The 132,935-nt window shown below is 36.2% G+C and overlaps 10 protein-coding genes across 18 annotated transcripts in view; 5 read left to right on the forward strand and 5 right to left on the reverse strand.

Annotated features, from left to right (window-relative positions):
- Positions 1–7,073, reverse strand: part of Grp170 (hypoxia up-regulated Grp170 co-chaperone protein) — a 9,643-nt gene extending 2,570 nt beyond the window's left edge. The window contains exons 1-9 of the mRNA XM_073074171.1: positions 6,897–7,073; positions 6,461–6,777; positions 5,729–5,871; positions 4,893–5,053; positions 4,357–4,511; positions 3,615–3,825; positions 2,738–2,970; positions 2,046–2,163; positions 1–1,362 (exon numbers count right to left, since the gene is read on the reverse strand). The exon at positions 1–1,362 is cut by the window's left edge and continues 2,570 nt beyond it. Of these exons, the coding sequence (XP_072930272.1) occupies positions 1–1,362; positions 2,046–2,163; positions 2,738–2,970; positions 3,615–3,825; positions 4,357–4,511; positions 4,893–5,053; positions 5,729–5,871; positions 6,461–6,777; positions 6,897–6,911 (2,715 nt within the window). The 5' untranslated portion in view covers positions 6,912–7,073. The remainder of the gene's footprint in view (positions 1,363–2,045; positions 2,164–2,737; positions 2,971–3,614; positions 3,826–4,356; positions 4,512–4,892; positions 5,054–5,728; positions 5,872–6,460; positions 6,778–6,896) is intronic.
- A 9,293-nt stretch (positions 7,074–16,366) lies between these two features.
- LOC140743119 (uncharacterized) lies at positions 16,367–40,180 on the forward strand. The gene is made up of 8 exons (XM_073074182.1): positions 16,367–16,569; positions 28,551–28,765; positions 30,856–30,956; positions 31,137–31,201; positions 32,604–32,879; positions 33,549–33,623; positions 34,040–34,282; positions 34,760–40,180. The coding sequence occupies exons 2-8, from the start codon at positions 28,551–28,553 to the stop codon at positions 34,925–34,927; spliced, it is 1,143 nt and encodes a 380-aa protein (XP_072930283.1). The 5' UTR covers positions 16,367–16,569; the 3' UTR covers positions 34,928–40,180.
- Positions 40,181–40,379: 199 nt separating this feature from the next.
- On the reverse strand, positions 40,380–52,644 carry Sou (required for meiotic nuclear division 5 protein souji). The gene is made up of 8 exons (XM_073093738.1): positions 52,278–52,644; positions 48,837–48,929; positions 48,261–48,421; positions 47,698–47,904; positions 44,185–47,113; positions 43,400–43,584; positions 42,605–42,756; positions 40,380–41,539 (listed from the first exon to the last, which is right to left on the reverse strand). The coding sequence occupies exons 1-8, from the start codon at positions 52,411–52,413 to the stop codon at positions 41,473–41,475; spliced, it is 3,930 nt and encodes a 1,309-aa protein (XP_072949839.1). The 5' UTR covers positions 52,414–52,644; the 3' UTR covers positions 40,380–41,472.
- Positions 52,645–52,906: 262 nt separating this feature from the next.
- Positions 52,907–54,175, forward strand: Phb2 (prohibitin 2). The gene has a single exon (XM_073074190.1). It carries the CDS (start codon positions 53,030–53,032, stop codon positions 53,927–53,929), a length of 900 nt encoding a protein of 299 aa, XP_072930291.1. The 5' UTR covers positions 52,907–53,029; the 3' UTR covers positions 53,930–54,175.
- Positions 54,176–55,343: 1,168 nt separating this feature from the next.
- NdufV3 (NADH:ubiquinone oxidoreductase subunit V3) lies at positions 55,344–55,801 on the reverse strand. The gene has a single exon (XM_073074199.1). The coding sequence runs from the start codon at positions 55,719–55,721 to the stop codon at positions 55,413–55,415; it is 309 nt and encodes a 102-aa protein (XP_072930300.1). The 5' UTR covers positions 55,722–55,801; the 3' UTR covers positions 55,344–55,412.
- A 540-nt stretch (positions 55,802–56,341) lies between these two features.
- LOC140743147 (transcriptional regulator ATRX homolog) lies at positions 56,342–83,293 on the forward strand. Of its 8 annotated transcripts, none has more exons than XM_073074235.1 (31): positions 58,898–59,037; positions 59,133–60,914; positions 61,288–61,370; positions 63,169–63,380; positions 63,805–63,914; positions 64,103–64,134; positions 64,463–64,654; positions 65,440–65,545; positions 66,119–66,211; positions 66,705–66,845; positions 67,228–67,344; positions 67,848–68,014; positions 68,402–68,565; positions 69,407–69,544; positions 70,318–70,493; positions 71,104–71,225; positions 71,714–71,837; positions 72,070–72,144; positions 72,706–72,847; positions 73,284–73,455; positions 73,998–74,110; positions 74,508–74,616; positions 75,031–75,202; positions 75,662–75,874; positions 76,241–76,400; positions 76,893–77,038; positions 77,637–77,660; positions 77,879–77,942; positions 78,557–78,690; positions 79,188–79,386; positions 79,701–83,293. In XM_073074235.1, exons 2-30 carry the CDS (start codon positions 59,193–59,195, stop codon positions 79,380–79,382), a joined length of 5,418 nt encoding a protein of 1,805 aa, XP_072930336.1. In that variant the 5' UTR covers positions 58,898–59,037; positions 59,133–59,192; the 3' UTR covers positions 79,383–79,386; positions 79,701–83,293. The 8 variants fall into 8 exon arrangements, with proteins under 8 accessions (XP_072930338.1, XP_072930348.1, XP_072930311.1 ...); XM_073074232.1 differs by having other exon boundaries at positions 58,901–59,040; XM_073074237.1 differs by lacking the exons at positions 58,898–59,037; positions 59,133–60,914 and adding an exon at positions 56,342–56,561.
- Positions 83,290–84,215, reverse strand: LOC140743191 (uncharacterized). The gene has a single exon (XM_073074260.1). The coding sequence runs from the start codon at positions 84,089–84,091 to the stop codon at positions 83,549–83,551; it is 543 nt and encodes a 180-aa protein (XP_072930361.1). The 5' UTR covers positions 84,092–84,215; the 3' UTR covers positions 83,290–83,548.
- Positions 84,216–84,469: 254 nt separating this feature from the next.
- Rev1 (Rev1 DNA directed polymerase) lies at positions 84,470–87,463 on the forward strand. Its single transcript, XM_073074303.1, has one exon. It carries the CDS (start codon positions 84,569–84,571, stop codon positions 87,413–87,415), a length of 2,847 nt encoding a protein of 948 aa, XP_072930404.1. The 5' UTR covers positions 84,470–84,568; the 3' UTR covers positions 87,416–87,463.
- A 1,603-nt stretch (positions 87,464–89,066) lies between these two features.
- On the reverse strand, positions 89,067–117,341 carry mlt (tubulin folding cofactor E like protein mlt). 2 transcript variants are annotated; one of them, XM_073074321.1, is made up of 7 exons: positions 117,060–117,341; positions 116,198–116,700; positions 115,793–115,892; positions 91,729–91,913; positions 90,366–90,497; positions 89,697–89,796; positions 89,067–89,328 (listed from the first exon to the last, which is right to left on the reverse strand). In XM_073074321.1, the coding sequence occupies exons 1-7, from the start codon at positions 117,303–117,305 to the stop codon at positions 89,209–89,211; spliced, it is 1,386 nt and encodes a 461-aa protein (XP_072930422.1). In that variant the 5' UTR covers positions 117,306–117,341; the 3' UTR covers positions 89,067–89,208. The 2 variants fall into 2 exon arrangements, with proteins under 2 accessions (XP_072930422.1, XP_072930415.1); XM_073074314.1 differs by having other exon boundaries at positions 89,067–89,337.
- A 10,423-nt stretch (positions 117,342–127,764) lies between these two features.
- Positions 127,765–130,307, forward strand: LOC140743196 (uncharacterized). Its single transcript, XM_073074274.1, has 9 exons — positions 127,765–128,168; positions 128,249–128,358; positions 128,446–128,674; positions 128,829–128,888; positions 129,160–129,222; positions 129,319–129,348; positions 129,618–129,677; positions 129,754–129,813; positions 129,951–130,307. The coding sequence occupies exons 1-9, from the start codon at positions 128,121–128,123 to the stop codon at positions 130,140–130,142; spliced, it is 852 nt and encodes a 283-aa protein (XP_072930375.1). The 5' UTR covers positions 127,765–128,120; the 3' UTR covers positions 130,143–130,307.
- The last annotated feature ends 2,628 nt before the right edge of the window (positions 130,308–132,935 follow it).

Consider the following 132,935-nt stretch of genomic DNA (forward strand, 5'->3'; position numbering starts at 1 on the left):
GGCTAGTTGTGGTGTTTCAGTCTCACCTCCAGAGTCGTCTTCAACTTCGACTACTGGTTTCTCCGCTTCTACTTTTCCCTCCATATCATCAGTTTTCACTTCTTCATCAGTTTTAACTTCATTTTCTATTACAGTTTCTGTCTTATTATCTGTCTTAGCTGGTTTCTTCGGGCGCCAAATCTTCATTTTATTCACTAGATACTTCACTTCTCTGTCCAAGCCGTGCATTTTCTCCCTAATGCTATCAACAGTGAGTTTAATGTCCTCATTCTTTTTGAGTGCTTTTTGTTCCTTCACGGATTTATCGAGCCAAGTTTTAGTCTCATCGATTTTCTTTTCGAGCACATTAATCTCAACGTCAGTGTACACGTCGCGTTCAGCATTCGTTTCCTTGGTAAAGTTCTTTGCCATTTTAAGGAATTCTTGAGAGCTGTTCAACATATTGCGTAGAGCGGCGACCGCGTCTGGCCGCTCTCTGTGCTCCCAATGTTTATAGAAAATGGAGTTAGTTTTATCCTTGAGAAGTGCTAATTTTTCTTCAAACATTTCAGTGGCTGCTTCATAACCATCCTCATAAAGCCATTCTGAGATCTCGGAGCACAATTTAGTGATTTCTTCAATCTGTTCTGGCGTACCACATTCGGCATACTCATCCATGTTTATCTTCATTTGCGCATCAACAACGAAGGCCTCAAGATTATTCAGAGCAGTTTCCCTTTCAACCCGCTTCTTATCAATAGTGTTAAGTTCTGTTATCTTTGTTTTGGATGCCTTGAATTGCTCTGTAGAAAGAGGCAGTAAGTTTTGCAGAGTTTCCTCAGCATTGATTGGTTCTTTCAAGACGATAACCTTAGCTTTAGGTTTGCTTTCTGCTTGCTCAGTAGCATTTTGTTTCTCTGATGTTGTTTCATTGGCTTTGAGTGTATCATTCTTTTCAGGTGTTTTTTCCTCCGTTTTCTCCTCAGGTTTATCTGAATCTAGATCAGTGCCAAAAAGTTTACTGATTGTACTTCCAATTTTCGATAATGTGCTGTCCTTATCTTCGTCTGCTTCCGTAACGGTTTTTTCAGCTACAAATTCTACGTTAATGAGTTGAAGTATGCCAGAATCATCCATTGTAAAGTGTGCCTTGATACCCTTATGCTCAATATTGTCTCCAGTGTTCTTAGCTATGGTGTCACTTACTCCAGTTAGGACAACGTGAGAAATATTAACAGGGCCAATGCTGGCAAGTTCATTTGAAGGAATGTGGTCTAGTTCTCCATAGTTTACATAGAAAGAGAAATCAGATGTGTGCTTGTTGAAAGTTATTAACTTCTTTTGTGGATATGGGTTCATGGGTCCAAATAGAACCCTTTTAATCTGTAACAAAATATATCCGCTTTTAAGTAGTGGTTGTAATGTTATATTTAAACTTTTATTCAAATTTACCAATTAAATAAAATGCCAGAAATGTATTAAATAAGTGTTAGTGCCCGCAAAAATCTATCTCATTATAAAAAGTTAATATTGATTATAATTTATAATCTTACCAGTTCCTGAAACAGGATAGAGCAATATAAGTATAATTATATTCAATACACTTAAATATTTAACACAGACAATTAAATGACTCTAATTAATGAATAGTATACATGTTTTTTATGAAATAGAAGTAGTAAATGGTGCATCTGATGGTAAGTGGCCACTAGCACCCATGAACATCAAGCTCAAACATTATTAAGATTAAGTAAGAATGCCTCTTTTTTATATTTGAGCCTAACGATAAAGCAGACGTGCTACCTGATGGAAAGTAGTCAACATCACCTATGAACATTTGCAACACGATAGGAGTCGCCAATGCATCGTCGGCTTTGAAGGAGAGCTCTTTTTGCACCTGTTTGAAGAGCCCCATGATGATGATGACATTTCTTATTAGTGCTAAGTGTCTAACTTCAAATTTGCACACAGCAATGTTACTACTGTTATAACTCAGAAATAAATGAAGTAGTGACAGCTCATAAGTAGAACCACTAATGGTTCTACTGTATATGAAAGAAACTTACCACTCTATCAGATCCATCTACATTAGTTCCACGTGTGAAGACAACGTTGATGGGCAGCACCACCGCATCGCGCACGTTCAACGCTGCCACTTTGTAGCCCGTTGCTAGTGATGCCGCTCTGTGTACAAACATGACATTATATACTTAAGTGCTATTTTTAGAAGTTTAAACTTTTTATACTATAGCAGTAGAAGATTAGCATGGAGTCCACCTGACGGTAAGTGGCTACTGCCGCTCATGGACATTTGTAATCGACTCCTGATAGGATCAGATATTCGTACCGGAGGTCGGCCACAGATGCGTCGCTACCCATTAGGTAGCTATTGCACATATGTATTCAACACTGACCTTGGCGCCCCTTCGCATTCGCACTAATTAGGAACACACACACATGTAACTGTACACCGCGCCGAGTGTAGCCGCCTGATCCGGATTGATAGGTTCATGTGCAAGTTTGAATACCGTCGAGTGTGGCACTTTCATCGACAAGACAGGATGGTCCAGTGACAACCTTTGGCACATATGCACGCACACACGCGTCCACGCACGCACGCATGCACACACACACACGCAACTATAAACTTGTGTGGACAAAATAATGTAATCCTCATATTAAAAGGACATCCAGGAGTGTTATTTCCTTACGTTCTTTCACACACACACTGTACATAAGCACACACGACCACTCTTACCTATACACGGCGCCGAGTGTAGCCGCCTCATCCGCATTGATCGATTTAGAAGGCTCATGTCCGACAGTTTCCCGTAATGCGTCCTGCACGGCGGGAACACGTGAAGCTCCACCCGCCACTACGAGCTTCGCACCGCCACCGGCGCCCGAGGCCGCCGCCACTGCACGTTGCACCACACCCGCCACACGCGCGAACAGATCCGCGCATAGCGCCTCCAACTCTACGCGAGTCACCTAGAAAGACATATCATATATGTGTAGACAGTTGTTTATAAAGTAACATCTGACTTGCAATGTAATGCAATATTGGACGTAGTTGCGCTCAGCAGCTTAGGGGGGGGGTCACCGAATCATAGGCAAACTTTTTACACTGGGGGCCTCCATTCAACTTTCCGCCCCACGCCTCTGACGACCTTAATCCGTCACTGCGTAGTTGGCACTTTGAATTGTAAACTACTAATAGCTTAAAGTGCTATCGGCGCCAATGAATAATAACAATTGCACCTTATCACAGGGCAGTTTGAATACCTTCACCCAGCAAATCAAAATGGAGGCATGTGGTTAAGAACTTTTAATTTATGAAATAAAATATAAGTCTTTTCTAAAATGTAAGGGTATTTTTTTGTAACACTATGCTGAGTGTTATCTATATACTTAGTAAGAGGAATATTTAAAAATAATACAATAAACTAACTTATTTACAAATCAATTTAAAACCTACTTATTTGTCTATTTTTCATTATCCATACATCCCATTGTAACACAACAAAAGAAGAAGAAAATGTTTGCAGTTGTAACAACAGTCAAAGTGTATCCTGTCTTATAAACTTCTACGGTTTCTATTCATAAAATATCGTATTTTATAATTGAGTACTTACCAAATGCTTAAAGTCCTTATCATTAAGCAAATTCTCAATCTGAGCATAATGTTCAGAGTTAGCTGAGAGTACAATCTTCAAGCGTTCAGCTTCACGCAACAGTTTCTCCATAGCCCGTGGCGAAGCTCTGACGTCACCGCCGCCATTCGCCTCCCAAGCCTTAATGAGATGTTCTCGGAGACGCAGCGTCATTTCAAAACCACCGAGAGTTCTAGCAAATTTAAGATATAATGAAGATCACTATAGTGAAAATATTATCTAGGCATTGCATGAATTTTGTCATCTCATGCATGAAGAAAATTATTATTGCATCCAGTGATTTCTTTTTATTTCCAATAAAATTTTATTGACGTTTTTCTTTTTTAATTTCCTTACATTCTTTATTTGTATATTACAGTATTACTAAAAATATATCCAGTGTTTTTACCAGCGGTGTGTTCTGAATATTTCCTCTGTAAATCCATCAACAGAGATTTGGGTCCATCTAAAATGCTGTCTTTATTGCAATTGTAATAATTGATATTTTGATCAAATAATTTTAATGTGAAATAAACACCCCCTCGATAAAAGAACAAAGCAGACAGAATACATGAACAATTTCTTTCAACTATCATCGATATGATGATAGTTGAAAGAAATTGTTCATAGTGTAATAGATTCTTGACAGATATCCTGTGCCTTTTAGAATTCTTAGTCTGAAATTACCACTACATACATAAAAGAAATTGATATTATAATTTACCTGTCATATCCAACACCAATAACTTGTAATTGTGGCACAGTCTCCACATAGCCCTTGTCCTTAATCTTAACAGTCTTGTACTCCACTAGGGCTGCTTTAGTGGACATTGCACCCATGTCGAAGAATAGTGTATGCCAGGCGGTTTCATTGATTTCCTGAAAAGACATTTTAATTATTTATTCATACTAATATTAATTAATGGCAATGGTTAGTGGTTTGAAATTCGATCTGTAAGGCCTAGGTTTGATTTCTGGCCACAAACCTCTAGTTTTTCTAAGTTTATATACATTTTGGACTTTAACATGTAATTTACCAGTCCCAAACCCATTTAGGTTTCTTTACTAATGGGATTTCGACCTAAAACATTCTTTAAAAAAGTTCTCAAAAGTGTGTGGACTCTACCAACCAGCACTTAGAGTGTAGTGGACTACGGCCTAAATCCTTCTTACAGAAAGGAGACCCATGTCCAGCTGTGGAACAGTAATGGGTTAACAATAAAGTCTTAATTTATGATGTAGAACTACAACCAAACTGACCTTTCTCCTGAAAATGCCATAGTTAATAGCAATGGCTGTGTAGTCATTGATCAGTTGCAAGACATTCAGTCCTGCGAGAGCAGCTGCCTCCTTCATAGCTTTGCGCTCAGCCTGATTGAAGTATCCCGGAATTGTGATCACACATTCACTTATTTGTTGACCTGGAAAATGTACCACAATATTAATTACATACATATAAAAATGTCGTATATCCAAAAGTCATAAGTAAAAAAGTCAATAATTATTGCAATGAAATAATTTAAGTTATATGGACACACAAGTGTTTAAATATCAAAAACAGATGTTTACTTTTATCATTGACATATTTATTTGTGACTCAGATGAGTTAATTGGAAGATAATTTAATAAAATCAACTGAAACACACTTTACATTTACATAGGTTCATTTTATTTCAGATGGCCTGGAGAAACTTTGTTAAAATTTGTGAATATTTTTTCCTCAACCCACAGTTTTGAATCATTTTGTCAGAAGATGGATCAGATCACTCATATTTTTTTTAATGCTTTCTTAAAAAGTTAATGCCACATTTTTTAATAATTCTTTAGCAAAAATCTATTGTCAAAATTTTGAAAGGTCAAAAATAAAAAACGGTATTAATTATACTCCATAATAAATAACAATTTTAACTATTAAATACGTTAGCTATTGTCGAAAGAGGCAAAAAAAATACAGTATAGTAGGTAACTGTTGTGCCACAAGTATCAAAATAATTCATAAAAAAATAAATGTGACAGATTACTAAACTCTTTTAAACTTACAAAAACTGTCCTACTTTGAATTTAGAAAGTTTAGAAAGTAATCCTAAGTCACTTACCATGGTTCACTTCTGCAAATTCCTTCGCCTTGGCCAGGAGTTGTGCCACCAGTTCTTCCGGAGTGAACCTGGTATCTTTGTCATGTACAAACTCTGGTGTACCGCGTTCTGATTCTACTATTTCATAATACGGGAAGCGCTGTCTGAAATATAACAGGAATAACTTTGAAATTACAGATGCACTTAAGTGAAATGGCAGCGCATTTGAAATTCAATGAATATAATTGATGTAAAAGGTTAATACAGTATTTTTTATTATATTACTACACTATTGTTATTAGGTAACTTTAGTTTTAATATCAAATTGTAGTATTAATAGCTTTGTTTCATTAAAATAATGTTTGTTACAAACTTGTACTTGTTACATATTTTATAAATCATTAAATAATTTTAAACATAGGTACTTTGACTAAAATATATAAACAATATTTATAAGACATAAGGTATTGGTTAATACTGACATACAGAAATGGGATATTGAATAATTCTGAAATAAAATATTCTTATAATAATAGTCACATGCATATTGTCATCAATCTCATGTAATTCTAGCAGGATAACAGTAAATATATCAAGTTTTAATTTATCCCACTATAATGTGGACATGTGGCAATTCATAAAGCATTGCTTCTAATAAATAAAAAATAAATCTATAATTCTACATTGATTCACTTAGATTATAATAAAGAAAATATAAAGACAGGAAAGGTCAATGAATTATTAATGACTTACTTGTATGCGGAAACGAGTGGATGGTTGAAAGGCTTTCCAAGTAATTCTAGAAGGTACTTGTAAGCAGATTTCGGGATCTTCACGCCGACAGTCACGGCGTCTTCTCCGAACGTCCGGACGCCGTCCCGGAACGCAACAACAGCTGGCGTCTTCCTCTTAGACTCCTTATTCAGTACAATCTCCATCGGAACCCCGGGTGACACGATGCCGATCTTCATCCATTCCGAACCGAAATCAATAGATATCACCGCTGCGGCCTCCGCTCGCTGGCTCAGAAACACCGGCAGTAACACCAAGCACACTACACCGTACATCTTCTGTGAAATACAACAATAAAATCAACGTAAATCTCCCGTTTCGCCACGAACAACATCACCGAATCCAGAATCGATCTGTCAAAAACTAGTTAAGTTTTTTCAAAAAACTGTGAACTTACGAGATTAAACCCCATCTTGTGTTACAAAATAGCATCCAACCCTTTAAATCAGCGTATCTCTTAACTTAGAATAACTAATTACTTAGAATGTTTCACACATTATTATTTAGCAAAGTGGGCCAGCTACTTTAGTCCACGTCAAGTTTAACGTGTTTTCTTCTTTTTGGTGGTTACTGTCAATGTTGCCAGCCCGTCACCTTTGTTCTTTACTGTCACTATTAACAACTATTTTTAATACGTATTATTATATTCATTTGCTCTCTGTACTGAGATAAATATATCAATGAAAGTACAATATTATGTCATAGATTGTTTTTAGTAATTATCTACTAGTTTTCTTGAAATATATATTCTAAGTACATTACTTAACTGCGTTTAAATGAACGATTATTGTAACGTTAAATCACACAGCGAATTTTGAGAAGTTTCTATGTATGTGACGGTCCTTTCAGTTATTTGCCCTACTAGTAAATTCTCAATCAATATGCCCAGTTACTAAAATAAACTATTGCCACTGCATATGTTACTATACTCTTTGGCCACTACATTGCTTTATCAGTCACTCCTAGTCTAAACAATCTACTATCCTGTACTCACACAGCTTATTTAATACATTTCCCAATAGTATTACTTATAATATGTACAAAGATGTACCTACAGACGGCTTACATGTAACAAACTGTTGAATTAACTACCAAAGGTAGCTCATGATATATTGAATGTTTGAATGTTCTATTGGTATCATCATCATCAACCCATTACTGTCCCACTGCTGGGCACGGGTCTCCTCTCAGAATGAGAAGGATTAGGCCATAGTCCACCGCGCTGGCCAAGTGCGTATTGGTAGACTTCACATACCCTTAAGGGATTTTTTTTTATAAATCTCTCAGGTATGCAGGTTTCCTCACGATGTTTTCCTTCACCGTTTAAGCAAGTGATAATTAATTTCTAATACGCACATTAATTTGAAAATCAGAGGTGCGTGCCCTGAGATTTGAACCTCGGACCCCTCGATCGAGAGGTTCTTAACGTGTCCGTGAAACTAGCACAGCATTTGCCAGCAGAGCACTAAAAAATGAGAGTTCTATTCGCATGCACATGAGTTCTATAGTTCCTGATAGTTTTCAGGAATAGTTCTGGCGATTTCACGGAGATAAAGCAAAATGAAATAATGCTCTGCTAACTTCACACAGCAGAGCATTTTCTACAAAATTGAAAAAAAGCTATTGATTAGTGTAATTAGCTAATACCTGGAGTTCCTAATAGTTTTCAGTGATAGTTCTCGCGAAATAAACTTAAAAAATAATTTATTGATAAAATAAATTGACAAAAATTTAACCAAAAAAAATTTGCAAAAAGGTTATTTAAAAGTGGAAACTTGTCGATTTTGCAAAGCCTAGTACTAAAATGATACATTTGTACAATAACTGACCCAGGAACTCACACTAAAGTGCCAGCAGAGCATACTAGAATAACAAAAATCGGATGGATTATCGCCAAATATATTTTTACAACCATGTCCACGTAACCAGATAGCGGGAACTCATCGATTTTATGTAGATTAGTAACAAAGCTACAATTTAAAAATATAACCAATCCCAGAACTCACACTAAAATGCCAGCAGAGCATACTAGAATAGCAAAAATCGGATGGATTTTTGAAATTTTTTTTTTTCAATCATGTGCACGTAACCAGATGGCAGGAACTCATCGGTTTTATGTAGACTAGTAACATAGCTACAATTTAAAAATATAACCAATCCCAGAACTCACACTAAAGTGCCAGCAGAGCATACTAGAATAGGACAAATCGGATGGATTTTCGACAAATATATTTTTACAATCATGTCCACGTTACCAGATAACGGGAACTCATCGGTTTTATATAGACTAGTAACAAAGGTACAATTTAAAAATATAACTAATCCCAGAACTCACACTAAAGTGCCAGCAGAGCATGCTAGAATAACAAAAATCGGATAGATTTTCGGCAAATATTTTATTAAAATTATTTACACGTAACCAGATGACGGGAACTCATCGGCTTTATGTAGACTAGTAACATAGCTATAATTTAAAAATATAACCAATCCCAGAACTCACACTAAAGTTCCAGCAGAGCATACTAGAATAGGAAAAATCAGATGGATTTTCGACAAATATATTTTTACAATTATATCCACGTTACCAGATAGCGGGAACTCATCGGTTTTATATAGAATAGTAACATAACTACAATTTAAAAATGTAACCAATCCCAGAACTCTCACTAAAGTGCCAGCAGAGCATACTAGAATAGCCAAAATCGGATGGAGTTTCGACAAATATATTTTTTTAATTATTTCCACGTAACCAGATAGCGGGAACTCATCGGTTTTATATAGACTAGTAACATAGCTACAATTTAAAAATATAACCAATCCCAGAACTCACACTAAAGTGCCAGCAGAGCATACTAGATTAACAAAAATCGGATGGATTATCGCCAAATATATTTTTACAATCATGTCCACGTAACCAGATAGCGGGAACTCATCGGTTTTATGTAGACTAGTAACAAAGCTACAATTTAAAAATATAACCAATCCCAGAACTCACACTAAAGTGCCAGCAGAGCATGCTAGAATAACAAAAATCGAATGGATTTTCGACAAAGATTTTATTTAAATTATTTACACGTAACCAGATGACAGGAACTCATCGGTTTTATGTAGACTAGTAACATAGCTATAATTTAAAAATATAACCAATCCCAGAACTCACACTAAAGTTCCAGCAGAGCATACTAGAATAGGACAAATCGGATGGATTTTCGACAAATATATTTTTACAATCATGTCCACGTTACCAGATAGCGGGAACTCATCGGTTTTATATAGACTAGTAACATAGCTACAATTTAAAAATATAACCAATCCCAGAACTCTCACTAAAGTGCCAGCAGAGCATACTAGAATAACAAAAATCGGATGGATTTTCGACAAATATTTTTTTTCAATCATGTCCACGTAACCAGATGGCGGGAACTCATCGTTTTTATGTAGACTAGTAACAAAGCTACAATGTAAAAATATAACCAATCCCAGAACTCACACTAAAGTGCCAGCAGAGCATACTAGAATAACAAAAATCGGATGGATTATCGCCAAATATATTTTTACAATCATGTCCACGTAACCAGAGTGCGGGAACTCATCGGTTTTATATAGACTAGTAACATAGCTACAATTTAAAAATATAACCAATCTCAGAACTCACACTAAAGTGCCAGCAGAGCATACTAGAATAAACAAAAATTGGATGGATTTTCGACAATTATATTATTTTCAATCATGTCCACGTAACCAGATGGCGGGAACTCATTGGTTTTATATAGACTAGTAACATAGCTACAATTTAAAAATATAACCAATCCCAGAACTCACACTAAAGTGCCAGCAGAGCATACTAGAATAACAAAAATCGGATGGAGTTTCGACAAATATTTTATTTAAATTATTTCCACGTAACCAGATGACGGGAACTCATCGGTTTTATATACACTAGCAACAAAGCTACAAATTAAAAATATAACCAATCCCAGAACTCTCACTAAAGTGCCAGCAGAGCATACTAGAATAAAGAAAATTGGATGGATTTTCGACAAATATTTTTTTCAAATATGTTCACGTAACCAGATGAAGGAACTCATCGGTTTTATATAGAGTAGTAATATAACTACAATTTATAAACATAACCAATCCCAGAACTCACACTAAAGTGCCAGGAGAGCATAATAGAATGGCAAAAATAGGATGGAGTTTCAACAAATATTTTATTTAAATTATTTCCACGTAACTAGGTGGAACGTTTAAATTGTAGCTATGTTACTAGTCTATATAAAATCGATGAGTTCCCGCTATCTGGTTACGTGGACATGATTGTAAAAATATATTTGGCGATAATCCATCCGATTTTTGTTATTCTAGTATGCTCTGCTGGCACTTTAGTGTGAGTTCTGGGATTGGTTATATTTTTAAATTGTAGCTATGTTACTAGTCTATATAAAACCGATGAGTTCCCGCTATCTGGTAACGTGGATATAATTGTAAAAATATATTTGTCGAAAATCCATCTGATTTTTCCTATTCTAGTATGCTCTGCTGGAACTTTAGTGTGAGTTCTGGGATTGGTTATATTTTTAAATTATAGCTATGTTACTAGTCTACATAAAACCGATGAGTTCCCGCCATCTGGTTACGTAGACATGATTGAAAAAAAAAGTATTTGTCGAAAATACGTCCGATTTTTGCTATTCTAGTATGCTCTGCTGGCACTTTAGTGTGAGTTCTGGGATTGGTTATATTTTTAAATTGTAGCTTTGTTACTAGTCTACATAAAACCGATGAGTTCTTGACATCTGGTTACGTGGACATGATTGAAAAAAAAAATTTGGCGATAATCTGTCCGATTTTGGCTATTATAGTATGCTCTGCTGGAACTTTAGTGTGAGTTCTGGGATGGGTATATTTTTAAATTGTAGATATATTTTTAGTCTACATAAAACCGATGAGTTCCCGCCATCTGGTTACGTGGACATGATTGAAAAAAAAATATTTGTCGAAAATCCATCCGATTTTTGCTATTCTAGTATGCTCTGCTGGCACTTTAGTGTGAGTTCTGGGATTGGTTATATTTTTAAATTGTAGCTTTGTTACTAGTCTACATAAAATCGATGAGTTCCCGCTATCTGGTTACGTGGACATGATTGTAAAAATATATTTGTTGGCGATAATCCATCCGATTTTTGTTATTCTAGTATGCTCTGCTGGCACTTTAGTGTGAGTTCTGGGATTGGTTATATTTTTAAATTGTAGCTATGTTACTAGTCTATATAAAACCGATGAGTTCCCGCTATCTGGTAACGTGGATATAATTGTAAAAATATATTTGTCGAAAATCCATCCGATTTTTCCTATTCTAGTATGCTCTGCTGGAACTTTAGTGTGAGTTCTGGGATTGGTTATATTTTTAAATTATAGCTATGTTACTAGTCTACATAAAACCGATGAGTTCCCGCCATCTGGTTACGTAGACATGATTGAAAAAAAAAGTATTTGTCGAAAATACGTCCGATTTTTGCTATTCTAGTATGCTCTGCTGGCACTTTAGTGTGAGTTCTGGGATTAGTTATATTTTTAAATTGTACCTATGTTACTAGTCTACATAAAACCGATGAGTTCCCGCCATCTGGTTACGTAGACATGATTGAAAAAAAAAAATATTTGTCGAAAATACGTCCGATTTTTGCTATTCTAGTATGCTCTGCTGGCACTTTAGTGTGAGTTCTGGGATTGGTTATATTTTTAAATTGTAGCTTTGTTACTAGTCTACATAAAACCGATGAGTTCTTGACATTTGGTTACGTGGACATGATTAAAAAAAAAATATTTGGCGATAATCCATCCGATTTTGGCTATTATAGTATGCTCTGCTGGAACTTTAGTGTGAGTTCTGGGATTGGTTATATTTTTAAATTGTAGCTTTGTTACTAGTCTACATAAAATCGATGAGTTCCTGCTATCTGGTTACGTGGACATGGTTGTAAAAATATATTTGTCGAAAATCCATCCGATTTTTGTTATTCTACCATGCTCTGCTGGCACTTTAGTGAGAGTTCTGGGATTGGTTATATTTTTAAATTGTAGCTTTGTTACTAGTCTACATAAAACCGATGAGTTCTTGCCATCTGGTCACGTGGAAATGATTGAAAAAAATATTTGGCGATAATCCATCCGATTTTGGCTATTCTAGTATGCTCTGCTGGAACTTTAGTGTGAGTTCTGGGATTGGTTATATTTTTAAATTGTATCTATGTTACTAGTCTATATAAAACCGATGAGTTCGCGCTATCTGGTAACGTGGACATAATTGTAAAAATATATTTGGCGATAATCCATCCGATTTTGGCTATTCTAGTATGCTCTGCTGGCACTTTTGTGTGAGTTCTGGGATTGGTTATATTTTTAAATTGTACCTATGTTACTAGTCTATATAAAACCGATGAGTTCCCGCTATCTGGTAACGTGGACATAATTGTAAAAATATATTTGTCGAAAATCCATCCGATTTTTCCTATTCTAGTATGCTCTGCTGGCACTTTAGTGTGAGTTCTGGGATTGGTTATATTTTAAATTGTAGCTTTGTTACTAGTCTACATAAAACCGATGAGTTCTTGACATCTGGTTACGTGGACATGATTGAAAAAAAAATATTTGGCGATAATCCATCCGATTTTGGCTATTATAGTATGCTCTGCTGGAACTTTAGTGTGAGTTCTGGGATGGGTATATTTTTAAATTGTAGATATATTTTTAGTCTACATAAAACCGATGAGTTCCCGCCATCTGGTTACGTGGACATGATTGAAAAAAAAATATTTGTCGAAAATCCATCCGATTTTTGCTATTCTAGTATGCTCTGCTGGCACTTTAGTGTGAGTTCTGGGATTGGTTATATTTTTAAATTGTAGCTTTGTTACTAGTCTACATAAAATCGATGAGTTCCCGCTATCTGGTAACGTGGACATAATTGTAAAAATATATTTGTCGAAAATCCATCCGATTTTTCCTATTCTAGTATGCTCTGCTGGAACTTTAGTGTGAGTTCTGGGATTGGTTATATTTTTAAATTATAGCTATGTTACTAGTCTACATAAAGCGGATGAGTTCCCGTCATCTGGTTACGTGTAAATAATTTAAATAAAATATTTGCCGAAAATCTATCCGATTTTTGTTATTCTAGCATGCTCTGCTGGCACTTTAGTGTGAGTTCTGGGATTAGTTATATTTTTAAATTGTACCTATGTTACTAGTCTACATAAAACCGATGAGTTCCCGCCATCTGGTTACGTAGACATGATTGAAAAAAAAAATATTTGTCGAAAATACGTCCGATTTTTGCTATTCTAGTATGCTCTGCTGGCACTTTAGTGTGAGTTCCGGGATTGGTTATATTTTTAAATTGTAGCTTTGTTACTAGTCTACATAAAACCGATGAGTTCTTGACATCTGGTTACGTGGACATGATTGAAAAAAAAAATATTTGGCGATAATCCATCCGATTTTGGCTATTATAGTACCTATGCTCTGCTGGAACTTTAGTGTGAGTTCTGGGATTGTTTATATTTTTAAATTGTAGATATATTTTTAGTCTACATAAAACCGATGAGTTCCCGCCATCTGGTTACGTGGACATGATTGAAAAAAAAATATTTGTCGAAAATCCATCCGATTTTTGCTATTCTAGTATGTTCTGCTGGCACTTTAGTGTGAGTTGTGGGATTGGTTATATTTTTAAATTGTAGCTTTGTTACTAGTCTACATAAAATCGATGAGTTCCCGCTATCTGGTTACGTGGACATGATTGTAAAAATATATTTGTCGAAAATCCATCCGATTTTTGTTATTCTACCATGCTCTGCTGGCACTTTAGTGAGAGTTCTGGGATTGGTTATATTTTTAAATTGTAGCTATGTTACTAGTCTACATAACACCGATGAGTTCCTGCCATCTGGTTACGTGCACATGATTGAAAAAAAAATATTTTTCAAAAATCCATCCGATTTTTGCTATTCTAGTATGCTCTGCTGGCACTTTAGTGTGAGTTCTGGGATTGGTTATATTTTTAAATTGTAGATATGTTACTAGTCTACATAAAACCGATGAGTTCTTGCCATCTGGTTACGTGGACATGATTGAAAAAAAAATATTTGGCGATAATCCATCCGATTTTGGCTATTCTAGTATGCTCTGCTGGCACTTTAGTGAGAGTTCTGGGATTGGTTATATTTTTAAATTATAGCTTTGTTACTAGTCTATATAAAACCGATGAGTTCCCGCTATCTGGTTACGTGGAAATAATTTAAAAAAAATATTTGTCGAAACTCCATCCGATTTTTGTTATTCTAGTATGCTCTGCTGGCACTTGAGTGTGAGTTCTGGGATTGGTTATATTTTTAAATTGTAGCCATATTACTAGCCTATGTAAAACCGCTGAGTTCCTTCCCCCTGGGTACGTGAAAATAATATTAAAAAAAGTTTTGTCGAAAATCTTTCCGATTTGTACTATTCTAGTATGCTGTGTTGGCACTTTAGTTTGAGTTCCTGGGTCAGTTATTGTACAAATGTATAATTTTATTACTAGGCTTTGCAAAATCGACGAGTTTCAACTTTTAAATAACCTTTTTGCAGATTTTTTTTGGTAAAATTTTTGTCAATTTATTTTGTCAATAAATTATTTTTTAAGTTTATTTCGCGAGAACTATCACTGAAAACTATTAGGAACTCCAGGTATTAGCTAATTACACTAATCAATAGCTTTTTTTTCAATTTTGTAGAAAATGCTCTGCTGTGTGAAGTTAGCAGATCATTATTTCATTCTGCTTTATCTCCGTGAAATCGCCAGAACTATTTCTGAAAACTATCAGGAACTATAGAACTCTTGTGCATGCGAATAGAACTCTCATTTTTTAGTGCTCTGCTGGCAAATGCTATGCTAAGTTCACCAACATGTTCTTAACCACTAGGCTATCACTGCTTTATCGTTCGTTCTATTGATATATTATATTACTATCTTTTAATTATAGAGAAGCGCAAATGATCGTCATTAATATGTGAACAGTTAAACTTGGCAATCTACGAACTACGACTGTCGGGCCGACCAAATTAATGTGTATAGTCCTCAGAGTAAACGAACAGTCATTATGTATTTTTATATAGTCTGTGGACTATAGAAGCAAGCACGAAGCAATGCCACTTGGAACTGTCATCCATGATCCATCCAAGCCAGGGAGGGCACACTTCCATACAAAATGACTTTTTGTGCAGATACGAGCGCCACGTAACGACTCGCCCCGGAAGCTTCAAACTAAAATGGCGTCAGACTGACAGTTAACTGTCAAAATGATGTGTCTGTTGTCAAATATCCGCAACTTCGTTAATCATTTCTAATTTGAAAAGTTGTTTTTGCACTTCAGAGAGACACCGTTGCGACGACTGTACATATTTGATACCTCCCACGTAAGTTGTATCTTTAACATCAACTGTAAAGGAGCGTGATTCAAAGATTCACATTGTCACAAATTTTTGTATCTTTCTGAAATTTTGTTAAGTATGTAAATGTAGTTTCGTTCTTGTATCAAAATTAAAAAAGAAAAAAATATAATATAATTGAAAATCTTTGGAACACAGTCATTAACCGACTTCATTTATAGTTCGTGTTTTGGAGATACAACTTATAATTTACCTAATTTTAATACATATAATGAATAATGAATATATGATAGGTATCTATCTATGTATCCTATATATATATATATGTAAAACCCATGAGTAGTTCTGGGGCAGGCCACTAGGGGCGCTTTAGGGGGGACAAAAAATACTTAGAGTTGCCTCTCTATAACATGTATATAATAATACTCTATGATCCAAGCATAGCCAAGACTAGCCAAGAGCCAAGTGTATTGCTTGCTATCAAATCATATGTTTATTTATGTAGGTTACTCTTTAGCTTATGGTTTGCTTGGGTGTTGAGGTGTTTGTTGAGTGTTGATTTCAAGTGCGGAGGCAGTGGAATGCTGTTTATTGTTATTAAATTCTAATTTGTGCCTAAAAACAAACGTCTCATCTATAAGGTAAGTGCATTTACTCTCTCCAATTTCGTGTTTTTCCCGTTTGATCGTGTGAGATTTCGTAATATCCAGAAATTTATTTGAGGAAAAGACTGCGCATTAGGCAACAATGTGCGCATTTTGAATCTTGCACTCGTATTAGCGAATAATTACGCTGGGGTATCGCGTTGCGTGGACAACGTGGGGTGTTTGGTGTCGTTTACATGCGGATCTAAAAATGTGTCGGGAGGCATGAGGAACGTTAGACGCAGTCGGTGACGCTCCATCTAAAAATGGAATGAGTGGTATTCGGTGCGTGTTGGCGTCGTCCTCCGTGGTGCTGGTCGCGTTCCGTCCCTGCGCTTATGTAATGGCCCTTCGGCGTGCGACGGCTCCGAGAGTCGGCACGTGCACGATAGTTCCACGTCGGAGGCTCGCGCACGGCGCGCACGCGGTCGCGAGCCTCGTCCAGTTTCCTAGCAACAAACTGTTGACGCCACTCTGACCCGATGAACACAAAAACACATGGTAATTGTCGTTACATCACACGACCACGCGACGTAATTTTCGCGTGTTACGTACGTTGCTAGGACTAACGCTGAGCCATAACAATCAACTTAATGTGCGATTGAGTGTTTTTCTAGACTTTGGACATTAACCGTTCATTAAGTAAGTATGTCATCTTTTTTAAACTGCAGCTGACCTTCCTATTTCTGTTGTTACATTCGCTAGCTCTGAGCTGCTTGCTAGTAGTAATTTGGCGCATAATGAAAAAAATGAGCTATAAATAAATTGCAGACCTCATGACCCAGATTTCATTTCTATAGGAATTCTATAAATACTTGTCACCCAGAAAAACAATACTCTGTTTCAAACAAAACTTGTTTCATAATTATTCTTGTTGGAAGTGGAAGCATCTAATAGCCTGTATTTGGTCAAGCAAGCAAAGGTATAAATTAATTTCAAGTTATATGAAAATAAATTAACAATTTTCAAGTCATTATTAATTATATTATAATAATGTTAAGTGAATTTCAATGCCATTCCACAGTCACAGAATATATGATACAGACTATTGTACTCATATTATTTAAGTATATGAATTACTAAAATTATTAATTTCCCTATATTTTGATAAAGCAAATTTTTATTATGAATATGTAGGTGTAATAAATTTTATGCATCGAGGTACTTTTATGATAACGATTCATTTTCGTGAATTAATATATTTTAAGCTTTTTATTACTCAAACACTCTTATTCATTCAGTAAATAAACCATTTTTAATTCTGATTTGTGTTGTAATGTAAAATGTTAAAATGTAAATGTTTTGTACAATGTTCCTTAAAAAACTATTTTCAATGATTTTAGTATTTAAAAATAAATCACAATTAAAGTAATTTTATATCATTACATATTTTTTACATATCATATCAGGGAATCATATAAGTCATGTTACGCAAATATATTTCTTGCCATGGTCTTATCTCCTCTAAAAAGATAATTTCTTATCACATCTAGCTAAAATATGGTATGGCCAACTTTACTGCAATATAGGTAAATTAGTTACTGGAAAAAAAAATTATTGTGTAACCATAGTTTTTAATTCACAAAACTATGTTTTATGAATTCAGTACATAAAATTAATACATAAAATTAATTTCATTGCTAATAAAATCAAATTTTGAAAACCTCTTTGAATAATTAATCCCATTCAAAGAGATTGCATCACATGAATGGACATAATATTAGTTACTGAATTATTTTCATATACCTAGACAGAGATTATACAGTTATTTACAAACATAGGATTTTCCGCTACCCATTTTGAATTTAGAAAACCACATTTTTAAATTTTAATTCATATAATTAGTTTTTGTATTGGATTCTGTTCGGTAGTCTTCTCTTAGTTTTTCATGTGAGATACTATAAGGTTATAATAAAAGTACAAGGTAATATAATGTTTATAACATTATAATTAAAATAATTCTTGAATTAATATTATAAATACTGATAAAATATTATTATAATGTTTTATCATTACATCCAATTAGCGAGTGATAATGTTTATACAGTTATTTGCAGCTACTCGTAAATGCTTTAATTGAAAAAAATGTATGTTGAAAATTTAAATATTTAATTATATATCTCATTTAATTTAATTATATATATCATATAATTAGTAAGTTGTGATAATTGCTATAATATTGTTATTGTGCAAATTGACAACAAAGTTTATATGCTCAAATGTAAATCAAAAAGCAATTGTATGCCTGAGTGATTGTTTTGCTTCAAAATTATTTTATTGTGGTTATCAAATTACAGCCCCATTGGTACCTATTATCCTCTTAATGAATATTACCATAGGTAAAAATACTATGGAATCCTATGGGTTAGCAATATAGCTATTAATATGCCATATGATGTTGAGGAAATAACAAAATACTTGTTTTTCTGCTCAAAAACAACACAATATTAGTTGTTTATGCAACAAAATTGTAATGGACTGATATTTGTTTGAATAAACTATAATACTGGTAGAATAAAAAAAGAATATGTTTATGTTTTATGTTTATGAAACTATATATTACTTTTCTTTGAAGGTATAATAATTACATTGTAGCTTAAAATTACATGTGAAATAGTAGTTTCATGCGAGTATCTTGTGGGTTTGAATAATTTGAATTTTAAATAGTGGCCCTTCTATGATCTTAATTGCAATATTCATAAGAATAATTATTTTCAAGCCCCCTCAAAATTTCATTCTTTATTTCATTTTAGAATCCATGTTTAGATAATACAACAACCAATTATAACTCTTTGCTTGCAATATGTTCTATATCAAGTAAATAGATTGATTCCCAGCTAGCTCAAATATCTCCAAATACATTCATATAATTAGTGTAAAGGCAATGAGTGTGTGAAGTGTTCATTATCAGTTGTTGTTGTACTAATTCTCATATTAGAATTTCCTTGCCTGTATTATTTTAATTACTCGCAATTATTCTACAGCGATGCACGTGCAAGTACAGTAGCAACAATTTACGATTATTGTTTACGCCTCTGCGATAACTATGTCGAGTTGTAGGACCATTGTGTAATCGTATCCAAGTACCATATCACGCGTAGCTCTGCGGGTTGTGAATCGTTACCGATCTTAAAGTTAAGCAAAATGGGCGCGGTCATTCAAAGTAGTGGTTAGAAACTCAGCCTCTTATACAGAGGTTCGAGGTTTAGAACCCAGGCACACCGTTTTGGTTTTTGTAAATTATGTAGTGAAACCTAACAATACGGTCTTGGCTAGCGTGGTGGACTATGGTCTAAATCAAAATCCCTATGAAAGGAGACCCAAGCCCAGCAGCGGGAGCGTAATAAATTTATGAGAGAGACGAGGGCGCGGTCGGAAGTGGCATGAGTGACCGCTAGTAAAATTAACCAAATTCCTTGCGCGCTTCCGTGCTTTGGCACGTTTGGTACGTAGGTGGCTTTACGGACGATTTTGAAGCATCTGAATAGGGTTGACCACTAAGGGCAAAACAAACCCCCGTTATGTCGTAGATTTCCATGCTCTACGACGCCATAACGTAACATGGGCGGGTTTTTGCCCTAGAACGTACTTTGCTAAACCAATGTGCACTGTAGCAAAAGGTTTGTAATGGAATGATCTAGGCCTCTTCAGTTATATTAATATTCGGAATGTTAAGCCACATAAAATAATTTAAATAAAATTCGTTGAAAAAATTTACAATGAAATTTGTAAATTATGCTGAACAAAGCCAAAGGAAGAATATCAACCATGTAATGAATTAACGTATGTAACAAAAACCAAATAATATACTCAGTGATGTGTATTTGAACAAATTCACGTAACCTCAGCTATGTTTATAGAGTAAATACCGTACGATGATAAGAATTTCAGGGATAATTGCCAGGTGTGTTTGTGAGTTAGTAACCACTTCTGCATAGTACAAAATAAGAAGTTGGTTTCTCATGCGTTGGTCTTGAAAGCCGTGAACGCTTAGTGAACTAGCAAACGAGCATGCAGTCCACATGATGAAACCTAGGTATCTAAGGTATTGGAGATCTACCTGAGGTCAGTTATAGATGCATGGCTCCCTCTGAGAATTAAATGGAACGCCTCGAATAAGTATGTCTTCCTTATCACATCCTTCAAAGCAAAATACAGCAACGCTTAACACTGATATTATTATGTAGGCAGAAATAGATGTGGCCGTGGTGCCTCTACTGCCTCTAGAGGCGAATCACAGAGGATTCTGTCACCTTTAAAATATATATCGGTTCACCACACCCGTCAAATCCGAAATAGCTGTGGCGGACACAGTCCGATCTCGGTTATTTAAACCTATTGACTGGGCTTGTGGCCTACTTATAACATTGTAACAGGGGATTCCTATGTGTATGCATAATTGAATATGTCGTAAGAGACACGTGTCTCAATCAAGTGCAATAACCGAACTGGACCGTGTATTACTGCTTGTATTTTATTTGTTCCTGCGTCTCGAAGTAGCGATAACGCGGTGACATGGAGCACTGATAACAGTGGTCGTGCAATCTCTGTGATTTTGTGACGTAGCACTACCGCATGCCGTGGTACGTTTATTTCGGGACTGGGTTGCAGTATCTTAATATCGTACCGACTGCTCAAGTACGAATAGTAAAACTATTGTTATCAGTGACGATATGCGTCGCGCGATCGCCATTATCACGAGGGTCGATTTGCGGTCTTGGAGATTTCTAAATAACGAATTTAGATTTCTGTTTTGATTATCGGTACCTGTGTACACATCTTTAGAGTGTGTGTAATATTATAACAACTTGATTAATATGAAACTTTTAATTTTAGTCAGCATCTGGAATTCTACTCCGCTTATACGTGACATCGACTATTTCTCCATAACATACTTACAAATGTCCCTTTCATAGTGGCTTGACGGAAAATAAACGATTTTATTAATCCAATAGCTAAACCTCACCCTAACTCTGTATGGCTTTAAGCTGACACGCGAATTTGATTGTGACACTTTTTCCATCCATCGTATAGTCAAATCAATTTAACTTTTAGCCAAATCTAAAACTATGTTTACGAATTTCCGAAACATCTTCATGCTCATAGCATATAACGCAACGTGTCTTATGACGTCATAGTCCTAGAAACAAATTGGTATACGAACAGTACATCAGATTTATTGACTTAACAAAGCCTAAGCCTGAATACTATACCAAGTAACCGTCGGTCGTTTTAAGAACATTTCAGTTAATGTTACGTAATTTGTTATTCGCATTTGAGGTGTCACCTTGCCTAACACGATAAGCATATACGGAATAGTTTTAATACGTTTATTATGATGATGTGTATGAAATGGTATTTTATATGAATGTTTTCGTATATTTCCTAAATAATTACAAAGGGTAAATGGTGATAGAATATCATTACACTCGGAAATTTGCCACAAGCCTCCATGGTTTGTAAAGACCACCTTGGTATTTCAGAAACAGTGATCAAACTTAGATAGGACTCTTATCCAATCTGTGGTTGGTCGTGGATGTCTATGGCCGGGCGGGACGGTTGCCATCTGCCATCAGGCCGGCTGTATGTAGCATCTCCTGTGCACAGTCACAGAATAACTACAGCAGCCTGCCATGCGAAAGATCTTAGGGTAAATTCCAAACCGGATAGTCCTAATAACCGGATATTTGATAGTCCTAAATAGTCCTAATGAATTAAGATAAATTGTTGTTTTTAGGTTCCATACTTCGGTGTGTCCAGCTCTCGACATCACACACATTTAAATAAAAACATGTAAATATTAGAAAATTGTTAACTTGCATCTGCTTTACCCAAATCAAAGCAGCAGTTATCGACTGTCAATAATTATCACATGAATATTGAATAGTGAAACTAAGTTACATATTGCAAGTTAAATGCATTTAAAGTATTCATAAATGTGAAGGCGAGGCACTGGGCAGGCATGCCGACATAATTGTAATGTTAAAATTTAAATTGAAAGTTGTCGAGTAAGCTTCCCCCGCACTTTCATCACTATTTGCTCGTAATTGAAGTTTTATTACAATGTACCTACTGTCCGGTATGCTAGCAAAATAATTTCTTTTAATTGTTTTTGAATGAAAATAACGTCGTAATTAATAGTAATTTATTTCACAATTACCTATTTATATGTTTAGGCTTATTTCCATAGATTAGTAAAGATTACTCACTCCTAACAAGAAAATGTAACCAGTTTCGACAATTGAAATTGTCACTGTTGTCTATTTTCGTATTTAAAAATATTTAAAAAAAAGTAGTTTTTAGAGCCTTTATGAATGAAACGATATTTCTCCGTACTTTTTCCTTCGATTCTGTGTTTTTGCACCACTTAACTGCACATGTCGGCTTTGTTCCGCGTAAATTACACCATGACAGCCATTAAATGACTGACACATTCCTTCAATTACAAGGCGGTGAGATATCTATACTTATATATGGTTATTTCGAAAAATAAATGTCATTCTTGTTATATGTAGATAACTTATATTTTTTGAAACATTCGCAGACATTGCAACTTTCGATGAATCCAGATATTTCAAAACTACAGACAGAAATAATTAACACAATTTTGTATTTCGGGCATATTTTATCAGTGTAATAATCGTGAGGTTAGAATTATTCTAGTAAGTTCTGTTATTACCTCTTACTAGAAATATGTCCACTGTTTGATTTCTATTATATAGATGTCCAATAAACACATTCCTATCGTGTGCTCTAAATAACTTTGGACGGCGCTCTCTTTTATTGATCCTTTCTCTACTGTCTGTTCTATATAATAAGGTCGTTATAAATTAGACTTTATTTCTGATTTATGCACGCGTTATGCGTTTCTGTTTTCATTATTTAATTTCCATTCTTCATCATTATTATCAGCATTATCATCGTTAACAATACATTAGGGATCGTTCAAGTACAATGTAAGCAGCATTAGTTATTTTAAACCCTCTCCATGTCATCAAAAATAAGCAAACCTTTGGTGTCTGCGTGTGTGTGCCAAATACCACTCATACAAAGTAGTGGTAGTATTCACATGCCTTTGAAAACTTATTTTTTAAAGAACACACAGGCATATTACAATTTGCATTTTACTGCCAGTTTCTCACTAAATTTAAGAAAATCTTTTATTATTGTTTAACTACCATTATTTGTAATACATACAGCGATTTGGTATGACTAAGAATGCGAAATTGCGAAGCCTAATTTTTGGCGTTGTCATGCCAACGCTAATTGGCCTACACTAATAGACTTTGTTATATCATTGCGGAGTCGTAGATAACCTTTAAATACAAAACAACATCTTGAACTGGTACCTAATTACTATTAAAAAAGCCGACTACTTATAATAGTTAACTGAGTCTGTAGCCGACTCTCCCAAAATTTAGATGAATCCGACGACACCTCGTATGTTAAAATATGTCAAGCCGTTTGGACTGTAGTGCGTGCCAAGGAATGAGACATACAGACATACACTCGAAGAACATTACCCTCCGCAGGCGGGTAAAAAGCGCCAAAGTAAAATATACGTACTAATATAAGTGAGTAATATTAATTTGATTAAATTTCTATTATTATATTGTATTCCCATGAGGCCGGAATATGGCGGATATTACCCAAAATACACGTATGTTTTAAATCAGTGTTCCACAATAAAGTTATTTAATTGGATTGATTGAATTATTTTTATAAAATTACTTTCTCGAGTAAAATATTAAACCATACCAAATTCCTTATATGCGTAGTATACACGGATTACGCACACGTGTAATGAAAATTGTGTCGATTGCGTTCAATACAAAGAAGAATGTCGGATGTGTCGTTACGTTATTGTACGTTACTGAATTCGTGGAAAAATTTAAAATGTCATGGTGAGTCGTGGGGTAATACAATTTGAGGCTATATGAAAAGTTCACAACATTCAAGAAAACAGCGCTCACTTCGCAATCTTTCTCTATCTTTGTTTAAATTTTGTAAGGCTGTTTACAAAAGAAAATTCTCAAACAATGTGCATTGTAGATCGGCAACTCGTCGGCTTGGCACAGGTCTTCCCGAATGAGAGGGGTTCACGTCGTAATTCACTGCGTCGGGCAAGTGCAGATTGGTAACTTTTTTTAACTCGCAGAAAGGTTTTCTCACAAAGTTTTACTTTGCCGTTTAGTTCAGTGTATAATTAATTTCTTATACTCATATAACTTTGAAAAATTTGATTCGACTTGTACCTAGGATTCGGAAATCAGAAGCTTCAATCAAGAGGCAAAGTCTGAATCACTGGGCTATCACTGCCTTTAAAGGCTGTGTAGGTACTAAAGAATTTTCCAGAACAACGTGCAATGTAGACCAGCAAGTACCATACAACTTGATATAACCTCAGCCGGTAAGCCAAGTTAATATGCACTGAAGGTCAAGGATCATTGGCATCGGTTAACGAGATTTCCGTCACTGTAAAGAATTTATTCAAGCCATGGTTCGTTTTCCGTTAAATTATATTTATTGTTTTTATTTATTACGCGACAAATTGTAGGAATGTGGATCGTTTCGTACTTGAATCAAATCTAATCTATTACTACGTATTTTTCAATTGCTAGTTGAAATAAGTTTATATTAAAAAAATAAAAAAGAGCAAGTCAGAACGCCTCTACTATTGTAGCACATTTCCCCATTTTGTCTACACGTCTATCTCGAATGTTTTGAGCGCAAAGACGAAGTTCAATTGTTCTTAGAACATCATATTCATTCTGCAATTTCCTATCAAAGAAGTTATTTCTTTAGAAATCTAACTTCATGAGATATCTTGAACTTGAGCTATACTGAACATTGAACTTAGTTCACGGGCGCAACCCATGTTATTACGTAATAGGTCATAGTATCAACAGTCAGATTTTGTGTGGGTTTCTCAAGAGCTAGATCTGAAAATACTGTTGGGGCGGGTCTTTGAATATAGGTCAGTCTTCTTATAGTAGTATCCACAAATGTATAGATACGCCATTGTATCGATAAATGATTTCCGTTTCTGGATACTCGTACGCTCACAACTCTCGCCATTTATAGGGTTGAAATGGTAGCATATTCACAATATTGTGTCAGTTTACCTTTTTTATTTTAAATCCGTTCGCTAATAGCTATGCCATGTTTTCCTATGTTGTGGTAATATTTTCACACACGTGTATACAGCATACACATATAACTTTGTTATACCATACGCCAAGATAAGACAGTCGTTCAGACTCAAAATAGACTAGACTTCTTTCATCGTTTAAACACTGGCTTAGAGACCACGATCCGTACACAGCGGACCATTATAGAAATTTATACCAAGTTCTCCAGAACCGAATCTTGCTGAAAAATGCACTTAACCACCCTGTTGTTCTAACGTCTAAACTGTTCTCATTCCGAGGCCCGTGCACAATACATTAATAGACACTATAAATCGTGGATGATGCCTCAGTATCAGCCGTACCGTTAAATCAGTGAGCCCATTTATAAATTCGTATTGATTCCACGTTACCACTGTGCCAAGGTCACGCGATATTATGCGATTGTGTTGTTACGCGATAATTTATCGGAGATAGATGTTTTTACGTTGGCCAAATTCGTAACAAAGTTCCCGAAGCAGAAATAGTTTGAATTTTTTATTTAAATTGTTTCGTGTCACGCTGACGCGTGGCGTGCGTGTTTATTTCTAAAACGCGTGTTTTTCACGAACCGTAACATTACCGGTTCCGTAAGGTAAAGGCCAGACATTAAATTGAATGTTTAATCGGTATCGTCATACTATTGTTTACTTAATGTTTTGTTTTTTACGGTAAAGTAGGTAAATTAATTGAAAAATCACGCCTACGGTTACGTTATTAATACTCGTAGCATAATTTACTAGATACATTACTTTTTGATGATAATGACGTAAGGTTTTTTAGAGTATTACCTATTATTCGTATACCTGAAAGTACTTTAAAAAAGTTCTCAAAGGTTTTTGTAGTCTACCAAAACGCACTCAGCCAGCACGGTAGACTAAGGATTAAATCCTCTCTCTGATAGAAAACCTGTCCACACTTCGATCAACAATACCAATCCACAGCAGTAGGTCCGTAATTGGTTGACGATGACTACTCCATATTACCAGTATGTATGTACTAAGATGTTATTACAACTCGTTAAAAAATGAGTCTTCTCAACACTGCGACAACTATGACTTGTATAATTATATTTTAACAATTCCATCAAAAATGTATACTAAAATGTATTAGATAGTACACGCAGTTCAAGTCAACATAAAAGATCGTCGTTAGATTGATCGACACTCTGACCTTCGGCCATTTAACGTAGTTCAATTAATCAGTATGTTGCTGTTTGATTGAACGAGCGTTGCTATTGAATAGTTGACTTTTAATCAACGTAGGTAATTTATGTTGTGAACTTGTATCATGCGAATCTATCTACCTAGAAACAATTTTCTGGGAACAGTGTATGAAGTAAATTGTATTTGTTTTGTATTAAGTATTAGATTTATTGTCTGTCCTGGAAATTTGTATGGGGTCCTAAGGGTATTTTCTAGTTTTACATCTTTTTTAGTTTTCCCTACCTACTCTGTCCCATTTTCTATCCATTACTCTTTTATACTCTTGTAATCACAGCACAGTCATGTCTAGAGATTGGAACGACGTGGCTGCTTTGATCTCATACGAGGGACATAGATTTTTTATATCACATGATGCAGTTTTTTTTTATCATAATTGGCCTTCTAAGTTTTTCAGTATTTTCGCAAATCACCATAGTTTCGAATTTCCCTGACCATGCTTACTGGATAAATTCACCCTGAATATATGAATCGTATAGAACAAACTTGAGTAGAGCCTGTTTTACGAATTCGAAATGTTATCTATGCATACAATGTTTATCGATTGTTGTAGTTGTAGTTAGTATTATTTAGTTTTGTACGTATATTAATGTAAGCACTGTCCGGAAAACATTCAAGTTCTTTCTTTATCTTCAACTTTGTAAGCAAGCCATTTGATAAGATTCGCAAGTGCTTGCTTTGTTAATGCCCATTTCATAGTAGGTACAACTCGTTTGAACTGAATTCTTATTTGTTGTGTGATTGAGGTGTTTGCAAACGTTACCCTGTACGTAGACACTATTCATCTTAAGTAATTGAAGCACCATCTTTTTTAATGGTGTTTATGGCTTTGGCTTTTTGCCTTTCAGCCCAACTTTATTGTACTTTCATCATTATATTGAGGCACAAATAAAGCTAATAACAAGTTGTAAACTTAAACTAATAAAATAAAATAAAATTTTATCTATGGTTGTAAAATTGTAAGTCGTAATTTTTTCATGTAAGTAGTGCTACATTTAATTGAATCACGATTTAAGTAGAATATAAAATCATTTTGAAATAGCAAAAAAAAATAGTTATTTATTTTACTCCATGGAGTAAGATACTCTTAAAAAATTGCATTAGAATTATTTGAGATACGTGCGGCTGGTCTAGTTGCAAAAACCTGTAAACGAGAAGGAATTTACATCGCAAACACTTTGACGTTACTTTGTGACTACTAAGTCAAACTGTGTTCTTTAGGTCGAACAGCATACTGTTACTCAATTAAATTATTTTTCACAAATTTTCAGTGTTTTCAGAAACGGTCATTTATTATCAGCTTCATAGACGCAATTTCGATTTCCCCAGTAGTCCACAGAAATGTCACATCTGGGTTGCAATTGTCAAAGGACGCACTTTTCAAAGGCGCCCCTGCCGCATGCAGAGAAAATTTTATCGCAACATTTACGCACTCATATCATATCATTCAATTTACAACTCGACACTGTATGTACTGTGCTATTTTGTTCAGATTAATGAACCACACTATCGCTTTGGGAAGGACCTGTAGTGATATCTGTGTTTGTGTAAAATAAATAAATTTATTATGTTATCTGTGGTTTGACAGATGGCGCCAATGCGCGGCGAACGTGGCGGGTCCCCGGCTCGAGGCGCGCGCGCGTCGCTCCCCCTGCCTCGTCGCCTCATCAGACAGATTGCACGCCATGTCGCCTCCAGCGGCCGCTCCCTCCGCCGCCTGGAGGTCTCCGGCCGCATCATCGACAACTTCGATGATATTGATGACATTTCGGACGAATCCGACTTCGAGGCACAGCAACCCGCGTGAGTATATTGTGTGTTGTAAACTACGAAGTTTCCAAAGACTCGTCTCTATGCCCGTCTCATGTGTCCCATGAGGCAAAAATGCCCCTTGTGATGACTGTTTGATGCTATTGAGGACGTTTTCGATAAAATAGATTTTAAGGTACCACAATTGCAGAACTCCCAAGAATATGTATAGAACATATGCCTATACGTCCCGGTTGCCTTTTGATCAAATGGCAAAGAATATTTCATCATTGCCAAATAAAATGTCGAAGAAAAATCTATGTATGAATACATCCCTCTACTTTCCCTGCCCTCCTTCAGGATAATCCTGCTTTTTTCCAGAACAGGCTCTCCACACTATCGGAACCCTATGTGTGCAAGTCTAACTTGGCCAATCATTTTTGAGATGTCTCATCTTTAACTATATTATGTTTTGCGTACGCGTTGTACCTGTAACATAATATCTCTATGCCACCGCTACAATTAGTACTGATGTAAGCATACCATGACGATGCATTCCTACACGTGTATCACTATAAATAGATGTAATGTTCTTTATGTTAAACCGCGTACTGCTATTCTGGTACATCTTTAACCTCTCAAATTAAAATAGATGAAAGATCTTTAAGTTCTTGTGAATTGGAATGCCCCACTTAAGTCCAAGTAAGTTTGACTTGTCACACAATATCAGCAGCTATAATAATTATTTATTTTTACATTAAAAGTGTTGAAAGAACCTTGTTTTATGGTCGCTCGTTACACATGTTAAAGATAGGTCATGTATGTAAACTTTGTAAATCCGTGTCTGGTATGAATATGAATGTATTCTGACCTGAGATGTTTAGTAAAGGAAATAAATGAAGAGTTTGAACTTAATCCAACGTATTGATTCTTAACAGTGCCAACGCTTTGTGTCTCATCCCTTTAATTCTCCAATCGTAACTGCAACTATAATATGACTGTCAAATAGTCAGCATATCCGATCGCCATTTGCATAATTAAAATAAAAGCATTGGTGTATTTGCGTACGCACGTAATGAGTTATAGGTACTTTTTTAACGTAATCAGTAAAAATAGTATAAATGTGTACATTCGCTAGAGGTGAAACTTATCTAAAAATTATTGATACAAAATGGTACGAAATATGACGTATCGTATCATATCATACTTAAAAAATATTTTTATCTGAAAAACTTGCAATATTTAGTAGCCAACATTATTTCAACAATTTTATTTGTATGTTTGCCAAAACTCACTCTCATCAATTTTCGGAAACGCCACACAAATTGTGTAACTTCAAAAAGGTGGCGCCTAAAACGTTACCGTAAACTTATCTCCAGAATTATTTCCAACATATAAGCTACCATCAATCAATGCCAGGCTGAAACCGTAGTGATAATAGTTATCACGTTTTTAGGTTACCGGGTAAGACAAGGGACCTTGATAGCCACGCACTTGATTGATGGAGCTTGCAATCTTCATACGTGTTAGCAATCTTACGTGATAAGTTTTGAGTGTAATAGATACTCGTTACTATTATGTCGATCGTGGCTTTATTATACGGATATTGTAATATTGGTGTTGTGTTGACTACAACAGAACAATCTCTCTTGTAAACATTGAGGTACCTAGTACGGTCATACGCATAGCCAAGTATGTTGACTATAGCTAACCCACCCTTACTATAATATTTCCATCCAGACTTAAAGGCAGATGAACTATAACGTATTAATAAAATGATCTGTAAATTGAAATGCGCCCCATCCTTTAAATTAATTTCTACTTTTAAATCCGTTACAAAAACTTGGTATTTTAGAAATTGTATCCTTCTTAAAAAAATGATTTATGCTTTTCAGTCTGTGGAGTGTGACATTTTTTGATTATATTTATTTATTTTTCGTTATTGTCATTCGAATCGAGATATATTTCAGAGAATTTTAATTCCCTATGGAAGATAACAGTATCTTCCACAGAGAACTAAAATTTTACAGAAAATTGTTTTAAAAAATTCTACCCACAAACTAAATAAAAACGCAAAAAATACTTCGCATTTAATATAATAAGTAAGATATAAAGATAGTTAGTAAATATTTACGTTTCTGTAGGGTGGCGTGCGGCGGCGGCAACGCCGGGAACCTACCACCGGCCGACCACGATGACGACCTCACCAGTCTCAGTTGGCTACAAGATAGAAATTTGCTCAGAGGTAAGAACGCTAATTAAATTTAAATCCCGTAATCTAGATATAGATATGTCACGTACAGTACGTATACATACATGTCGTAGAGCAATTGCCATGTGTGTGTTATATTGTAGGCTGGCTTGCATAATTATGTCTATTATTTATGAAAAAGAGTAATTTATCAAATATTATATTTCTTTTCAGGCATAAATTTAACAAAAGGTGACATGGAAGACCCAAAAATGCTAAGCAGTCAAGTCATTGTCAAAGTAAGTTAATATATTATCTTGATTATTACGTGCGCACATGCCAACGTATTTTTAATTTTTATGTAGTTGAATCTCAATAAAATCGGTCAATAACCAATACATAAACCACCCCACGGAAGATAGAGAAAATGGTTGACAAATATTCTTTTTATACAAGTGTCTAATAAGTATAATGAAAGTGCCTGTAATAGCACAATAAAATATCATATCATAGTTACTATAAAACAGAATATGTTGTATTCTACTAGTTGTGGGAATAAGCATCATAATTTAATTCATAAACTACTATATAACTATAAATAATAAAGTAATAACACACAAACACATACGGGTTCACACAAACACGCACACATACATAGGCGCACACGCGCACACACACACACAAACACACGCGCCACTCACCTAAAATAGCATGTAGACTATCTCCATCACAAAGCACTTATATTATTATGCTAAAATACAACTACACTCTCCCTAAAATTGATGAATGATGGAGTTATTGGATAAATTAAACAGACTTGCAGAATGAATTTTACGTAGAATATGTACAAAATATACGCGTGACAGGATTAATTAGATCAAAATGACACATATATTTAAAAAGTAAATCAATTTACATTGAGTTTATATATCTTCAACAATTAATATCACTGTTTTTTTTTCCTTTTTAGCGTACCATATATTATAAATTTTTGGCACCTCAAAATTCTTTACACAAGTGGGAGCGTTCATACAATAGTATTGGTTTATGATGTTACGTCCACTGGCCCTGTTTGTAGTGTAAATAAAAATTATTGTCCCCATGACCTCGTTTCGGAAATTCTCAGTTCACGCGTCACGATTATTATATTGTGTCAAAAATTATTGATAATTTATTGTGTAAATCTTTGCTGATTTACGTAATGCACAAAATACATTACTTTTTGAGATGAGACTGAAGAGTAGGTCATTCTGAGATCATCATCAAGGTTACATTATGGTATATTTTTACATCACGCGAGTTAGTTACCACGTGCGTTTGTGGACTGCACGCGTGACACACGCTTTTATAGATCCTTCCTTTCATGAAAGCCTCATGCCCGCGTGATGCGGAGATTTTAAAGCGAATTAATTCACACATGCGGGTGAGAATTGCACTTGGATATATGTACACGTGCGTGACATGAAAAAGAACAAAAGGCTACACCGTAAACATTTGTAGGTTGATGTTGAAGTATATGTTTAATAATACGCCTGAGATACGTAGAACTCCAATTCTATCTGGGGTTAATTACAGATCCATTCGAGGCGTGGCCACTAACCATGACAAAAAGCATTACTCGCTTGCTACATATATCTCAAAACTTCAGATTTTTTTTTGTGTTAGATGAGGTAATGAAACCAAAAAACACGTTACTTCCAGACAGAGACACCGCGGACTCCCCCTCCAGCACGGGCGCCGTCCCCGCCCCGCACGCCGGTCAAGGCGCCTCCTTCACCGCCCGCCGCGCACACCAAGCCGCCGTACTCCTTCTCCTGCCTCATCTTCATGGCCATAGAGGCGGCGCCCGCCCGCGCACTGCCCGTTAAGGAGATATACGCGTGGATAGTGCGACACTTCCCGTACTTCAGACACGCGCCCCAGGGCTGGAAGAACAGCGTCAGGCATAATCTGTCGCTGAATAAATGTTTTCACAAGGTTGGTATTTTTTAACTCCCACCTGTGGATAACTGATTGGAACAGAAGTCTAAACATAAACTACTAATAATCATAGGAAAATTGCTACTAGTAAAGACTAAGTTAAGAGCAAGGATGGTACAGTGGGTATATCGTCAGCTAGAACTAGAACACATCAACATTTTACTGGTGTAATTGTTAATCTTGGTAGTTGCCAGCAACGCCGATCTCAACTTATAGATCTCATGTGATATCGGACACATAAAGTAATTCGACTTTTAAATAAAATAAACGTGATTGTTAACTCCGTTTGATTACGGCACTCCGAAACAAACAGAAAATAAGTACTATTAGATTTTGTGGCACAAAATTGAAATTGCATAGCGCTAGTATCACTGAAGTCAAATGATTTTTAATCGCATATTTATGCTAATTTTTAATTAAGCACACAATGTCGCGTCGGTATTTCAATATTTATTTGTATATTTATTTACTTTTGAATGAATAAATGATTAATTTTACATTTTATTTTTGTAACTTTCACAAGGTGTTTCAACAGCACGTTTCTTGCTGGCCATATATAGATTTTGACTCCTAATTAGGATCTGTTATATATGACACGATTGTAACTATTAAAGTCATAATAAAAGCCTTGAAGAGTGTAAATTTCATATTTATGTTTAAATGCAGGTCGCCGCCGCACCGGGACTCGGCAAGGGATCCCTGTGGACAGTTGATCCCCAGCATCGTTCTACGTTATTACAGGTATGCATTGCAATTCGAAATTGAATTAGAATACAAGAAGAACATATTTTGATTATATTTATTGTTTAATTATTTTATAGTTGTCGTATATTCTTCCTTATTAATAAATTAAGAATTGACACGTAAAATAATCCTCACGAAAATAAGTACTATCTATATCTTGTAATTGTTATTTCTTACTCTTGCTTAAGAATCGTATGGAGACATAATTGTTCATAAAGTAATTAAATATTTAGTTTATTGTGCAAAAAAATGGTATATAGTCTAATATTTAAAGATGTATTAAAAATGCTTTATTAATAAGTTTGCATTGACAAAAGGAAATTGACAAATTTCGTCAAATACACAAATAGACCTGAAACACATGAATATACATGCAATCTATCTATACAATATCGTCTCGTCCGAAATTCCAGGCGTTCGGCCGTCAGCCGATGCCGCAGGTAGAACCGGAGCCGCCGGTGACAGTCAGCGTGGACGTAGCGGTGGGCACGGACGCGGAGCCGGCGGGCGCGCGCGAGCGGAACGCGCCCGACCCGGCGCTGTTCCCGCACCTCGCGCGGCGGCTGGCCGACGCGCGCCCGGAGCCCGGCGCGGACGAGTACCTCGCCGCCGCCACCGTGCTCGCGATGAAGTACGGCCCGGCTGTGCTCGATCAGGTAACGTCAATTTGAGGTTACCTTCCCGATCACCGTTTTTGACGCTGCGTTGTGGACTTCGAGATACCCAAGGGCACGCAATCAGAACTCTCTAAGCGCGTTGCCCCGTCGGGCTCCAGTTGAGCATGACGCTCGCCATACTATTTAGTGTACACGGCGATATGTGACCTCACATACCGCTCTCCTTCCCCGAGTCGCTGACCAGGCGGTTCGAGCTCCCACGCTTACCGTCCTCAACCCCGGAAGCCGCCTCTTACAACAGGCTGGAGATACCGTAGCCCTTTTCTGTTCCCGGATCTACAGGGACAGCTACAAACTAAGCAAGGTGCCCGATCCAGCCTTCTTCCTGGCACGACAGAATATCTAGACATCAAAAGAGATGCTGCTATCTTTTATCCCAAGTACCAAAATACAAATATGATATTTTATCCCTTAAACATCGGTATGTAATGGCATTAAAAATTTCGTCGTTTACAGCTGCCTCCAGCCGCCCACCTGGTGATATCGCGTTGTGCGCGCGACGAGCACTCATACAGCGGCGGCGAGGAGCGGCGCACAGCCGAGGCTCTGTTGCACCTCGCCGGCCTGCAACCGCAGCAACCGCAACAGCCGCAACCGCCGCAACAGCCGCAACCGGCCAGCTAGCCCGCGGCGCCCGCGCGGAGGCTCCTCGCCGTCGTCTTCAAACGCGTTTGATTTGCGTATTGCCGTTCGACTTTCGTTGCGGTGCCTTCGACCGCGTTTGCGTTTGGCGATTTCAACTTCCGATCGGTGATGTTGCGTAAGTGCCAATGATTTTTTTGCGTTAGGTAGTTTCGATATCTGACTTCTAAGTAATATTATTGGATACAACGGCATGTAACTGTTTCTTTTTTGCCGTTTATTAGGCTCTTTCTGAATGTGCTAATATGTGGCTTCGAAATATTTTATCTAATTGTGAAGGAGCACATACAACTTGGTGGAATTATATTATTCGCCTATAATGCTCTACGTCGATAAAATACTTTTTCTACCAACCTGTGAAAAAATGGCATTTGGCAAAGGATACTTAAAAATATACTACTACTATGATATTTTACCTCAAGCGTACTTCAAAATGTTAATAAATTATATATACTTCTTGTATTTTACAATCGTTGGACTTACGCAAATGTGTCACACAGTTTTCGACATAACTCTTTAGTCAATGTTACTGAAGTTTCGTTACGTAAGCATAATAAAAAATATTTTGTCTTAAATTACGATCTAACTTTTATAAGTTATAAAACACTATTTATTGCAAATTATTGAATATTTCAATTAATGAACATTCGTATTTTAATTACGAAAGAGTATTAGTTCAAAAATATCTTTCGTTTTTCCATTGAAACTTTTAAATTTTCTTCTTATTTTATTTGGAGGGTGTCTACATCGTACGCCAGGGTTTTAAAATTTTCTACTCTAATTTAGTGAAAATTGAAATTCTAAAGTTCTAGTGACATAAAGTTGAAGCAAGTCTTCCTATTAATCCTGTACTAGTAAACTTTAGGGTATAATTATTCTATGTCTATCTATTGAAATAAATTAAATATTTAACGTTACCCTTACGTTCCAACATCTTTATCTTATTTCTAAACCAAAAAAATAAAATTGCAACAATAATACGAACTTTACTAATTTGTTAACATTATTTTAATGTACCAGTATACCTCCTTTCCGTGTGTACTGCTCAAACTTTCGTTTAATAATATCTACTTCTAAGTTATAAACTAATATAAAACTATTCTTACGTCTTTCTCTAAGAAAACCTGTTGTTTGGGGGCAAAGCCCCGTCTTCAGTGATAGTCGACCATAAGTTCGTAGAACGCTAATCTATGAATTGGAAATTTGTAGCTCGACATATTTTATTAGGCTTGTCTAGACGTATCTATGCATAGACGAAAAGTTTACCATTCTCTAGTCCAATAAAGACAATTATTGTTCATTATAATAAACGATTTCAATGACATACACATGTCTCATAATATATTGATAAATAATATTAAATTATTCAATTAGTAATGAAATATCACGGTATATAGTTAGACTCGTTTAGTTAGTTAGGGCCTCTCCACACGCGTTACTTTTACATGAACTAAGTAAGCTACGTGGGCGCTTAATATTTAAAATATAAACAACATATTTAGAATTTGCATATCGGTCAAACCTACGGCTAAATTTGCTTCGTTGCCAATTGTAAAGTGTGCAAGGGGCAACATTTCAGCGCGAATTTCAGAGTCTATCCTAGACATCACATAAATATAATACGATCTTCGTTTTATCGGAATTCAAACTATGTAGAATAATCAGATTTAAATATGTAATGTATGTGTGTGCAGTGATTATATTATAATATTGTCTTGTGAAAACTTACTCATATATCTCTTAATAAACTTGCAGTAAACCTCTGATCGTTCAGTCAACACAATGGTAGAAACTTAATAGTGATAGATGTGATAATATTTAGTACGGATTTTTATTTAAAAATAAACAAAAAATAGATGCATAGGTACTCCTGCATTTAGATTTTGTCCGGTTTATGAATAGTTGAAAAATTGTAATTTAATATTAGTAAGAGAAACTATTATTGTAAGAATAAAGTGTTATATTTCCGTCTGGTTGTCATAACAATGCCGATTGTTGCCAGTATATAGATTACCTCTGACCGTGTTGCCATAGAGCAGAAATTACAGATTTATTTAATATATATTACGACGGAAATGTTGTACACACTAGACTTAAGTTCCAATGTAATCATTTGTGTAGCTTCATGGATATCTTCGTGGACGTAACATACAAAATTTGATGGAACATATTGTTAAATGAGCAATAGGGAGGCATAATATACGGTAGTTCACATATTATATATGTGTATGGAATCTGAAGTGTGCGCTGGCAAACAGGGCGATCAAATATATATTTTTTCTAATCAAGTACCTTGCCATCAGGTGATACAATATAATACATGTAAAACTTTAATATAAATTGTCGTTATAATTCCTATCACGAAGCTTGAGCTCTGAGCTACAGTATTGGAGACAGCGTATGATGAAGATAAAATATCTTATTTTGTCACAAATTCATCGCGCTATACAATCAAAGTCAGGTTCTTCAGTTGTTCATCGACCTATACAGTCTAAGTGTAATTCGTCACTTTTCTGTGGCACTATACGATCCAATTCGAGTTCATCACTCGTCCTTCGTAGTAAATATCTCTACTTTGATCACCACTATTCCATGGCGCTATTCAATTGAAGCAAAGTTTGCGATGCTTCTACCGTGTTATACGTTGAATTCTACACTCGTACGTTGCGACACATAATCACACATAAAGATATAACTTTTTAACTGAATCGAGGCTCAAAATTCGTGACATGAATTATATACGCATAGTAAGTAAGTAGCTTTATTTTTGTGTTCATAACAGTGTGATCTAAGCGCAATCGCCTATATGTATATGGACGACAACTATTTATTGAAATTAACGTAGTACCTTTATATTAAAGCACGTGACGCGACAACTTGTTCATACATAAAATTGGAGTTACATAGTATTTTTATGATGATCGTATTTCAATATTAAATAAATTCTTAAATGGTATCACCATTAGATTAATTAAATGTTCGCACATGAACTCACATTATTTAGTTATATTTTTAGGGAAATATGTATTGTTGTTGTTGTATTTTATCATATTACGCCATATTATGCAATATGTACAAAAATATCATTTTTAATTTGTTCGTGATTTGAACATCAGTTTTAAACAATTTAGTTTGCAAGTTTCATCGTTCGCGTCATCTATTCGATGTGTGTTTTAATATAAATAAATAAATAAATTTGTAGGAAACATTGACTAGACTGATACAATGACTGATTTGTGAAGAAGCAATATTATTTATTAGTAAAATAACTTGTGTTTATCGGAACGCATACATCTAGAATATCATCATACGTTGTTCTGTGTGTTTATTATGATATAATTGTCAATGCTTGTAGCTGTTTCGGTGTACATAAATCTGACCGCAAATTTCGCTAATTTAAACATATTTCTGATGTTTAATTACAGTCGTATCTTGTATTACTCTAAATTAAATTGAGTCTATTCTGGAGGCCTTTATGCTGTGGTAAAATAGATTTGAAAGGGAGGGGACTATATTTACACGCTTCCACCAATTATAAAAAAATGTGCCTAGAATTACTGTTATGAGTTATGATTTACAGCGAAGTAAAAAATATCTCAATCAGATGCACGCACATTTTTATCCATAACATAATCGTTATCTTCATAAGTATAAAGGCTTTCAAGTATAAAAAAATATCTTCAAATAGTGTAGAAGGAAATTTGCGGCTAGAATAATTCGATTTAAAAATCTATATTGCACTATATTTATACCATATTCTAAATTTTATAAATGTCGTATCACTATAGGCAATGGAAATATCGCTGTGTGCCAAATATTATATAAATATAACACTTAATACCGTTAGCAAGCGAATCCAAATGAAATATACCAGTAATGAAATGTATTTATCTAACAATAACGTTATGTAACACATAGGTAGTATAGGCTTTAAGTGATATTATAAATAATGTAATTTAATTGCTAAATATTAAATACATACGTTTTTGCTGTATTTAGGAGCGTCTTCCATCTTACTCATATTGTTTCTTGTAGGATATAATGCGATCGAGGAAAATGCTCACGGAAAATTACTTCAAAATAAGCAAAAATTGAATTACTTACAAAGATATTTAATATAACATTTAAAAATTATTCGAAAATGATTGATATGAAATGACTATAAGTATAAACACATTACGGGTTAAAAACGTGAACATTTTTCCTCGGCCGAGCGACTCACTAGCCTTTCTTTCGGTGGTATAAGGATATTTAGATGAGAAATTCAGCAATAATTAGTACCTAATTGTAGTACTTTGCTGGTAGATGCTACATGTATAATTATATTATGTGTGATAAATTGCGATTTATTTTAAGTGCTATGTTTTGAATAATGTTTTCTAAGCACGAACAACACTTGAATTTAACCCGGTTTATATGATAAACTTATATGTAACCTGACTTTTTACTGTGTACCTATATAATGTTAATATTTGAACAATACTAGCGTCAGCAACATCATATTATGTTAAGACGTACCTTTATGAACAACGTAAAATTATTAACCATACAGAATATTATTGACGCCTGCCAAAAAAAAATATCAAAAAAATTAATAATGCAGACTATAATCACTGTTTTCTTTCAATTCCAAATGCACAGTCAAAAGTCGGATTATAGAGAGGGTTCTAGACTACTGTTGTTTGTGTATATAAAACACGTTTTTAAGAGAGTTATATCGATATGATATTAAAATTGTTGCGGCTCATACTTTATCGTCAAAAGTAATTTATCAATTAATTTATTTTTAATTAGGTTAGTGCGCTGTTGATTTTGTGTCGTGCTCGATTTGTGAACCGAGAAATTTCGAACAAAATCATATTTTTTGGTAGTTTGTTTTTTGTTTGAAACCATCGTTTTGTGATAAGTTTGTGACATCACCTTAATTTTTATTCATATAATGAAATTGATTGAATACATTCAGGAAATGAAATTCGTTCCGTACGGAAAAGTTTGAACTTATTAAAATTAAATGGTGGTTTAAAAAACAAAGGTGATGTCACAGTTTACTATAACTAGTTATATTTTACTGTCCGAACTATATTTAAGTATAGAAATTATCAATGTTGTTAATATTTTCGCCGGCTTTTGAACGACACTTTATTGCTATTGTTGAGAATTATTGCCAAATTTTTATTTGTCCTAAAATCTTTGTCTTTGTACATATCCATTAAATAAATTATGTACCGAGAATCATCTAGTGTTTTAATGTTTACCTCTTATAATTTATGCTTTTATTGTAACTTTACTTTACTGTTTATTTTATTTTACTTACTTGTTTATTTTACTCTGAAGCAGTAGCAGTAGAAAAAAGGTCCGCTACTCCAAAACTCCTTAGGCAATTTGCCTCCCTTTACTTTTAGTGTCTATGTTTACAGGTAAAATCAAACAACCGTTATATTAAATTCGTTTTATTAAAAAAAAAAAAAGAACAAAAGCGTGGTTCTACAGTCCATAAACGTAATTATATTAAATCCCTACTATTTTTAACTTACAATAACAATGTTCTCAATATTGCATAATTATTTTTCAAGAAATATTCGCTGCCATTATTTCATATCTTATAATGCGATTTGGCCCGTAATCATGACTTGCATATTATATTGACGAGATAGTATTTATTGTGTGTGAATTATAATTAATTATTATAATTATATTTTTTGTGATTGAGTTATGACGCAGACCAAGCCGAAAAACCAAATCAGATAGATAACTGTGTAAAGAAAAATGCCAGTTTGGGTGCATTTAATTTTGAGACATTGAAATAATTGCTTTCGAATCTACGAAACAGATTCAAATTCCGCAATATTATATTATAATGCCCCGAGATCCAAAAAAATATATAAATCATTTACCAATTACTACTTGTTAGAATTCATGCACCTTAAAATGAATATTAATGACGTGGTATACAAAATAGTAGCTAACAGTTGTCATTTAAATATATCTATCTGATTCCCTATTATCTATAGAATTGAAATGTGATAATCATCAAATGGAAACAGTCTAAGCGTAGTCTAAATATTATTACGGCTTGAAGTAACGGAATCTAAATTATTGTTTATTAGCGCTAAACCACAGGGGAAATAGGTATCATTTCTATAATTTCACCTAATGCATTTTGCGTACGATGTTGTCATACAAAACAGTTGTCAGAATATCACAGTTTCTGACGTCAGAACGTATCCATTCGATCGCTACGCAACTTAAACCCGAATAAAATCAGTACAGTAGTTTCATCTACCAACAACAGACTAGAAAATTATAAAAATGATACTTCGATCCGATTTATTGACCTTTTTGCGAAAAAAGTACAATATATACCAAAGTCATCTTCACAAGATCAAATATATTTGACCAATTTCATTCTAACCAACAGCTATGCGTCGGTACAGTTGCCCAAAACATCGAGCGCAGAGTCCTATTACGAAATGTCCAACTATTGTTAACTCTACCGTTATTCGTAACTCGTTTTTGTGGAAACCGATTCAAGAGAAGTATATTTGTCTCGCCTCCGACGGGGACTGTTCCATCGGGCAGTAGGGGCATTTCAATCTGTAACAAAAAGTGGCTGTTTTAGGATATACTGTTATTTTCATTACAAGCTAATAAATCGAGTTTATTAAGTGTTAAAATCAATTTATATTTTGACGTGACAACGTCTTAAATTAGATTGCGGCTGGGAGTCACTTATGAAAAAGTGTAACGCCCGGTAACGTTACGATGAGTCACCGAACGAGAGAGAGGCCCGCCGAATGCCTTGCGTCTCTCTCCCACTCAACTATGATCGGTCTGCCGCGCGCGCAGCACTAGAGACTAAACAAAATATATTTCTATAGTTAAAATTTGTGCAATTCTTATTTTCATTCAATTCCTTGTTCCTATTGTGCAATTTAATTATATTCATATCAATAAATATTCTACCGAGAAAAAGACGTTGTCACGTAAAATCTTCGCCCGTAAAACCGACTTTACAGGCAACCATTTTTTTTTTTAGAGACGTGAGGTATGTAGTAAGGCAGATTACATAAAAAGGTAAAGTGATGCAAATTGTTTATGATCATTTCTCCAAGTTTACTAGAGGTGCATTGCTGTAGCAGAGGACTAAGCTTAGATGTTTGGTATAAGCCTCCCTGTCTTACTACAAAGACCTACTAACGGGACATCACCCTCCACATTAAAAAATAATAGATTGGTATGGAGCTAGTGTCGCTTATGTAAGATAATGACAGGTATTGAAAGAAATTGAAGGAGAATTATTCATATTTACAAAATAATGAACTGATACGAGAATGACATGTAGCTTTGAAGGATTGAGTAACTGAAGGGAATAAGAATGTAAGAAAATAGGAGAGTTACATTGGAGTATGAGAATGTTGGTGAACTGACGTAGCTTTGAAGGATTGAGTAACTGAAGGGAATAAGAATATAAGAAAATGAAGAGTTACATTGGAGTATGAAAATGTTGGTGAACTGACATGGGGTTTCTTTAAAATAGGTGTAATAAGAACATGCATTAGTCGCTTCTCTGGTATTGCAAATATCCATGGGCGTCGGAAGCTACTCTCCATCAGGTACCCCGTCTGCCTTATCGTTAATATAAGTATACAAAACACCAACTTGACGCCCATAGCGAGCTTGTTGAGTGCGTCCCGCGAGATGACGTGTCCGCAGAGCAAGCGCATGGGCGGGTTGTGCTCCGACGCCTGTTGCCGCAGGATCGGGCACGCGAACACCGAGTGGTAGCCGCCGCCGTCCTCGCCGAGGTCCACCTGAGTACAGTATCACGAATTAATAAGCAATCTGATTATTGTTTTGTCCAAAGATCAACATTTGACATTTTACTGCACAGTAGAAATTGTAAAATATTGATCTGAATAGGCAAGTACCAATAAAAAAATTCGGAAACTACTTTTAATGAAATTATATTTCCTTACATTTGAGGGGTGGCGAAAGGTGACAATCGATATTGTAGTGCATTCGTCGTATGTCACTACTGTCATAAAGTGAGTGCCGGTTGTGAATTAGCTGTGTGCGACTCTCGTCCCGGACGTGGTGGTGCGTTAGCGAACTAAGTCAGTAGTCAGTGATATCAGTGTCGGTGACACAACAAATACAACAATTATTCAACCAATATTTGACCTCAGTGTCCACTTATCAGAAGAGATGTACGACTATGAAATCATCATCATCATCATCAACCCATTATTGTCCCACTGCTGGGTATGGGTCTACTCTCAGAATGAGAAGGATTACGAACGACTATGGAATAGTAATGTTTAATTATATGGCTTTCATTGTATGGGATGAATAATACACAGGTAGAAACGTCTTGGCAACCATGGTATTCAAGTATCAATTACAACACCCAGACCCCGAACACACACACACACACGCACGAACGCTCGCACTCACCTCCAGCGGCAGCTCGTCGTCCGACCAGGCGGCGATGACGTGCGGGTGCGACATCTTCGCGCGGATGTCGTGCAGCGCGGGCAGCACGCGCGCGCCCGCCACCACCGCGCCCGCGAGCGGGGACAGCGGCGCTAGGCGTAACAGGGCGCACGCCTCGCGGACGAACACCTCCGCTGCTTCCGCACCTGGAATATTCAATGTTCATGTAATTATTCGTAAAAAAAAATCGCAAAAATATAATCACGGACAATGTATGTCACAATATGAGTATGTATGTATATCTCTGAATATAGAAATGAAGTGTGTCGCCATAGCAAATAGTATGCCTACACCTGCTCGCAACAACTTCAGAGCGGACTAGCAGTTTGGCGCTGAATATACCAATTTCGTTCGACCGTAGAAATAACGCTGCCACAACTGTTTCTGTTTCAAGTAGATTGTAGAAATAGTTGTGGCAATTCATTTCGATAAGTGGACAAGGATGTAGGGTGACTTAATTATGAAGCGACCGTCTTTGTACTGAAGACTGGCAACGCACCTGGCTTCAGATTGAATCCCTTATGTTACTTACCGTTACGTGGACCAGCGTGCATACAACGGCCTACAACTATCGCTTGTGAGGCGACGCGGCCGGCAGCTCAAGGCGGTACGATGCGGGCCGGATAAAGCCGGTTCGAAGCAGTACGAGACGGTGCGCTGCGGTACAAAGCGAAGCAGTACGTACCAGCGCGCACACGGCGGCCTGCAGCTGCCGCTCGTGCGCGGCCGGTACTGGCGGTAGGTACCGAGCGCGCGGAGGTCCAGCAGGTGGCGGTAGTGCGGCGGCGCGGGCGGCGCGCGCGGCGTGCACCAGGCCAGCGCGCACACGGCGGCCTGCAGCTGCCGCTCGTGCGCGGCCGGTACTGGCGGTACGTACCGAGCGCGCGGAGGTCCAGCAGGTGGCGGTAGTGCGGCGGCGCGGGCGGCGCGCGCGGCGTGCACCAGGCCAGCGCGCACACGGCGGCCTGCAGCTGCCGCTCGTGCGCGGCCGGTACTGGCGGTACGTACCGAGCGCGCGGAGGTCCAGCAGGTGGCGGTAGTGCGGCGGCGCGGGCGGCGCGCGCGGCGTGCACCAGGCCAGCGCGCACACGGCGGCCTGCAGCTGCCGCTCGTGCGCGGCCGGTACTGGCGGTACGTACCGAGCGCGCGGAGGTCCAGCAGGTGGCGGTAGTGCGGCGGCGCGGGCGGCGCGCGCGGCGTGCACCAGGCCAGCGCGCACACGGCGGCCTGCAGCTGCCGCTCGTGCGCGGCCGGTACTGGCGGTACGTACCGAGCGCGCGGAGGTCCAGCAGGTGGCGGTAGTGCGGCGGCGCGGGCGGCGCGCGCGGCGTGCACCAGGCCAGCGCGCACACGGCGGCCTGCAGCTGCCGCTCGTGCGCGGCCGGTACTGGCGGTACGTACCGAGCGCGCGGAGGTCCAGCAGGTGGCGGTAGTGCGGCGGCGCGGGCGGCGCGCGCGGCGTGCACCAGGCCAGCGCGCACACGGCGGCCTGCAGCTGCCGCTCGTGCGCGGCCGGTACTGGCGGTACGTACCGAGCGCGCGGAGGTCCAGCAGGTGGCGGTAGTGCGGCGGCGCGGGCGGCGCGCGCGGCGTGCACCAGGCCAGCGCGCACACGGCGGCCTGCAGCTGCCGCTCGTGCGCGGCCGGTACTGGCGGTACGTACCGAGCGCGCGGAGGTCCAGCAGGTGGCGGTAGTGCGGCGGCGCGGGCGGCGCGCGCGGCGTGCACCAGGCCAGCGCGCACACGGCGGCCTGCAGCTGCCGCTCGTGCGCGGCCGGTACTGGCGGTACGTACCGAGCGCGCGGAGGTCCAGCAGGTGGCGGTAGTGCGGCGGCGCGGGCGGCGCGCGCGGCGTGCACCAGGCCAGCGCGCACACGGCGGCCTGCAGCTGCCGCTCGTGCGCGGCCGGTACTGGCGGTACGTACCGAGCGCGCGGAGGTCCAGCAGGTGGCGGTAGTGCGGCGGCGCGGGCGGCGCGCGCGGCGTGCACCAGGCCAGCGCGCACACGGCGGCCTGCAGCTGCCGCTCGTGCGCGGCCGGTACTGGCGGTACGTACCGAGCGCGCGGAGGTCCAGCAGGTGGCGGTAGTGCGGCGGCGCGGGCGGCGCGCGCGGCGTGCACCAGGCCAGCGCGCACACGGCGGCCTGCAGCTGCCGCTCGTGCGCGGCCGGTACTGGCGGTACGTACCGAGCGCGCGGAGGTCCAGCAGGTGGCGGTAGTGCGGCGGCGCGGGCGGCGCGCGCGGCGTGCACCAGGCCAGCGCGCACACGGCGGCCTGCAGCTGCCGCTCGTGCGCGGCCGGTACTGGCGGTACGTACCGAGCGCGCGGAGGTCCAGCAGGTGGCGGTAGTGCGGCGGCGCGGGCGGCGCGCGCGGCGTGCACCAGGCCAGCGCGCACACGGCGGCCTGCAGCTGCCGCTCGTGCGCGGCCGGTACTGGCGGTACGTACCGAGCGCGCGGAGGTCCAGCAGGTGGCGGTAGTGCGGCGGCGCGGGCGGCGCGCGCGGCGTGCACCAGGCCAGCGCGCACACGGCGGCCTGCAGCTGCCGCTCGTGCGCGGCCGGTACTGGCGGTACGTACCGAGCGCGCGGAGGTCCAGCAGGTGGCGGTAGTGCGGCGGCGCGGGCGGCGCGCGCGGCGTGCACCAGGCCAGCGCGCACACGGCGGCCTGCAGCTGCCGCTCGTGCGCGGCCGGTACTGGCGGTACGTACCGAGCGCGCGGAGGTCCAGCAGGTGGCGGTAGTGCGGCGGCGCGGGCGGCGCGCGCGGCGTGCACCAGGCCAGCGCGCACACGGCGGCCTGCAGCTGCCGCTCGTGCGCGGCCGGTACTGGCGGTACGTACCGAGCGCGCGGAGGTCCAGCAGGTGGCGGTAGTGCGGCGGCGCGGGCGGCGCGCGCGGCGTGCACCAGGCCAGCGCGCACACGGCGGCCTGCAGCTGCCGCTCGTGCGCGGCCGGTACTGGCGGTACGTACCGAGCGCGCGGAGGTCCAGCAGGTGGCGGTAGTGCGGCGGCGCGGGCGGCGCGCGCGGCGTGCACCAGGCCAGCGCGCACACGGCGGCCTGCAGCTGCCGCTCGTGCGCGGCCGGTACTGGCGGTACGTACCGAGCGCGCGGAGGTCCAGCAGGTGGCGGTAGTGCGGCGGCGCGGGCGGCGCGCGCGGCGTGCACCAGGCCAGCGCGCACACGGCGGCCTGCAGCTGCCGCTCGTGCGCGGCCGGTACTGGCGGTACGTACCGAGCGCGCGGAGGTCCAGCAGGTGGCGGTAGTGCGGCGGCGCGGGCGGCGCGCGCGGCGTGCACCAGGCCAGCGCGCACACGGCGGCCTGCAGCTGCCGCTCGTGCGCGGCCGGTACTGGCGGTACGTACCGAGCGCGCGGAGGTCCAGCAGGTGGCGGTAGTGCGGCGGCGCGGGCGGCGCGCGCGGCGTGCACCAGGCCAGCGCGCACACGGCGGCCTGCAGCTGCCGCTCGTGCGCGGCCGGTACTGGCGGTACGTACCGAGCGCGCGGAGGTCCAGCAGGTGGCGGTAGTGCGGCGGCGCGGGCGGCGCGCGCGGCGTGCACCAGGCCAGCGCGCACACGGCGGCCTGCAGCTGCCGCTCGTGGCGCGCCGCGTGCGCCGGGAACACCGCGCGCGCGTACTCGATCGCAGCGCGCACGCCGCGCTCGCGACCCAACTGTATAATAAACAACATTCAAATACAGCTATAGTGGAAATGTGATTTAACCTAATCATGTGCTAAACGCTCATTACAATATGAGTCAGGTCTAAATGAGTAATATACACGAACTGGAGGTTCCAGTTGCCCTATTAATTTTGTCGCAGTTTTCCATTTACGAAAGTTTGTTGCCCCCTAACGTCCTGCAGACTAGATTGTGAGCTAAAGTTGGCCGCATATAGCTTGCAGGTGTTCATTTGCACATACACAGGCTAAATTAATTATTAATATTGTTGACTAATTGAAGATCAAATCCGGACTTCTGCAGATCGAATTGTTACCACTGTGAACACTTCTATGCACATGTTGTCATACAAGAGTACAATAAAACAACCTTTTAAATAAAAACAATTGAGATTACTTTGAAAACAATACTTAGCGATTTTGCACAATAATATAATGTCAAGAGCTCTGACAATAAATAATGTATATCACATTTTTAATAATGTTAACACCACCACGTTTTTATTGTATTATTGGTAAACTTGGGTAAATAGTTAAACTTAAATTTTAGACGTCAACCAAATCATACGTTGACATACCTTGAGCGCCTGCATGCGGTGCAGCGTGAAGGGCAGCGGCGAGTGCAGCAGCTCCTGCGCGCGCGACTCCGCCCACTGCAGCGCGGCGGCCGGCTCGCCCGCGGCCAGCGCGGCGGCGCAGCGCTGCAGCTGCGCGAACGTGCACGTGCGCTCCACCGGCGGGATACGCGCCTCGCTCACCAGCGCGTCGCCCACATCCTCCAGACCCTGTATGAGATATACAATATACGATATACAAACACGATATCGAGAAAACATTCGAGTTCGATCGCAATCACGAAAATGAATAATATCAACTACGGTGCTTAAAAATTACGGCACAAGAAATGTTTTGGATTCCGATTGTGTTATCATTATCACATTTTAATTTTCTACCATAAACCTTATTTTTTATTATTATTACTGTATGGAACGAAATTGAGGTAATAGAAATATTAGAAAATGTGAATTAATCTTAATTTATTAAGATTAATTCACATACGTTTATATATTTACATATTTACATACGTTTACCAGATCTTTAACATACATCTTACAAGATTATCAAGTATGAAACAATGTACCTGTCTATACAAATGTTGCGCGATAGCTTGCTCCATAATAGGTCTGTTGGTGTCGGAGCAGAACGACTCCGCCTTGGGCGCCACCGACGCGTAGTCCACTACGAAGTGCCTGTCGATGGACTTGCCCACGCGCGACACTGTCGCGTGGAGTTCACGGTGCTCTGGATAGAAGTAAATAAATATTTCACTTTAAAACCTTTGCAATAAAAAGTAATTTAAAAGTGTAATTTTTTAGCATGTTAGATAAATTAAGAACATAACATAAAAAAAGGTTTGACAATTGTTGAAGAAATAATAGAAGTGTTTCATCTTGTATAACATATTTTTCATATTATCTTTATTCATTTAACCTCACTCATATCTTACAATACAAACTGTTTAATAATAAAATTATCTAAATAAAAAGTGTCTCAAGATTTTAAAGTATTCTTCAGTTCGATTTTTTTTCACTCTGACATTTTTTTAACATTAAAAATAGTGAATTTGTCTTAGCATATCTGTAACCCTAAGTGATATTTCAAAAATTTACATAATAATTTTCTTATGCACTAGGTTATTATGGGTTAATAGAGTTACCTGTGGACATTTGGAATACTGTTTGCTTGACCATAGCAGCCATGTCCATAGCTGCGATGGCTTGTAAGTGCATGAGTGGTGCATCTTCAGGCTCTGAAAACATATTTCAACAAGTTTAAATAGATTTTTTATAGAATTGGTAGTAATAATAAATAAAATATAATAAAACTGCATGGTGTAGCTGCTAGGTCAGAATTTATTTGAATGAAAAGCATATCAATCACTTCTTAAAATTTCATTGAAAATGAATCAACATGTAATAGGCCTTGAGATGGAAATTCTAAAGAAACCAGATAGAACTAAAAATGGGATGTTTATATAATTATGAACATGTTTATTAAAAACAAAGCTATATTAGTTTTTAAAATGATAAATCTCTTTTAATATTTGAGGGCAGAGGTGATGCTAATAAGCTGCATTACAGCTTTTTGGTTCATATATACCTCGGCCCTCAGATCCTAAGAGAGATCTATCTTATAGTGCCCTATTATGCCTATAGACATATATGTACAATGTGTAATTTATGTTCAGTTCAGAACTACCTTTATATGAACCACATCATACCATGAGTATGATTCACTTAATATACTAAGAGGAAAACATGCAGTCAATTTATTTTGGGTACTTTGCCAAAGGTCATTGTAACCTCAGCAATTTTGTTATATCTATTTGTTGTAACCTTTTCATATACTCTAACCTATCCTAATATTATATAAACAGATGCAAATGTAAAGGTCACTTATGTATAAAGTAATTAGGTACATAAACAAAAATAAAAACAAGTGATAAAAATATATATTCCTGTAAGGTCATTCATGTTATCACACACAATAAAACTCAAGTTATTTTTAAACTTTCTAAATAAATACGAGGTCAATTTAATTCTACCTATATGGAACAGTTTATTATGGTAAATACAATGACATTTTATACTAGACACGTTATACGCCCGCTAACTTAAGAGAAAACTTGAGCGAAACTGCTTTGATAGCACACATGCACGTTTTTTATTTTACTTACCTTTACTACATAGACAAATGTTCTATAAGGGACAGAGCTATTAGAACAATGTGATAAAAAAAGACAACTAGTGTTTGACCTTGCGTTTCAAGTCTACGCAAACGTAAATATTGACCATGGAATATAGTGACCAATGATTACTTCAGTCAAAACGGGACATCGATTTTTTTAAGTCAAATACTTTTTACTTGAAAAAATATAGTTAAATACTAAAAAACACGCTTTTATGATAAAATTAACTAAAAAGTAGAAAATAATTTTCAATCTATGAATCATTTAAGGAACAGTAAATAGTATAATTGTGGAAAAAATGTGGGGCGCTTTTTACAAAACTGGTAAATGCATGCACCACCCCATGTTTTTTTTCATAATTATACTATATACTGTTACTTAATTGACAATGGCAACGGTTCATTTCGGAGACAACGGCACGAAGCATCGGAAAAAGGGACTGTCCCGTTAAAAACGGGACGTATGGTGGCTATCCCATTGATCCGCATGCTTGTCAAAGACAATGAAATAATGGAACAGAAGGTAAAAAATGTCCAAAACTGTCGATAATAGTTTTAGTACGTCGTTTACGTAGAAATGTTATAGTACAGTTTAACTAAATAAATAATTATTAAATAAAAATATAATTTGAAAGAATGTATCTATACAGATGTATCGACTGGTTTAAAATATATGATTTAAAAATAGTTTATATTTATTATCATAGATTAGTAAATATTACTCACTCCTAACAAGAAAATGTACCCAGTTTTGAGAATTGAAATAGTTCTGTAAAAAAGTTTACGTCTCCGTGCTAAAATGTCTCTAAAATATTTGAAATAATTATTTATTTATTATGTAAATTACGCAGTATTAGTTATTTATTCGTATATTTTCTCTAAAAATGTTTTTATTTGTCAAGAATTCAAAAAAAGAACTTACTATTAAGCCGTTTGTGGCTTATTTCAATTTCAAGGCGGCGAAGTATCTTTACTAATCTATGTTTATTATTATCAGTTTTATTTTACACACGACCATTAATTGCAAAGTTGTGTAAATTTTATAAATGTACTAGCTGACCCAGCAAACATTGTGTTGCCATATAAATAAAAAAAATGTTAAGGGTGAACAACCCTTATCACTTAAGAGATATGAAAAATAGATAGTAGCTAATTCTCAGACTTACTGAATATGCATATAAATTTTGGTGAAAATCAGTAAAGCCGTTTCGCAGGAGTAGGTACAGTAACTAACATTGTGACATGAGAATTTTATATATAAGATTCTAATTTTACCGTGGTCTTTTTGAGGATTAATTTCTGGCTATACAAAGATTATTTATTAAATTATGTTTAGGTTAAGGAAGAAATACGACCTTAATGATTGAAATATTTATTCAATTAAAGAAATTTTAAAATGCCGTATACTATCCTATATAAATTTTATGGTAATATTTTTTATAATTTACCACAGGTATCGAAGGAAATTTAAAGATTAGGATACAGAATTTCCCATATATCGATTTTATTTTATTAAAATAAACCATAAAATGTTATATTTTGACTAAAAACACACTAATATAAAAATTAAGCACTGGGATCTTAAACTATAACATACGACATATGAACATCGTCAGATTCAATAAAATGTTACTTCTGTTCTGTTGATCTATGACCATGCATTTTGCGTCTTTATCACTTTCATTGACAAAAACATACTTTGTCTCTTTCTGGTTACTCACGTAATAATGGCGGATCGAACACAAAAATAAACGAAATTTAATAATTTCTCTTCATTTACGTGTGATAGGTGATTCCATGAAGTTTGTTTCTTTTTCGAGCATAATTTTTGCATTTACGCATTGCACAAGAAGGCATTTTGAGGCTTTAAATTCAAAATAATGACGTTCAACGTGTTCCGTGACATTCGTGTGTATTACTACGCCGCGCGAGAGCGACTGGACTTGGCTGGAGTCGTTTTACACCACTTGCCGTATGTTGTATGTTTCAAGTTTTGCCCGCTTGTGGCGGATCTTTATATTTATAGATCAATGGGTAAATAGATAACATTTAAGAAATAAATTCATAAATAAATATTTAATAGTCGTTTTTTTTTTAAATTTTAAATGGATTTCGGTATGAAACAGTGTATTCGAGAACAAAATATCGCCGAATATGAATACTGTTAGGGACACAGGTGGTATGCAATTAATATACTGTAAGAAGTGAAAGTCATGCAAGTGAAATCAGATTATCAGAAATTTGTTCATAAACGTCTTGCAGGCTTGCAAACGTAGAAACATTTTTACATTGCCGCATATAAACGACTACTTATTTACTGAAAATTAAGAATGTATACTCATTGTCCTAAAATGCGTACATACATAGTACATGATAGGACATATCAAACAAAACAATACCAAGTACTTACGTTTAGAGATTTCCGTTTGCAATTCTTCAACCTGAGCGATTATATCTTCTAAAACTTTATTTGTATTCTCATTTAAGTCAGCAAATTTAGATAAAGCTTTGTCCAGATCTACTTCTACACCGAGACATGAATCCATTGTATGAGTTCAAACGACGATATTTTAACAATTAATTTGTCTTTAAACTTCAATAATAATGTATAAAAGTACTATTATCAACAACAAACGAAGAAATGTTCTAAGAAACTTTCAAATCAATATGTTATTCACGTATTCCTTTCTTTATCTTAAAAAACTCAAAACAGACCTTTTCTTCAGATTATTTTTTAATCTGTGTACTGAACTGAAGTGAACTGTACTCGCAAAAGAGAAAATAAAACTTATATATTTGTCTATGATGTGATAAATGATAGAAAAATGCCATTATGAATATTTTACCAGCCAAGCAGCTGATCAAAATTTTGTAAAAAAATGTTTTGTTTTTGTTTTTTCAAAGTTAAACTTTGTTATTTTATAGTGTTTTCACTAAAAATATTACATCTTTGGAGTATGAGAATTAATTTTTCATTCATTCATTGTTCTATAAAGCCTCAGCCATAGGGCGAATTTTAACTACTAACTACATTATGCTCTTTTGTCTATAGCCATTCATTCACCATTGCACAATTTTAGTTTTTCGCCGGATAGGTTATCTAAAATTTTTCTAATTTACTTATTGTTTTTTATAGTTTGTGAACTACATCGATTCTAAAAGATGGCACAAAGTAAGTTAAATGATATGGCGGGTAAATTTGCGAAAGGTGGCCCACCTGGTCTGGGCATCGGCTTGAAAGTGGTAGCCGTCGTCGGCGCGGCCGCTTACGGAATATCAAAATCGCTGTTTACCGTCGAGGGTGGTCATCGTGCTATTATGTTCAATAGGATAGGAGGAGTTCAACAGCATGTGATGACCGAAGGGCTCCATTTCCGCATCCCCTGGTTCCAATATCCGATCATATACGACATTAGGTCGCGACCCCGTAAGATTTCATCTCCTACTGGCTCCAAAGACTTGCAAATGGTGAATATTTCTTTGAGAGTACTTTCCCGGCCTGACTCTGCCCATTTACCTAATATGTACAGACAATTGGGTACCGACTACGATGAAAAAGTATTGCCATCTATTTGCAATGAGGTGCTCAAGTCTGTTGTTGCGAAATTTAACGCCTCCCAGCTAATTACTCAGCGTCAACAAGTGTCCCTTCTGATCAGAAGGGAGCTGGTGGACCGCGCCGCTGACTTCAACATTATCTTGGATGATGTGTCCCTTACGGAGCTTAGTTTTGGTAAGGAATACACTGCTGCTGTTGAAGCCAAGCAGGTTGCACAACAAGAGGCTCAGCGAGCTGCTTTCGTGGTTGAAAGAGCTAAGCAGGAGCGTCAACAGAAGATTGTCCAAGCTGAGGGTGAGGCTGAGGCGGCTGAGATGTTGGGTAAAGCCATGGGCATGAACCCAGGTTACCTGAAGTTGAGGAAAATCAGAGCTGCTCAGAGCATTTCTAGAATGATTGCACAGTCACAAAACAGAGTGTTCCTTCCTGGCAACAGCTTGATGATCAACCTCCAAGATCCCACCTTTGACGACTTGTCGGAGAAACTCACAAAGAAGAAGTAACATGAGGCCGAGGAAGAGTGGGTTGATGCTGCAGAATCGGAAGCCACTCTTTCCTCCGATGAAGAAGCTCTGATAATTAGTGGCGCTGCTTCTGTAGCTGTTTAATGACTGTTCGTTCTAAATGCATTTTAATAACTGTAAAGCTATGCAATTGCAATTTCTTATTCATGTTGCATTTTATGTTAATTAGTTGTAGGAATATAGTATGTATGGAATCAGGTGGTTCAAATATATAGTCAGAAATTATTTTATCTTTTATTATCAGGAGTGTCACCCTGACAACAAATAACCTATGTATGCTTATACTAGCTGTCCTGGAAAACTTTTTACCGCCTCAAAATCTATTTATCAAATATATTTCATATAAAATATAGCCTATGTTACTTATGGATAATGTAGCTTACGAATGGTGAAAGAATTTTTAAAATCGGTCCTGTAGTTTTTGAGCCTATTCATTACAACCAAACAAACAAACAAAGTTTTCCTCTTTATAATATTAGTGTAGATAATGATTAAGGATTATTATGAAAGATTTAAAATTACTAGTTTATTTTATGTAGAAGTAATTGAGATTAGTGAGACATATTTCAAATACATCAATAGCAAAAATACTGTTATAAAAAGTTTTTAACAAGTCTACTAAGTACAGAGTTAAATATAAATTTCAAAAGCAATGAAAGCAGTATTTCCATACCAAATTTAATTCCATAGTATAGTTTCTCTATATAAGATGGCACAAGACTCACAACACATCTGTTTATATTCGACAGACTGATCACAGATGACAATAAGATGGCACAAATTATTTTTGTCTCACTAGTTTTTTTATAATATAGGAGTAGGAGACAAGCATGCAGTCCACCTGATGGTAAGTGGCTACTGCCGCCTATGGACATCTATAAACAACCCCAGATAGGATTAGATATACCTACGTGAGGTCGGCCACAGATGCGCCGCTACCCCTGAGGGCTAAGCTGAAACACCTCGGAAAAATATGTCTCCCTTACCATACCCTTCAAACCGGAACACAGCAGCGCCTAACACTGCTGTTATTAGGTGGAAATAGGTGTGGCAGTGGTGCCGCCAGGATCGAATCTCAAAGTGTTCTACCACCTTCTAATTAGGTTGAAATAGGTGTGGCAGTGGTGCCGCCGGAATGTATGGAATTAAAAACTGGTCCATGAAATATATTTTTAAATTAATATCAATTATTTATTATGGTGACTAGTTCCAACCATGGACCAGTATGGTAAACAATTTAATAGTAAAAATTCAAACACATTTAATTTGTATAATAGAATTAATTTTATTACTATTTATTCAAAGGAACAATAGAATTTATAGACTAATAATTTCAATGGGGAAACTAACAATCAAGAATATTCACTACATTAGTGTTTAATAAAACTTCACATTTATGATATAAATTAGGTTTAATAACAATTATCTATATGTAACTAAATTTTACATTGGTTCAAATTTACTATTTCTTCAGTGCGGAAGGTTGGGGACAACGGAACTTCGCCATCTCTATCTCAGCCTCGAAGTAGCTCATGTTATCGTAGCAGAAGTACTCTGGGACTTTGTAGGCGCCACTTTTTTGAGGATCGACTCCTGGCCCAACTGGTTCAGAAACTGGATGTATCACGGCGCTACTCAAACCAGGAACATTAGCGTTAACAGATGAAGGCGGCGGTGCTGAAGCGCTGGAACCTTGACTAGAGCTAGTTCCTTCACTTAAAAATCTAGTTAAAATCCTAGTATGACCAAGTCTCGCTGCTCGTGATAACATTGTTGTTTTTTGTTACACAATCGCTCCTGCAAATCGTATTTCGAAAATGTCACTCATAAAAAAAGTAACGTCAGTAAAATAGAAATGTCATTGTCACTTATTTTATTTTGTGACGGTCCGTATTAGATTTAGATAATATATAGATGCCCAATAATATAGTTGATGCAAAATATCTACTTATTACTTTAACATTAGATTTTCTAAATCATTTAATTTGATTCAAAATCGAAAACTTGTAAGAGATTATTTATCGTTATAATAACATTTGGTCGCAGTATAGTTTTATAAATAAAATTCAGTCTTGAGGTGATTGTGGTAAAAAAATCATTGTTACAATTTTTCATTACCATGTTACAGGTTTTGAATATTTATTTTTAAGAATACTGATCATTTTATATTTACAAAATACACGCATAATTAGTTTATTTCTTATAAGAATTCATTAATTTAGTTGCATTATAAATGTATTTCTTCTACCAATAAAATAAGATACTTTTTATCCAAAATACATTGTATAATCTAAGCATGGATGTATCTCTCATTATTCTTTATTTATTATTCATTATCAGAAAAGCGGATCGTTATGCGCCGAAGAAATATTTTCACACAGGGCGCTTTGCCTTTGCACCATTCTATGTGTCTATGGTCCTTTTTCACGACTGTTTTGGATAGTTTACCTACCTTGCTTATTTCGCCGATTTTTCGGTATATCAGTGGAATATGTATATGATTTAACATCTATTCTGTACTGTAATGTACAATAATGTGTAATAATCATAGTTAAGGCCATTTTCTTCAATAGAATCCCGCAAAACGCCAGTTCAGCCATTTACATGAAAGGTAAGTACAAAAAATTGGTACCTCGATATTTTTTGTTTTGCTATAAAGTGATAGTTTCACTCTAATGACAACTACTTGCTGAATTGTAAACAATACAGCTAGTTACTGTGTTTCATAAGTTTATGTTACAAGAAAATAGTGAGAAATTATGCATGTATCGTCGTATATTACAGTTTGTATGTATACTATTGCCGCTATTTTGTACTATATTTGTGTATGTATAGTGATTCGTATAACCCGACCAAATTGAGAGGGCCGTCGAATACGTTCCGTTCTTCCCATGGTATCGCGACGCGAACCTACAAATGGAAACGAATACTTAACTAAAAAAGTGTTTTATACAGTTTTACGTTGGAATTGTATATTTTATCATATACATATAAAAATGTTTTAATATTTCTAATTACAAAGTGCTTATTCATAAACCTTTATTTATCTGAACTTCGGCGATTGGCTGTACGTCAATCTACTGCTCGCATTTTAAAAACATAATTGCAATTTTTGTACTCTGTGGTTTTTATTTCCAGTATTTTTTCGTAAAATCCTGTATTTCGTATTGCGTGATATATTTTGTGTTAAAATAGTTCTGTATTATATTTCAATGAAGTCAGTGTGTGTTTATTTCATGCGTTGTTTGTATTCCACTCGGAAGAGATGCTATTGATTTGTGAATGTAAATAGATTACACCTTTGCATGAAATGGCGGACTCGATGCCTATTTGCGATGTCCTGAGTGAGGCTATGGAATATTTGTCGAAGCTCGGCACAAATATACGAATTCGTTCTGAAAATTTGCGAGAGAAACGAATACGCAAAGACAAGTTGAAGAACAGTCACGCCATACAAAAGGCGGTGGATAAGGTGCTTCTTATTTGTGAACTGTCAAAAAAGTCAATTGAAAATGTCGAAACCGGCGTCAAGAATTTATTGTTACAAATGGAGAAATCGAGTTCTTCATACGATCCGCCGCCAAGGACCCAAGAGAACACTGAAACTGAAGTAAAATTCGAATACTTCACGTACGAGTCGCGTAGACTAAAAATACGCGATAAGATTTCATTGGGGCACTACACGTCTGTAAAGGTTGTGTCTACATCTATGACTATGAGTATGTTAGAGAAGTACCCAGTGTTTCACAACTGCAAATTGTATCGATTGAGAAAAAGAAAGAAAAGGGAGTCAATGGCTAATGCAGCTGAATATTTTAATTCGGGGATTGAGGACTTAGGCCAGTTGAGGGCTAGTGAACCAGCGGAAGAGAACATTTTTGACGCTAGTCATATAACACTGGATGACTCTTCTACAATAGAACCTATGCAGATCTGTGAAATTACTGATGATACGGAAAGTTTGAATAAGAATGATGATAAAAATAATAGTAATTTAGAGGAGCTGGATATGGAAAAGGATACTGAAAAAAGAATTACACAATCCACTCCACCTGCCCACGAAAGCAATAATAAAAAAGATGGAGACCATAGTGATTCTGAAACTGAACATAAAAAGAAAAAAAAGGATAAGAGAAAAAAAATTAAGAAACTAAAAGTCATTGATGATAGTTCTAAAAGTGGTGAAGAAGACGACATCAGCAAAAAAGTTGAAAACGAAAATATTAACATTAGTGATGAATCATTTGTAAATGAAAAAGAGTGCGAAAAAAATACAGATATTGCAACAAGAGTGGAGGATGGCAATGAAGCCGGAGTGTCAGAAACTGAAGCTTCTGGCCAGTCTCACACAAAAGGTGCAAATAATGAGGAATCATCTGTAAGTACAAATGAGTATCAAAATAATTCAGATTCTACAAAAATTGAGAGTGAGGTCCCAACAGTGAAACCAATGATTAAATGTGTAAGTATCAGTAAGCTACTTAAACCAGAAAATGTTAAAAATCTGAAAACTGATATAATAAAATCGCCAAGAAGTAAGAAAAGAGACAAACAAAGTGAAAGGAGAAAAGAGAGGAATTCAAAATCAGATGCGAAATATAAAAGGCTTAAGATATTCGACTCGTCGGATGAAGAAGAAGATTATACATACTGGGCACGTAAAAGAAAAGAAGTTAAAAATTTTAAACCTAAAAAGTTCAAAATAAATATAACAAGATTACCTAAAGTTACACCTACACTTTTAGAAAATTTCAATTTGAGAAGAATTACTCAATTTGGTACTGTTTTATGTGAAATTATAAGCTCTGATAAGGAAAAAAGTGATGATGGAAGTAATAACTTAGAACCTAGATCTAAGAGGAGGAAAATTAGTAATACTGCTAGTAATGAGGAAAATATAGACTTAGAAAATATAGACCTAGCTAAAAATGCATTGCTTGACGATTCTGACTCTGATGTCATTGTATCTTGTCGTAATAATAAAAATGAATGCGAAAAGACCAATAGTAATCACGATTCTGATGTAGAAACAAGTACCCAAAAACGAGATAAAACCATTGAGGAATGCCTTCGCGAGTTAACAGAAGGTGGTAAGGATAAAAATGAACTAATGAATGAAGTAATAAATGAAAAAAGACAGTCAAAAAACTGCCCTGTTAATGATTCTCTTGATGAATTTCAGAACAACAAAGATGAGGGGTCGCAACGTGATGACGAGATTCAACAAAGTACCAGTAACAACATGTTAATTAATGAATTAGATAAAATACAAGATGACACAGATGCAATAACAAATGCTGCACCAATTGAAATGGAACGTGAAAAACCAAGCAATGATTCAAAAAACTCTACAATTAATGAATTAGAATGTGTTACAAATATTTGTGAACTGGAAAAAAGCAATGAGGTACAAAACAAAGAACACAAAAAATTGCCAAACACTGAGAAGAATAATTCAGATAGCGAACCAGAAAATATGGATGCACATAATGAATCAGATTGCACAGAAATATATAGTAAAAAGGTGAAAGAAGCACAAAAATTTAAAAGTTCCTTAAACAATGAAGCTGATAGTTCCACAAGAACTAACAAAACAGGTGAAGAAGATAAACAAGTAAAAAGTGTTGGATCTGTTGAGTCAGATTGTGAAACAACAACAACAGAAAAACAAGAAGAAACATCAAAAAACTTAAAGGATGTATCAGATTCTAGTCACAGAGCACAGGAAAATAAAGAAAATCCGAAACTATCTAAGAATAATGAATCTGATACAGAAATACTTGATAATAAATCAACAGAGAAAAGAAATAAAAAAGATAGGGCTTCATATTTGTGTAAGTCAGACAGAAGATCTAAAAAGTTACATGAAATGAAATTAAAAGCAAATGCTCAAAGAGATTCAGTAAACTCACATAATGAAGACAAAGTTAAACAGTCACTTCTCAACGGGTCTGCCTCTGAATCTCATAGTGAGAAAGAGGAAGACGAGTCAAATACAGTAAAAACCTCCTTACTTGCGGATTCAGACGAATCCCAAAATGCAAATAATGAAAATGATAAATTAAAACAGTCTGAGGGAGGGGGTGAGAGAGATACATTACCAGACACCAATACATTAAAAAACTCACTGCTTGAGGAGTCAGAAACTGAATCACAAATTGGCGAGAAAGGACTAACTGATCAAATAAAAAACTATCTCCTTAATGGTTCAGACTGTGATGAAAATCAGGATAAGACTTCATGTGATCAGGAAAAAAGAAGTGATCCGGTTCTCTCAGATAACTCCAAAATTGAACAGAACAATGATAAAGTCCAAGAAGATCCAGACATAATTAAAAATGATCTCCTCAAAGAATCTGACTGTGAAACTGAAAACAGAGATAAATCTGAACATCCTGAGGAAGATCCTAACAAAGAGACAGGCACAGACTCACAGGAAGATGTTCAACTATTGGAACGTAAAAAAAAACAGTCCCGAACTCATAGTAATTTGGAAACTGAAATAGTAAAATCCAGTCTTCTCAAAGATTCCTCTGATGATCATACTAAAACACCCAAAAAAAGAAAAAAGTCTAGTGATGATTCACCACCTCAGTCTAAAAGAAAACATATTATGGAAAGTATGTATGCAAAGAAAATGTTGCTTACCTACTCTTCAAGCTCAGACACAGATGATGAGCAGCTGAAGAATGTCTTGAGGGAAATTAAGACCTCGCTATTGAAGGGTATCTCGTCCGATGAAGAGAGCAAGACTAACGATGGGAAAAAATCGTCTGAATTAGGCCAAGATAATGTAGAAGGATCTGAAACCAAACAAGATTCAAGTGATTCAGAACCATCCTCTGATTTAGATGTCGCTAAATCAAATTCCATCAAAAAAGAACAGTCAGACAGTGACTCAAAAGATACAAGTAGCAAAGAGAGAACTTGTGGGAGTATCAGTGATGTTTCCAGTAAGAAAAAGGTTAGGATTTAAATATCTTAAGATTTATTATATAAAGCCATATTATAAATAATGCATTTTTGCTTGACTATTGAGTGTTGTATTAATTTCACTATCGATTTATTAAGTGCAATATTACAAATATACATTTTACTATTAGACTAAGCTTGAACCTGTTACTAAATGAATATTCATTAGCAACATTTATGACATTAAAGAATATTAAGTAATAAGTATTTTTATTGTATTTCCATTTTTATTATTTATTTATTGAATAGGACAACATAAGGGAAAGGGTATTTGAGTAAAGTAATAATAAAAGAACAACTAATTCAAGTTAGTATGATAGTTCTTCTGAAATCTGAATAAAACCAAGAAATAAAATAATTTCCAGATTGGCCGCTCAAGAGCTACACCAGGTGGTAGCTGCAGCCAAAATTCAGATATCCCGGATGCACATGATAAAGAAATTAATGGGTAAATATTTTATATAAAGTACAAGAGTACATTTATGCAAACTTGTAAATAAATGACTAAAACATTGGGTTAAAGTTAAAGTTAAAATTTCGAATCATATTGGGAATATAACCTTCATCTTTGCATTGAGGAGTAATACTAAATTTCGTGTTACTTACTCTAATATTTAAAACCTTGAGATGATACGAGTAATTTAAAATTTACTAAGTTAAATAGTATACATACAAACTTTCTTAATGTTAATCTCATTCATCATCATAAATCTAAAATTATTAGTTGTAGGTAACTAACGAAGAATAAAATCTGGTCTGATATCTTGAATATGGAGAAAGATGTGGCCTGCCACAGTAGAGCCACAAAGTGACTAAGATATTGCAAGAGGTGTCTCTTGAAGTATCTTAGTATTGAATTTCAGTAGCTGAATAATACATGGAGCGATCATCCTAAGTCATAAGAAGTAAGAACACATCTGTGTTTAGCTCCATGTAGATGTCCTATGCTATATAGAGATGGTTAGAGATACCACTTGGTGGCAGTTACCACTTACTGTCAGAATGGCCTCATTCTCGATGGCTACTTACTATATAAAAAGTGTGTGGTACTGGTGGCATGGTGTGGTGTGGTGGGAATACGCATGTTTAATAAAACTATTATAACATTGAAAAAAAATGTAAATATTTCCAATTTCAAACATCAATTTCCTACATCTTCGCAAGTACATCCTATATTCCAGATTAATATAAGTATAATAATCAAATCAATCAAATTCAAGTATGTGGCATTCATAGTTATTAAAATGTATATAATTGTTGATACATGTATAAACTCTCACTATTAATTTAAATATATGTAGATTAACATTGACACAGATGCATTATTATCTTTTATTTCTCCTCACATATGCTGGATCTTCTCGTAGTCGCTGGTGGGGTGGTTCGACTTCCTATTCTTGCCGCCCGCGATCCCGGAAGTCTCCCTATAGTCTCCTCTTACGACAGGCAGGGGATACCTTGCTCTATTCTGATTCCGAGACAAGACAAGATACATTACTACCTCGCGATATAAAAATATTAAGTAAATACAACAGAGCTACACCTTTATGGAAGGAACTAGTTTCATACATAGTTATATAAGTGGTGTAATGCAAATAAATTGTATCTAATTATTAAATAATTACAGGAAGATGATGACTTATTCATAAGAAGTAGCTGTGGTTGACAGGCTTATTTGATAAGATTGTTAGAAGTAGATACGTAGGTATTATATGCTTGTAATATGTTTATTACATGTTACAATTTTATTATTAAACTTACATCCACTTACTAACACAAACACCGTCAGATTAGATTACAGTTTAAATTAGTGGATTTGAAGCATTAAATATTGCATAAGAGTTCCTTGTAATTTGTAGATAAGGGATATTTCAAATCATCCCATAAAGGTTCTATAAGGTGCGAAAGATTTGACAAAAAATATAAGTATGTATATTACATTTGTATAATTTTTGATATCTACATTTCTTCATGAATATCTCGCACATTTTGACTGGCCTCATGGTTTATGTACTAGTTTATACTAGTAAGCTGGCGATCTAGAGGGTGCGGCTACAATCACATTTTCAGAAATACTTAGGTAAAATTGAGGCGTAGTGGAGTTAAAGGCTAACCCCATTTATGAAAAAACCCAAAAATTCAGCGACTAGAAACCTGTTTTTTTTCGTGGTCCACAAATAAAAAAAGTCCAAAAGCGATATTTATGAATTGCTTAACTTATTTTTCCCAACATTCGAAAACCCCAGGCTGATTAACCTCAAGTCGCTGAAGAAGACGTACCGTCGTCGCTCCACGTCGACGGACCATACGCAAAGCACGAGGTCCAGCAGGAGGCTCAGGATGGCGAAGGCCGGCGGGCTCATTAGCAACGAGGGCTTCCTCCAGGCGGAGAGCAGCTCCGACGCTGCCTCGCTCTCTGGCAGCGATCATGCTGATAACGCTGATGTTGAACAGGAAGGTTGGTATATTGTCTAACGTGATCATACGGTAACGATACCAGTGGGAAATTATGTTAATTTTGAACGAGATAATCACCTTTGTAGTTACCTTGTCTGTATTCCTAAACACAACTTGGGGACGCGAAATTTTTTTGCTTTAGAAAAAACTAGAAAAGCGACAAATAGTCTGCAAAATTATAAATAGGAGGACCATTTTTCCCCGCCGATAAATTGCACAGATATATATTTCAGACACCTTAAGAAAGAAAAAAAAGAAATTGTACGAAATGTTGCACGTCGAGCCCTTTTACATGAAACGTGCTCGACGTGCAACATAACTTACTGAAATTATCTGTAGTTCATTAAAATTGACCGAAAATTTCCAACAAAACTTAAATTACTGTTACATTTTATTTTTAAGTTATAATTATATTTTTTCTTTAGAAATGCCACGAGTGAAGCTGTCAGACATCAATGGGGATGGCATCGGTCATCTCGCTAAGGATGATCTCTTGGGGGAGAGCGACACGTCCATATCTCACGATGAGAAAGGGGTAAGGATATAAATATAATTAAACCCTAGTAGCCAATCTGTAATGAATAATGTTATAAGCGAGATATACCAAAATATGGGAAGCCGAAGCCTAGCCGAAAGCACTGTTTAATGGCCCGCTCATGTTTCTGTTATATCGTAAAATGATGAGAATATTGTCTTCGTTTAAACTATTTCTTGTTATTTCAGGAATACAAGAAAGAGGACACTGATGATGATAAGTAAGTTTTCGTTCATTTTTTCGACATTGCTGGTACTGTGCGGTTTTCTAAGTCTTTTTTAATAAATTAAAAAAATAATTAAATCATTTTTTAGTAACTGCAATTTTTTTTTCGTATCCTTTTTTAGATAACCTTTTCGTTTGATAACCAAATCATGGGTTCGAAAGTTAATATGTAGACGATGGATTGACTTTTACGCAACTAATTACGTTACGTTTTTATTACGAAGTTCGGCTGGAACTGGCCTCGTGGCAAATCGTGGGCTTAGCAAGTAAATATGATTAGGAATTTAATTGTGTAATTATATCGTTTATAATTGCGCCGTCAGTGTGAAGTCTCGTCGTCGCAAAACTCACGCGATATCGTCCGACTCGGAGGCGGGGTCTTCGCGCAGGAAGGATCACGACGTGCGGTTGAGTGACTTCGAGGACTCCGACGAGAGCTCCGAGCCGGTTAAGAGCAAGCGCAAGAAGAAGGCGAACGATAGTGACGCGTCTGGCGCCTCTTCGACGGATGGCAGGTGAGTTGATCCATCATCATGAACCCATTACTGCCCTACTGCGGGGTCTTCTCTCAGAGTGAGAAGGATTAGGCCATGGTCCACCGCGCTGGCCAAGTGCGTATTATTGGACTTCATATACCTTTAACATTTTTTTTTAGGCTAGAGTTGATTCCAATGAAGATCGTATTTCTCGTTTTATCTTTACCATCTGACTATAAAAATTGTTGATCTATATTAAAGTTCCATGTGGAAATAAAATAGTTTACCGAGAATTCCATTGTGTCATAGTAAATAGCTGTTTCACAGATTACCCTACTTCGCTAAGAAAGTTCCATTAACATCAACTATATTACCATACACTGATATAAATTTGAGAGTGGTAACTGAAAAAACTAAATCAGGGTAGAGGGAGATTTAGGTTAGGTTATTAAGAACAAATAGAGATGGAGTTTTACAGATATGTATTTGACTGGTCATAAAAAAAATTACGACATGTATTTATTATAATTTACAAGAATGTCTTAATTTTTAATTAAGGGCTCCAACACAAAACTGCGATGCGACGCGATGCGAATTCGCAACGCAGAAAATTGCGATGCGAATTGCTGCGATGCGATATCGTGCGGCGTAGCGTCTCTCAGGGTGACCAACAACAACAACCACTGTGCGATGCGAATCAATTCGCAAGTTCTTGCGATGCGTCGAGGGAGCTCGCAGATTTTTGCGATGCGACGTCGCATCGCAGTTTTGTGTACGAACCCTTAGTCTTATAGTATTTTTAATGATTTTTTTTATATATGTAGTAAAAAGAAGCGGCGACGAATAAAGAATATCGACGACAGCGATGCGTCCGGTTCGGACACGGAAAATGAAGGCAGAAATAAGCACGGCAGGAAGAACATCCGAAAGGTAATGTAACATGTGAAGATATTGTGGCCAATTTCCACAACGGAAGAGAGATTCCTACTCCTACAAACCTCTGAACTAAGGATATTATAATACTTAGAAGGAGATCTCACTTTGCCAAAATACTTTACACCTAAAAATCTTATAATATTACTAGCTAACCAGGGAAACGTTGTGTTACCATATAAATAAAAAAATGTTAAGGGTGAACAACCCTTATCACTTAGGGGTATGAAAAATAGATAGTAGCCGATTCTCATACCTACTGAATATGCATATAAAATTTGGTGAAAATCGGTAAAGCCGTTTCGAAGGAGTATGGTAACTAACATTGTGACACGAGAATTTTATAAATCTTATAATATACATAGTACACTTACTATTAATACATTTAACGAAATGGTTATATTGATAAAAATATTTCTTAATTAAAATACTAAACTAAGTGTAGCTTTACAGACAACAAGGAAGAAATTTATATTCATAAAAAATTATTTACACACAATCATACAACATTTTGTTAAATAATTATCCTATTACAGAAAAAATAGTATTAAAATAAATGTATTATTCCAGGTGATGAGTAAGAACCAACTGGAAGAGGCCACAAAGAAAGCAGCTAGAGAGGAGAAGGAGAGAATCGCTCGTATTTCCGAAAGGCAAAAATTGGTAAGAACATTACAAGTTAAAGCTTGCAATATTGTAATAAATATTCAATGACAGTGGTAAAATACGATTTAATATAAAATAATATACAAATTAAATTACATGTAATTTTGTAATAAATATCTAATGACAGTGGTAAAATACGACTTAATATAAAAGTTGTATCAGCAAAAATAGTACAGTAAAATGTTCCAAAATATGGATGACCATAAGATACCATTTTTTAGTACTTTTCAGATATTCCTTACTTAATTATCGTCCACGTAAAACTGCTTGTCCGCTCTGTATATAGAAAGGAATCGCGTTGCCATAGCAAACTGTATGACTACACCTGCTCGCAACAACTTCAGAGCGGACTAGCAGTTTGGCGCGAACTATACCCAAATTTGTTGATTGTAGTTACCAACATGAGGTATTAAGATTTATTCCTTCTGTTACTAATAATTTTGTAACACATATTTTGTGAAGCTACATAATTTACAATTTGTTTTACCAGTATAACAATTTGGAGTTTGATGAGTCGGGCAAGCCAGACGAGGTGGTCTTAGAGAAGGTGGTGCTGGATTTCGATCCGGAGACCAAGGATCCCCTCATCCAGGTCGACAGGGGGCTGGTGAAGAAACTGAAGCCGCATCAGGTATGTATGCGGGGTCCGTTTGGTAAGAGACATAGTAAATTAATATACTGCTAAAGTGAGATTTATACATTGGTATTCCTTCAGTCGAATAGATTTTGTAGCCCAATAAGTAAACTTGGCTTGGGGTAAATAAATAGGTTTATTCCGAAAATCCCCACCAACAAATCCCTAACAGTGGGGATTGCTTGTTTCATTATACACTATGTTTTTGAACTGAGTCAATTAATCTGTATACTTATTGGTACGAAAGAAGTTTGGTTCATTAGCAGTAAATTTGGTTATTTCCAATAGCTTATAAAGATTCAAGATATCTTAGCTTAAATTTTACAAAGATTAATTATAACAATCTTGTCTAACATTGTGACTTATGAATTGTTTTTAGGCTAATGGCATCAAGTTTATGTGGGACGCGTGCTTTGAAAGCGTGAAACGGATCAAGAAGGATAAGGGCTCTGGGTGTATTCTGGCGCATTGTATGGGTCTTGGAAAGACTTTGCAGGTGAGTAATGAAAAACAGAAATTAATCTCTCTTGAAATTATCTTATATATTCTGTATTTTATGTGGGTAAGTGGGTATTTGTCTCGAGCACATACATCACTAATGTCATAAGGTGAGCGCCGGCTATGCGTCAGCCTTTGTGCGACCGTCGGCCCGAGTGGACGTGGTGGTGCGTTAGCGAGCCTAATAATATACCTATCAATGTCAGAAACACACGTTGGGGATACCATCAGCTATAGTAAGTGGCTACTGACGCTTGTAATCAACCTCAAATCAGATTATACTTCAATCTAAGGTTATCCACATATGCGTCGCTACCTCTCTGGACTAAGCTGGAACGCATCGAAAAATGTGTCTCCATTACCACACACTTCAAACCAGACCACAGTAGCGCTAACACTGCTATGTGTAATCTATAACATCTAAGGGGGGAGAGACAGAGTGATGCTCTTCCAAACTTAAGGAGTCATGAAACAGAATGTAATGATAGTGTATGTGATCAGGTGGTGTCGCTGACCCACACGCTGCTGACCCACGGCTCGCTGACGGGCGTGAGCCGCGTGCTGGTGGTGTGTCCGCTGTCCACGGTGCTCAACTGGGTCAACGAGTTCCGCATGTGGCTCAAACACGCCGAGGCTGACTTTGAAGTGGATGTCTATGAGCTGTCCAAGTGAGTACCCATCTACCGGTTAATCTGAATGTTTCGCAGTAGTAGTGATGGTGTCGTTGAGTTCTTATTTGACAGGAGTTCTTATTTGACAGTTATGCTACTTGAGTAATAAAAATAAGATGGATAATTGGCAGAGATAACAATTCGTGCCTACACGGTGCTATGTTCGAATCTCAATCATACATCAGCAAGTATTTTTGTACATTGAATTTGTGTCAATCACTTGTCATCATGTCAATCATTGTATTTTTTACAGACTTGTGTAACATATCTAAAGAAGCTCTTGACCAACACTTATTGTTAACTCTTAAATTGATGATATTAGAGATGATTTCTACAAAAGCATGTTCTTCGGAATTAAAAGATAATTATTATTTTTTGTTTCAGGTTCAAACAAAACTCTGAGCGAGCATTCCAGCTGTCCCAGTGGTTCCAGCACGGCGGCGTGTGCGTGCTCGGCTACGAGATGTTCCGGAACCTCTCAGCCGATAACGTTAAGAAGTTCAAGAAGAAGATGTTGAAGAATTTCCAAGAGAGCCTTGTTGATCCCGGTATGTGTACCATTACGTTTGTTCATTAATTTCTAACTTTACAAGTGTATAGTGCTTGTTTCTTCCTCGAGAAAGATAATATTACTATTTTAAGGTACCCATGTTTTTACTACTCGCTTTTCGGATGAAATCATAAATTTAAATAACCAATTGTGTAGTCGGTTTTAAGAATGTGTTTGTGTGTATGTGATATGTGTGCATTTATATGATTCTCATATCATATACAAGCCATTCATTTCTTTGGACGAAATGACTAAGTAGTAGCGAATTAATTAATTCATATTAACACAGCTAAATATACAATCTACCTTCTTGTTAGGGATATTTTTATTAGAACATATGTATCAAATCAACATAATCAACACGTATGTATTACACATACATGTTGATTATGTTGATTATGTATAGTATTCAAATTCAAATCTCATTTATTCAAAGTTAATTCACATAGAATACTTTTTGAAAGTCAACAAACTACCACAACTTCGGAAGGTGTTTAGCTATGGAGAAGAAGCGCGCAAGAAACTACATACGTGTGCGAATTTGCATCTTTAAAAGGGTAAATTGGACGTAGTTATGCAAAATGTATCCAACCCACAAAAACCGGTTTTTTAGCTACTAATAAAACAATAATAATTAATTAGTTATTACAAGTAAAACAATAATATTCCGGAAGTAGATAAAAATACCTAATAATTAAGTGAATTTTAAAAACAAGCTATAGTCTCGTTATTTTAATATACGCATTTTACTAAAAGTCATATTCTCTCAAAAGCTAGTTTTTGTGGTTGGATATATTTTGCAAAACTACGTCCAATTACTAATGAACGTTTGAATGTAGGTCCGGACCTGGTGGTGTGCGACGAGGGCCACTTGCTGAAGAACGAGAAGACGAGCCTCTCGCAGTCCATGAACCGCGTGCGCACGCTCCGCCGCATCGTGCTCACCGGCACGCCGCTGCAGAACAACCTTAAAGAGTGTAAGTGGAGTTATAGGGGTCCCTGCTCGAAGGGTGAAAACAGAACAGCAGGGTCATCCAAGGAAATTAAACCACCATTTCCATCATCAATTGCTTTCAACATTACAATGCCTTGTCATATTAGCAAACTGAGTTCGTAGGTCCAATAGCAACACAATTGTAGGCACTGTAATCAATTGTCATATCGTAACAGAAAGCATCTCGATTTAAACTTGCACTATAAGTCGAATGTCTCGTTTCACGGGTCTGTCTTAACCGAATTCTTTCACGTTCATTGAGATCTTCACGTTCCTGGACAGTACGATTAGATTAATAATTAATTTGATTCGTTGCAATTCTGGTTCTTCTGCCTAAATTTGTCCACCACCTTATAGGAGGGAGGCATATTTAGTAAGACACAAACATCCATAACGATTTGCTTTACGCGTACGCTAACCGATACTAAAACGCCTTACTGGTGGCATTATCTTATTAACCTTTAAACTTTTATCAAAATACACAAAAACTACACGGTCAGTGCTATAGTTCACTCAAATCATATCTATGCCTCACTCAATTCATATCTATACCTCACTCAATTCGAATCGTTTTTCTTTTTTTTTGTGAAAATTGCTTGTCCTGACATTAAGGAATATATAAAAAGAAGAATCATCGAATTTGGCGCAGTCGTTCTGAAGTTATGGGCGTACAACATACATTTCGGCTATTAATTTTTATTTATATAGATAGATTAACAAGAATTTTTAAATAGAAAATACTTGAAAACTTCTCAGATTACTGCATGGTGCAGTTCGTGAAGCCGAACCTTCTGGGCAAGTACAACGAGTACTTGAATCGTTTCGTGAACCCAATCACCAACGGGCAGTACACGGATTCAACGGAGCACGACATACGTGTGATGAAGCGACGTTCGCACGTGCTGCATAAGATGTTGGATGGTGCTGTGCAGGTACAAATGATTATCATGAATATTAATAAGTCAAGCAGTGATAGCCTAGTGGAAAACCCGGCTTCTCGATCGAAGGGTCGAGGTTCAAATGCCAGGCACGCACCTCTGATTTTTCAAAGTTATGTGCATATTAGAAATTAATTATCACTTGCTAAACGGTGAAGGAAAACATTGTGAGGAAACCTGCATACCAGAGAGATAAAAATAAATCTCAAAGGTATGTGAAGTCTACCAATACGCAATTGGGCAGCGCGGTGGACTATGGCCTAATCCTTGACCCGTGCCCAGCAGTGGGACAGTAATGGGTTGACGATGATGAATAAGTCAACTTTACATGGTTTGGAAACAACAAACTATATTTTTATATAAGTTTGATGTAATTACATGTACAGGTAGATCAAGCTAGGAGTTAATTATACGGGCTTTTTAGTTTCTTTCATTTGAGTGTAGAGTGAAAATTGAATATCAGGATTTAATTACTGATATGAATTCCTTCCGTAGACGAAAAGTTATGTCCAAGAGAATCTCTTAAAAGCCTTCCAACCATTATTAAGATCTTTGTATATAAAAATAAAGACAATCAAAATTACCTCTATATTTGTCTTTTCAGAGGAGGGACTACGGGGTGCTGGCGCCCTTCCTGCCTCCGAAGCACGAATACGTTCTCTTTATCACCCTCACTGACGTACAAGTTAAATTGTACCAGAACTACTTGGATAATTACTCCAGACAGTAAGTATCGTTTGTTATTCGACACCGTACGGCATACTATTATTAAACTAAATTAGAGCAATGTACTGCTGCTGCTACAAACGATGGTGGTAATGAATTTGATGGTGGTACAACCCTTTGTGGTTCGACTCCGGCGGCACCACCGCCACACCTATTTCTATCTAATAACAGCATTGTTAGGCGCTGCTGTGTTCCGGTTTGAAGGGAGTGGTAAGGGAGACACTTTTCCGAGGCGTTCCAGCTTAGTCCTCAGGGGTAGCGGCGCATCTGTGGTCAACCTCAGTTAGGAATATCTAATCCTATCTGGGGTTGATTACAGATGTCCATTGGCGGCAGTAGCCAGTTACCATCAGGTGGACTGCATGTTCGTCTGCTACTCCTATATTATAAAAAAAGGCAGAAGTAGATGTGGAATATCTTCATTGTCGAACCACATGTAGCCTCATCATCAATACGCATATATTATTGAGTTTGTAACATCCTTCCAGGCCTCTACCCGGCAAGTCGTCAGGGTTCCTGTTCCCAGATTTCCAGTCGCTGCAGAGGATATGGACGCACCCACTAGTACTCAAGTACAACTCAGAACGATATGAGATTATGCAACAGAAGAAGGTACGTATTTGTGTATTTTTTGTTTTGAGTCATTGGTTAGTTTGCTTAGATTATATTAAGAATTCAAAGGAACACACTCAGTCGTTTCCGAACTAAATTTGACCTCTATATTAATCGCATGTTAATTAAATTAAATGATATGATCATTTGAAAAAAATATGCTTTGTAGCATGAAGTTATGAGATGATTTGTGTGTAGTAGTATACTAACTAATCATACATTTTTTTTACAGAGGGAGAGGGAAGAAGAAGAAGATTCTGAGGGCTCTCTACCAGATTTCATTGATGATGATTCAGCATCTACCGAGGTAAGTTGAATCAAGAATAAATCAGTTGAGAATAAGTGGTTACTGGGGATCGTAACTGATCTTTAAAGATAACTTCGTAGTGATATTTTCGAACTTGATCTACTACTAACGTCGCTTGCGTTGGACGAGTTTATCTTGCGTTTGGACGAGTGACAACTAGTCTATACTAATATTATAAAATGGAAAACTTTGTTTGTTTGTTTGGTTGTAATGAATAGGCTCAAAAACTACTGGACCGATTTTAAAAAATCTTTCCCAATTCGAAAGCTACATTATGTACGAGTAACATAGGCTATAATATTTTATATGAAATATATTTGATAAATAAATTTGAGGCGGTACAAAGTTTGCCGGGTCTGGTACTAGTTAAATATAGGGAGTGATTTGGTGTTTCAGGGGGCTTGTTATACCGTTACTCCCGGCTGCTATCATCGGATAGCAGTATCAACAATAGGCCTATTCCACAATTGAAAAACATAATACATGGACACTAATGTATAACACCCCTGCAATAGAGCATTATGTTAGATATAGTTTATGATATCACAAATATTCTTACAGGACACTACAGAGACGTCGTCAGACGAGTCGTCGGATCTGAGTGACGACAGTCGCAAAAAGAGCAAGAAGAAAAAATCAGCTAAGAAGAGCAAGGGCAAGGAAGGGAAAGTGACCCCGCGACGGGGCACCAGGGCTAATCCGAGTAAGTTCTATTCTATGTCGCTATGATGAATCGTAGCAGAAGATATAATAGAATATTTACCATTAGGAGGACTGCATCCTCTCTTTTTATAATATAGGAGTAGCAGACGAGCATGCAGTCCACCTGGTAAGTGGCTACTGTCGCTCATAGACATCTGTAATCAACCCCACATAGGATTCAATATTCCTATCTGAGGTCGGCCACAGATGCGCCCCCGAGGACTAAGCCTCGGAAAAGTATGTCTCCCTTACCACACCCTTCAAACCAGAACACAGCAGCACTTAGCACTACTGTTATGAGGCGAGGATGCGAGGATGAGAAATACGTGTGACAGTGGTGCCGCCGGAGTCCAACCACAAAGGCTTCTACTATCTTTAAAAAATATGATTCTATTTCTGTCATATTATATGTTCTATTTCTTATATTTATTTTGCAGTCGAGATAGATGATGATGAGCCAGTAGAGCCGCTGGAAGTAAAGAGCGAGAACCCAACGGAGTGGTGGATGAAGCTGGTCAGCGAGGATGAACTGGAGGACATGCGCAACTCCCACAAGCTGGTCCTGCTGTTTGAAATACTGCGGCAGTGTGAGGCCATTGGGGATAAGTTGTAAGTGCTTTTATATGAATAGAGTTGAATATAGGGATGGACTATATAATTATGTTGTAGTGGTTATCAGGTAGAGTAGGTTAATAAAAATATTTGAGATTTAAGGGGATATCGAGGATAACGTATATGTCGGTTCTTGTTTATAACATTAGTATAGTGTAATATAGACACAGTTAATGACATTTTTGTATATTTCTCACTAAAAGATTATGAATGGACATTAATCATGGATATAAACTGAAATTTCAACATAAAAAAAAAATCAGGAACAATATTGGTGTAAGTTAGTCAATGTTGTCTATTTTTCTTTAGTTATTAGAGTCTTACATTTTTATTTAGTGCGGGGTTTGAAATTGAGCTACGATGTATTATAGCCAAATTTTCTTAGTTCTAATTGTCAAGTGAAAATATTAATGTGAACTCTGTTGCAATGCACTTAGGTTTGAAAGCCATCTGTCAAGATTTGACCAGCTGTACTCATAAAAATAGACTTGTGAAAATAGTTAAAAGTATTTGCTCATCATTTATTTAATATTTTTCAGGCTAGTGTTCTCGCAATCTCTGTACTCATTGGATCTTATTGAACACTTCCTCGGCAAGGTGGATGACGCCACGCAGGAGGGACGCGTTGATGAGAAACTGGGAGGACATGTGGGTTAGTATCAGAATATAGTACATTTAACCTATCACATTAATTTTTAATAATTAAGGTTTGTATCGGATTCCTATTCAATTTGGATTTGTTATATGATTAAAGTGGATTTAGCGCTTCTATAAAGGAAAGAAAGCTAGTATTTATTTTATTTGTGAACATTATTATTGTTACGAGTTGCGCCGTGAAAAAGTGTCTCTACATGTTTCTCAATCACGTTATTGTAGTTTTCTTAGCATCTTGCATATTATATATGATGATTTTTTTAAATGGGCCATATTGAAACATGCCAAATTATTATCATTTTGGGAATTTTGATCTGTGATGGTTATTAAGTAGCAATTGATTTAATGTGAACTACAATATAAATATTATACGTACATATTTTTAAAATTTTCAGGGTCATGGTCCCCAGGCGTGGACTACTTCCGACTGGACGGGTCCACTTCGTGCGAGAACCGCTCCATCTGGTGCAAGAACTTCAACAGAGAAGATAATCCTAGAGCTAGGTAAATTCAATTAAAATAAAATCTAAATCACAAAATAAGTGTTACGGTCTACTCAACGAGCTTTTCATTGATTGTAAAGTATGTAACAAGTTGCTTTATATTAAATTATTTATAGTTTACTATCTTCTGATTGACGATTTGCTTGTCTCAATATGTGACTAAATGATTTATTATATGAAGAACTGACCATTGATTGCTGACTAACAGACTTGCTATCTAACAGACTTACTATCTAACAGACTGAGTGTGACCTGTGCGACTGACAACCTGACAGCCTGACCGACCGTCTGACACTGACTAATTGAGAGACTGGCTCATGACTCCTGACTGGCTACAAATTAACTGACTATTCCTATACCTTTAGTCAATATCTATGACTGAGTGAAACTATACGTGTAATTGTTATACCCTTAGGTTATTCCTGATATCGACCCGTGCGGGCGGGTTGGGCATCAACTTAGTGGCGGCCAACCGTGTGGTGATCTTCGACGTGTCGTGGAACCCCTCGCACGATGTGCAGAGCATCTTCCGCGTGTACCGCTTCGGACAGAAGAAACCATGCTATATCTACAGGTTTTTGGCTATGGTTAGTAATTTATTTTTCAACTACCTGTTACTGTTTTATGTGGCATTTGTTTCTTATTATCAGTTTTTGAAGAATTAATAAAATATTACTTAAACTAATAAAAATTATTACATTTTATATGGCTTTGAGATTTTTTGTTTCTCTCCTGTTAGCAGAAGGTTGATTTAAAGCAAGTAATAATAAGTATGAATATTTTATTGTTGTTCTTTATGAAATTGTAGAATTTTAGTGAGTAAAATTATAAATCGACATTAAATTATATCTCTTTTAAAGTTACTGTTTGTGTGTATAAGTTATAACAGTTTCTTCTAACTGAAACAATTTGTTCCCCTGTTAAAATATAATATAAAAGCCATTATTTTACTTCTAAAATATATTTTTTTGTTCTACTTGGCGGTAATATGATTATTTTACTATTATTTACTTCACTACTAATTATTACACAATTTACTAACCCAGGGCACAATGGAAGAGAAGATATACGAGCGTCAAGTGACCAAGCAGGCGATATCGAAGCGCGTGATCGACGAACAGCAGATCGACCGCCACTACGCTGAGAACGATCTTGCGGAGCTTTACAAGTTCGAACCGCAACCCCCTGTGCCGCGACCCCTGCCGCCGTTGCCCAAGGACCGGTTGTTTGCTGAGATGCTGAAGGAACATGAAGCTCAGGTTAGTAATTGGTTTTTGGCTGGTCGAGGCTGAATATGTCGCTATGGATACAGTCCAAATTTTCCGTCTGAGGTGTCAGACGACTGTCAATACGAGGAAAGTGTTACGTTGTCGGCTGAAATGTTCAAGGAACAAGAGGCTCACACATCTTTAATAAAACATGTTTTTTGCAATGTCAAACTTAACATACTGGTACATGTGGAGCTGGAACTACCTCGGACCTCACCGTTTTGTCACTCAAATAATCACTTAGTTTATAGTACGCTTTTTTACATAGCGTTTGTTTAACGACCTGTTGAACTTTGTTTCTGTGAGATTCAAAATGTGGTCGGGTATTTTATTGTAGATTGTTTATATTCCGTGCAGATCTACAAGTACCACGAGCACGACTCCCTGCTGGAGAACAAGGAGGAGGAGACGCTGAGCGAGGAGGAGCGGCGCGCGGCCTGGGAGGACTTCGAGAACGAGAAGACTCGCCCGCCGCCGCAGCCCTTCGTCTCGCCCTACGCCATGCACAACGGCATGGGTGAGCATACATTTATAACAAAATATCTCCAGAAGGAAAAGTTTACTTTTGGACCTACTCCTATTATTAGTTTGAAGGTAAATCTTTTGGGATTTGGGTCCAGAGCACCACCAACACACCTATTTCTACTTAATAACATCAATTTTAAGCGCTGCTGTATTCTGGTTTGGAGGTTTTGTTATGGGGAACATACTTGTCCGGTTCGTTCCAACTTAGTCCTTAAGGTTAACATGCATGTGTGCGTCAACCTCAAATAGAAATCTAATGTCACCTGGAGTTGATTATCTATAATCGGCCGTCCACGGGCGGCAGTAGCCACGTACCATCTGGTGGACTGCATGCTCGTTTGCTACTTTATAATATATTTTCCATTATAAAAGAAAAAGGCGCCCAGGACGAGCTATTGTTTATAAGTAGAATTCATATTTAAAACTAAATAAAGTGAACGTAATGTGATATGTTCCGATACAATATCATTACTTCAATTTCTAGTGCCTGGTCTGCTGGCGCATCAACAACAGCAACAACAACAGTTGGCCTTCGCGGCGATCGCTGCGATGATTCGCAAGGACACGCCCGAGAACAGCGAGCAGCAGATACGAGACGCCATATCGCTCTTGTACAATTCCAGTCCCTCTGTAAGTTACACTGCTTTAAATGTTTGTAATGTAAACTTTAGTTTCAGTTATTTTAGACTAGTCTACAAAACTTATTTTGTGTGTTTTTATCAGGCATTTTAAGCCTATAAATTGATCTAAGCGTAAGTGAAAAATCTGTCCAATAAGACAGACATATCAGATAGTTAAGACAGATGTTTTGTATTTTAATATCATGTAAATTATAAGGAGTATTTCTTATCTGAAGATTTTAGATCCTCAATGTTTAATTTTCAGACTATATCAGTACGACTATACGTGTTTGATATTAGGACATATTTTATTATATTGCTTAAAAGACAAGTTATAAACATATTTCAATGCGCGCGAAGTTGCAGCGAAATGTTATTGTAATTTCCTTTTTATGGGTTATTTTAGAAGTATATAAAATTACTTAATATATGTAACAGAAGGATTATTAAATTAATAAAGAACAAAATATATCCTTAATAATATATATTTTGTTACCCATAAGAGCACATGCAATATGTAGCAAGACTTATGGATTGTGTTCAAAATTATATGAAATGTGAAAACAAAATGGAAACAAACAGTAATCACATTAAATTTATTTGTTCAGATGTTCGGTGGATATGATTATGGCGTAAGTTTTTACATAGATATTTGTGTTGTCCATAATAATTATGATTAATTTTGATTTTTTTCTTTAACGCCATGTCCACAATATATAACCTATACTCAAGCATGCTGCCTTTTTCAACAGCATATATTATTATTTTGTGTATTTTTCTGTGTAAAATATGTTAGAAATGTATGTAGGTATAGTAGTGTGGTATATAATATTGATACGTTACTTCACAGGCGATGTATAAGTATGCTCAGGCCGGTATGATGAATCCGGGCATGATGAACCCCATGCATGCAGGTAAGTTGTATTTTTTCAATAGAAATTTGTAGGATTGTCGAAAGATTACGTTGACGCCACTGTTATATCAGTTTCTAACTTACAATAAATATAAATAACTCATAGTAGCACTTCATACATAAGGTTTTAATTCAATGTTTTTTTTTCTTCGCCATTAAAATGTAATAATTTGTTATTCTTGTGTACACTCAAAGATATCCTGTTTTATTTAAATATGTTTCTCCAAAGACAAAAAATGAATTTAGTGTCTGGTAGACAGACTTTTCTATCATTAAACCCCACCTTTTAGTAGTTTTAATGTGTCTCAAATTTTCACAAAATAACGTGTCGTGAGCGTGAGTACACCTATTTTTGCCTCATAACAGCAGTGTTAAATGCTGCTGTATTCTGGTTTTAAGGCTGTGGTAAGGGAGACATAATTTTCCGAGGCGTTCCACCTTAGTCTTCAGAAGTAGCGGCGCATCTGTGGCCGACCTCAGGTAGGAATATCTAATCCTATCTGGTGTTGATTACAGAAGTCCATGGGCTTTTTTAGTGCATATTTCGGCATTTCGATTGTGCATATAATCCGATGTCTACTCATATCGTATATGTAATCGTTTGTGTTATGTAAGCAGGCAGTGGAGGGAGCATGGGCGGTATGGGCGGCTCGAGCGGGCTGCAGTACGAGCCGCCGTGGCAGCGCCAGCAACAGCACCAGCAGCAAATGCGGCTGCAGCAAATCTTGCAACAGCAGCAACAGCAAAACGTCAGTTTAAAAACTTTATTTTTTATTATGCTTTGACAAATATGTCACTATGTCAAAGTTTCTATGATAGATTGCGATGTTGGCTTTAAATGGATTTTGAAGTAAATGAAGTCCATGGGCTTCTAATAGGATTCTCAATTTGAATTCTGATAGGAAAATATCGTAAGAATCTTGAAGCCGTAGTATCATTATTTTATATATGTAAGGCCTTATAATTTTATGCTTTGCATTTATTTTATTATTTTTAAGTCTAATCATTTTATCATCAGGGTAACCCATCACTGAGATGTAAAATTAAAATTTAATTAAATAAGTTATTTGATTTATGCTTCTGTTGTGTTCAAACTTGGAAGTCTATTTGTGTTACCAGTACGCCATGCGCGTGGGACTTTATATTCCTTACTGTATTATACTTTGCACAATGATAAAAAATGCAATTCTCGAAACATGTGATACAGAATTTAATTTCATGATTTTGTTTTCGTTGTTCCGTACAGTCGATGGGCGCGAAGTACTACGCGGGCGGGCTGGGCAGCCGCGACCCGCTGGCGATGGCGCTGCAGCAGCAGCAGGCGCGCGAGCTGATGCTGCGGCCCCGCGCGCGCGGCCGCCCGCCGCTCGGCGCCCGCGCGCCGCAGCACGCGCCGCCCGCGCCGCCGCCCGCCGACGTCGTCAACCTCGACTCCGACTAGACTGGCGAGTACACAATGTTTACATCCCCTGCTGTGTTGGACGTGAGTGCCGAATGTTTACAACCCCGCCCGCCGCGTCGCAGCACGCGCTGCCCGCTGGCTCCTTCAACCTCGACTCCGATTCGAATGACTAAAATTAACGCAATGTACCTTATTTACTGGTATATTGATACGAGTAGCCCATAAGGACATTGCGAGCTGGAAACCAAAAAAATTTTGTATTTTTCATGTAAAGTCTAGATTAATGTACAGTATTTGGTCCAAAATAATGTAAGGAAATACTTGCGTGTTAATAAAATATAATTTCCCATATTTCAGATTGTGCGTGTACAGTGAACAGGTGTGTATAGTGAATGATATAAGGTGCTACGTTGCGGAGCGGAGCAAGACAGGCTGACACGAGGCGGCGGGCGCCGGCCGCGGGCCAAATACGGAGTGATATGAGTTAGTACCTCGCCTTGGGGCTTGCGCACCACTCCACATATCACGAATCTCAACACTTATCTCCAATACTTCTGTCTAGGCAAGATACCACGTCTCTAATAGTAATGAAATCATGCTTACATATCAGAAATCTCTGTTCGACACATGACAGCGGAAGTCTCTAAGGCGCTAAATTTAATATTAGGTTCGCATGGGACGTGTCAAATTTTAATCTCCAATCTGTTTCGTTCGAAATGGTGGGTGAACTTAAAATATGACACTCGTGCTGTATTTATTGACATTCTTAGCACCTGACACTCTGGATTAGGGCCTTAGCACAGTTGCTATTTTTTAATGTTTTAGGCAGCTCATCTGCTAAAGATTTTGCCGTAATCTTGCAACATAGCAAGATGACTTCTAACTGGAAACATACTCTTAACTGTGGTAACGCCCTATGGACTTTTGAACTATTATTCTGTAAGCATGTTAATTAAAAACAGTATTTGAACAGTAGATAACATGTCTATATATAGCGATTGTAAATAACATAGTATTTTTAGAATATGTGGCAATATATTAAATAGTTTCAGGTATTTACTATGTCTGTCGTTAGGACATTTCAAAGTGGAAACTAATTTTATATGAGTAGGTACATGCTCACATTATAATAGTTCATAAATATTGAAGTCGTTATAAAGTATTATAACGAAATAATGAAATTGACCATCAATGTTGAATGAGTGAACACTACTAAATTATATGTAGGACGATTGAAGGGCACAATAACGTTATTATGCGCTGTGTCTATTGTGCACCTAAACGGGTAGTTTTTTAATACAAAAGATGTATCCAATATGAGTAAAGCATTATATTGTATAATGACTGTCCTGTATATTCATCTACATTGAGCTGTGTAATTAGTATATAAGCATGGAATATACTATGTAATAGACATCTTAACAAATGATGAATGGTTAGTCTGAATTCAGATTCTAAGCAAATAACGAAAATACCATACATTGCAAGGGCAGGCACAAGGTTGGCTAAGGGCTAAGTATTGCTGCTGAGAAATCTCCTTTACCTTAATATAGAATTAGCTGTATTATTATAGAAATCCTCTTATTGGAACTTTCTACTCAAAAACGGTTCACACAAGTCCTATCAGAGGTTACCCAAAAATTCTTTTCTACCCTTAAGAACTAAGTTATTATGTATCTCATATGTCCCTCGATTACTACATGAATAAGGAACTACTATAAATTAATTAATTAATAATTGTGCCTATTGTATTTTAATATACAGCTGGTAACATTTTTTGTAGAAAATAACAACTCATTTAGGAATATCCTATTATAAATAATAATCATTCAATAATAATGTTTGGTGTTCGTGCACTAAAGTTGGCATTTAGCAGCGGGCATCCAAGACACATTTTTCATGTATCTTGGTGGTGAGCTGATCATGTCATCTGAGGAGTGTCAGGTTTGACAATTTTATCTATATCTCTCAGTACAGGAAATTAGTATTAAGCTGTGTTATATGTCAGTAGTTAGAATAACATCTGTGTGTCAACATTGTATTACTGCAACTCTATTTTAATGATAAAGTATTTGCACAACATTTCACCTCCTATATTATGTCGAATAAAATGTAAAGCAACAGCCAAGTACTGGCTATAATAAAGGTTGATCCACACATCAGTCATTATAATAAAGTTTATATGTGTAGCAACATTATGGTGATGGTTTTACTTGTAGTGGTCACATGACTGATGGTTGTAGATCGACTCTACAAAAAATACCAATAATATAAAAACTTGATGTTGTTTACGTAAATATATGTTCCCCGTATGTTCCTTGAACTGTTTATTTCATAGTAGGATTATTCTCTTATTACCAATAACTTACAAAAAAGTGTTGGTACTAATTTCACTTAGTATGTGTGTATGTATAATCGATTTATTTATTTAATAGAATAATAAAAATATATATTTCTACTAAAAGGTTATTATGTGCAGATTTTTCTTTGGGTGTGTTTACATTGGGCTGTTGGCCATATTTGACTGTAAACAACTTCGGACACAGTCTGCAATATGCATTTTGTCGCCCACTAATCAAATGAGGTTCAATTGGTAAAAAAAAAATCCCTTTCATAACACTTAAGTCGCATTTTATTTATATTTTACCTGAACAAATTGGTACATTTATACTTATGTCATGCATGTTAGTTTGGAAAGTTCTATAATAGGAGTATGACTACTCTTTTTACATGCATTATATTAGCTCCTTTTATTACATAAATAATAAATTATACGTATAAAAAATTGCAACATAACACACTTAAGCATTATTGTCGTTATTTTTACCTAAATTATTCTATTATATTAATAATTCCAGTGGCTGTTCACATGAAACTTTAGAAGTATGTTATATGTATGTAATCAATCCTTTTACTAGATTCCTTCCTCATTTTGTGCACAATATTTTTAATAAATGTTTGTGAAATGTTAGTATTATATATAATTGTTTCTAATAATATTTTAAATGTTCAGTGGTTGTTATATCTTATAACATTTTTTTAGCCAAGCAAACAGCTCTTTATACAAAAAGTGAACAATCATAAATTTTACTTTTTCTATGTGTTATTTTAATTTAATAATTTTGTGTCCATATGGATGCTATTAAAATATCCTTGATGGATTTTATTTGAAGCTAACAATCGCATGGCAATGTTTTTGTGAAAATCTCGTAATCTCTGGATTATTAAATAGCATTTACCATTCCAATGACAACATTTTGTATGCTTCTCGGACAATATGAATAATTTTATGTTAACAAATAAGTATTGCAGGGGAGTTTCGAGCAGTTATTGTATTGTTTGTATGCAAATATTTTGCTGTTATTACTACATTATTTATTGGGCCTGGTCTGGATCAGGCGGTTTAGTTGTGATATTGCCTAATCTTAAATTTTGTATACGTTTATTTTTAAACAGGTCACTCTTGTGACTTTAATGATAGATTCAGCAATTTATAGTTATATTTTAGTGTTAATGGATGTACCTACCAGTGTGACAGATGATGAAAAATGTAGCATTTTAGTTAATATTTTAAGATTTTTTTAATTTTATATATAAGGCATTCTGAATGTTGATTTTTATAGGGATTTTGATTTCTTTATGGTTTCTTAGATTTTATGCTTATTATATAATTATTTATAGTTACAACACTATATAATAAACAAGCAGTATTTCAATTAGCTCATAAGATAATTTTATATTCATTTCGATATATGTTATTCAAGATTTATTTTTGTTTATTTTGATTAGCAATGGTGTTGCTACAATCGAATATTGTGAGATGGCTACAAACAGAAGGGGACTGCTGTAATTGTTTCATTATTTATGTAATATATAAATAACTGTAACTGTAGAAAACTTCCTATTATTTTGTAGTACAATTGAAGTATAATAAATGATTCATAAAATGTGTTATTAGTTTTATTATTATATCAACGATTTTAGGCAATTTTAACAAAATAAATAAACAATACAGAATATTTACATATACATGCAATTCAAGAAAATTAAAGAATATAATATAAATATAACTTTCAAGATATAATTGCCTTCTAAGACAAAATATTTCAACAAAACTATTGTATCAAATTGAAGTTGTACAGAACTACTTCAAGACTAAGAAAACAAAAAAAGTACATGGCGTGAATTACACAATCTCAAATTACTTAAATGTTTAAATTAGGGATACCAGTTAGAACACCTATAGATACTTCCATATACTTTAACAACTTCCGCGCCAAAAACCCTGCCTCCTCCTCCTTAAATACATTAGCGTTCAACATATCCAACTTGTTTTCAGTTTGAAACGAAATCACTTCACTTCCACTCACTGCCATAGCATTCACAGGTAACCCACTAGCGTTTACAAGCACTACTCTGCGAGATCTCAGGTCTGGATGCACTTGTTCAAGGGCTTTCTTCGCCCACTCTAAACAAAACAATCTACTTGTATCCATTCCTAACACTATAAAGTCAATAGCCATTTTTCCCGTCATATTGGACTGTATCACTATTTCTTCTAGACTGTATGAACGCAGTACGATCAGTTTCCATCTGTAATTGCCTTTTGTGTGCACTTCCACTAAGTTTTCTGATATTTTTTCTATGATATCCACATTTGGCGACAGGACTGCAACGGATAAACTATTTTTAAAGCACGTTGGTCCAACCCATGGCGCTATTATAAAGTCGTCCTCCATGCGTGACATTGTTCTTGTTTATAATTATTTATTTTAACTTTATTTTCTAACCAGTTTACATTACAAAATAAAAATAAGTCCACAAACCAAATAAATTCATTCAATGTTACAGTTTCAAACAAACGTCACATTTTGAAATTCTTTTTTTTAAATAACAATAGAGTGTGAATAATTTACATACAGCCTTATGATTGCTCTTTTTATATTAAATAATTAAACAATTTGTACATTTGACTATCTAATATAAGAAAGATATGCCTTTCTAGAATATAAAAATGGGAATTTAAATTAGTGAAATAATTTTCAAAAATGGACAATGAGAACAAATTGAATATTTAATTTGACTTTGAAGTTTGTCAATTCTGACATATCAGTTTTGCATTTCAATTTTTGCCGTCAAATAGCGGCGGGAAAATTTAGCAAAATAATGTTTTTTATTTGTCTTTGTTATTATTAGTTTGTACTTGATTTTATTTTAAAGGAATAATGCAAAGAAAAGGAGATTTTCCCGATAATGGATTTGAAGCATGGGGTGGGTATATGCAAGCAAAAATTGCAAAACTAGAAGAGCAATTCTCTTCTCGAAAAGATGAACCGAAGTTAAGTAATATTTTTAGTGGAGTTAGTATTTACGTTAATGGATTTACAAATCCTTCTGCCGACGAATTAAAAGAGTTAATGTCCCGGCATGGTGGAGTATATCATACATATCAAAGAAGTGACGACTTCATAATTGCATCTAATTTGCCCGACACTAAAGTTAAGAATATGTCGCTAGTCAAAGTAGTGAAGCCAGAATGGATAACCGATAGTATTTCTTCTAACCGTTTGCTGGATTATAGAGATTATTTGTTGTATAGAAACTCAAGAACTCAACCGAGACTTCATTTTAACACAGTAAATAAAAGTGAGAATTCCACAGTAAATGAGACAAAGTGTCAGGATTTAAACATTAAAAATGAAGGGTTAAATAATAGTTCACCCATATTAGTTAAAGGAAAAGTGTCACCAACCTTAAAAATTGATACAGATGTGAGTTTCAGTGATAATAACTGTCAGTTACCCTATAATAATAGTGAAGTTCTTAGTAAAATTGAAAATAGCCACAGTAGATTAGATGACGTAAAGAAATCTGATCACAGTGTTAAGACAGCAGTAGACCCCAACTTCATATCAGAGTTCTATAATAACTCAAGATTACATCACATTTCACAACTCGGTGCCTGCTTTAAACAACACATAAATGAATTGCGAGAGTCCAGCAATTTCAAATTCCCAGCCAGGGAACATTTGAGAGAAAAAATATTAGACTTAAACACTGTCAGAAATCTAAACCAATTAAAATTTGAGAGGGGTAAAACTATAATGCACATTGACATGGATTGTTTTTTCGTATCTGTTGGTTTGCGGAAGAGGCCTGAACTTAGAGGCAAGCCTGTTGCTGTAACACATTCAAAAGGTGGGCAACCAAGGCCTAAGAGACCTGGCGTTGACAGATCAACTGAATTTAACCTTTATAAGCAAAAGCAGGCAAGAAAAATTGGAAAAGCTACAGGGGTTCCTGAAGACGAAGTGGAATTTGAATCCAGAGTTGATAACATAGCCGATGAAGATGACAAATATGGATCTATGAGTGAAATAGCATCTTGTTCATATGAAGCCAGAGCGAAAGGCATTGGTAATGGGATGTTCATGGGTGCGGCTTTAAGGTTGTGTCCAGACTTGCAAACCATACCCTATGACTTTGAGGGCTATAAAGAAGTTGCATATACTTTATACAATACAATAGCACAGTACACCTTAAATATTGAGGCAGTTTCTTGTGATGAGATGTATGTTGATTGCACAGAACTTCTAGACAACTTAAAAATTAGTGCTTCAGATTTTGCAACTGCGCTAAGAGAGGAAATCAAGAACAAGACAGGTTGCCCGTGTTCAACAGGGTTTGGAGGAAATCGTTTACAAGCCAGACTTGCAACAAAGAAAGCTAAACCAGATGGCCAATTTTTTCTTACTGAAGATCTGGTAGAAGATTTTATATTTGACATAAAATTAAAAGATTTGCCAGGAGTGGGTAGACAAATATCACAAAAATTGGAATCCTTGGGTCATCAAACTTGTGGATCCTTGCAAAGTTTAACTTTGGCATCTTTAAAACAACATTTTGGCAATAAAACAGGTGTACAACTTTTTGATCAATGTCGTGGGCGAGATTTAAATCCTTTGTCATTTTATACTGTTAGAAAGTCAGTGTCAGCCGAAGTAAATTATGGCATTCGGTTTGAAAATAATGACCAATGTATAGAGTTTTTGAAACAATTATCAGCTGAAGTTCATTCTAGAATGCAACAATTCAAAGTTTTAGGCAAATGCATAACATTGAAACTTATGGTTAGGGCTGAGGATGCACCAGTAGAGACTGCGAAATTTATGGGACATGGCTTTTGTAACATTATTAACAAATCCACAAACTTAAGTTGTGCAACAAATGATGCTGATGTAATATCTAAGGAAGTTATTACTCTCTGTAAAAAGCAAAATATTGATCCAAAGGAAATAAGGGGTATTGGAATCCAAGTTACAAAGTTGGAATCTTTAAATAGTAAACCTACAAAAGGTGCATTAACAAAGTTTTTGTCTAATACTAAAATTGTAAAAACAGAGAGCAAAGAAAAGACTGACCAATCACATACAGGACATTTACCTGATCAGAGTAAAACTTCAATTCCAGTAAAATTAAGGCCAGTTACACCAAAGAAAGTCAAACCTTTATCACCGTGTAAAAAGTCACCTGTCCTTGGATCAACAAAATCACCAGGAAAGAAACGTGGAAGACCTCCCAAAAGCTCAAAAACAATGAAATCTGCATCCAAAAATCTGATGAATAAATTTTTATATGGACAAGATTTGGTTGATAGGACTGAATGTAAAGAATCTATTGTTAAACAGGAACTTTATGTACCTTCAAAGAACCCAGAAGTGGCAGTGTCTGTGAAAGTTAGACAAGAAGAGATGCCCGCGAAACATATTGTAGAAGGTAGGCCACAGGGTTTATTGGGTTTGCCATGGGACAAAGTCCGAGAACTCCTAATGGCATGGTTAGATAGTGGACAAGTGCCAAAGCAATGTGACATTGATTTGATTGCAAATTATATGCAAACAATGGTTGTGAATAAAAATATAGATAAGGTATACATATTGTTAAATTTTATAAGGAGGAGAACAAGAGAAATAAATGATCAAATGTGGACTAAAGTATATGATCATGTTTCAGAGCAAGTACAAAATGCCATGCTAGCTGTTTATGGAAAACCACTGTATGTTTCTAAATAAATCTTTTAATTAATGGGCTGTTGTAAAATAAAACAAAGTTTAATTTTTCATTGTATTTTTATTGGAACTAGTTATGAGTCTATAAATAAAACAGGTCATGTTGTTGTGGAACAGTTTCGGATTACAGCTATTTTAATTAAGAAACTGCCATCATTAATTTTTGCACATATTTTTCACTTTGGTTGAATATATCTTAAATGATATTTAAGACATTTTGGTTTTTAGACATAAGTATGTCATTTTATAAAAAGTGAAAATGTGACAAATTCTATATACATCCAGGGCATTGCTAAATAACTGCATCTATTTATATACATACAAAAACAAAATGTTAGGGCAAGTTAAAATAATTAAATCTAGCTAATATTTAGAAAACGACAATTTGCAATTTACGAAATATAAAACTAGTAGCACATTTGCCAAATTTTTATTAATCACTAGATATTTGTAATGGGTATTGATAAAAGTTTATATAATTCAAATATTTTATTGATAACACTAGTGGTATACCCATATTTAGTAAAATGGCAGTTAATATCACTTTACTTGTTAATTAATAAGCACATTTACAACATCTAATGATTCATGCAATTGGTGTACATTATAATATAATACACCCGGACTCGTGTAAAAAAATAATACATTGCAATAATCACAATACAGTCACGATAAGTAGTTCATAATCGGGTTTAGTTTATTCAATTAACTATATTTAATTATCACAGTTGCTTATTGCAAATAAAAATGTAACATCCAATTATTTTATCAGCATCATATTCAAATTTCATAATTCGGTTCTGGCAGAGTGATGTGTTGTGCATCTTTTAAACAAAAAACTTAAAATTATTTATTTCGAACAAGCTTTTAGCTCGTGACGGAACTTAAAACTAAATGCTTTGTGACAACCTTTGAAGTTTACAATATCCATTTAATAATTAAAACATTTGTAATTATTCTACTACAACACATTGTGATAGATGAACGAATGATTAAATATACCATTCAGATGTAACAGACATTATTCTTAGACAAAAACCACCAGTATTGACATCAATTGTTAGTAAGGCGTATACGTATGGAATGAGGGTGAGGAAGTTAGATAAACAGTACTTAATTTATTTAGTCATTCGTCGTAAATGTGTAAGAAATTAGTTAAGATTGTACTTATAATTTCTTGAATTACACATACGAAAAGATATAGCAAATTAAAACAAGTCCCTCAGTCTCTCCATACAATCGCGTTAGTAGGTACGTAACATTAACAAAACACATTAATTGCATACATATACATGTTACACTAAATCGTAAAAAAATCGTTACAACATTTTGAATGGCATTTTTGGTCATAAATTTTAGAATATCGTTTGAATTATATGGAATACAGTTTTTCATATTTCTTCCTTGAATAATTTTGTGTAACATTTTAAATAGAGCCAATAGTATTAGTACATTAAAATACGAGGACGAAAATTTTTTTTCTGACAAGTGTGAGTTTGCAGGCCGAGCCGCAGGCGAGGACTGCAATCACACGAGTCAGAAAAACATTTTTCGTCCGCGTGTTGTATAAAATTTTATATTACGGGGTCGGAAATGGGGGTTTTGCGCACGCGAAGCGTGCGTAAAACGTCCATTTACGCACGCCGTGATATAAATTATTTTTAGATATTAAACAATAGAAATATGAGAACCGGATATCATAACGAATCATTTCAAGTTGGCAATTAATATCATTCTTTAGTTGGGTAGTTGTGGCACTTCGGTAACCATAGACCAAGACCATATATCCCATTATCTCAAGCAGTAGAATTTGCAGATATAGAGTGCTTCAGTTTGGAGTCTATGATGATTTCGTCCCCGGATCTGATGTTGTAGGAGTAAAGCTGCTTTGTTGGGTACTTCATCTCCTCAGGACCCTGGAAAGGCTTCAGAAATAAATCATAAAGTTAAAAACGTTATCATGTTTGTGTTAATCTCGTGAACTTATGATTGAGCGAACGTTAACCATGAATGAAATGAATATCTACATGATTATCCTTAATATAGTTTTCAAGTTTTAAAAGGGCATAGCATTAACAATTAGGATGATTTTATGCAACATACAACAACGTTATATTATATATTAGTTTTCCATAAAAAGAAAAAAAAATAACATGTCTGAAATGTGTAAAAGTGTCTTTAAATACTGATATGAGCTTTCACTTGGAGAATACGTATTAATATTGGTTAAATTATGAAATTGGAAGAAATGCGAGATGTTTATAAAATTGGTTGAGGTTATTACCTGCGAGTCTCGAAGCTCTTGGTCGACGTAGAAGAGCCTCATCTTGGAAGCAGGAAAGCCAGCTAGTCGCTCTAATCGCGACTTTAAGTCTGATACAGTTCTGAAATACAAAAAAAAAACAAGAATTATAATTAATTGTTTTAGAACTTTTGCCTTCAAGGTTTCATCATTTGTTGTATTGTCTGAAGTACTGTTTTATTTTGGCCACGTCATAGATGATAGTGAACACGTAACATCTAGTCGACTACGAGCTGGCATGGCGCCTATGGTAATTAAAAAAAAAACATTTGTCCAATTTGGGAGTAGCACGAAGGTGGAAGAACCCTTTATGGTTCGACTCCGGCGGCACCACCGCCACACCTATTTCTACCTAATAACAGCAGTGTTAGGCGCTGCTGTGTTCCGGTTTGAAGGGTGTGGTAAGGGAGACAGACCTTTCCGAGGCGTTCCAGCTTAGTCCTCAGGGGTAGCAGCGCATCTGTGGCTGACCTCAGGTAGGAATATCTAATCCTATCTGGGGTTGATTACAGATGTCCATGGGCGGCGGCAGCCACTTACCATCAGGTGGAATGCATGCTCGTCTGCTACCCTTATATTATAAAAAAAAAATAAAAAAAGAGCTACAGATTTGTAGAGACAGTGACTCTTATAGATAAAAATGTACATTACCTGTAAACATCGATGGTTCGCACTTCACTTGTATCCCCGCAGGTGAAGGTGATCTGCACCCGCTTCTCCGGCCGCAGGTCGACTGACACCAGCGGGTCCAGCTTGCCGTGTACGCCAACCAGCTCCCAGTACCTGCAACAATACATGATTCTCTTATAAATATTCCTATAGACCTTTGGTTACAAAATATCCGTCTCCTAACTTGAACAACAATTACAAGTGTGTAAACGCTGCGCTTAATTGGTAAGGACACGTTGTATTCGCATTATAATTATTAATTTGTTGTTATTATTATTTTGAAAGCATAATTATTTGTATTTTTAATATACTGTATCATTGCGTTAACGTAAATATAGGTAGGTATTAAAACTACCTACATGTTGCGTATTTAAACAAGCAAATGAAAAGCTCAGAAATTTTGAAATGACACTTCCTTAATTGGAGGAAGAGGTGAAAATAAATTATGATTACGAACCCAGTATGGTTTACTATACATGCATGCCCTATATAAATATTGTGGTTTATAAGACCAGCCAAGACATAATTTAAAATTTATTCTCAATTCTATGTATATGTCAGTAATAAGTTAATTTTATTAGGTACTTATTTTTGAGTTCAGACGTACAGAACGTTTCACTCGTCTCTTCAAACAAAACTTACATGTAGATGGTAGGTAAATCTATATTTTCACTGTGATCTAACGATCTACTCTGTTTACTCATAAACGATATATCTGAGGCAATACATTATGGTAATGCCTACTTAAGCACAGTTTGCATTCAGTGTGCGAATATGTAGTTACATAAACACATGAGCGAGATCGTATTCGCGCCAACGGCCACCCACAAACGAATGCAACATTGATTGTTTCATTACCATTTGGTTTAATATAGAAATTTGGGTCAGATCAGTTTTAGCAAGAATTTCCCGCCTACCGTCTATGCCATATACGAGTACGCAGGACCTTGTGACATTGTTAGTAAATTTTCTGTTTTATTATTGTATTCTTGCATAACAAACAATAATAACAACAAGAGAAAATTAATTTTAATAATAAAGGTTAATAAACTACTTTGGTGCAGCTGTAGTAAAATTAATTATTTGTAAAGTTATTTGACAGAATAGGTATTTGACGAATTTTATTCAATCTAACTTCAACAGTAGATCCGAATAATAGAGACTATTAGACTATACATGGTTTGCAATATTCACCTGATGTTAAGTGGTTATTGGTGCTCGTAAATTCAATCAATAACTCAATCTCAAAAAGTTGTAATAAAAATTGATCGATCGATCGATTTATTGCCGGATTAGTTAATAGATTGATCGATCAATTGTGTTTTATGAATGTTAAGTTCCTTACCTATCAGGTCTGTCAGACTCCGGTTTCTCCATGTAGTATCTGATGAAGGCACGCTCGGCGGCGTCGCGCTCCTCCGCGGTGACCGCGCCGCCGCCGTTCAGCGTCCGCACGTGGGGCAGCCTGGCCACTAGTAGCTGCCGCCTCTCGTGCTCCGTCGACTCGAACCGCTCCCACAGTGGCCAACCCTGGAGGTAGTCATGATAATTATGATTTTATTTAATGAATATTTAAATGTTAATGCTTGTTAAGAGTAATTTGTAATATTATGATAAAAATTATATTAATATTGATAATGTTTATCTACTTAACTATAGTGCCTACTTAATACGTTTTATTTAAATAATCGTGGATACTAATCTGAAATAACAACTTTTATGGGCTTATATAGGTACCTATTCATACAATATAACCTAATAAAAATAATTTAATACTTTTAATACAACACAAATAATATTCTCGGAATGAGTATGTAGGTACCCATTATTGTGGTGAAGTTAATGTAAAAAAGAAATAAAAGATATAATGAACATTTATAATTTTTTCCTTAACATTTAAAAAGATTAATCACAGGCGCATTGTATCTATATAATTGTAACTTTTATAAAAACTCCATCAACTTTCCATATACGCTGATCGCTGAATTAAACAGTCACGACTTCGCATCTCATCCTCTACAGCAAAACATAGCGAAGGGTCCAAAAAATGCTTTACAAAAAAGCAGATGCCACATTCAATGGTTTCTTGTTCCTCTCAAGGCCTCTCGAGGGCCAGTTTCCATTTACGGCGTCCATGAGCCGCCGAGAATAGTTCCTGGTGCATGTGTCTTCTTTATTCTATTTGCTTTTTTTGTCATCAACCAAGAATATACCTACTCATCAACCTTTAAATAATAGTTTTGTAGTTGTACCGAGAAAAGGTGAGACATACAAAATCTTTGTAGATGTATGTAAAAAAACTCTACCAAGATACGTTTTATTTTGTCAATAACATTGCAGCCATATGCTTAAATCTGACTTCATATTTTGTTTTTTAATACACATTTGCTCAAGAATTACCTACATTTGTTTCGTACGGTGACTATCTCTGCCTGATTACAAAAAAATGCAAGTACCTATATAATATTGATGTTTTCAAACTCGACGACCCAAGTACCAAATATATTGTTCTGTTTGCTATTTTGTAAATATTACTAATCTCACAATTATCACATGGAATTACAATGGATTAGTGTCTACTGAGTTTTAACTCCCGAAGCGTGTTAAAGCTCTCGTCGAAAGCACATCTACATCATCGGGTTGGTCTAACCGTAAGTTTATTTCACTCTACTTTGTTACATCTTAATTATTATAATACTTGTAGTTAATAATTACGTATAATATTATCTGGGTTCTCAATATAAAGTATTACGATATACTCGGGACGCGTTTAAACATGGTCTTCTAGGATATCTGTTCTTATTTCAATATGTTAGTTTGTTACTTCACAGTACTCGTACCTTGTAAGACGTTGGATTGCAGGCACGGGCTGTGAGAAACAATTGTTACTTGATTTAGGTACAAAAAAAATACATTAAGAAACAAAAAAAAACGTAAAAATCTAAATACATATTTTAACGAAGTAAACGTTCTTTGTGATCGTATTAGTCACATTCGGATAAAATCTTTGAACGGTTTCAATCGAGGTAATGTTCGCGTCATCGATAATAAAATTTTCTTATTTCTTTGTTATTAATATTACTCCTTTGTCATTTACGATTAAACGTAAGCGCCTTCTTAGTGTCCGTAGCCTTGCGAGCTCGTTTTGCCCGAAAGTGGAACGCGGAAGGCCTGAGCTATCAGCATGTACTCGTATGTATTCATAGCCAGATGCGAGTGTTATGTGTATCCGACTTAAGATTACCGCATTTTTGTTGCCACTTTGGATAAAATGTAACGATTAAAGATATTTGCAAAGAAATTACGTTGTAATAAAAATATTTTACAGATACGAGTGTTGTGAGTAGGTACGCGTGTACAATTCGTAGCAAACATGTAGGATGATATTAATTATCTTTACTTTCTTACTAATATTATAAATCCGAAAGTAACTTTGTCTGTCTGTCTGTCTGGTTGTCTCGTCTTCACGCCCAAACCACTGAACCTACTTTAATGAAATTTTGTACAAAGATAATCTGAGACCCGAGAAAGGACATAGGATAGTTTTTATCTCGGAAATCCCACGGGAACTAGGGATGGCGATGTAAGATCGATTAATCGGAGAATCGATCTTTTGGACCCTAAACATCGATTATTTTAATCGATATTAGTAAGAATTAGAACTATGCATTTGATCAAGTGATAATCTAAAGATTAAGTAAAGTTAAGGTACTAATTTTTACTTTTATGAATGTTAGTATGTTATATTATTTTCGTTTAAACGCGGGCGAAGCCGCGGGCAAGAACTAGTATGATATTGTTTAAAAGGTATGCATTGTCTTACACCAAATTAATTCACGAATTTTCTCAAATTCAAGTGTTTAAACGAACGTCAACATGCCACCACCGCTTCGGAAGGTGATTCGTAAAGGAGAAGAAACGGCGTAAGGAAATCCACACGTTTAAAAACTTGCACCTTTTAAAAAGTAAATATCTCGAAAATAGCAGATCCAAACAAGATTTTTACTAACATTATTTGTGTTTGCAACTAATAAACTGAATGTGAATAACTCGACGATTTAATGAATGTCATTTTTTGTTTCATAACATAATCTTTTGAATATCAACTGGATTTTTTTCTTTGTTTGGTAGGTGCTTACGATTGGGGATGTGAGAGGAACGTAAATTGCCCTCCCCAGGGCAGAGCCCGATAGAGGGGATCGCGTTAGGAGGACTCCGGTTGTGTTCCGTTGGAGATACCAGAGTTCTCCACCAAACGCTGAGGACGGCCACCGGGGGGGTTTTAGTGCGGTAAAAATCCCACATAACCCGGCGTCACTCCCAAGGCGTCGGGTACCTTTTGAAAGTTTCCCCCTCGTCAACAAAAAAAAAAAAAAAAAACAACAAAAAGGTGCTTACGATTACAACACTAGTCTTAGTCTTAATATTTATAAAATGTAAGTACTTTATATCTTTTTACGTTTTTTAACAATGTTAAATACCAAAATTCAAAGAAATCTAAACTAAATTTAATGTTCAAAGGAAGTCTGAACATAAGGATCTGAGTTGTAAACTGATTAGAGATGCAACACAGTAACGAAGATTTTGCTTTCCTCTTCGGCAGATTTATTAAATCTTTCCTGAACTCTGCTTAGAATGTATTATGAGAACATTTTTAGCTTGAGTTTGTTACTGGTAATTTATAGATATTTGCTTCTTACTCGTAACAATACGTTAATTAAACATTTATTTTACGCAATCAACGAAGGAACCAAAATGGATTAAAATGAAAAAATATGATATATTTTTTATATAGATTTCTTACTATAAGTTGCTGTTTCTCTAAAGTAGGTGGTTAGTTAAAATAAATAGGCACTGTTTTTACACCGGGGAAAAAATATCTAATTCTAAATGCCAATGTTTATTTAAAAAACTAAAGGTTACACATATTCGTAAATTAATATTATAACACTGTTTATAAAAAGACGTGACTCTTGTAATATCCGAGTACGTCCTAATTCTTTAACTTCTGATAAGAAGAGAAGACAGAAATTCATTCATTAAGAATGAATTTCTGTAAATATTGTTATTGGTATGTAAAAAAATCATGTTGTTTTATATTAAAAGTAGTTCAGTTGATTGTTATCCAATAACGTACCTACTCGTAAGTAACACACTTTTTGTTTACAAACATTTCCGTAATATTTATTCACCTGCGAATTGGTATTCAATTACCGTCGTGTCACGGCCACGGTTAAGGCCGCAACAGATGATAATAGGTACTTTATACGTGCTGAACACGGATTTTTTCTGTTAGTAACCCAATCTACTCTTGATTTGAATTTTGTCAGATTTCGGTGTTCTGTAGCACACATTTTTTAAAATAGAAATTACATCATATTATTATGTCCTATCAATCAGTATATCCCACAATTTTTTTTGGAAAAATAGTCCCATGAGTTGAGTAGAAGTCAGCGATCTACAAAGTTAAGCAACGTCAGGAATGCTTCCATGCTTCGGGAGGCACGTTAAGTAGTCGATCCCGATAAATATCATTCGATAGTAGTCGTTAAGCCTTATAAAAGTTCTCATAGGCAGCTTGCACGACATTCAACACAGGTTGGCCACAAACCAGAATCCATTGGAGCAGAGTTGACTGCGCTCTCTCCTTCCGTGGGAGAGACGCGTACCGAGCAGTGGGGCACAAAAACAGCATTGCAGTCATTCGTGATACACACAGATATCATCAATACATAGATATACAAAGTTCAAAATTACATGAATCACCTTTTAATAATATGTAAAGCTAAATTAAAATGCACCGTTCCGCGCAGTAACGGTTCGGTTCTGAATCATTAAATGCGATATCGATTCCCCTACATGGCCGCACGCGAAATGTGTCAAATGTGTTAGATGTTATTGCCCTTAAAATATAAATCAACCGGTAAATATTGTTTTATTACTGTGGTGAGTGTTTTCTTAATCGTAAAGTTATAGTGGCAAGAAAGATAACTCGTATTTTACTAAGTAATGGTTATAACCATTTCTCTGTTTCACTGCCTGGCACAGGTCTCCTCTCTTAACAGACTAGTAGCTGCGTACTCTACGACGCAAATCTTATGTCTATTGCTGGAGGAAGGTATGAGACAATGACCAATCAATGTGTCGGATGTTTAGAAACTGTCTAAAACCTCTGACGTGGTTTAACTACTGCTAGCTAAAGATAACCAGAACTGATGGCTTATCGTCTTAAGCGTGGAAGCGTGGACTTCCCAATCAAAGTGAACATTGTTTAACGTCGTAAATTGGTTAAGCTCTACACAAGGCGCAGGGCTATGCATTATGCAAGCTTTGTAGTAAGGCTTAAATTTTAACGTAGATTATAGTATTAGTATCTAGTACTACTTTCACTACCACCACTTCTATTTCTGGCTAACAATAGCAGTGTTAATCGATTCTGTGTTTTGGTTCGAAAGGTATGGTAGGGGAGACATACTTACCTCAGGCAACGAATCTGCAGCCAATCTCATGTAAGACTGATTTTATCTGGGGTTAATTATAGACATCCATCGGCGGCACTGGTTACTTAACATCAGCTGGATTATCAACTAAAACTTCGCGATAACAATTTTTTATGCTTGAGTACAGCACAATTTACACCTCAACTTATCTATTTAGCACGTAGGCATTTGGCACCATCTAACTAGGTCATGATTTTCACACGCAACTTGTTTGGTATAATTCTCTTTTATGATGAACAGAAAACTAGAATGAATGGATAATCGCTTGATATCATAAGATTGCATTAAACCGAACGTGATAACACCACTTTGTGTAAAGTGTAAACTATTGGGTATCTAGGTAAAGTATAAAGCACGCTTCAAATTTGTCGAGAAAACATTAAACGTAAAACTTATTTTAACTCAATTTCTACGTTCGTTGTTATTTAAGTACTTATTTTTTTATAGTATTACAGTATTAGTGTTGCTGTGTGCTCGTTTGAAGACAATGGCGATGATATCATTCGTATTCAATATAAAATATTCAATTTTCCTTTAAGGAACACAAATACTTAACTGCATCTATAATATAAACAGATAACAAAAATAATAATACTCTAAGACTCTTTGGAAGGTGGTAGAACCCTTTGTGGTTCGACTCCGGCGGCACCACCGCCACACCTATTTCTACCTAATAACAGCAGTGTTAGGCGCTGCTGTGTTCCGGTTTGAAGGGTGTGGTAAGGGAGATAGACTTTTCCGAGGCGTTCCAGCTTAGTCCTCAGGGGTAGCGGCGCATCTGTGGCCGACCTCAGGTAGGAATATCTAATCCTATCTGGGGTTGATTACAGATGTCCATGGGCGGCAGTACCCACTTACCATCAGGTGGACTGCATGCTCGTCTGCTACTCTCATATTATATAAAAAAAAAAAAAACCTCCTTGAGATAAACGAAGATTATAAGGAAAAGGCTTGCGATCTTTAAACAATAACAAAATGCGCGTTTTTGATTTATACGCGACACGCTTTATGTTCGAATGTGAGGCTACGCATTATTTTTATCAGTATACCTACGTACGTCCTTTGTTTAGATGTAGACAGTTCGTAATTTACGATAGTGAGGCTTGTTTAGTTTAGTGCGACTAACTTCTTAATCGTGTGACTACGACGCAATATTTACATGGGTATTTTGCGCGGCATTTGTTTCCAACAAGCCTGTAGTCACGATCGTGGTTAGGTAAAGCATCGTTTACATCATTATCGTTTATACTTGTTCTATATAAGTACATAGCTACTAGGATGTGTAGCTGCAGTGAAATTAAATAAATGCAACGCGATTATTATGTATTGTAGAGGCAGATTGTTGTTGGCAATTGTTGCAATATCTTATTCTGACTCTACCTGCCTTTGGATCAAAACACTTTTTTAACTGAATTGTATCTTCTTACCATCGTGTGGAAATCATCACATTCTTAACGATAGCTACCTATGTTTCATGATAAAAGCTAAGAAAATCAATAATAATAATAAGCGTAAAATTAATGTTTTAAATCCTAGGAGAATAATGAAGCCACAAAATACGGATCTTGTAAGAAAGGGAGAATGCATCAATGCACTCATATATTATATTAACGACTTGTACAAAACCAACTCTTCGCATTCTGCGATCACATGGATGAACTGTATTTCCCCTACTCCACTAGAACCTCTCATTACATTAAGGTTCTTCGCTCTACTACAAAGACAGCGCATTTACACTAATGCATTCATGTCATTTCATGTTACGTGTCTCATTAGGGAGTTTCCATATGTACGAGTACCTTTAGAAGTTTAGATAATACTTGTAAGAGTATTGGAGAGTTACCGACATCAATATCGACAGAAAATCAAAAATCATCATCATCAACAACCCATTACTGTCCCACTGCTGGGCACGGGTCTCCTCTCAGAATGAGAAGGATTAGGCCATATTCCACCTCGCTGGCCAAGTGCGTATTGGTAGACTTCACTGGGATGCCTGGGATTTGAACGAGGTTCAAATGTGCAAATGTTGTTCAAATGTTCAAAAATGCTTTATCAAAATATAAAAATATATTCGTAGGTACACATCATTAAAAACACATCCGCAAAAATCTATCAACTTAGTAATTATCGATACGCTTCTTCTCCTACTTCTCAACGTTTCATCAACGACAGATTCGCGTTGATTATGGAGTTGGAAAGATAAGTCGTTTATAATTAAAGGTGACGCAAACCGCAGTAGTAAATTTCCGCATTAACAGTGCCTTCGGATTGAATTTCTTTTCCGTGTTAAAATTAACTGTATTGCAATAGTAGATGTATATTTAACGTTGACAATATTAACAGCTCCGTATCTCGGTAAATTATTGGAGTTAGAAATTACTGAAAATACGGATGAAAATTGCGTTACATTTTTTTTAATATAATAAAGAGTAGCAGAGATCATACAGTCCACCTGATAGTTAGTGGCTACTGCCGCCCATGGACATCTGTAATCAACCCCAGATAGTGTTAGGTATTCCTACCTGAGGTCGGCCACAGTTGCGCCGCTACCCCTGAGCTGGAACACCTCGGAAAAGTATGTCTCTCTTACCATACTCTTCAAACCAAAACAAAGCAGCGCTTAATACTGCTGTTATTAGGCAGAAATAGGTGTGGCGGTGTTGCCGCCGGAGTCGAACAACAAAGGGTTCTACCACCTTCAACGTCTTTCGTTACACAGTAACCTTCTAAAGTGTGTTACCGACACATCATGGTATAGGGAAATCATTCAAAGAATGCAGCTAATTACCATGTAATGATTCAACCGATCGACAATAACCTCGCAAAACGATGTAACCGTTCAGTTGGCATAATAGATGAAATTGGCATTGATACAATTGACATAATGGAAGATTCAATTATCAGGTCTAGACCCGGCGGGCGAGTTATTAGTTCATGTCGTGTTGAGATATAGAGAGACGAGATATATTTGTCTGTGATTGAATTTCAGACAAACGCCTGTAATATTTCACAGTCAATCTAAACAGAAATCGTTTTAAACGACACTAATCGTTAAAGAAATAGTAGTCAGATTTTAGTCTGAAAAAATATTGCTGGGACAACTACTTGCCTAAGTTTTCCTTTGGCAAATCCTAAATATTAGTAAAGTTATTCGCTTTCCACACTCACAGCACAGCCCCTAGGACAGCCCATGTGTCGTGGGTGCCATGGACACATACAAAGACAGATACACAAACACGCAGACCTAAAACAGTAAATTCGTCATTAAATATCTCTTTCACCGGGGTTCGAACCCGGAACCCTCCATGTTATGGTGACCACTCCGCCCCGTGAGGCGTCGATTCTATTTGGCCAGTATGGTCTTTTCCCAATAGACTACCACTAGTAATGATCGATAGATGACGTCAGGTAAGTGAAGAACACCACGTATGAATTGGATGACAAGCAATAACTAGTGTGACAGCCGCCGTGGACTGCTAACGGCCAGTCTCAATAATCTACTAACAGTTAAACTCGGTTAGCTACCAGAGTTTTTCTGTGACATTCAAACTATCTGTTACTGTCGTCTCAATAAAAATTTTTCGCAGAGCCAACTATAGTTAAAGTCAGATAGATTCCTTATCTTCGGTAAGCAAATGTGTCCCTCCGATGCGTTCTGTTTTTGCATTTCAACAAAACTGATCCATGTTTAATATAGTCAAATAAATTATTAATTTCACTTTAGTAGTATTTCACGTTAGCTTAAGTTATACATAAAAAGGTAGATTTCCTACATTACGATATAATTGTAATGAAATACTTACGAAGTTACGAACCTGCAGTAACAAAACGCACTTTGACGTTTGACAGCTGATGCCGCCTATTTAATATAAAATATAATATGACTGGGATATTTAACAATAAAAACAAGAAAATAATCGAATATTCTTTATTTACTTTATATAACAAATACATGTTTTGCAATATTTTAGCGAGATTTAGGTCAAATTCATTGGACAAAACTCGAATGCGAATTGGTAGACTTCACACGCGTTTGAGAACATTTTTTAAAGAATGTTTGTGTGTTTCATCACGTTATTGTCCTTCGTCGTAATAGCAAACGAAACTAATTACTAATAAGCACTTTTTGAACACAACTTTGTAAAATCATAGGTCGACCTTCGACTTAGGTCGTGCGTTCTACAGGTTCTGTTTTTGCACCAGAATCAAATATACCGGCCTCATACTTCTTATTATCACTTTAATCACAAAATTACACCATTATTATAAGAAAAAGTATTATTTATAATGCTTTATCTGGCGATTACCGCCCGATTTTGAGAGATAGCAAAATATTGACAGACGGTATCTCAAACTAACTAAAGTAAGCTGTCAAAATGTTATTGAAACGCTTTATGTCATTTTTGTATGGCTCAACCTAACTATGGTAAGCACAAAGCCCTCCCAAAGATAGATAAATAGTAAAAGTTAAATTTTCTAACTATCTAGAGTTATTGAAACGCAAACAACTGTCATCAGCTACTTTTGGTAGCTAATTTAACTTTTAGTTAAAGGTTAGTAGATTATTGAGACCGGCCGTTAGTAATTGATCATGGCAATAATAGAAACTATTAATCAAACTATTTTTAACGATTTCATCATAGGTCTTCTTTGGGTATGATATAGCAAAGTATGGCCAGCCTCACTAATCAACTATGTTTTTGTTTTAAGAACGTGTTTAGTTACCCGTTGTTGCTTTTTTATTTTTCTATCACTCATTGAATTTGATTTTCTTTCTTTTGTTCTTTCTACGATATGGCAAATTTACATAATATTGTCACTTGGAATAAATTAATCCGATATTATTTGTACGATTAATTTGACATAATTTGAATATAAGCTAACCTACTTCAAGAATTACACTTTCAAAATTACTCATTCAAAAGCTATTAAAAAATCCCTAACTAAAAAGTATTAACTATCGAAGTTACTTTGAAATAGGCACAAAAGTTTCCTGAGATGTTCATTTATCTACTCATTCTGATTATAGTTACGCAAAAAATTTGAAAACCAGGTATTGTTGCACGACATAATTCTTGAAAATCACAATGGTACCTATTTTCATTACTATCCGCATCCCAGCCAGATGAAACAAAGCAAATGATTCCCCATGAGGCGGTAAATGACAAAAAGCAGTGATACTCTAGTGTCTGAAACTCGGTTGTGAATATTAGAAATTAATTATCACTTGAATGATGAAGGAAAACATCGCGAAGAAACCTATACGGCGTTTTAAAAAGGGGTATAAGGTTTACCAATTTGCACTTCGCCAGGTGGACTCTGGCCTAAGGTCTCTCACTTCGAGAGTAGACCCGTGCCCAATAATGGGACAAAATGGATTGAGGAACGACGTGGACTATAAATTGCACCCAAGTATAGATTGAACCAAAGGCAATATCGAAAGATTACAAGAGATCGAGCTTTGTTTGACCGTTACTGTATTTGCAGTAACTGCAGTAACAATGAAAGTTTAAACACGTGTTGCTAGTGCTCTAGCCGTTCGATATGCATCGGGGTTGTTTTTCTGGGTCAAACGAGGGCAGTCACTTTGATTCTAATATTATATTGTGGATTAAGTTTATTTTATGAAATAGAAGTGGCAAATGATGTACATTCAATGTACATTTGAAGGGATCGCTTTCAGGGATCATTTTCAAGAATTAGACTCATACTTAATATTGGTCACAGAGAAGTTGCTACCTTTGAGGATCCATGAAAAGTTATATTATTTTTAAGTACTTAATAAAAGTAACAAAACATAAGCAATGAATTTCATGTTAATCCCTTGCTATTGCCTATTGCATATTGAATAGGAATTAAAAAGATATTGATTCTTGTTGCTTTGCTATTGCTGATGATTAAATTGAAGAAAATTATAAGCCTACTCGACATCTTGCAAGTTAAATGCAGATATACCTACATTATGCAATATTGCTAGAACCACCAACAGGTCTATGACCTTTTTAAATCAGTTTGTGCAAGCTTAACACAAGGTTTCTTCAGAACTACTTCTTTACAAGTCAACTCATTACTTTCCTTTGTTCCTTTCTAAAGGTGTTCGTGTAAAGTTAGACAGGTGTTCGTGATGAATATGATGGCAATAACGACATATTTTTAACTTTATAGCATTACTTCAACAAAAATTGAACAACAAAAATGTATTTATTAATAACTCTATTTCTTCATTTCCAGTAGGTTCTCGAACCCTTTATCTTTGTTTTCAAAATTAGGAAAATATACATAAGCGATTAAATCTTATCAACTTATATGATGTTTTAATACAGGATTAGGTTTACACGTCCACGTCAGACGAATTGGCTTTATACGAGTTTCTTTAGAAGCAAAGTCGTTGTAACTTTGGCTTCATTAAGTTCACTGAAACTTTATTTTTCATTTGGCGAATCCGATGTAGGTACTATAGTATACCAGATATATGATCTATATGCACCGGTAGGGAGTCTTTGTGTTTCTGGGTCAAGCTATTGTCGTTCTCGCCTCGCGTCAATACCAATGTCGCATTACTCTAACAGGATTAACTTTATTCCAACATTCCTAAGAAGTTTCTTCGCCTTTCACATCACTCCTTTGAATGGAAAAATACTGTTTCGAAGCATATAGATTCACAATCCTATATTCCTTACGTCAAGGGTGTCATGATCACACAGAAATAAGGTAAAAATAAACATTGGGACGATTCATCTACACATTCCTAATTAAACGGGGACTGGACGCAGAACTTTTCAAATTTCATACCGGAATGGTGATCACTAACTACATCGAAATGAATAGGTGCTTTAGATGAAACTCATTCGTTTCTTCTATCGGATGAAATAGCACGAATCAGTACCAAATAATGAGGTACTCTACCAAAATCAATAAGCACGGAGCGCGTTACAAAAATTCGTTAATAACAGCAAACTGTTCATCTTCTCAGTTAAGAATATTAGACTTTAATCTATAGTTCAGTAGTATATAACTGATCCATCTCTCTTTATTAAGCTTTTGCTCTATTTTCGTTCATCAACCCTAGCCTGGACGAGATTGGTACTTGAGGCGAATTTCCTTCTCACGTCTATCTTGAACACGTGCAACTGACCATTGTTTATCATTATCACCGACTTGGTCTGTTCAATACAAACAGGCACCTACAGGGGGAGTTAGTAGGTCAACTAGCATAGTCAAGTCGGAAGTCGGCCATATACATAGCATATTACGTTAAGATACTTACGAGTGCTTTGCATTACCGGTATAAGGAAGTTCAGACATCTGGGACATAGCATTGTCCCACTAGTTGGGTATGGTACTCTCGGCAAAATAGGAAAGTTTTAGATCATCAACGCGACGTGTGGGTTGGTAGTTCATACAGAGTTTGATACCAGTAAGGAGATTTTAGAAGTCATACATTATTCTAATCCTTTCACTACTAAGAAGAGAAACATGCCCCGCTGTGGGACAGTATGGGATTTACGGTAAAATATAATAAAATATTATAAGACTAGAGCGAACCTTGCTATATATAAAGCGCATTTTCTTTCGCTTTCTATATCTATAAACCTATTTATATACAGTCCAATATGAAATAGACAGGTAATTATTTCGTAAATACCCAAGACAAGAGCAGGTATTCAATTCAAGGTGACTTGGTTACATTCAGTCACAACTTACTTCAGTTCCTTATCACTTGACAGGACTTTATACTGTTATTTAAAAAAAATGTAAATGCCTACTTCATAGTACTTTAAACTATACATATATATAATGGCCATTAACGAGGTGTTTAGAGATATGTATACGAGCATAGAAGAAATAATTTCCGCAATGAATGTTACGTATGCCGTTATGGTTCCTACTGCCGCATGTGAGGCTGGGGTATCATTATAATACTAAATACAGATTAGGGTGAAAGTTCGCTAGTACGGATATTACATAATAAATATATAGCACAAGAAATAAGTCAATGTTTGTAGTTTAAATAAAGTAGGTTCATCAATATGACTAACACTTTTTACAGACTTTGAATAAGGAAGTATCTATTATGTTCGGCTGTTTGTATTTCTAAGGAGGTGAGAATCTTTGTGGTGTGGTGAAAGAAGCTTCGTGGTTTGACCTAGCGGTAGTATATTATAATAGCGTTAATTATGGTTTCATATTAGTTTGGATGTTGTCCAGGCAGAAAGAGTTATACGATGCTGCCAATGTTAGTTCTCAGGGGTAGCAACACATCTGTGGTCGATCTTAAATAAGGGAGTAATCATAAGGATCTGATTACAGATATTTATGGGCGAAAGTTACAGCATTTAGACCAGTATGACTACATGATTGTATGTAAAAACCAAGCAGCCAAGAGGCAAGCTGGTTAAAGTCACCATTTCCATCTTAATCAACCCCAACCTATAAATCAATTAAGACAGATGACGTGTTTTGCCTAGTTGTTTGTCTATGTTAGGTGTAGACAACACGGTTCCTGCTTTGTATGCACGCATTAGCATACAACGGATCATGGGACAAGGTAATAGATGTAATGACGTCACAAGCCCTGCGGAAATGTTGCTACGTTATCCTTTAAAGGTTCGTACCAAAACTTATATTGTGGCTTACCCTGAAATAGTGGATTGAATTGGTTTAAATATCATCTTTTGTTTAAACAGTGTATTAGAATAAAAAAATAGGAAGATATATTGGCTGAATGAAAGGTAATTAATGAAGGAAATTTATGTCAATTAAAAAAATACTTTTGCCTTAAAAATAAACTCTTATTCATAAACAAAGTAGCAGTACATAACATATCAATGTTCAAACTAATAAATGCATTATTCCTCATCATATTAAGGGGGGAATAAGACAAAGCATACAATAGCCGAGATACTGGTATTAAACCTTTATGTATAAGCCCACTAACGTTTACCATAGCTGTGTTCTTGCCTCGTCAGTAAGACAAGGTTTAAGAGCCCTAACTGCTTGAGCACAAAAGAAAATCAAATCACTTCTAATGAGACGGAGTAACTTGAGACGCAGAATGCGTTGGCGGCCAGGATCAACACGGTCGACCGTTGGTCGGCCCAATATGAATCATGTTTCTCAACTACATTCGAAGTGTGGTTTGACGACCTTTTGCGTTCATTTTTTAATATTCGACGTTAGAAACGTATAAGTAATGGATGATCAATTTATCTTCAATCGAACTGTTATTCGATTTAAGTAAGTGGGCAGAAGAAGTAAATTGAGACGCGAAACACATAGGTCATAGGCGGATACTAAAATAATTGACCGTTAGTCCTAATACGGTTCATAATTTTGACTTTAAACTGTAATTAGACGACTTGTGTACATTTTTGGAAAAATGTCACGCTACTTACGGCTCGACATGGTGAAGTAGGGCGGTCCCAGAGAAAATTCGCAGATCTCGATATGATTTGATTGATAACCTAATCAATTACCAAGACATTATAAAACATACACGTTTATAACGAGATAAAAAATCCTTTTAATTCTTTAGTATGTCTCAGAAATAATCGGTATCAGTGGGGCTTATATATTTTCTGTTTGGTCAGAGAATAATAAGTTTGTGTTTATCCATTTTAATTAGTGTAGTATAAGTTGTAAAAGATTTAAAAAGCGTAATAATTTATCTTTTAATCTAGGAATGACCGACGCTAACAAGTGTGGGTCGGGCACAAGACGGTCGACCGTTGAACGTCCCAACATGATTCACGCGTCTGGAGACAGGTTCTCAACCCAAGGCCATATATATTTTTAGGTAGCTACGTCTTAACAAAATAATATTTAAATACACAAAAGGGCATATTTCTAAATGAACTAAGAAGGGGCTTTTTATATTTTTTGTCTACTCATATTCACTTTAATATTAAAATTACGTGCACATTGTTCCTTGAATCATATATTTTTAGAGTGGGAGATCTCTTTAAAGCCCACTAGCGAAACGTAAATAGGTTTCGGTTATTACAAGCTTTTTTAATAGCATTTTTACAGAGAACTAAAACTGAAGAATGGACATCGCGACATGGCGGGATTTTACCTAGTACTTGTTTGTGTCAAAGTGTTAAAAGTATAAAACAAACAAAATTACTTCGAAGTAAAGTTTGGGAACCACTGTATCACACTAACCAGTTCGTTTGCTTATTGGCCGGGACGTCAGGTAATTTTCCAATTTGCTAATGCGCGGTTATTGTTTCATTTGGAACCGGTAAATAAAGTGATTTATGACCGCATTAGTGCATTACTGCATATAGGAATCACCTGTCTTGCATCTTCTGAAATAGTACAATTATTATTATAACCTGTATACATACGAGTATTATGATATGCCGTATAATACCAGCAACACTCTGTCAAGCTCATGGGCGTACATAATGAGGGGTTCAGAGGATCCTAACAATTAGAGATGATTTCATCAACATATTTTATTTAAAATGAACTCTTTTGAAGAGTGATACCAACGATGTAACGCTATAATGTTTGATGAACGAAAAGACTGCCGTCCATTGGTATTAATAGATCTTAAATATTTTTTTCCAAACAAAATTAGAAGTTAGAGTAACAGACGAATTTTCTTTTCGTGGCGTACAGTAACTAATCCCAGCATCAGCTTTAAGACAGGGTTATCACATTGTCTTTTCTTAGGGATGTGTGGTAAGTGTGGAAATATACTGCACCATGCATTGTGCATTTAATTGTTCACGGAATTACAAGATTCGATTTATTCTTACATAATTATGAACTTATGCATGAAACATATTAAGTTATATAACAAATCGTAATAAGTAACAATTCAAAGCATATCGTATTGCTTTGCAAATGCAATCGTAATTGCACTGTTACCATAGAGATGGATATATTACCACAATAAACGCAGCTACTCATAACACGTTTTATTGGATAATTATAATAGTTATATGGATCTTAGTTCGGTTTGGATGGTAACGAGCGCCACTAATATCATATTGCAATATGAAACTAGATAGTGTTATATGGGAGGTGTTTATTCAGAGCGTTATTTATCAATCTCAATAAGCTTTTATCCAATACCTTAGTAGTAGATTTTTAAACATCCATTGTGACCAGTTATAGATGTGTACAAAATCTAGAATATTGTATGCTTATAAGACAGAGGTTCTCAAATTCATGTTGTCTACTTTTAAAGTAAATTTTCTAGTTTTAATTTCCTATTCTAGTTTTAGGACTAACTAATCGATCATTGCTGCAGTTTAAGTTAATTATTTATTACTAACGAGTGTAAGATTACATCAAACATATACTCAAACCTAATATATGTTGTTTTATACCTAATTCTGTTAAATTGGGTTCAGTAAAACAACGTAATCAGAGCGCGAAATATGACTCAGAAAATGAAGTAATTTTCATCTCAAAATTTCTCGGCTACAAATCTTCAGCTTGGGTGGTTAGGTAATATGTATTCGTAATCAAATTCTTTAGAAAATTAAGCGGCACAGGTTGTGTTAATATTGAGAAAATTTTATATGTTATTACATTTTTCATTACCTTGCGAAAGTAATATTTATTTCGACAATGACGAATTGTGTATTAAAACAGCATACCTACGTACTTGGATTGTTAATAGGGGATTCTAGTATGTGCTGATAAGGTGTCTGCGTTACATATGACTATCTACGAATCACAATATCAAATCTTTAATTAATGCAGTAACAATAAATGTAGGAAATTGAGGTAGATCACCAAGAACAGCTTTCTTCAAAAGCTTCCCTAAAAATAATAAATTCTCGTAACTCTATCATGACAAAAACAAATTGCCTTGTAATACATCTGATGACTGTTTGTTTGGAGGGGAAACCCTGCATGGGTTCCTCTCAGATGCGGGAGCAGCGGAGAGAATATGCTAAACTCCTAGCGGCTAAAACGCCACGGTGTTTCTCTAGACGCCCTTTCATGGGACCACGGGTACGGTAAAAGCATTCGTCCGAAGCTCCGACAGTAATCCAGCTGATGACCTATATCTACATGCTCTAGCGGCTTAAGGATGGGTGCATGTAAGAGGTGGTCCATCCCGTCGCCCGATCCTGGAGGGCCTCCAAATACAGTTGTTACAAAAAAAGGTCGTCAGAACCAAACAATCTATGTAGTGTGTATCTGTCAACGAAAAAAACACCGAATCATAGGCGAACTAAAATGCCAATGTATCAATTAGGGGCCACCTATTATTAACTCTGTCCCTGTAGTTCCGGGACTAGAATAGGGCTACGGTATCTCCTGCCTGTCGTAAGAGGCGACTAAAAGGGGGCTTCCGGGGTTGCGGGCGGCAAGAGTGGGAGCTCGAACCGCCCGGCCAGCGGCCCCGGGAAGGACGACGGTATGTGTGGTCGCATACCGTCGTATACGCCAGATGGTGTGGCGAGCGTCAAGCTCACCTGGGCGGAGCCCGACGGGGCAACGCGCTAAGAGGACTCCGGTTGCGTTCCTTTGGAGATCCCGGAGCCCTCAACGCAGCGCAGAGGACGGCCACCGGGGGGGTTTTAGTGCGGTAAAAATCCCACATAACTCGGCGTCGCTCCCACGTTGTCGGGTACCTTTTGAAGGTTTCCCCCTCGACAAAAAAAAAAAAAAAAAATTAGGGGCCACCTGTTAACTTTCCGCCCCGGGCCTACACTACATAAGCTCTATATTCAATCCACATTCAAGAAATAGAAATAGGCGTGAAATAATAACTTAATTACAGTTAACTATATTTACTGTATTGATAATGGAAATAATTAAATATAACGAAAAAAATCTAAACGCAGCCGAATAGTAAAGGAAAAAACACAAAGGCCTTGATTGAGCTGTAGAAAGTCGGCTCCGTTGCGTTTCGTGCAAAATTATAGCATCTGAAGTGTTCTTGTAATATCGCTTATTAATACTTGTAATCCAACTCTACTTACAACATTACCTACTTGATATTATTTTTTATTTTCTTTTTAATGTAATGATTAACATAATTTTAATGACTACCAATTCTAATGTAGATTGTTCCTTTGTGTTATCGTTGAAATCAGCCAGACGTTAAACACTCCTTCTACCTGATTCCCCGAAAATAATTTACCTACTCTTGTAAACATTTACCTAATTAAAGAGAAGTAAATTGAAGGACTCATTTCTTAAGTACGTCTTTTCTTAATACTAATCCTTTAATTTGAGAAATGAGTTGTGTTTCATTATATTTCAGCTAAATGAATCAATCTCCCGCGATCAATGAACCGATGCGTCGAATGCAACTCCTGAATGCATCACTTTCGTGAATCACAAACGGACCCAACCCTTCATTGTCCACTTTTGTTTTTTACGATTCAATAGCGTACGAATTTGAGGCATTGTTCACTCTTTATTAGCAATATAAATCTTAATCCTTTAATGTTTCTACCAAGGTAAAAACCTTGAGCTTGTAAAGGCGAGTGAAATGAACGCCACGTTTCGTCAAATAGAAAGAGGTGATCAGGGTCGTGTTATTGTGAACAATGTTCCATTGCTATGAACTTTGGCTTTTCTGTCAGAATCGAAATGTACAAAAGAACAAAAGACTTCGTAAAAAACTCATGGAATGGTCATGGTACCTATGATGTGAAAACGGAGTGTAAATGTCAAGATTTAACATTAATTTAAGATGAACATCTTTGAGCGATTTATATAAAAAATGGAATAAAATGAATAGTATTCAACATTTAAATGCATTTCAGACTATTAGTCTAGGTAGAAGCGATGAAGATTAAAATGCAATCCCAAGCTGCATTAAAAATTGATGAGATTTAAAACCAATTTCAGAAACGACGTCGTCGTCGTGTCGAGGTCGTAGAACTTGAACTTTAAATTCCCAAGCTATGAAACTGGTGAAGGTAAAACGTAACTCAGAGCTGGGTATGAGAATATTTTTGAATTTGTAGTTCTTTTGGCTTGTTGCGAGAAATTGATCAGAGTATTTTCAGCAAGTAATGGAAATGGAGAGCGTCGTTGGAGTTTCATCAACCGAGATGTCGAAAGCATAGCGTAAGTACATAAAAGAGTAGATGGTGATTCTTTTTGAGCTGATTTCAATTCACTTGTAAAAATATGTATCTTACTAGTCGTTACAAAGAAATCATAGACATATGGAACATTTTACTTGAATTTACTATCATTGTTTTAATTACTACTTCAATTGAGGTGGAAGAAATGTTCGAATGAGACACGATTTCGGCAGCACCAGTACTACCTATTTGTAGTATGCTGCAGTCTGACTTCAACAATGTAATAGTATAGAGATTAGTCGTAATACAGAGATTAGGTGGGGGATTATCAACTTAGTTTCTCAGGGGGCAGAAATATGATTTATCATGGTCATCGATCTAGGAACGAAGTGCCGGTTTAGGTTCGTTTACTCGTTTGCTTTTTTTTGCATAATAGTGGAAGCAACCCTCTTGATGTTAAGTCATTGCCGTAACTCGACATTTGCAATAAATTATTTCACGATTCTTCGCTGCTTCCATTGAACAAAAAACCCTAATATAAAAAGTACGCAAAGATTATTATTTCAAAAGAACCTCACGCAAGGGTTCACGTTTCAGACGCAATAAATACGTGATGAAAAACGTGCACTTATCACGAGCCATCGAAACACGTATTTACGAAAAAGTGAAATTGAAATGTCTGTCTGCCATTTCCAAATAACTGCCATTTTATTTTATTGCTACAATCCTTTGTTATGTTTGTGCTGAGCACGGATATTGAGGTATCTCTTGGTCCTTTTCACATCTGGGCAAAACCTTATTTTAGAGCTTTAGCAGGTCCATTGAGGAGGAATATCTATTATTCTTCAATAAAGTTACTTTTTTTTAAATCCCATATAATATTTCCACGTTTTGATCTGGAATCTAATGAATCAATTTGGGCAGGACTTTCATGATTTTCAGGGAGGTAAAATAGATTGGAGTTCTTGCATAAATATTTAAAAACACGAGGTCACGAGGCATAACTATTTTGAGATTCCTATTTATTTTAATGGTTACTTGTGCTTATAGCCTCTCCTTAATATTTATGTGTTTTAAATATGCTGCTGTATTAAGCTATTGTCAGATCTAACTTAGAAACTCAGACTGGACAGAAATCATCTTATTTTGACCTTTGGTAGGCAAAACATTTGATAGATGGATTTACTAATTAAGGGCGCAACAATAACATATATGGATACGTCAATATACCCACTGTCTGTGACAATGTCTATCTATTAACACCTGGTGGACCATGTACTAGTTGGACTAATGACCTTTATGATAATAAAGTGACCTTTTTATTAACATTGCTATATTATTATATTACTTTACTTAATGCAACACATCACATCGTTTCAACTAGTTTCAAGTATCTCTATACTTACCTCGAGTAGCATTTGATAACACAAATGATCACACATCCAATAAAATCATTGCTGTCACATTGCGTCACGTTGCGTTACGTCACATCACGTCACAATATCACGACGCAGCGTCGTAAACAGTTTTAACGCATACGTTAAACAAACCGACAACGGTCGGCACTTTCACATTTTTCCATGCGTGACGGTCGCTTGCTGGTGCTTGAAATAGACACCTAATTTCATTGCGTTACAGATTAGTTTGTAAACAACGTAGAGCTGGATAGCAGGATACGTGTAACGTGTAGGTCACGTTGGAACTATGAATTGTTATAAACACCGAGTAATTGGTCGTACAACCAAGGTTACTTTTGTCGGGTCTGTTAAAGGTCTATTAAAAATATCCACGATCTTCTATATTACGTATACATCTTATTACGAATCATATTACGATGGTGGCCAAGGAGGTGAATACGACCATGTAGTTAGACTTCATTTAATTAAGTACGATGTAGCTATACTTATAGCTGACTTTATTATATGACGACAGACGACTTTGAAACATTTGAAGAAATACAATATTATGTATCATTTCGCAATTGTACGCGGGAAGGGGAGTAGGCGGTGAGAAAGCTATTTAGTAGCTTCAAACTGGAAAATCTATTCAAAGCTCGGAACAATAGACCTCGGCGAAGTCAGACAGACTGCACTTAAGAGCGCATTTCACATGTGTTGAAACATTTTTAGCCCGATGAGATAGTAGAGTAGTGAGACTGAGAAATATATTTTCAGAGGCTATTTACACACGAATAAAAGGTAAAGTTAGATCATTTATAATTATATGTACACATTGATTTTGGAAGTTACCGAAAATATTTCAAAGGATATTTGACGTAGATTTCGAGGATTTTACAGAAACGAGTATACTTCCAAAGTTCCGAAGTTAGCTAACCTTGGGTTGCCTATGTACAAAATATAGTAATTTTCAAAATTTAATAGCTTGTTTATGTTTGACTGAATTTACCTTACACGTGTAACGTAATGTAATAAAGTAAAGTAATCAAAAGTATAACTGACAAAATGCAAATATTTTGCGATGATTAGAAAAATCAATGTAAGGTAATTTCATAAAAAAGTAAAAAAAATCGATGATCGTACTAAAAGAGATAATAAAAAAAGTTTCACGTTCAAAAATGCCGCGCATAGAACTACCGTCAAAATAATGCGCCGGCTACACACGGTCGATTACGCAAACTGCGCCGCGAAGTGGGGCAACACTAAAACGGGAAGACCTTCACCCGTATTACGCATGCCAACCGGGTTCCCGAGGGACGTTATACGAATAAAATGTAAGGCGGATTGTACACGCCGGGATTTTACGTCGGGATCGCGGATGAAACGAGCGCTACATAGTTATATAGAGCAACACTGACCTAATAACTTTGTACGTTATACGTTGTTCTTTGGTACGATAAGTTTAATATTTTTATTTAATATTATTTATCGAATTTATATTTAAGTTTTCTAAATAAGATATTTAAAGAAAATAAACAACAAAATTGAAGTGTCATTTTAGCCGTGTCAAGCCCAGAATAGTTCTATTCCCTTAAATTACCATAGATGTCAAAAGTAGTAGTTTAGGTTTTTAATCTAGGGAATGTGCATTATTGTAAACTACGTTAAAAGTCCTCTTTCTCCTGGAAGTCCGGGTCCACGATCGAACAAAGGACTGACAATAATGCTTTCGATAGTCACATAGGAATAATCCCCCTAAAAGAATACACTACACTAAGGCATTAGGACGATTGTAAGCAACATTTACATTAGGAAACATATTTACGAAACAGTTATTGCCCGACGTCCTCGTGGTCTGGACGCCTTAAATGCGTCTTGCTCATCACATGCTCATCGATTGCGCATCGCAATAGGAAGGGTAAGCGTGATGTAATCCGATTGATTGGCGAGTTGTCGAGAATGCGGCGGATTAGTTTATTTATAGAACGAGTGCTGTTGCTTAGTGAACAAGTAACACTTAATGGCAGAGATCAAAGAGACATCAATAGAGAATTTAGTCAATTAGGAAGAATGGTTGTGAAAAGTAAAAATGGACAAATTATTTAAATCACAGATAAACTATGGGCCGTATGTTAGCTAATAAAGCATTTTTTCATCAAGGGAAAGAAGATACGATAGAAATATAATGCATTTTACAGATGCTTATTACGTAAATCAAATAGAGATTAAATTTTCAGATAAGCTAAAAGAAATTGTAGATACATACTAAATATCACATGCATGTTCTTATTAGTCATCGAAGCATGCATGACAAAAACGTGAGATAACTCAAGACAAATTCAAACAATCAGATTAGATAATACAAATTACAAATACATAAAACACAAAATCTTCAAGTTACAACACAACAAAGAAACGAGCATTGCTTTCCGCAATGCAAAGAGAATGGAAACCTTTTATTATCAGATGAAGGTATCATTAAATTGCAACGGAATAACCGGTAGCGCGGGCGCAGGCAACGCAGTAATCGCCTACATTTGATCTTTAGTCACGCGCATAAATCTAAGCTAAGGTTGACTCTCCACGTCTCCACCGAAACTATCAAAGCAGGGATAGTAGAACTTGACCTATTTGACTAACTATTACCGCTAGAACTTTTTGCCATATATCAGAAGTAGTGACAGTGTAAGGGCTTCAAGAGTATGGAAAATCTTACATTAGGTGTGAGGAATAGCAACGCATTTATAATTAAAGAAGGGCTCCTTTATTTGAATTTGCTGATATCCGTGAGTGGCAATGATCAGTCTTCATCTCAACAGACATTCTATCGAAGTTACAAGGCAGATGAACTACATGAAAGGTCAATCAGTTGAGTCATCACTCTACAAGGTACGTTATAGCGAACAAAAATAAAAGAAATAACTCAATATGACTGCTTCCTTTTCAAGGTCATCATTCGTCTTTCTCGTACAGTTTCCGTCATAAATATTAATCTAAATAATATCTTTCATGCAGTAATTTAAATGACATTAAATGAAACTACAAAGAATGAGCAGATCAAATGCGGACGGCATTGCTATATTTCGGGAACTACGAGTAGTATGACTTGTGTGTTAGAAAAGCAGCGCAAGGTTGCTATTCCGCAAACATCCGTAACCGCTAGGGCGTGACGTGCGGCTTCATGAAACATTTTTTATGGAGCACACTTCAGTTTACCTACTTGCAATTTGCAAGAAAATATGTAAACGATTCTATAATCTGGAATGTGTAATATTTCAGAAAGCATTTTGCCGTGTCCAAATAATTTATCTCTGATGGACATTCTATGGATGTTCGTTCCTTCGTTTCTTCGTTGGATGGACGTTCTATAATTATCATATCATAATTTTAAAAAACAATTTTAGACGTAGAATTAAAACCATTTCGCTAAGTTTGATGACTTTTATCACTGATATAAGTGATGTATCTAATGTATTAATGACAGAAAAGTGACTCACCTGTACCCGAAGACTTCGTAAAGCCGGGAACTCAGCAAGCCTGTCCACTTCATCCCATGTCGCCAGACCCGTGTTATTCATATTCAGGAACCGAAGGTGCCTGCAATAGCAATGACATAAGTTCCAGTAAGCTCCATTACGATGCAATATTCTGATTCATAAGCTTAGTAGGTCGGCGATAATTGTGTTACGACTTTAATATACATCTTGCAGCTGATAGCTGCCTAGACAGCCGGGTTTTACAATTATGATTTCGCTATCTGTTTATTAATTTGCACAATTATACTTCTAATAATATTATAACACACATATTATTAAACGCTTATCATCTTTAATGACGTTTTGCACATGTCTTAATTAAATTAACCTACTAGATAGCTCGACTGTAACGGACAAAGTACTTACGGGAAGGCGTCATAACACTTCTTGTTTCCGTTGAAGTCGTCACATTTTTCGCACGGGTCTGGCTCCAGACTAGCTAAGGGACAGTCGTTCACCAACAAGGTTTCCAGGTTCGGGAAGGCGTAACCTAGTTTGGATATCTCTCGCCAATTGCTTACAGGGTTCCCGGAGAAATGAAGTTTCTTCAATTGTTCGTGCACGGGTTCGTTGACGTCAATGTTCAGTCGAGAACAGGCCTCACAATTGTCTTTCTTGTCCACTTCTTGCCCGCTCAGGTCCACATGCGTATACTCATTGAGGCTCAAATGCAACTCTTCTAGAGCTGGTAGAGCCTTGAGTAACGAAAAGACACTTGGCCATCGAACATAGGTAGAGTTTAAGACAAGATGACTGAGACTGTCCCATCGTGGTCGAAGTGCTTGAGCGGCTTGAATTTGCGCTGACAGTCGGTTAAAGCTTAAGTTGAGAAACCTCACTTGTGGCGTCTGCTCCAATATGGCGAATACCTAGGAACGAAAACGTAATCTAAACCCTATTGTCGGGATCTACAATGAAATTGCGGAAGTCTTTCTAGATTCGCTTAACGAGCATGAGAAGATACTTACTGTATGTCTTTTTGTATTCAACAATAACAGGATAATTGTCTTAACGTGATGATATAAAACATTCTTGTTTTCCGACAAGACAAATGTCTTGCGATTAATTATTGCAATATACCATTGTATTTAAATAAAACCTTTCATGCATCCGTAAAGACATTATCATCTATTATCGATAACTGAGTCTCAAAGTGTTAAATCGAACTTCAAACTATAGCTAAAATTACTGTCTAACTTGATTACTTCGAGAGTAGAGCAAGTCATACCTCTTCCCAATCCGTGAGTTTATTATTGGCGAGATCCAGTTCAACAACATTGGCGCACTTGTCCGCAAGAGTGCAGGCATCCCCCGCACAGTCGATATCACAGTCATTCAGCACCAGTAGTGTGGGAACGCTGAGCCGGGGCGACCGCTTGGGAACAAATATGGCCACCGGCATATCATCTATAGGGGGATTCACTTCGCCCTTCGCACCGTATTTGCGCTCCAACGCTTCGAGTAGCGATGGCATTTTGGATTTATCTGTAACAAAGAAGTGTAAAGTTTCTAAAATGTCTCTTCTTAGAAGTTTACGGATGATGAATTACCTGGCAAGCGTTGCCAGCGTTAACACACGATGTAAGGTGGTCACTGTCCAAATATTTATAACAATCCAAATATCATATCTAATGGGACCTCATGTATTTCTTCTACTTTCCTTTTATTTTCTTCTACTATTCGCTAAAACTACAGGCTAAACTACTGCTGTGGCGTAGAAGCTAACAAAAGTATTTTAACAGAGATAACGTTGATATGTATGATAATATTTTTACGCCACAACAAAACGAATTAAATAACGGAACAGAGATGACAGCATTACGTAAGGAGCGCGATAATGATACAATCAAGGGGCGTATTAAATTACCGTTGTCAAGGATTCGCTCTAAATATTACATTGTAAAGAATATACGTTTCGTTTTCACCGTATTTTATTACACGTTATTAAAATCCAAGGATATTATGTAACGATAGGTACCTATTCCTGTAATTACTAAAGATGGAGATAATTTATATTACACATTAATTGATGGCAGTAGTGGCAATAATGACGGGTCGTTTCCTTTTCAGCAGATTACAAGCGTGACGAATAAACATGAATCCAATATAGTAGCATACACTACAAGTCCATACTACATATAGTAGAGGCGTTAGTTAATAGATCACAGGACTAAAATTGACATAGCACTTTTGATCCTCAGATTTTTTCTAATAAATTAAATATTAGCAGTCTGTTTTAATTATCACAATAGTGTAAAATAATGGTAAATGAAATAATTAGATGGGCTGATAATTTGTAAGATTTTATCGAAAATTTGCGAATGCATTAACATATTTCGAGTTATCCTTATCGTTAAGGCACTCCTTACTTACAAGCCAATAGATATCAAAGGTATTAAATTCCATTTTACTTTTATATTCGTATAGTTCTAAGCTTAAATCAAATACAAATTGACGTCAAAGATCAAGGGAATAGAATAAACGACGTAGAGTTTATCAGAGTTTTATCAAGTTACATAACTAAGTATAAAAGCCATATCGTCCATGAGATGGGCGTCTGGGATGTCTAGTTTGTGAATGGTTGCGAGGGTTTCGGCATCCATTGTGTCGAAATTGCTACATAGTTGCGATTAGAATTGCGTTAAAGACGTCTTTGGAAGAAGATTATTAAAGTGGCCGTTTTTGCAAGATTTTAGCATACAAATTTACATACGATTTTTTTCGAAATTTCTGAAGTCGTTTCGTGCCTATTGACGCCTTCTTCACTCACAGCTTCACTCTACGATTCCCTGTATCGTGGGTGCTATGGACACACGCAGAGACAAATACAGAAACCCCAGACCCAGAAACAGAGACATAAATTCATCATGTAGATATCTGTCTGGCCGAGGATCGAACCCAGGACTCTCTGCGCGTCAGACCGGTATGGTGACCGCTCCGCCACGCGTGTCGCTATTGTATCACACGTTTACTAATCATGTTTAGTTTACGCTTGTACATAAAGATCCGTTAAGGTAAATATAAATGATAATTTAATAGGATTTTATATAAACGTAAGAGACAGTTAATTCTAGTCAACGTAGAGAGTATCAGGGTTTCCTACCAGGGTACTTTCCCAGGGTTACTACTACTAAAATCCACCGCGAAGTTAGTTAAAACAATTCCATACACTTAATTACTCCCAATGACAATACAATCGTTTAAGACTAAACAGTTAAATTATATCCATTAGACCTTTAACGTTTCAATGGCTAATACGCAGCATTATCGAACTATTGATGCGTGTGCGTGTCGAAACGATATGCCATCGAGCGAAACGATATCGATATTTGCGTTATCGTGTCAAACCGCAACCAAGTCGGATATATTTTTTTATTTTAATGGATGTGCAATCGATTTGCTATTTTTTAATACAATGGATATGCAACCAACTTTTGCATATCCTCAATTCCTCACTTAAAGATAGTGCTGTAACAGTATTTTAAAATACGAAGTCAATGTCATCATTGGATTATGGTAACACCAATAGGGTATTCGACTATAGTGAAAATATCAATCAAACTGTTGTTAACTTAAAAGAAAATATCCCTTATTTCGAAAAAAAGATCAACGAAAGGGGTTTCTGATACGCATATGTAAATTACCCTATTCAGAAAGGTTAGCTTTTTGCACTCTACGCTGATATGGCTTCAACGAAGCTGTTATCAATTGGTTAAATAAAAAGACTATCCGACGATATGATTATAATCATTGGTATCATGGACAAGGCTATCTATTTAAATAACTATCAATATAATTGGCAAGATATCTGAAGATTTTCACAGGTGCATCTTGTTTTGCCACTTGAAGATCGACTTTTCATATTAGAGGTACGACTTATATTAATTTATTATGAATTTCTGTGGTTTCTTTATCAGAAACTCACTCTATTCTACTCTAATGACACTCTATTCTAATGACGGCTGCGGTACTTGAGGTGAAATTCATTATGATATCTGCGATTGCGATGTCTATTGATTTTGTTGTTTGTTGCGATATCTATTGTCTTGATAATCAGAGTGAAAATCATTTCTATTTTCTATACATAATTATAATATTATTTATTTTTATGTTATTGAAATAGCATTAGACACGTTATGCACAGGAGTTCTAGCCGAAGCTAGTCGCAGATCATTGGATTCCAAGAATACCAATACTATAATAGAAAATTGCGTACTGTCCGCAGGCAACACCGACCACTTAACAATAAGTGGTCTGCATTCTAGGTTGCAAAATCTATTAGGTTAAAAATTAGGTCAGGTTAGGTTATAGATTTTGTAAGATACTGAATGGCTTATTAACCGTACCTTACCTGACTTAGGTCAGGTTAGGTTATAGATTTTGTAAGATACTGAAAGGTTTATTGACCGTTCCTTACCTGACTTAGGTCAGGTTAGGTTATAGATTTTGTAAGATACTGAAAGGTTTATTGACCGTTCCTTACCTGACTTAGGTCAGGTTAGGTTATAGATTTTGTAAGATACTGAAAGGTTTATTGACCGTTCCTTACCTGACTTAGGTCAGGTTAGGTTATAGATTTTGTAAGATACTGAAAGGTTTATTGACCGTTTCTTACCTGACTTAGGTCAGGTTAGGTTATAGATTTTGTAAGATACTGAATGGCTTATTGACCGTTCCTTACCTTACTTAGGTCAAGTTAGGTTATAGATTTTGTAAGATACTGAATGATCGTTCCTTTAAGACCTTGACAAAAAGGCGTAATTTGACAATTACGTAATTTTACAGCAATACTGAGTTTCGTAGACTTCTCTCAATTATAAAGCTGAATTTGCAAACCATTATGCTTCAAGAACGATCTGCCATTTTGTAACTTAAAAGTGCAAAACGAACAATGCTCTATACCGCAGTTATTAAGAAACTTATTGACATGGTGTAAACTGCTTAAAATATAGGCTAGAACACAGTGCAAAACATCGTGATGATACGAGATAGTGATTTTGTTGTCTTGTAGTCGGGTAATAACTTGGATATCTACTGTAAAGTTATTTTCTTAGCGTTGCTTATTAAAATTTATATGATTATTACAAAGATCCAGGGTTCCTTTCTTCGTAAGCCGTATTGTACAATTTATTATACTGTTTGGTAGAAAATAAAAAAGAGTACCTATATACGAGTACCTCAGATAAAAAAAGGTAGACTTATTTTTTTGGACACATTGAAGTGTGCCTTAATTCTGCTCTTCGCCTAAGATACAGGAATTACGCACATATACAGTACCAATAGCGTTAAGCTTAAAGGCTAATTTTGGAAGGGTCGTCATGCTATATATCAATTTTAAGATAAACATGAAAAAAATCATCAACCACATAAAAATTCACATTCGCGACTCTCATTTCCTTCACTGCGTCTATAACATTGCTCAGCCACTCACAAAATGTGTTATCTTCCTTCTTTTGGTCTAAGCTACATACTTAGCCTTTAGAAAGGGTGTTGCTCAATTTCACGTAGCTTAGTTTTGTTCCCATAAGGCCGTATCGTGACTAAATTCCAAGGTTGTCCCGCTTAAATTCTTAGTACGTTTAAAATAGGAGCAATTAATAATTTGCTTGTTTTATGTCACAAACATCTAAATAACGTGTAAGGGCGCTGGCTCTAAATTACTAGTTTGGTATGTATATTTAATGAAATAGGAAAGGAGTGGCATCTAGGTTTGGCTAATGCCCGTCAGTGATAATCGGTATAAACCCATTTTTTGTTTTTGAAGGTGGTAGAACCCTTTGTGGTTTGATTCCGGCAGCACCATCGCCACACCTATTTCTGCCTAATAACAGCAGTGTTAGGCGCTGCTCCGTGTTCTCGTGCTGTGTTCCGTTTTGAAGGGTGTGGTAAGGGAGACATACTTTTCCGAGGCGTTCCAGCTTATTCCTCAGGGGTAGCGGTGCATCTGTGGCCAACCTCAGGTAGGAATATCTAATCCTATCTGGGGTTGATTACAGATGTCCATGGGCGGCAGTAGCCACTTACCATCAGGTGGACTGCATGCTCGTCTGCTACTCCTATATTATAAAAAAAAAATCTAAGTTCGAAAATTAGTATTTTTTTGCCTACGCTTTGTCAAATTTTGACCTGTGGTAGGCAAAACTTGGTTTATGTATTACTAACGGGAGTAAGTCGACATTGAGAAGACTAAGTTGAAAACGTTACCTTTTACTAATAATCGTTGGTGTAGTTAGAGATTGTGAACTTATGCACTACATGACCGATCGAGGTCAAATCTGAGTGACATATGACTGAGGTCATATATTGTAGGCTCTCAAGTAGTTAAGCATTTGTTTTGTCGAGACTCGAGACATATAGATTGAGATATAGATATTGTTCAAAGTTTTATAATTTTATTATTTGATAGCTAAATGTTATAATCTCAGTGTCTTCATGACCGAAAATATATTTTTACCAGTTGTTTCATCAGATATCTCAAACGACAGATATCTGTGTATCCGCCGAAGCTTCGGATCCCCGTATACATTATGTTACTCTAGTCCTAGTCGAAACACGCTCGTAGTAGTCAAGAGCAATAAAAAGAATTCAATTACAACATAGCACGTTGAACAATGTGCAATGGCCGCTTCATTAGAGATAATCATCTGACGTAATTAACGGACCACAACCTTGACGTACACCAGTACCGCAGTCGCCTCTACTATACTTAAATTAATTATAGCTTGTATTCAATAAACAACACTATTAACGGTAGCTACAGGTGGTAATTTTAATTTAAGTGCCAGTGGTTTACAAACGAGAGACATCAGTAATTAGTTAAACGATGTAAAACTGAATAGTTAAGATGTTGACACATACCTAATACTAATCGTTTTAGACATTTCCATCTATAATAAATTTAACGGGACTTTTTTGTTTTCATTTAAATTGAAGTTGATTTTAAAAGTAGATGTTTTTTTGGACATTCATGTTACTCCCAACTGAATATTATGAGACCCGTCTCCGTACCCTATAATAGGACATAAAAAGCTACAACGGAAAATACGACCAATTTTCATGTACAGCGGTGAAATGAAAATTTTATAAGAAACTTTATATTTATTTTATATCTGGGTTTTCTCTTTTTAGTCCATACTAGCCTACTGACGAATATAGGTGTATCTCAGGGTGTGCCACTGAGCCCAATATTTATTTTGTAGTTACATTATTTTCTATGTTCCATACCTATCTATGTAATGTATTTAATTTTTTCTTATATCGAGACGCAAAAAGTCAGATTTACTATAGATGTGAATGAACGTAAACCCTACTGTTTCTGCGTACCCTTTAAGACCCTAAAAGGGCTGAAACTCGTCACCAGTATTTACAAAAGCCTCTACACTCAAACTAGAACAAAGACAGACCGGGAGAAAATATCCTGCCTGCACTATTTGCGTAGACAAAGGAGCCATAACACTAGAAATAGGAACAGTGGGGAGACATAGATCCTTACGAGTCATATGAAAAACAGAAAGAGAGTTCTGTCCTATTGTTGAACTTTGTTTCTTTGTACACAACATATCGTATATTTTAAATTGTAACTATGACTGAGTTACATTACCGCGGAATTAATACATTATTTACGCGTAATGTTATTGAGGTAAAAGTTACTAATTTTATTTTAGGTACCTGATAATAAACTTGTGCAGTGACATCCATACCCTTTACGTGTACGTGTAATATACATAATTTACGTGTAATACCGTCAATATTTTAAAATCGCATACAATTTATACGGAATCTATCTTGCTCTATATTCTAAGATTTCAACACACATGGCGCCCTTTCAGCGAGCCGTCGCGACGTCAGCCTCTATTAATCTTTAATGTCCTTCACAAATATTAATTTTCATGGTAATTCATTTGGTATTTCATTTTGGTAACTAAACCTCACGATAAATTACTCCCTTTGGCCTTCGTATATCACAAATGAATTTTGCTGCTAATATTATTCAGACATGAAAGTTTTTAGACTGACTACAAAGTGATTAACTTGCGTTGAATAATATTTTTTACTGTAATTAAAAGTAGCTTTAAAATAATTATATTTTATATGTAGATGAACTTACAACTAGGCGAAACTGACATGACTTAAGTATTTGTTCGTTCTTATTAAGGGCCTTTTTCTTGTAACGCGCGTTCATGATTGCATGCGTGATACAGCAACACGCGTGAATTAACCCACTGCAGTATCTTTGCATCCCGCACGTGCGTGCGTGCGATAAGGATGAGGCATGCATGCGGAATGAACTTGACATATTGTAGGGAAAAGTAGTGTCCCCATGATATCGTTTTACATAAACTTGTGTTTGACTGAAAATTCAGTGAATTATTCCATAGGCTTCATGTTTAGAAATAAATTAACTTTTCACTTAGATTTGATAGTAAAACCGGAACCTTATTTCCTTTTTACGGTGATTAATTAATTACCTTCAGATAAGTTAATTAATGTAAAATAGGACGCAGCTTCAAGATCGCACCTGTATTGAGGTCAATAAACTATCGTTGTGTGGGATGATAATATAAACATTAACGTACAGTCGATGAAATAATTTAACGTGGGCGTAGTTAAGAGTCACTTGTATGGTATTCGAAAAAAATGAACAATGCTTATAAATCATGTAACGTTGAATAATTTAAAGAAGTAAAGATAATGGACGCACAGATAGCGGAGGCTTAGGAAAACTCTCACGGTAAAAAGACGTTTTCTAAACTTAAAGCTTACTAGGATTCCCTAGTGTTGCGAGTGCCGTGGACACACACAAAGAGGAAAACGCAAAGCAATCAGATTAAGAAAAGAAATCTAAATTAATTATTCAGATGACTCTTACCCAAGGTTCGAATATAGAAATCAGTATAGTTGCGTTATATAATTGGTTATAATAATTTAAAGGTGGTATAATTTTTGTTCGATTGTGCTAGCTACTTTTTATTTATTTGTTTACCGAGAATTATAGATAAGATACTACGTATATTGTTAGTAATAACACACTATCTTTCTATCTTTCTACTGATTAACTATTAAAATATCTTAAAATGATAGATTATTACGATTATTATTAATGACTATTGTCATTTGGATCGAATTTGCGAAAAAAATCCGCATTAGGATTACTTCATCCGTTTGCCAGTTATGATGCCACAAAAAATACCGTACCTACTTGCTAAGCTTTGATTGTTAATAAAAAAGACTAACGAAGCCATCTTAACACCTTTTACAGTCGATCGTTAAAATCTCTTGTTAATATTGTTGCCAAAGAGTTGCGGCAAAAATCTTTTTAAATATACTTTTAGGTGAAAAATCTTAAAATCTCAGAGACTTCATCAAATGTTTAGAACTTCAAAAGTTAATAAAAATAGTTTTCGGTATAATATTTTGTACATAACATTGTACATAACACAATTAATTACCACAGGTCACTTGGTATTGATAATCATATTATGACATCATAATGATCTACTTACCGAACTTGAAAATACTAAAAACTTAATTGGCAAAGAAACAATATCGTATCCAAAGATATATAACAGTTAGGTATACCTACATAATATGAATACAAAGAGGACGACCTCTAGCCAAAATGGCGCAGTTCATAAAATATTTCACTTGATGTATGTATTGTATGCCCGAAATATATGTGGCCTTAGTCTTTTATAAAGAATTTATAGCCTAAAGTGTAAAATACAGACTCATCATTTAATGTTCTGATATCGTAAACGTGATTTTATAATCACATACAACATCATACATAAATAGATAACAGTTAACTTAATGAGAGGTTTACTTAATTTCTTTATTCATGAAAAATATATTTTCTTGAATAGTTATGTCTTTAGTACGCATATTATTCCATATTATGAGTTTTAAAGTTTAAAAATATGTGGTAATAAATGGATAAGTTTTTTTAAATAATCGTATATATATATTTTTATTATATTAAATTTCTAAAGTAAAACCTTTTCAAAGTCACGAACGTAGGTATTAATATCTGGAGTTTCATTTATGAGAAAGGTCTCACACTGAAACTTCTTATAGAAGATTACATTCTTCTTCAAATACACGTCTCGTCTAAAGGTCATCTTGTAGTGTGCCCTACAAACAACGTTATTACTAAGGAGAATTGTGTGTTTTATGTGTTTTCTCTGTAGCGGAAAAATCCGAGACGCCGAGTAAATGATATTTGCCTTCAGTGTATAAGAACGGGAAAAACTTTTAATAATGTAAGGTCGTAGACATTGATTTACAGAAAAACAAAATATATGTACCAATACCGGACAGCGTATAAGGATAGTGATTGATATTTTTTGTTATATCTATTTTCGAAATATTTACGTAATTTACGTAAAATAAATAATGTAAACTTTGTTAACTTTTAAACTTTAAAATCCGAAGATGCATAATCAATTCAATTTCTTTAGCAAATAAACATTAAAATACCTTTTAAAGAAGCTCTTACAAAATAATTAAAAAAAAACATAACCCATGATGAATACAAAGTGTACAATAATAATAATAGTGTTATTATTTTTCGCTCTTTGTTCTTGTTCGAGACATTTCAATTTATGGTCAATATGGTCAATAAGCGTGCCAGATGCATAATGACTCTCGATGTAATGAGCAAGGGTAAGGAAAATATACCCCATGTTTCATATTTGTAAATATCAAGTTAGGGTCAACAATATTTTTCAATATATGCACATTTTATCTGGCATGCAGTGCTTAAGATCTGAGTCTACATTAGTTGGATACAATAATGATTGGTGTGATTTATCAAAATCTATGTAACGTAAATCTCTCAGTGTTATTCATATAGGACACACTTTGCATTTATTTAAATTATGACATTTTTTTTCGTTAGATTTTTTCTCACATTTTTTTCTTACAGATACCTAATGATGTATCGCAAATCAATTTGTGTGATTATTCTTGTGATCATAAAATCTCCTTCTTTCTCCTATGATTTCATTAACGTTGTTTTTTATTTGAATCATTAATTTGTTCTTGTAACATTTACTTAACGACCCGCGTGGCGGAGCAGTCACCATACCGGTTTAACGCGCAAAGGGTCCCGGGTTCGATCCCCGGCCAGACAGATATCTAAATGATGAATTTAGATTTCTGTTTCTGGGTCTGGGTGTTTGTGTATTTGTCTATGTGTGTGTCCATGGCACCCACGACACAGGGAATCCTAGTGTGGGGCTGTGAGTGTAGAAAGCGTTTATTTATTTATTTATTAATACGCTGAATTCAATTATTTAGCATCTCCTATCATTCTTTAAATAACTCGGTCGCAATTACAATAATTTAATTATATTACAACATCCAAGAGCTCTAAATATATACAATATCATGCATCGTTCATCGAGTTTCTAGTGCAATTATATGTAGGTTTCTATATTAAAATTTTAACCACTTTTTGGTGCATGACACAGAAAACTGTTGAATTGGCGTGTATAATGATATTGCACGATCCACATTTCGCGATTAGGTAATATTTCATCATTTGACGCCGGCATATGGAACCATAATGACGCTTAATGCCTGGCGAGATTGCGATACCTATTGAATAATGTTAGAGTGGTCATGGCTCTCACTCTCGATTTAATGCAGGCTTCATCTTTTCAAGATAAGATAAGAATAACTTTTGCACTTACGTTTAATTGGTAGGGCAGATTCATTTACAAATGTATTGATTGATGTTGCTTTGATTAAAAGGAAACCTTCGATTTGAATTATTAACATCCTATATTGAGCATTGAGTAGGCATTGAGAAGTAAAATAAATGAGGTACAAGTACAAGAACGACAAATGTAATAAAAATGATAAAACGATTAAGTATCAACAATAGTGTTTATAATAATCGTAAAAAATATGTTGTTAAACTTCACCGGCCTTATTAATAAAAATCGCTTATTCCAAGCTTAATCCATAGTTACACTTGGACTAGTTAATCTTGGTCTAACAAAGTATTAACTTCGTTATAACAATGTCATTAATAAACATGGAATAACCTTGGACTAACTATTCACTTCTTAGTCCAGGTTTAGCGAATAAAATATAGCAACACCCAAATTTTAAAAGTAAAAAGAATGAGTCAATGAATGAATTCATGTAAAAAATGACACTGACAGCGTATATTTTGAGATTGACAAATCAAACTCGACAGCTTTCAAGATTTCAAATGCTTTAACTCGCTTGGTCGTTATAGCTATTTGAAATACAAATTAACTATCAAATTAAAACAAATAAAATGGACCGAAAACGAGCTCGGTCAATGAATTGGGATGAAGAAGAAAAGGTAAGCCGTATCGATAGTTATTGCGTGGACCTTATTTGATAATGATGTGGACTTTATGAAAAAATATTTTTATCTTTCAGCAATTACTTCGTGCGGTTTTAAAAGACCATGCAGAAATAATAGAGAACAAATCCCTGGACACAAACTCCAATAAGACTAAATGTAAAGCATGGGAAGAAGTCCACAAAAGGTTTTTGTCTGCCAAATACATTATGAATTGTTGCATTATATTATTGTTATGTACATAACTTCATAAGATATTCATTTTCTATGTTAGGTTTAACGAGTTAAATGTGAGAAATCGGCAGCTAAGCCAACTAAAAATGCAATGGAAAGCGATGAAGATGTACGCCCGAAAGACCTGCTCCAGTTTCACCAAAGAATGCAATGAAACAGGTGGTGGGGCAAGACCTAGAACCCCAGATAACACTTATATGGAAATTAAGGATCTATTAAACCCCGCAGAACTACTAAAAGATGAAAATATATATGATTCAGATGGAATTGTAAGTAAATTATTTGGTCCTTGATTTTTTTGGAAATATGTTTTGGAATAACACTAATTATATCGCCTCTTAACATCGTTATAATTTGTATTACATTTCTTACAAATTTGCTTTATTTATTTATGATAAAGAGTTTTATCTGTTTTCTCAATAGATTCCAATATCAGATAATAAACTTGTAGCAACCCCCAGTGAGACTGCTGTCACATTACAGGTCAGTTGGTTCAAAATATCCAATCAAAAGCAATTATGAAGTACATTGAAATAATCTGTATGCCTTAAATATTGCTTCCGGTATCTTTATTTTAGGAACCAGTAACATACTTGCTAACTCCATTGGAGAGTTCTCTCATAAATGATAACATTATGAAGGAAACTGAGATAAATGTTTGTATTTATAAACTAAACTTAGTTTTTATATATATATATATATTATAGCAGGAAGTATGTGTCCACAAAACTTAAATATTTTTAACCTTTTTTAGAATAACATATGTACAAGGGACAATATTGAAGTCCAAATTGTTCAGGAAGTCACTCCAATATTGGTGAGCATACAGCAATAATATGTCATAATATATGTATATACATAATAAATGTGCATGGAATTATGGGTTATTTCAACTTGTTATATTATCTTACAGAGCTCACAAGATGGAGGCATGACTAAGAACGTAAGGAAAAGTCCAGCAAAGGTGTACTAAATATTGATTATGTGTCAACTAGGGTGCATCACCACAACTACTTTTAGTTCAGATTATAATAACATAACTTTTTAGCCATACATGGATGGAATACTCATAACTAAATAACAGCCAAATGTGTATAATGTATCAACATACATTATACACATACACATTATACACAGAGGAATTTTATTTATGTGAGACAGTTAGAACTAACTGTCTAACATAAATAAAATTCCTCTGTACAATATTTACAGACCTCTCAAGAAAATCCATTGGCCACACCAATAAAAAAAAGAGTTTCAACTCCAACAAAGGTGGGAAATTATGATTAAAACGGTTACTCTGGTAGTTGATTTTGTTTTTAAATTAATGCTTTTCTTTTTTCCACAGGTGTTAAAACGAAAATTTACTCAAAATTCCAATGTTGGGGATGTTTTAACATCTAGAAAGGTTAAAATCTATTTAGTTAGGGAACAACACATCATAATAAATACAGTATACTGAAATATTGCATCTCTACAGTTTATTATTTACCATACATATATATGTACTATCCTACTGATGTGTATATCGTATATTATGTACAGGAGCATGATGACTATGTGAGCAAAATGTTATGCCACAGCAAGCAGCTGAAAGAAATCCATCACAAGAGAACCATGGAAATGGCCGAAGAAGAACATGCAATTAAAATGGAAATTCTCAAAGAAAATCTGAAATCTGCTATTTTAGAACGTGAAATTTTAGAATTAAAAAAAAAAGAAATGAGTAATAAATAAAAAGTATATTGAAAACTATTTTTGTTTAACTTACCAATAAATTAATTAAGTAAAAGAGTAAAACAATCATTTTAAAACAATTTTTAATATATAGTGACTATTTTTATTTTTTTCACACAAAGATGAGCTACTACACTCAATAAAATGGTTTTGGTCACCTATAAAAGTAGTACATATTTAAATTATTTAAGCCATGGTATTGTGTACTTTCTTTTGGCCTATAATTCATAATAATTGACCTTATCAAAGTACATGGTACTTATACCTGGGCACCTTTGTGGAGAAAGTTATTTGTTTGTTTGAGCATATGACAAAAGTAGTATAAATTTATATGACATGTATTAAAGTAAAGATGGAACAAATAAAACCAATAGAACCATATTGATTTAAATTATTCATATTTATTACTGACTGATACATTTTGTGATGAGTGTAACTGACTGTTTAACTGGGGTTTTGCATTCGAACTGTTATAGGGGTGTGATAGTTTAATAATTTTCTTGGATGAATGCTGCTCGTGCTGAATTTCCCCTAACACAGTTATTTATGGCCTGGGTCACTGGAACATTGATATCTTCTACACCCTCAAGAAAATCTTGCTTGTGCATTGCAATATTGTGGAGTACTGCTAATGCAATTATATATAACTTGGTATTTGGCAATTTTGTTGTGAACCCTCGTAATAAACATCTGAATCTTGCCTTCCATACTCCAAAACATCTTTCAATTGAGTTCCGTGTTCTAATATGTGCCCGGTTATACATCTCCTCCTGTTCGTTGTTGGGATGTAGAATGGGTGTAAATAAATAAGGAGTGCAGGCATATCCTGAATCACCCAAAAGTCTACCCTTAAATTCTCCCCGCTCAAATCTTTGTTTTAGTCTACATTCGTTAAAAATCCTTGAGTCATGTGTACTGCCTCGCCAGTGTGCCACTATATCCATAATTTCTAAATTGGCATTAGACACAACCTATAACAATGAGAACATGTTTAATTTTGAACACTGAATAAGTTATTATTGACAATTATGAACAAGAATTGTTCAGTCGACTGAAGTGTCCTTTAGGGCTTTATTTATTTTTTATGTATACTTCATACATACATTTTGCAGTGAGATTAAAGAGATATAAGAGTGATAGTACAAAAAAAAATATACACTACAATATGATATGAACTTACTTGTACATTAATGGAACTATATCCTTTTCTATTTATATAATATTGGCCAACATCCCCACCAATTTTCGGAATGCGAATATGTGTGCAATCTATTGTTCCAATCACTTGTCTAAAGCTAGCTATTGCATAAAAATCTGCAATTATATTATTTTGCTCCATATCAGAGACTGGCATTTTTATCCATTGGGCCCGATGTTGTATGAGTGCTAATGCAACCTGTTTGCATACAAGAGATATCGTTGGCTGACTCATACCATTTATATCTCCTGCATCGTCTTGAATCTGAAAAAAAATAAAAAAAAAACAGTAATTAAAATAGCTACTTCTTATTAATATATTGTCTCTTTTCCAGACAATATATAATTAAATTAAATATTATGTAAAAAAAAGCAGTTTTGTTATAGGTACATGATTGCATAAACAAGTTAGTAAGCACTTAATTTAAAGAAAACATTGAACAATATACTGATTTGTGATAATAGATAGTTTCATTTACCTCTCCTCGGGCCCATGTTCTTATTGCAGTCAATACTTTCAGATGAGGCGGTATAAAGCCCCCTCTTGCATCACCGGCTAAGTCATTTTTTACCATATCAATAATAAACACAGCAGTCGATTTAGAAAATCTGTACTTATGTTTAAACTCTGTTTCATGGAGTTCTAACGGATTTTGACGAGTTTTATATAACTTCACACGTCTTGGCAAATGTAAAACTTGGTTCTCAACTTCATTTATTTCGTCAATCACTATCAAATCGTCAATGAAATAATCTCTATCCATCTTACTGGTTACTTAAATCACAGCTATAACTACAAAACTGTTTATTCAAGTGCCAAATGCAAATGTTCATCTATTTATTAAAAATGTGGGCATATTATAAACGTCAACTTAAGTGTAAATTAATATAAAAATACATATTAGCATGACAGATGTCATGTCAATTACCATTAATCTACGCTTAGTCCATCCTTAAACTAGGTAGTGACACGGACTAACTTTTACGCCAAGATTAGACTCGGAGTAGCTTATTCCCTCCCTAATACGTGTTTATTAATACTGAATTTGGATAAACTTTTATTACGACTAGTTTTACAGTTACGCTTGCTCTAATCCACATTTATTAATAAGGCCGCACAAGTTTACTACTACTCGTACTACTATAAAGTAACAAATGGGTAATTAATACAATATATCAGTGAACATATCGTAGGTATATGTTTCAGTAAGGCTTACGACCACTTTGGGAATAGATAACAAAGGTTAATGATAATGACTCTTTCAGCCGTATATTAATTTCCATATTAATGAATGTTAAAACCAGCGTTTTAACTTTGATCTCCCTAATATTTAAAAATGTGGAAAAACGGGCAAAATCTTAAATTATGCAAAACCTATAACTGAGCGTTCATTAATGAATAGTCCGGTCAAATTAGACCAAATAATAAGAGTGAAGGTGGATTAATTTCCATTAACCTAATAATAAGTAAAGATTTTCAAGACATCATTAAAAATAATATTGAAAAATTCCCCAACATTCTGGTACTAGCAAAAAAAAACTCGAAGTTCAAGGTAAAAAAAGAATACTAGGCTAGCATAAAAGACAAAATATTCG

The sequence above is a fragment of the Epargyreus clarus genome, unplaced genomic scaffold, assembly GCF_041222505.1.
Source record: "Epargyreus clarus isolate Ecla_fem2 unplaced genomic scaffold, WU_Ecla_fem_2.2 ptg000001l, whole genome shotgun sequence".
NCBI classification, from domain to species: Eukaryota; Metazoa; Arthropoda; class Insecta; order Lepidoptera; family Hesperiidae; genus Epargyreus; species Epargyreus clarus.

What these genes read in the sequence shown, in the direction of transcription:
- LOC140743119 (XM_073074182.1), top strand. Translation starts at nt 28,551, where the DNA reads ATGGCGCCAATGCGCGGCGAACGTGGCGGGTCCCCGGCTCGAGGCGCG. An exon ending in TTCGAGGCACAGCAACCCGC is followed by an intron (nt 28,766 to 30,855) that starts GTGAGTATATTG and finishes ACGTTTCTGTAG; the next exon opens with GGTGGCGTGCGGCGGCGGCA. An exon ending in GCCCGGCTGTGCTCGATCAG is followed by an intron (nt 34,283 to 34,759) that starts GTAACGTCAATT and finishes CGTCGTTTACAG; the next exon opens with CTGCCTCCAGCCGCCCACCT.
- Sou (XM_073093738.1), bottom strand. Translation starts at nt 52,413, where the DNA reads ATGGATTCATGTCTCGGTGTAGAAGTAGATCTGGACAAAGCTTTATCT. An exon ending in CGCAACATTTGTATAGACAG is followed by an intron (nt 47,905 to 48,260) that starts GTACATTGTTTC and finishes TATCTCATACAG; the next exon opens with GGTCTGGAGGATGTGGGCGA. An exon ending in ACCGCATGCAGGCGCTCAAG is followed by an intron (nt 47,114 to 47,697) that starts GTATGTCAACGT and finishes TTTATTATACAG; the next exon opens with TTGGGTCGCGAGCGCGGCGT.
- Phb2 (XM_073074190.1), top strand. Translation starts at nt 53,030, where the DNA reads ATGGCACAAAGTAAGTTAAATGATATGGCGGGTAAATTTGCGAAAGGT.
- NdufV3 (XM_073074199.1), bottom strand. Translation starts at nt 55,721, where the DNA reads ATGTTATCACGAGCAGCGAGACTTGGTCATACTAGGATTTTAACTAGA.
- LOC140743147 (XM_073074210.1), top strand. Translation starts at nt 57,261, where the DNA reads ATGGCGGACTCGATGCCTATTTGCGATGTCCTGAGTGAGGCTATGGAA. An exon ending in GGGCACCAGGGCTAATCCGA is followed by an intron (nt 72,848 to 73,283) that starts GTAAGTTCTATT and finishes TTTATTTTGCAG; the next exon opens with TCGAGATAGATGATGATGAG. An exon ending in TCTACAGGTTTTTGGCTATG is followed by an intron (nt 75,203 to 75,661) that starts GTTAGTAATTTA and finishes TTACTAACCCAG; the next exon opens with GGCACAATGGAAGAGAAGAT.
- LOC140743191 (XM_073074260.1), bottom strand. Translation starts at nt 84,091, where the DNA reads ATGTCACGCATGGAGGACGACTTTATAATAGCGCCATGGGTTGGACCA.
- Rev1 (XM_073074303.1), top strand. Translation starts at nt 84,569, where the DNA reads ATGCAAAGAAAAGGAGATTTTCCCGATAATGGATTTGAAGCATGGGGT.
- mlt (XM_073074314.1), bottom strand. Translation starts at nt 117,305, where the DNA reads ATGCCATCGCTACTCGAAGCGTTGGAGCGCAAATACGGTGCGAAGGGC. An exon ending in AAGTGTTATGACGCCTTCCC is followed by an intron (nt 115,893 to 116,197) that starts GTAAGTACTTTG and finishes TTGCTATTGCAG; the next exon opens with GCACCTTCGGTTCCTGAATA. An exon ending in GAGTCTGACAGACCTGATAG is followed by an intron (nt 90,498 to 91,728) that starts GTAAGGAACTTA and finishes GTATTGTTGCAG; the next exon opens with GTACTGGGAGCTGGTTGGCG.
- LOC140743196 (XM_073074274.1), top strand. Translation starts at nt 128,121, where the DNA reads ATGGACCGAAAACGAGCTCGGTCAATGAATTGGGATGAAGAAGAAAAG. An exon ending in TATATGATTCAGATGGAATT is followed by an intron (nt 128,675 to 128,828) that starts GTAAGTAAATTA and finishes TTTTCTCAATAG; the next exon opens with ATTCCAATATCAGATAATAA. An exon ending in GAGTTTCAACTCCAACAAAG is followed by an intron (nt 129,678 to 129,753) that starts GTGGGAAATTAT and finishes TTTTTTCCACAG; the next exon opens with GTGTTAAAACGAAAATTTAC.